The following is a 144,179-nucleotide window of genomic DNA, read 5'->3' as shown; positions in this document are numbered from 1 at the left end:
AGAGTGGACTGCGGTCAGTGTGCCATTTGAAATTGTTTTGATGGATAGGTGAGAATTGTGTAATTTGTGTAATTTAGGTACTGTTCCAAAGATCATTGTGACAGTTTTGTCAGTGTTTAGGAAGCGTTTGTTTTTTGCGATCCACTTTTCTACCTCTGTAAACTGGTCTTGGAGCACAGCCTCAAGCTGCGGTAGATCGGAACTGCTCGCATAGATTACTGTGTCATCTGCATACATGTGTACATTTGAGGATGTGCAGACATTAGGCAGATCATTTATAAATAATGAAAATAGTAGGGGGACGAGAATGGAACCTTGGGGAACACCACACGTGACTGGGAGAGGGAGGGAGTCGCTGTCAGAAATGGACACATATTGTGAGCGTTCCGATACATACGATCGAAACCAGTTTAGCGAATGATCACCAATACCTGAGTTTTTGAGTTTGTGCAGTAGAATGTCGTGGTCTACTGTGTCAAAGGCCTTGGCAAAATCAAGGAAAATAGCTCGAGTTAGGTCTCCTTGTTCCATGCCAGTTTGGATGTCATTGCAAACTTTTAAGAGGACAGTTGTAGAGGAGTGATTCTGGCGAAAGCCCGATTGATCAGGGGTCAGATAGTTTGATTGTTGGTAATACTCACATAGTTGCGTATGGACACATTTTTCTAAGATTTTTGACAATACCGGGAGCAATGATATAGGGCGATAGTTAGAAACCAAGGTAGTGTCACCACTTTTATGGATAGGCACTACTCTTGCAGTCTTCCAAAGTTTGGTTAAGTATCCAGACACCAAGGATTCATTGTAACGGACCGTTTCACTTACAAGAGGATAAAACCCAGTTTAGGCGATAATCCCCTTTCCAGATGCACAGGCAGCTACTGCAAACACCATTCTCCCGACTGGAACCACACGAACACTGGAACAGCTGAACAAGAAAAGCAGACATCGGCTTACACTCTTGGCAGTCAGCATACAATCCCATTCCCCCAAAGACCGAGACGACACATCGCTTTGAGGGTTAAGCAAGAACTCTAGACTGGGACACCCAGTCTGGCTTTTATTTCCAACTCACACATACAGGCCACACCCAGGGGGAGGCATAAAAGAACCAATGACATAGATGTTACCTCCCACACATCCCCTCCCCTTAGTGTGACACATAATCCCATTATGCATACAGAGTAAAATATACTTTTACACAACTTTCATAACTTTAAAACCATACATCACATTCACATAAAAATACATATCCACAATCAATCCATTCAGGGGAACAACATATTAAAAAATGGCATGAATCCGACCAGGGGTTTAAAAGTTACTAAAAGTATCTTTTGGGCCCTGGCTTGCAGCATGGCACAATCTGGCTCAAACAGAAGTAAAACATCCCCCACAATGCATCCCGGCTTCCTCCCTTCTGCCCTGGAGATAATTGGAGAAGTAATCCAATTATCTAGGACTAGAGTCAGACTCCATTAACCACATGGTTGCAAAAAGACAGTAAAAGACATAAACTTACATACTGATACATTTAACACATAAAACACCCATTTCTACATATCCCCAGTTTAACTGAACACATAAATACCTACATAATATTTAAGACAGTATTACTGTGATATGTTACAAAGTCTTAAAGGGACATTAGTCCCAAAAGTCCCAATATGTCCATCGCTGATTTTAAAGGGCCAGTAGCAGCAATATAAATTATTACATGCCCAAATATAGTGTTTATAGAGCAATATGTCCATGGGCCGTAGTCGCAGGGCAGGAGGCTAGCAGCCAGGCCTCTCCAGTTCACAGTGGCGAAGCTGGTTTCGCCACATTTCTCCCCTTTGCCAATTAGACTAACAGGGTACCTGACTTTCTGCCGGTCAGTGCCCTGGTTAGTCCAGCAACCCACCCACGAAACAGAAATAACAGAGCAGCCCACCCACACTAACCGGTTACTACATCTGGGTGAGGAAGGATTTTGTCCAAGTTCTGGTGTTTCACCACTGCTGGGTGGGAGACGGGTAGGCTGCCTTGGTGGGTTGCTGAGGGGGCAGAGACCAGCGGTACTCTGTCCTGTTGCCAGCACTACCACGGGAGTAGTCTGGTGGGCGCCTGGTTGCTGGAGACTGGCTGTCTCCCCTTTAGGTGCACAGCTCGACTGCCGGAGGGGGAGACCGACTGTCTCCCCTTTGGATCCATCACACTGAGGCTGGGGAACAGGACCGACCGGCCCTATCCCTTGTGCTGTAAGTGCAGAGACTACGGTCCCATCTGCACAGTTGTGGGGCTTAACATCTCCCCTTGGTGGGTTAGGTTGCCGTGGGAGAGAGGGTGTAACAAGTTCCTCTCTCTGGATGGCAAACTGCCGCTGGGGAGAAAGGATGGCACCTTCTGCTCCCTGGGGTACACACTGCCGCTGGGGAGGAAGGACGACACCATCAGCTCCCTGGGGTACACACTGCCGCTGGGGAGGAAGGATTGCACCTTCTGCTCCCTGAGGTACACACTGCCGCTGGGGAGGGAGGACGCTGCTCTCCTCTCCCTTCACCTCACACTGCCTTCCTGGCACATCACTTTGTTGCTGGGGGGCAGGAACAACAACCTCTGCCCCCTGTAACTCAGCCTGCCGCTGGGGAGGATGGACGACACCATCAGCTCCCGGAGACACACACTGCCGCTGGGGAGGAAGGACTGCACCTTCTGCTCCCTGGGGTACACACTGCCGCTGGGGAGGAAGGATTGCACCTTCTGCTCCCTGAGGTACACACTGCCGCTGGGGAGGGAGGACGCTGCTCTCCTCTCCCTTCACCTCACACTGCCTTCCTGGCACATCACTTTGTTGCTGGGGGGCAGGAACAACAACCTCTGCCCCCTGTAACTCAGCCTGCCGCTGGGGAGGATGGACGACACCTTCATCTCCCTGGGACACACACTGCCGCTGGGGAGGAAGGACGACACCTTTAGCTCCCTGGGACTTACTCTGCCGCTGGGGAGGATGGACGACACCATCAGCTCCCTGGGTGACACACTGCCGCTGGGGATCTGGGCCGACTGCCCAGCATCCCTGTAGGGCCGGTAGAGAGACCTCGGTCCCATCTCCACCTGCCTGTTGTGGTTCCTCACAGGACCAATCTATGAGGACCCCTACTTCGGGTTCTTCCTGCCGCCTCGGGGGGGGGCGGCTAACCTCCTCGGATGCAGCCTCTACTCTGCTGCTGTACCACTCTTCCTGCTCATCATACTCTTCGTCCATCTTTGAGTTTTGCTCAGCCATGACCTGGTTCCAGATCCCCTGGAATGTGTCCATGGATATATAACCCCCATACTGGGCCACTTGCTGCCTCACCTTGGCCATAAAATCATCTTCAGCGTCAGAGCCTTCCATACTTGTCTGCTCCAAGTCGCTGGATACCTCTGCTGCCAGGGGCGCTGCACGAATGCTAACGTTGCCCTCAATTTGTAACTCCAAGGAATTGGTGTTCTGTAGCTGTCCTTCTGGCTGTGGGAACAATCCCGCAGCTTGTTGGTTCCTCTGCGTCGTTCGCAGCATGAGGTACGCCTGTACATCGTTGTAGACCCGGTCTGCCATCCGCTCCGCTCGGGCTGGTGAGAATAGAGCCATCCTGCTCCTATATTCCCTGGCAAACTCGGATTCCTCCTTCTCCCTCGGAGGTGCTGCAGCAGCTGCGACTCTGTCTCCTTCCATTTTCCTGATTTCCTTTGTAGATAGGGTCGCTGTACGGATACTAGCGTTGCCCTCAATTTGTAATCCAGAAATGGTGTTGTCTGTAGCTGTCCCTCTGGTTGTAGGAACGATCCCGCCGCTTGCCACCAATTGTAACGGACCGTTTCACTTACAAGAGGATAAAACCCAGTTTAGGCGATAATCCCCTTTCCAGATGCACAGACAGCTACTGCAAACACCATTCTCCCGACTGGAACCACACGAACACTGGAACAGCTGAACAAGAAAAGCAGACATCGGCTTACACTCTTGGCAGTCAGCATACAATCCCATTCCCCCAAAGACCGAGACGACACATCGCTTTGAGGGTTAAGCAAGAACTCTAGACTGGGACACCCAGTCTGGCTTTTATTTCCAACTCACACATACAGGCCACACCCAGGGGGAGGCATAAAAGAACCAATGACATAGATGTTACCTCCCACACATCCCCTCCCCTTAGTGTGACACATAATCCCATTATGCATACAGAGTAAAATATACTTTTACACAACTTTCATAACTTTAAAACCATACATCACATTCACATAAAAATACATATCCACAATCAATCCATTCAGGGGAACAACATATTAAAAAATGGCATGAATCCGACCAGGGGTTTAAAAGTTACTAAAAGTATCTTTTGGGCCCTGGCTTGCAGCATGGCACAATCTGGCTCAAACAGAAGTAAAACATCCCCCACAATGCATCCCGGCTTCCTCCCTTCTGCCCTGGAGATAATTGGAGAAGTAATCCAATTATCTAGGACTAGAGTCAGACTCCATTAACCACATGGTTGCAAAAAGACAGTAAAAGACATAAACTTACATACTGATACATTTAACACATAAAACACCCATTTCTACATATCCCCAGTTTAACTGAACACATAAATACCTACATAATATTTAAGACAGTATTACTGTGATATGTTACAAAGTCTTAAAGGGACATTAGTCCCAAAAGTCCCAATATGTCCATCGCTGATTTTAAAGGGCCAGTAGCAGCAATATAAATTATTACATGCCCAAATATAGTGTTTATAGAGCAATATGTCCATGGGCCGTAGTCGCAGGGCAGGAGGCTAGCAGCCAGGCCTCTCCAGTTCACAGTGGCGAAGCTGGTTTCGCCACATTCATTAATTAGAGTTGCGACGGGTTTAGCAATTGCCGGTGCACTGAGCTTCAACAGCATTGCTGGGATTTGGTCAGGTCCGGACTGGTTTTTCATTTTTAGATTATTAAGATGTTTTTCAATGACACTAACAGGTACAGGTCTAAAAGTGAACTTGTCTATATTGGGCGTTTGCAAATTTAGTGAGACCTGATCCACATTTGTAGTTTCAGGATGCGTGCCATTTATTAGCTTGGCAATCAGGGCAGTAGAGCATCCGACAAAATAATTGTTAAAGGCATTGGCTACATCTAAGGGAAGTTGCAGGGTTTGGTTATCCACTTTGACAGTGGAGGGTTGGGAGTGGATTAGGGGAGTTTGTAGTTTATTTATGACTTTCCAAAAGTTTCTAGGGTTTGAGATGTTATTGTTCAGATTGTCATAGAAATATTGGGCCTTGGCCAATTTTGTTTGTTTTGTGCATATATTTCGCCATTGTCTATATGCACAGTGATCATTCGTAGAGCCAGTACGCTTAAACTTTGACCACAAAGAATCCCGAAACTGGTACATTTGGATGAGGTCAGCTGTGATCCAGTTCATATGTGCTCCTTTTACCCTCACCTTACGCAGCGGGGCATGCAGATTCCAAATTTGTAGGAGTTCAGACTGAAAGAATTCAACAGCACAGTCTAGATCTGGGATAATGTTTAATCTGTGCCATGGGAGGTTCTTGATGTCCTTTAGAAAGGATTCAATATTACATTTTTTGAAGGACCTAGTTATTTTAGCCTTGGGAGAGGATTTAATAGCCTTTATTTTGCGCACACAGTACACTAAACAGTGATCACTGAAAGTGTTTGGGAGAACACCGGCCTCCTGGATTCTATCAGGAGAAGTGGAGAGAATCCAATCTAGCAGGGTATGGTTAAGGCTTTTAATGTTTATGCGAGTTGGGGAGGAGATTAATTGCGCTGCAAAGTCTTAAAAAGCGTGCAAGAACTATTATTTTTAGGATTCAGCCAATCAATATTAAAATCTCCAAAGACCAACAGTTCACTTTTAGGGTTTTGAGCAATGGTTTCACTAAGGAGATGGGCTATGTCAGAAAGGGAATGCACAGGGGAGCTAGGTGGGCGGTAGATTCCTGCAACAATGATTGAATTACTGCACGGGATCTCAATTGTGCCAGAGAGGAAATCAAAGGTGGCAGGAGGACTAAGGTTTTGTAAAGGGGTAAACTTTATGGACTTGTCAACATAAATAACATTGCCTCCTCCTCTCTTTGCTCTGTCATTTCTAAAACATGAATACCCCTGTATTGCAATGGCGGTGTCTGGTATTTTAGTTGTTAACCAAGATTCTGAGAGCACAATGATTTTTGGTTTGTAATGGGAACACCAGGCTTGCAGTGCATCCAGTTTAGGGAGTAAACTACGGATGTTGCAGTGCACAAAAGAGAGGCCTGGGGCGGGGCCGGGCCGCCAAGCAGCATGGCAGCAGAACACGGAGGCTCCGAGCTTAAGCCCTAAAAAACGGCATAAAACTTGCTAAAAACCTGCCCCAGGACCGGATTACATGCTGCAATACAATAGGGCACTACCCGAGCACCCATATGATACCAGATTACGGCCAAAAATTCACGGGGAGCACCGAAACTGATGAACCCGGCCTACACACCTGCATAAGCCTGCTTGAGGGCAGCTGCAGACCGAGAACAGATGCCTGATTGCCTGACCGGAAGAAAAAGCACACCAGCTATGTGGACGCTGATGGAGATTTACACGGGTGAGAGCAGCGGCCCCGCTCCGCCCCCCCCCCCCCGGCCGGTGGGGGTAAGCCCGGCCTCATGGAGGATGCAAGCCCTGGGACGGACGCAGCCGCCCGGGGTACACGCTGGCCTCCTGTACAGGCAATGACTGCCTAACCGCGGCCGCCTGCTATCTAGACCCGAAGTCAAGGGACGATTATTGCCTGTGCTACAGGATCAGCACACACCCTGGACTTAACGGCCCACAACAGCCCTGTCTTACCCTCAGAAGCTGTCCCGTGGATGCTACAGCTGCGGGTGAAGCGGGCCCTGGAGGCGATGCACGTGGGCGGGGGGGCCGGGCGGGATGTTGCTGCGATGTTCCTGGGACCCGCTGGCCAGATGCCGCGATCCTTGGACTGTGCCATGCGGGGACTGAAGTGCCGTCACCCTCAGGTTTTGAGGAGGGCCTGGAGGTAGCTGTCCCCGACGCTGTGAGCCCTCGTAGGGTGGAGCGCGGCAGCCCCCGGCGGACCGGTGGCTGGGAGGAGGCTGGCGCTTACCCCGAGTGGCCGGAGAAGGGTGAGACACAGGGCGACCTTCACCCCGACCATCTGGGGCCCCAGTGGCGCGGTGGGGGTGCAGGGGATGACTGGCAGGCACACGGACTTTAGGTGGGGAGTCCTGTGGACTGGTGGGTCCCCGAGTGCCCGCTGTGCTGCGGATCTCCCGGATGGAGGCTTGGCGCGGCCTGGGGGGATGCTGCGGAGGACCGGTGCCCCTGGGATCAGCCGCGGATGCATCAGCGGCCGGTTCCCCCGCTCGGAAGGCTCGTATCCGTGGCCCCCCCAATGCTTGTGGACTGAGTTTATACACGCTGAGAAATCACTACTGTTGATTTAATATGCACAAAAAAGATTTTTTTTTTTTTTTTTTTTTTTTTTTTTATTTGCTTTACGTTGCCCTCAGAGGCCCTAGTCAACATGCTTTAGATTGCGATGTATAATTTCGTAATGCTTCTGTATACCAAATACTAGCGAATACTTGCCTACGTTGAAGCATACGCCTCTGCGCATGCAACCACATGATATTCAGATAAAACCGCAATATGTGTGCATAAGGCTAACCATAATCTTAACACGCACGCCTCTGCATAGGCGACTGTGGCGAAACCAGCTTCGCCACTGTGAACTGGAGAGGCCTGGCTGCTGGCCTCCTGCCCGCTGACTATGGCCCCTGGACGTGTTGCACTTTAGAAACTATATTTGGGCAGGTAATAATTTGTATTGCTGCTGCTGGCCCTTTAAAAGCAGCGATGGACATATTGGAACTTTTGGGACTACGGTACCTTTAAGACTGTGGAGCGTAGTACAGTAATCCTGCCTTTAATACTTTCATGTCATGTATGTAATTTTGTATGCAGTTAACCTGGGTTATATATATGTACAGCATTCATCTGATTGTTCGGTAGAATCACTCCATTCATTGTATGGAGGAAACTACCGAACAACCAGACCACCCAGGACTAAGTGTGCCTCCAATTACCGTTTGCAACAATGTTGCAAACAGGTAATTGGCAATCCATGTAATGTATTATGTGTCCTCTGGGTGGCCGCCATTCGGGAAACAACCACGTGGCGGCGGCCATCTTTAACTGCCGAACAGCGGTGTTTTGCCGTCGAGTGTCTGGAACTGAAATCGGACACTCGACTAGGCAAACACCGCTGAGACCTCCAGACTTCCAGGATTTCGTGGGGAAACTACCGAACGGCCCGCCGTTCGGTAGAAAGAAACGTACGAAGTAGGGGATTCATGCGAATCCCCCTTAGTCTCTACAACACCAGTAATTCGTCTGTTTCATTCACTTGTTTGTGACCGACCGCAGGGCCAAAATGCATGGAACTGTTTTCGGATACTTTACCCATGCGGTCGGTCAAATCTTTGGAACCTCATATCTCCCGAACCATTCATCCGAATGACCTGATTCTTGGATATGTTGTCCCCCTGAATAAGGGCTATCGGGGGATACCTGTTTTGGAGGTGTAGCATATGTATTTGGGGTACATCCAGGAATTGGGGAAAAAGGTGTACAGTATAATTGTGTTAAGTGTTAATCTAAGGGGAGGAAATGTGTGGGAGGTACATCCATGTGATTGGTTAATTTCATCCTCCCCCTGGGAGTGTCCTGTATGTACTTGTTGGTAATAAAAGCCAGACTGGGTGTCCCAGTCCAGAGTTCTTGCTTAACCCTCAAAGCGATGTGTCGTCTCGGTCTTTGGGGGAATGGGATTGTATGCTGACTGCCAAGAGTGTAAGCCGATGTCTGCTTTTCTTGTTCAGCTGTTCCAGTGTTCGTGTGGTTCCAGTCGGGAGAATGGTGTTTGCAGTAGCTGCCTGTGCATCTGGAAAGGGGATTATCGCCTAAACTGGGTTTTATCCTCTTGTAAGTGAAACGGTCCGTTACAATTGGTGGCAAGTGGCGGGATCGTTCCTACAACCAGAGGGACAGCTACAGACAACACTATTTCTGGATTACAAATTGAGGGCAACGCTAGTATCCGTACAGCGACCCTATCTACAAAGGAACTCAGAAAATGGAGGAGAAGTTGCAGGATAGATTGTACGGTTCCGTATTCCGGAGGTCTGGAGCAGTGTCAGAAGAGGACATGTTGATGTACAGAGAGACTGCCAGAGCCAGATTGTGGGACGAAGCCCTAGAGGAAGTACAGTATTCAAGAGGGGATCGGCGCCGCAGCAGAAGGCAGCGAATCCTGGCTCGAATGGCAGAGCGGATGCCCCTCCTGAGGAAAAAGACCGAAGAAGCGTGGGTGACTAGACTCGAGATCTTAGTATATGGAGAACTGGTGCTCGACGACGCATACCAGGCGATACAGTGGTACGCAGCTCAGTGTGTCCCCGAGATGGCAGAGTATGAGTTCCCAGAAGGCGGAGATTACGCTGGCCCTGGTCTATTTTGGGATAATAGTGGTGACGAGGACTTTGGGGAAGATGCCGACTATCGTTTTTGGGACCTGTACGGCATCCGGGAGAACATGCTGGGTCTCTTTGGCGCTGTAGACCTCGAGGCAGACCTACGATATTTGGTCACCAAGGAATGGAACCTGGAAGGGGATTACCTGCGACTCATCAATGAGGCCTGGGAAGAGACAACCGGTCCTCCCGCCCAACAGCAACCAGCAGTACCCGAGGTAGCAGAGTTCTTGCTTAACCCTCAAAGCGATGTGTCGTCTCGGTCTTTGGGGGAATGGGATTGTATGCTGACTGCCAAGAGTGTAAGCCGAGGTCTGCTTTTCTTGTTCAGCTGTTCCAGTGTTCGTGTGGTTCCAGTCGGGAGAATGGTGTTTGCAGTAGCTGCCTGTGCATCTGGAAAGGGGATTATCGCCTAAACTGGGTTTTATCCTCTTGTAAGTGAAACGGTCCGTTACAGCGACTAACAGCATTAATTGTTAATACTTGAAACCCGCGTCTATATTGCGATACTATAAAAATATTTAAAACAAAGTACGACAACAACTGCATACTTAAACGACTGTTAAGTATATTCTGATGTATAATATGTACGATGAGCATTGCAAAGTTAGAACAGTGTACAATATCTTATTCGGTTATATACAAGTTAGGTAGATCTAATGTTTTAATACTGCCTAATTACTGCTATGCATGTTACAACGACTAAGCAATCACACAACCTAACTAACACAAAGCACTGACACAAACCAGCTGCCATACAGCACTTGCATACACCAGACAACACAACGCAAATAAGCCACCCAGCTAACACAAACTAAAGACATACACCAGCTAACATAAGATAATGGCCCGAACAACTAGCGTAAAGCAACTACGCGACCAGCAAACACACAACACTTGCACGCACCAGTTGACACAATACACTTATTTAACGCTCTAACTGACCTAATAGGGCGACACAGTTCATGAGAGTATATAGCACAAAGCCACGTACCGTGAACGAAAATGTTACGCTAAACTGTCCTCTGCGCAGGCAACCAAATGTTTACACTGTTTTAAACCAATGCTTAAGCCCCTGCGTGGGCAATCACATGCATTTTCTATCATTCAAATCAGTTTGATACATGCATTTATACTGTGAAAACAATAAAAATATTTAAAACAAAAGAGAGGCCTTTTTTAGTGGGGAGATTAGGACTAGAATTAGCTGGGGGACCTGGGTTAGACTCCACATCATTTGCCAGGGCAAGTAACATAAGGAATAGGAATTTGGACATCATTTTTGTTTGGGCATATAGTGAATGGGATACTTTATAATTATGTGAGGTGGGGATAGGAGGGCTATTTTTTAGAACTCTCCACCAACACTCAGCAGATAAGTTACAGGAACAAAGCATGCCATGGTGTATGATAATTTGTTTTCTAGTTTGAGGTGTATGCTTATGCTGGTAGTGGTGTGAACAAAATTGAATTGAAAAAAGGGTTATTAAGAATATCAGTATGGTTATATTTGGATTCATGTTAGTGGTATGAGGTGTATAGTTGAAAATGAAACAAACAGAAATTGTGAAAAACAAAAATTAAACAAAAAGTATATAGTATTGGTGTGTGATATATCTATTTGTAGGGAGAGAGGGTATGTGTTCTATAGGGTTAAGAGATTGGAAGGGTGTGATGATCAGTGTTTGCACCTGTCATTTCAGGAGATTGAAAGTTGTGTGGGAGACTATCTATAAATGTAGAATTAAGCGGGAGGGAGGGAACCGAGTCTTCCAGAAGGCTACCTGTTTCAAATGGCCATGGAACAGCTGATGGAGCTCTGAGTTCTATGCTGGGCTGGGTATGTTTAATCAGACTGTGGGAGAGAGATGTATATTAGGGTCAGATGGGCAAAGAGATTTGGGGGGGGGTACATAGATGGGCTAAGAGATGGGGGGTACATAGATGGGCTAAGAGATTGGGGGGGAGGTACATAGATGGACATTTGGGGGGGGTACATAGATGGACATTTGATTTAAGGTCATTTAAGGAAAAACAAAAGCTAAGATTGAGAATTACATATATAAGACAGAGGTATTTAAGTAGGGAAATAAAACCATTAAACAAGGAACAAGAAAGATATATGGGCCTGAGCTGGTTAAACTAACTTCTAACATGATGGACAAAGACAAAGGTGATAAAATACTTTGCATGATTAGCACAGGCTATAGTTACAAAGACATGAAAATGTATACATTGAAAATAATAAAACTAAATAATAAATAATAAAACTAAATAATAGTCACTAAATATAAAAACATTACACGTGTAACATTACACGCGTTTCGTCGGTGTCGACTTCCTCAGGAGATTGCTCAGGAGAAACGCGTTGAGCACCCACAAGATCCCTGCACTTTCGGCACAGCAGTTTATTTGTCTCCTGTAAGCACTTTATTTGTCAGTATTGGTGTATTTAGTGTTGGTTCCAGTATTTGGAGCAGTAACATCAAGCATTCTGCATTTTTGCACTTTAGCACTTGGCACCTTATTATATTTGAAGGCTTCTGTGAGTTTATAGCTGCTGTCCTTAGGGGTTCTTGGCCATTTGGCTGTTTATTGTACCATATTTTATATTATATTTTATATTCCTGCATACACTGTGCAGGTTGCATTATCATATTTTATTGTTCTCAATAAAGTGGATTTTTTGGATTTCCACCCATTGTTATTTATTCATTTATGGGATTTTCCTACACAGTATTAACATAGATTCTAATGATTGTGGCGCCCTGTAGTCTGAAGTAGTATTCAGGCATTGTGTTTATTGTATACTTACTGACCTGTGAATGTAACAAAAAATATGTGGGCAAAAGTTTTGCCCCTTTAAGAAACGGATACAGGATAATTTCAGATCATGTAAATATTCGACTGAAAATCCGATCTCAAGATACCTTCGTGAATGCCATAACAGTGACCCTAAGGGGCTACGTTTCTGTGGTCTGGAATTGGTCAAAAGGAACCCTAGGCGGGGGGATTATGATACATTTCTTAGGCAAAAGAGAATGCTTTTGGATCTATCAACTTAAAACTCTGAGTCCAAAAGGTCTCAATGAGGGCTTCTCCTTCTCCCCTTTCCTGTAGCTATGGTGGCTATTAGACATTAACATAAACTAATAACACCCCTTTTATTATCTGTGTGTATATATATATTATCTCATTCTGTGTTATTCCAACATTTGGTAAAGTCTTATTTACTTTAACCCTAATGGGTATATCATATATATTATAAATTAATTTATTTTTACTTTTCTTTACCCTAAGTAGTAATAATGTATTAATGTAATGTAATGTAATCTCTTAGATTCTAAGATTCTGTACACATTTACAATCTATAATACATTGATTACTACATGATTTAATGAAGGGATACATTCATTTACTGTGTGGTTAAACAGCCACATATGTTTGGGCAGTACTGCAGGGAGCTTCTCTATCGATATGTATAAATGTACACATGTTCCCCCTCGCTAACAATACTGCCCGATCACGCAATTTCTGGCTCCTCCCCCCTCTCGTGACAATTGGCCACATGACGTCACGAAAGGGGCTGGCCCTGTATCCTTTAAAACCGTGGCGGTTTCTCAGGCATCTTACCGCTCTTGATAAAGGCGCCACATAGCGCCAAAACGCGCGTCGAGTAGGACGCTAGGTTTAGGCTTCTCCCTCTTTTTTTTTTAATCACTATGGGTTATCAGGTCTAGGTTTACTATTATTATTTCCTCCATGAGATGGGTATTAAGGACGAGGATATGGTTAAGAATTTATAGACCTTGTTAGCGGATGTAAGCATTTGTAGCAATTACCGGCTGCCTGTATCTCTCCTAGTATAGTGTTTCTCTTTTGCAACCATGTATCCGGATCCAGGCTATTAGCCTAGAGGACACTACACATTTGTGTGTATAAGGGGAACGATACTTTGTATGCTGTACCATTTAGTTCATGGGCTCTTAAGTTATCTGCTCTGAAGACTGAGGCATTGGCAAAGTTATATACGTGGGCAGGGGTCAAGTCCTGGGGAATAAAGTGTGGGAACTCACTCGAGTTCCACCCCCACCCCACCACCAAAAAAAAACAAAAACTTGTATGCATATATAAACGCATACACACACACTCAGGTGCACACATACACTTACAGACACACACGTACACTCACAGACACACAAAGACACACACAAACACTCTCACAGACACACATACACACACTCCCAGACACATACACACACATACATACACTCACAGACACACACACACACAAATACACATAGATACACACACTCACTCCCAGACACATACTCACAGACATACACACACACACACTCCCAGACACATACATAGACACACACACACACACACACACACACTCACTCCCAGACACATACACACACTCACAGACACCAACACACACAAATACACATAGATACACACACACTCCCAGACAGACACACACACTCACTCCCAGACACATACACACACACATACATACACTCACAGACACACACACACTCACTCCCAGACACATACACACACCAACACACACATACACTCCCAGACACACAACACACACACATATACACAAAAATTATTTGTATATTTTTTTTTAAATTAAAATGTCCACCCAGCCTCCCTACCTGGAGAGCTGGCGTGGACCTGTCCCTGGGGTCCAGTGGGGCTTCAATGCGGCCGGCTCTTGTCTCGCTGTCAGACGCGGCGAGGGAGCTGCGTTCTCTCTGCTCCCTCTCGCCGCGCGGGTTGTCTGCTGATGCCGGGAGCCGGAAATTATGTCATATTCCGACTCCCAGCATCAGCAAATGGCGCGCGGCGAGAGGGAGCAGAGAGAACACAGCTCCCTCGCCGCGTCTGACAGCGAGACAAGAGCCGGCCGGGGGGGTCCATCAGGTGGCCATTAGGCCACCTCTTGGGCCCCCCATGACAGGGGAAGCACAGGGGCATTTGGGGCGGCATTTTTTGCCGCCCCCTGAGTGCCTGCAGGACCACAAACAGGAACGGCGTTCCTGCTCTAAAAAAAGTGCAGGAACGCCGTTCCCACGCGTTCCTGCAGGACTCGAGCCCTGTACGTGGGGGAATATAAATACTAAACCCATTTCTAGGATCTTTCTCTCCACATACTATACTTTGATTTGGGACTGTATGTGCCTAATCAGTCATCTCTAACAGCACTTTAGAACCCTTCACTATATAAACATACAAGACAGCGTCCTGTTTTAGACTACAGGGAATATACACCACCCTGAATTTAAAAACAGGGAGTTTACTTTATTTATTTTTTCTTTCGGGTGTTTTTTTCCCATAATAGTAGTATTTGACTTACATATGCAGATATTCTTGCTCTATACACCTCTATATGCTAGTTTACCTCTGCAGGCTAACTTCAAGGTATTTTGTACCGGTCTAATTTACCCTACAACATCCCTGCCTGATATCTATTTATCTTATGGAATTCTGTACTGAGATAACCTAATCTCAGCAGTTAGACTTTACCTTAGACCCATACCCAGTGTACATAGCACTTTTTTTCTTTTTTTCACGCTTTTTCTTTATTTATTTTTCTATTTAGGGTGCAGCAATTTATACATTTATTTTCTATATATATGTATATGTTCATCTTTTAAAGATTTATTATTTTTGACGTTTTATACCAGGGGATTTATACTACATACCTTTGTGTATGGGCACACCCTCTGTCAGCGTGGTTTGTAAGTGGGACTTTTGTTCCACTTTCAGAAATTCTGACCTTTGGGATTTTTCTATCTATGTTTTGTATATTTGTGTGAATGTTTGTTTATCTGTATATTTTGTATATAATTCTGATGTTTAAATGCAGGGAACTGTGATTGCATACAAATGTTTATTCACAATTACATACACCCCTCTCCCCACACACAAATATGCCCACGGACGCATGTACACACACATACACACAGGGGCACATTGTCATACACAGAAAAACGCATACACTGCCACAGAAAGATGCCCACAGACACATTTACACACACATTCACTCTGAGACATACACACACAGATTGACACACAGTTTATGAACCCTAGTCACACCTCCCTGCATGTGACTTGCACAGCCTTCCATAAACACTTCCTGTAAAGAGAGCCCTATTTAGGCTTTCTTTATTGCAAGTTCTGTTTAATTAAGATTTTCTTATCCCCTGCTATGTTAATAGCTTGCTGGACCCTGCAAGAGCCTCCTGTATGTGATTAAAGTTCAATTTAGAGATTGAGATACAATTATTTAAGGTAAATTACATCTGTTTGAAAGTGAAACCAGTTTTTTTTTTCATGCAGGCTCTGTCAATCATAGCCAGGGGAGGTGTGGCTAGGGCTGCATAAACAGAAACAAAGTGATTTAACTCCTAAATGACAGTGAATTGAGCAGTGAAATTGCAGTGAAATGATCTATACACTAAAACTGCTTTATTTAGCTAAAGCAATTTAGGTGACTATAGTGTTCCTTTAAGAAGTCCCTGTTCAGAAATGCTTATAGACTCCCAGAGTAACTTATCTATACTTGCCCAAGTCTGTCTCTTGCTCTCCTAAAGAGCCATACTCAGCTACTTTTCCACCTTGTTTGGTGGCTGTCACCCTTGCTGCACTGTTGTGTATTTGTACCCCACCTCCTCTAGACTGTAAGCTCGTTTGAGCAGGGTCCACATCCAGGGCCGGACTGGCCCACCGGGATACCGGGAAATTTCCCGGTGGGCCGTCGGCACCTGGGGCCGGGCTGACCTGCGGCCGCAGGGAGAACTTGAAAGGCGGCCGCAGGGGAAGCTCTTCATGAGGCCGGGAGCAGGCTCTTCTGGGGGAGCAGCCCAGGCTGTTCTGTCTCTGCTCCCCCTCCCTCGCGCGCTAGAAAGAGACCGGGGCTGGAATATGACGTCATATTCCGGCTCCGGTCTCATTAAGCTGCGCGCGAGGGAGGGGGAGCAGAGACAGAACAGCCTGCTCCCCCAGAAGAGCCTGCTCCCGGCCTCATGAAGAGCTTCCCCTGCGGCCGCCTTTCAAGTTCTCCCTGCGGCCGCCAGCACAGCTACCAATCTGCCCACCCACAGGTACTAAAAAATATGTATGTCAGTGGTAGTGTGTGTGTGTGTGTGTCGTGCTGTGTGTGTGTGTCGTGCTGTGTGTGTGTCATGCTGTGTGTGTGTGTCTGTCTGTCATGGTGTGTGTATGTGTCTGTGTCATGCTGCGTGTGTGTGTCTGTATCATGCTGTGTGTGTGTGTCTGTCTGTCATGGTGTGTGTATGTGTCTGTATCATGCTGTGTGTGTCTGTCTGTCTGTCTGTGTCATGCTGTGTGTGTCTGCGTCATGCTGTGTGTGTATGTCTGTGTCATGCTGTGTATCTGTCTGTGTCATGCTGTGTGTGTGTCTGTATCATGCTGTATGTCTGTCTGTGTCATGCTGTGTGTGTCTGCGTCATGCTGTGTGTGTATGTCTGTGTCATGCTGTGTATCTGTCTGTGTCATGCTGTGTGTGTGTGTCTGTATCATGCTGTATGTCTGTCTGTGTCATGCTGTGTGTATGTCTGTGTCATGCTGTGTATCTGACTGTGTCATGCTGTGTGTGTGTGTCTGTATCATGCTGTGTGTCTGTCTGTGTCATGCTGTGTGTCTGTCTGTGTCATTCTGTGTCTGTCTGTGTCATGCTGTGTGTCTGTCTGTCATGCTGTGTGTGTGTGTGTCTGTATCATGCTGTGTGTCTGTCTGTGTCATGCTGTGTGTGTGTCTGTCTGTGTTACGCTGTGTGTGTGTGTCTGTATGTGTCATGCTGTGTGTCTGTCTGTGTCGTCTGTGTCACGGTGTGTCTGTATCATGGTGTGTGTGTGTCTGTCATGGTGTGTGTGTCATGCTGTGTGTGTGTGTGTCATGCTGTGTGTGTGTGTGTCTGTCTGTAACGGATCACCTGGCACCCCGACTGGGTACCTCCGTTAATGGATGCTCCTAGCGCTTCCAGAGGACTCCAAGCACTCCACCAGACACCATAAGCACCGCAGGCTGCAGCTATCTCCCTTCAGAACGAAGCAGGAACAAGCTCTTACAAGAGCTCAGTGATTATAGCAAGGGAATATGCCTAGCCTAGCAATCCCTTGTAGCAGATTCCCCCAATAAGAGACAGGACTCAAGTTGAGGGTAAAAATAGAACTCTCTGGTTGCTAGCTTGCAGCCCTTTTTATTAGGTGCTCCCATGAAGGGGAGGGACACACACAGTAACGTACATTAACCAATCACACAATAGTTACATCCCACACATAGCCCTCCCCTCTACCTGTAAACTAATTATCTGTACACACAGGAAAATACAATTATCATAGGTAGGGAAAATACAGTTTTTACACAACATTCATAACTCCCAAAATATACATCACACTCGCATAAAAAATACATATTCACAATCAATCCATTCAGGGAACAACATACTCAAAAATCATACGAATTGGACCAGGGGTTCAAAAGTTAGTACAAATGTGCATTTGACCTTCTGGAAGCATGGTTTTACAGGGCCCTCTATCCTGGAGACAATGGGAGGAAGTAATCCAATTATCCAGGACTAGAGGCAGACTCCATTAACCACATGGTTGCAAAACGACATAAAACACTTTAAAATACATAAAGTCACATTTTACACATAACACACAGACATTTCACATATCCCCAGATAGCTCAGGTCTGAGTGCACATTATTAGGTGAATGGCACTCAGACCAACCGAATACAGTTTAATCGCCATGGAGCCAAAGTCTTTAATCACACGAATAGGCTCCATGGCATAGCTATCTGGGTTACCACAGCTCACACAGGGCAAGTACCAAATGACCCCACTGTATTTAAAGGGCCAGAATGAGTGACATACACTCTGGTATGGCCGAATACTGTTTTTAAAGGGCCCAATCTCCCAGGGCCATAGTCCAAAGGCAGCAGGCGGGCAGCCAGGCTTCTCCAATGCAATGTGGCGAGATTGCTCTCGTCACACTGTCTGTCATGGTGTGTGTATGTGTCTGTGTCATGCTGTGTGTGTGTGTCTGTATCATGCTGTGTGTGTGTGTCATGCTGTGTGTGTGTCTGTCTGTCATGGTGTGTGTATGTGTCTGTATCATGCTGTGTGTGTGTGTCTGTCTGTTTGTGTCATGCTGTGTGTGTCTGCGTCATGCTGTGTGTGTATGTCTGTGTCATGCTGTGTATCTGTCTGTGTCATGCTGTGTGTGTGTCTGTATCATGCTGTATGTCTGTCTGTGTCATGCTGTGTGTGTCTGCGTCATGCAGTGTGTGTATGTCTGTGTCATGCTGTGTATCTGTCTGTGTCATGCTGTGTGTGTGTGTCTGTATCATGCAGTATGTCTGTCTGTGTCATGCTGTGTGTATGTCTGTGTCATGCTGTGTGTGTGTGTCTGTAGCATGCTGTGTGTCTGTCTGTGTCATGCTGTGTGTCTGTCTGTCATGCTGTGTGTGTGTGTCTGTATCATGCTGTGTGTCTGTCTGTGTCATGCTGTGTGTGTGTCTGTCTGTGTTATGCTGTGTGTGTCTGTCTGTGTTACGCTGTGTTTGTGTGTCTGTATGTGTCATGCTGTGTGTCTGTCTGTATCGTCTGTGTCACGGTATGTCTGTATCATGGTGTGTGTGTGTGTGTGTGTGTCTGTCATGGTGTGTGTGTCATGCTGTGTGTGTGTGTGTCATGCTGTGTGTGTGTCTGTCTGTCATGGTGTGTGTATGTGTCTGTGTCATGCTGTGTGTGTGTGTCTGTATCATGCTGTGTGTGTGTGTCATGCTGTGTGTGTGTGTCTGTCTGTCATGGTGTGTGTATGTGTCTGTATCATGCTGTGTGTGTCTGTCTGTCTGTCTGTGTCATGCTGTGTGTGTCTGCGTCATGCTGTGTGTGTATGTCTGTGTCATGCTGTGTATCTGTCTGTGTCATGCTGTGTGTGTGTCTGTATCATGCTGTATGTCTGTCTGTCGTGCTGTGTGTGTCTGTGTCATGCTGTGTATCTGTCTGTGTCATGCTGTGTGTGTGTGTCTGTATCATGCTGTATGTCTGTCTGTGTCATGCTGTGTGTATGTCTGTGTCATGCTGTGTATCTGTCTGTGTCATGCTGTGTGTGTGTGTGTCTGTATCATGCTGTGTGTCTGTCTGTGTCATTCTGTGTGTCTGTCTGTGTCATGCTGTGTGTCTGTCTGTCATGCTGTGTGTGTGTGTCTCTGTATCATGCTGTGTGTCTGTCTGTGTCATGCTGTGTGTGTGTCTGTCTGTGTTACGCTGTGTGTGTGTGTGTCTGTCTGTGTTACGCTGTGTGTGTCTGTATGTGTCATGCTGTGTGTCTGTCTGTGTCGTCTGTGTCACAGTGTGTCTGTATCATGGTGTGTGTGTGTGCGTCTGTCATGGTGTGTGTGTCATGCTGTGTGTGTGTGTGTCATGCTGTGTGTGTGTGTCTGTCTGTCATGGTGTGTGTATGTGTCTGTGTCATGCTGTGTGTGTGTGTGTGTCTGTATCATGCTGTGTGTGTGTATGTCTGTCTGTGTCATGCTGTGTGTGTCTGCGTCATGCTGTATGTCTGTCTGTGTCATGCTATGTGCATGTCTGTGTCATGGTGTGTATCTGTCTGTGTCATGCTGTGTGTGTGTGTCTGTATCATGCTGTGTGTCTGTCTGTGTCATGCTGTGTGTCTGTCTGTGTCATGCTGTGTGTCTGTCTGTCATGCTGTGTGTGTGTGTGTGTCTGTATCATGCTGTGTGTCTCTGTGTCATGCTGTGTGTGTGTATATCTGTGTTACGCTGTGTGTGTGTCTGTCTGTGTTACGCTGTGTGTGTCTGTATGTGTCATGCTGTGTGTCTGTCTGTGTCGTCTGTGTCACAGTGTGTCTGTATCATGGTGTGTGTGTGTGTGTCTGTCATGGTGTGTGTGTGTGTGTGTCTGTGTCTGTCATGGTGTGTGTGTGTGTCAGTTGTGGTGTGTGTGTGTTTTTAAAAATAGTGTTTTACTCACCTTTTTTTTTTTACAACGTCGTGCTGGTCTCTGCCTCTATGACTGAGATCATCAAGCTTGATGATCTCAGCCAATCCGCACTGACACAGGAAGCGCCTCTAGTGACCGTCTGAGTGTCTGTCACTAGAGGTGTCACTAGGAAGCAGTTTAAACACTGCCTTTTCTCTGCAAAGTCAGTGTTTACATTCAAAAGCCTGCAGGGACAGGCAATAGACACCAGAACCACTACATTAAGCTGTGTGTGTGTGCGCCTGCTAGTGAGCTTGCTTGCTTGCATGTGTATGTGTGTGTGCCTGCTAGTGAGTGAGCTTGTGTTTTTATGTCAATGAGCTTATGTATATTAGTGAAATTGTTTGTCTATGAGGCTGTGTATCAATGAGCTTGTGTGTGTCAGTGAGATTGTCTGTGTCTGCATGTGAGTATGCTTACTGTATAATTAAATGTTTTACTCTGAAAGGACCAATATATTATATTAGAAAAAGCTATATATATATATATATATATATATATATATATATATATATTGCGACAATATATGGCGCAGTGACTTATGGGGCTGGCATAGATTTTTTTTTTTTCCAGGGCTGCTTTGTATCCCCAGTCCGGCCCTGTCCACATCTACCTATTGTTCCTGTGTCGCTGTGTAATTGTCTCATGTATTGTAAATTTCCCCACCTTTTATAACATTGTCAAGTGCTGCGGAATTAGCTGGCGCCATATAAATACTATAATAATGATACCGGAGAAACTGACGGAAGCCAAGCACAGAGAGATGGACACAGGTTTCTTCAGGAAGGAAGAGATTCTTTATTCGGTTCACCGATCGGGACTCAGAGGGACTAATGTCACCAAAATACAACAAGTTCTGAGCCCCGGACAATAGTGTAGGCTCCTTATATAGGCACATAACTCCTCCCATAATAAGCTCCACCCACACATTCTCTTAACCAATCAAAACGAACAAAAACTAACTTCCTGCTTGACCGCATGGCTTGTCCAGCATAATGGAGGAGGGGAATACTATATCCGGTATTCTCGCACATGCTCCGTACACTACTGATCGTATCTTTGCCACGTGCAACCAACCGACCGATACACCAGTATATGCACGTACACATGCCACGTGGTAATCTCGGCCTACTAAATTTATTTTTACCGAGATTCCACCACATTCCCCCCTTTGATGCCTCTGATATTTCACAATTACTGAGGCATCACTTAACCTTAGTTTGCATATACCTCAGGTTGCCATGAACCAGACCAGACTTTTTGATGATGTGAATCCCTCAACACTCCTCTTCCTGCATTGGTTCTCCCTGATCTAGAGCCTCATATTTATATATGGCCATTATCTGTGCAGCAGCCTTTCTCTCTGCTATATTTTCTATAACGCTCTGCACAGACCTAACTACTAAAGGAATAAGACATGGTAGGAGTAGACACAACATTAAAATCAGCATGACTCCGCCTAAAAATGCCTTAAGCCCTCCAAACTGCTCATACCAGTTACCAAACCAACTACTTGGATTATACCCTTTCCATACCTGAGTAGGCACATGCGCTAGTTTAACCATATGGCTAGTAAGCTCAGCTATTGCTTGCCCTTCATCATCTATTTGAAGACAGCAATTGCTCAGGTTAAACTTCCCACATACACCTCCCTCTACTGCCAATAGGTAATCCAAAGCTAATCTATTTTGGTAAACTGCTGTCCTCATCCTGGTATTATGCTTCGCTAGAAGATTGAGCGCTTGTGAGGTCTCATTAGTAATTATCTCAACCACCGCCTGTAACCTTATAATGCGGTTAAGCATATATATTGGGGTTCTATATCTGAAAGTACCATCCTCTGCCCAAGTGGCTGGCCCATAATAGTCTATAATACGCTGGGGAGGCCATTCATCATCTTCCCAGGCGCCTATCTCTATGGGTCCCCTTTTCTTCCTATGATTCACATCATACACTTTAACTCCCAAAGTCTCACCTGTTTCAATAGGCAACAAGAAGAAGGATGGTTTGAGCATACCCAACACACATGCCCCTTCCCAGTCCTGTGGTAACTCCGAATAGGCTTTCTTACCACAGATCCAGTACAAATTTGTTGGGGCTTTCCAACTAGATGTGATGGATAAGTCAAACCATACGTCCTTTAAATTGGCATATCTTGCAAACGGGTTGGGTGGTTCTGAGACATTTGAAGCCGACCACCAGGTTGTATTCTTTGTATCATCATCATAAGCTTTTTGCCCTAGACAAGTTAATTCTCCTACAGAAGTATTAAACATTATTCCTTTCCTTGCTATGCAAACATAACCTATGATGGAGGTCTTTAATCTCCACTCAGATTTACCTCTAACACTCATATGATAATCGGCTTGTGAAGATATTATTTGTTCAACTGCCTCAGAACCGGACATTACCTCCTTTGCTTCCCAAGGCCATTGGTCTCCCATGTTAGTACCTCCACACACATAGCAGTTGGTTACATTAAGACTACCAGCAATACTCTCGGCTAAGTCTATAAACAGGTTTTTAGCATTATGGGGGATCTTATTATCTACACTCATCTCTTCATAAAAAGAATGGAAAACCTGATGAGTTTGGGATGCTACGGTATCGGTCTCTATCCCTATAAACAATATTGTCCCAGGATCTAAACCCGTCCCATATATCTGAAACCCAAATAAGTTATCGAACCTATCTAAAACTTGTTCACGATTATTTATAAGTATATGGACTGGGTTACATTCCATAGACTTACAATATGGTTTGGTAGGCAACTTAGTAACAATCATATCCTTGTCTGCTGTCTGTCCCCAAGTTGCCCACCCCACACAAGACCAATATGGGCAATAATTATATTCCTTATCTGGCCATCTTGGACTTATGTACTTGTTTTTACTACTGGGACAAATATATTTATCGCTAGACCCATACGTTCTCTCCCACTTAAGATCCCCACATACATTCCACGGCTTTCTACCACTTGATATCGCTTTACATGCATCAAATAGCAGAACACCCGAAGAATGTACGGTTTCTAACACAGTTTTATTTATTAGGGTCCCCTGTGGATCTCCATTCCTGAGGGTCAACCAAATTGAATGGGGTTGATACTCCGGATTGAAGCACTTAGGTTCTCCTACTCCTAAATGGCATACACTATATTCTATACCTAGGTATCTACACCTAGACACATATCCCTTACATTCATATTGTGAATGCCAAATTAGGGTCTGGGAAATATGATTACCTGTTATAGTAGTCTTAATGCAAACCTCACAGCTAGGAGTGTCGGTACCTCTACCTTCCTGAATATAAAAAGACACATAAATAAACATTATCAATAACACTTCTTTCGACGCCTTCATCCTCAGTCTTCGTCCGTGCGATGGCACCTCAGCTTCCAGGATGTAAGGGCTGCAGGGAATGGAGTTCTGCTCTTCTTCACAGGGGTCCCTTCGAGACACCTTGGCTTATAATACGTGGGTGAGTGGTCAGGCATTATTATGGCAGTCAAAACACTCACTTACCAATCTCTTTAAATATAATTGTAATCCAAATGTTTCCTCGTCACTCCGACTGAGTCGTGCACTTTAACCGGATCTTGCAGGGATTCTCTGGATCTGGTGTAGCTTGCCAAGAATCTACTGCTGCTGGTTTAACCCTGGAGTGATGAATCCACGGAGTCACTTCAGCCACCTTTATTGCTGTAAGGGTTGACAAAAGAACAACATAAGGACCCCTCCACTTAGGCCCTAACGGTATATTATTCCACTCTTTAATCCACACTTGGTCTCCTGGATGGTAACTATGAACAGGGGGATAAATATTCACAGGTAATCTATCTTGTACCCATTTCTGTACCTCCTCCATAGTTTTACCCAACTCTACAACCTGCTGCCGAGTAATTCCTTCTCCCAATTGACTCAAATCCCCCCTTAAGTTACCAAGTATGGGAGGTGGACGCCCATACATGATTTCAAAAGGTGAGAGACCCATGCTTCTGGTAGGTGTACTACGAATACGTAACAGAGCTATAGGCAAAAGACCATTCCACTTAAGTTGGGGTTCCTGACACATCTTTGCCAACTGGTTCTTAATAGTTCTATTCATTCTTTCTACTTTACCAGAAGTCTGAGGTCTATATGCCGTATGAAGCCTCCACTTAATACCAAGCATATGAGTCAGTTGTTGTAGGCACTGGTGAATAAAGGCTGGACCATTATCCGATCCTATAGAGCATGGTAGTCCATATCGGGGTATTACTTCTCGTAGCAGGAATCGCACAACTTCTCCTGCTTTCTCTGTACGAGTAGGACATGCTTCTACCCAGCCTGAATAGGTGCACACAACTACTAGTAGGTAGCGATGTCCACCAGATTTAGGCATAACTGTATAGTCAATTTGTAGATCGGACATAGGGAGTCCCCCCATATACTGAACTCCTGGTGGTTTTACTGGTCCCTGCCTTGCATTATTCTTAGCACATATTACACATCTTCGTACAATGGCTTGAGTTAAGTTGGACAATCTTGGTATGTAGAAATGTTTTCTGAGAGATTCTTCCATACTATCTCTTCCAGAATGTGTCCCGTTGTGATAGTTCTGGACAATTTCTACCGCTAGTGATGCTGGAATAACTATTCTCCCATCTTCTAACTGATACCATTTGTTCTCCAGGTACTTTCCAGGTTCAGTCTTTAACCACTCTTCTTCTTGAGCTGTATAAACTGGAGTCCATTGAGACAGTGGGGTCGGTATAAGAGCAGCTATATGTTCCACATATTCCTGTCTTCCTGATTTAGCGGCACGCTTAGCTGCATTATCTGCCATCCGATTTCCTTTGGTTACATCGCCATCTCCTCTCAGATGCGCCCGACAATGTATAATACCAACTTCTTTCGGTTCCCATACTGCTTCCATTAGTTGTAATATTTCAGCTGCGTACTTGATTTCTTTACCCTCTGAATTCAATAGTCCTCTTTCTTTATACAAAGCTCCGTGGGCATGAGTGGTTAAAAACGCATACTTGGAATCCATGTAGATGTTCACTCTTAAACCTTCAGCCAATTGTAACGCTCGTGTTAGTGCAATCAACTCTGCCTTCTGTGACGATGTTCCTTTTGACAGTGGCCGAGCTTCTATCACCTTGTCTATCGTTGTTACTGCATATCCTGCATAGCGAATCCCTTCTTTCACATAACTACTGCCGTCCGTATAATATTGGACATCAGGGTTCTGGATCGGAAAGTCACGAAGATCTGGTCTACTTGAAAATACTTCATCCATCACCTCTAAGCAATCGTGTTGACTTTCAGTAGGTTGCGGCAAAAGGGTAGCTGGATTGAAGGTATTGACAGTCTCTAAATGCACTCTTTGGTTTTCACACAACATTGCTTGATACTTAGTCATGCGGCTGTTACTGAACCAATGATTGCCTTTGTAATCTAGCAACGTCTGTACTGCGTGCGGGACTCGCACATAGAGTTCTTGACCCAGAGTGAGTTTATCGGCTTCAGCTACCAGCAGGGCGGCTGCAGCTACGGCTCTTAGACAAGGTGGAAGACCACTGGCCACTGCATCCAGTTGTTTAGACATATAGGCAAAAGGTCTTTGCCATGATCCCAAGTACTGTGTTAATACTCCCACAGCCATTCTCCTTTGCTCGTGTACATATAAGTAGAATGGACGTGTGTGATCAGGTAGACCTAATGCTGGGGCACTCATCAAAGCCTTCTTCACATCTTGAAATGCCTTTTGCTGTTCTGGGGTCCATAGGAAGGGATCGTGTTCTGTACCCTTTATAGCTGCATACAGAGGTTTCGCCAATATCGCATAACTGGGAATCCATATCCTACAGAAGCCTGCTGCCCCCAAGAACTCTCGCACTTGTCTTCTATTCTTGGGTATTGGTATTTGGCATACAGCTTCTTTTCTCTCTGGCCCCATTATTCTTTGACCTTCAGAGATATGGAATCCCAGATATTTGACAGTTGGCTGACACAACTGAGCCTTCTTCCTGGACACCTTGTATCCTGCCTTCCAGAGAATGTGTAGTAGATCATGTGTTGCTTGCTGACATATTTCTCTTGTAACTGCGGCTATCAACAAATCATCTACATATTGTAATAATACACACTCTCCTGGGATGGACTTGAAATCCAGTATGTCTTGACTTAAAGCTGAACCAAATAGGGTAGGTGAATTTTTTTTTTTTTTTTAAACCCTTGGGGCAGTCTTGTCCAAGTCATCTGGCGTTTCGAGCCCGTTACAGCATTTTCCCATTGGAATGCGAAGGTACACTGGCTTTCTGCAGCAATTCGGAGGCAAAAGAAGGCATCTTTGAGATCTAAGACAGTAAAGTAGGTAGCCCCGCCCGGAATTAAAGCAAGCAGGTTATACGGATTGGGCACAACTGGGTGTATACTTAAGACCGCATCATTGACTGCTCTCAAGTCCTGCACAGGGCGATACTCATCTGTACCGGGCTTTTGAACAGGCAGCAATGGGGTGTTCCAGGGGGAAGTACAGAATTTTAGGATACCATACCGTATGAACTTATCCAAATATGATTGGATATTCTTCTTAGCCTTCTGCGGGATATGATATTGCCGTAGGCTCACTGGATAGACCCCAAGTTTGAGTTCAATTCGAATGGGTGGAATATTGCGAGCAAGTCCTGGTGGGTTGTTCTCTGCCCAAACTCCTGGTATATTGAATAAGGATTCATCACTCTTAGGGTTTTGGCTAGTCAACACTGTATAAAGTCGCCACTCTTCTTCCTTTGGTACTGATAATGTCATGATACCTGAAGGTCCATTAAACTTTAAAGATGTTGTTCAATTTGGTAGGAACGTTATCTGCGCTTGTAGTTTTGATAGCAAATCACGTCCTAGCAGTTGGACTGGACATTCAGGCATATAAAGGAATTGATGTTTCACTATGTGGCCTCCCAATGTATAGAGTCGACTTTTAAGAACTGGTTTTGCAGCACTCCTTCCAGTTGCTCCTATTACAGTGATGGTTCTTCCAGATGGAGGAGCAACTAGGTCAGTCACCACCGAATGTTCAGCACCAGTATCAATCATGAATGCACTCCTTTTTCCCCCTATTGATACATCGACCATAGGCTCCACTCGGCCAAGGGGGACGGAGCCCGGTCGGTATCAATAGTCCTCCATGACCGTGTCAGCCAATCCTACAAAGTCCCTATCTTCTCTATCGCGGGATCTCTGCGCTGCGGGATAATATCTATCCTCCCTAACACTTCCTCTATTGTTACCATTGCTCCCTCCGGGACCTCCTCTACCTCTCGCTCTGCCTCTATAGTTACCATATCCTGCCCTGGGTCGGTCTTTCTCATACTGTTCCCTTTGTGGACACTCACTTCTCCAATGCCCTTCTTCTCTACAGTATGCGCACTGATTCCTATTCAGGGGTTCCCTATTCCACTTACTATCGCCCTTATCCATTCCCCTTCTGTCTATGCCTGCGATCGCTACCGCTAGCATATCCGCCTTTTTACGCATCTTGCGCTCTTCCTCTTTCTTAGTCTCCGTTTCCCTGTTCATATAAACTTTATTAGCTACCTCCATTAGTTGGGTTATGGACATCCCTACAAACCCTTCTTAATTTTGTAGCTTGCGCTTAATATCTCCGTAGGCTTGGCTGACAAAGGCAGAGTTAACCATTCGGGAATTCTCAGGGGCCTCCGGATTAAAGGGGGTATACAAGCGGTATGCCTCCAATAATCGGTCATAAAAGACACTGGGCGATTCATCACTTTTCTGAAACACCTCAGCCGTCTTAGACATATTAATAGCTTTCTTTCCTCCGGCTTTCATGCCAGCAATTATAGCGTCTCTATAGGTTTTTAAATGAATCATATCTGCGCCATTGGCATTCCACTCGTGATCAGTGTTCGGATAATGGGCTGCGGCCCATGCTGCTGGGTTAGCTTGATTTAATGTACGGGCTTCTTCTTCCAGCGCTTTAATGGCCGCTTGGTTTATCCTAGTCCTTTCCTCATTATTAAATAATGTTATTAGTAATTGCTGGCAATCAGCCCAAGTAGGATTGTGCGTCTGGACTATTGAGGTGAACAGGTCGGTCATGGCTTGAGGTTTGTCGGTGTATGAGGAATTATGGGTTTTCCAATTAAAGAGATCGGTAGTCGTAAAGGGGACGTATACAAAGACTGGGTCAGCGTATAGTAGTTGGCCTTCATCATTAAGGTGTGCTGAGCCGGTAGTCAAATGAAGTGGCATTTGATAATGTCAGGGTTTGAGAGTACCGGTCAGTTGTCGGGTTAGTATAGGGCTTCGTTGAGGTGCGTCGGTTAGGGGTTCCAGTCGAGGGGTAGTAAGGCATGGGGATGGGGAAGCTTTACTATGGGGAAGGTTAGTGAATAAAATATTCCGGGCCGGGCTAGGGGGAGCCTGACCGGAAGCTTGATATGGCGCCAAATCAGGATATGTGGGGTTAACAGAAGTAGGTACCGGAAGGGGAGGTTTTGTAACAAGGGGGCTGGACTCTGAACTGGAGGAGGAAGTAGATGGGGACAACGGGGGAAGGGGTGTAGTGTTTCCAGTAGCACCTCCTCTTCCTGTGGAGGAGGAGTAAGGGGGCGGCATAGGGATCTCGGACTCAGGGGGCGTGTCCAAAATGGGCGTAATCATGGCCCTAGTAGACAAACGAGTCCTGGCCACCATGAGGCGACATTGCTCCTCGTGGCATACTCGGATCCATCTTGGCGAGTCATTTACGGCCTGCCTCCAACAATCAATGTATGGAAACTGTCCGTAAAGTTCAGGCCTACCTGATACAGCCACGTGTACATGCTGTACCAGATTAGGATCTAAACTGCCACGTGGCGGCCATGCGGCAACCAAAGTAAGCCATTCCCTATTACATAATGTAATCAGGCGTGCTGGAGACATTTTTACCCCAAAATCACATTTTGTAAATCCCTTTTTAAAATTCTTTAACATACATCCTAAGGGATCCAAAATCGTCGAATCTGACGCGCCCATACTTAACAATGGAGCGTCGTTTCCAACGAATAATATACACATACTCTATCAACGGTCACACCCGTTCCCTCGGCTACAGCACCACGTGGTACAGTTACTAAGTGAAACGCACACAACAAAAACACTCAGGGAATTCCCGTACACACACAGCTGTTACACCAGTCACTAAATAATAGATACTATGCCCTTTGGCGAAACTATACAGTCACCCACGCTATAATTCCCTATATTTGAATTACCCGTCTATAACATACCCCAGTAACATCGTCTTTACAAACAGTATTTACAGTACGGTTAGCATAGGTTAAAGTACAATTTAAGGTCACAGTACAATTAGTAGTGGTTATGGTGTTAGACATGCAATATAAACGACAATTATTAGTACTTATATACAGTAATTATACATGGTTATGGTACCGTGCGCTATAATACAGTTACACACTATTCACACTCTCGCTAGACGGCAGAGCTCACGCTATCTAGCAAGATATACACGCTACTAAACAATCTTTAACACATATACAATTCCCAACTAATCTATTGGCCAGTACCTTGATGGACTACCTAAAACTATCTACATCCGTTTTGGTTAGCCACAGTGCCCAAGCACCACATATAGCGAACTAGAGGGCGGAATTTACAACAGTACCCTCTTAGTCTATCTACTCTATCAAAAATCTAGTGGGTTCCAAATTTACACGCCTTCCCACTTAGCCAAGATAGGTTGAGAGCTAGCGAACCGAATTTAGACAGGCGCCGCTTAGTCTCCCGGTCCCTCCGACCTAGCGAACGTAATATACACCCTAGAACGCTAGTCTAGACAAGACACAGGTGTCCGGCTAGGGCTATTTACACAGGACCCCGCCTGACTCCATACCAAATTAAACGGGCTTACTAAAGAGCGTTTAATTGAGCGGTGCGCCTTCGCTCCTTCCCTCCACTGGAGGGGGCCAATTCCATACACAATTCAAACCCCTTATGGGCCTACCGCACAATCGGTATCCAAAACCCCTAGTGGGTCCGCCATCTAAAACAGCGGTCGTCTTACCTCCTCGTTCCTGAACCTGAGTTCACACTCATCGACGGGGACACCCCAACACTTACTACGTAGAGGCCGATGATCTCCTGGACAACAGACCAGTGGCGCAGAGACGAAGGGAGGTCCACGCAGAAGTTCAGGGGTGCAGCCGTAGAGAACGTGGGCAAAGATAGACCGTCTCACGCCTCTGCTTCTCAGCTACCGTTGAACGATGAGCTTCCCGGCCAATGCACCAAATGATACCGGAGAAACTGACGGAAGCCAAGCACAGAGAGATGGACACAGGTTTCTTCAGGAAGGAAGAGATTCTTTATTCGGTTCACCGATCGGGACTCAGAGGGACTAATGTCACCAAAATACAACAAGTTCTGAGCCCCGGACAATAGTGTAGGCTCCTTATATAGGCACATAACTCCTCCCATAATAAGCTCCACACACACATTCTCTTAACCAATCGAACAAGAACTAACTTCCTGCTTGACCGCATGGCTTGTCCAGCATAATGGAGGAGGGGAATACTATATCCGGTATTCTCGCACATGCTCCGTACACTACTGATCGTATCTTTGCCACGTGCAACCAACCGACCGATACACCAGTATATGCACGTACACATGCCACGTGGTAATCTCGGCCTACTAAATTTATTTTTACAGAGATTCCACCACAATAATAATAATGTTGCTTTGTGTTATTGTGTGTTGCCTCATGTCGTGTTGCTGTGTATTATTGTGTGTTACCTTGTGTTGCTTTGTGTTATGGTGTGTTGCCTTGTGTTGTGTTGTATTACTTTACATTGCCTTTGCAATGTTGTGTTGATTTGTATTGTGTTGACTTGTTATGCTTTGTGTTACCGCGTGTTGCTTTGTGTTATTTTTTGTTACCCTGTGTTGCTTTGTGTGATTATGTGTTACCTTGCGTTGCTTTGTTATTATGTGTTTGCTTGTGTTACTTTGTGTTATTGTGTGTTGCCTTGTGTTACCTCGTGTTGCTTTGTGTTACCTCGTGTTGCTTTGTGTTATGGTGTGTTGCAGGACACAGCTCAGTATTGAACACATGTTCTGTTTTCCAGAAGGGAAGGGGGGAGGGAGGGATTTATGAAACTGCCTGAAGCATTGATCACAGGAAGAGGGGGAGGGCAGAGAGGGTTTAGGAATTTCGGACTAGTTTCCTAACAATAATCAAGTAGAGATCTTGGTGTCCCCAGTCAGGTTTTGCAGAACTGGGAGCCATGAAGCTGTGGGTGCTGTGTGGATATGTCTCTCTGTGCATCGTGGTAGTGGCTGCGTCGGATGTCTCGCGGACTAGTATCTCTAAACTAGTTGTTGGTACCCAGGGTAAAGCAAAAGAGGTGAGTTCCAGAGAGACAGTGAGAGATAACGCCAGGGAAAGAGAGTATCCACATGTTTCTAATGTTACGTTGCTACAGTCTGCGAGGAATACAGAGTATGGGGGGGGGATACAGAGTAAGGGGGAATACAGTGAGGGATACGGAGTATAGGGGGGGATACAGCGAGGGATACAGAGTATGGGGGGAATACAGTGAGGGATACGGAGTATAGGGGGGGATACAGCAAGGGATCCGAAGTATGGGGGGGATACAGCGAGGGATACAGAGTATGGGGGGATACAGAGTATGGGGAAATGCAGCGAGGGATACAGAGTATGGGGGGATGCAGCGAGGGATACAGAGTATGGGGGAATGCAGCGAGGGATACAGAGTATGGGGGGATGCAGCGAGGGATACAGAGTATGGGGGGATGCAGCGAGGGATACAGAGTATGGGGGGATGCAGCGAGGGATACAGAGTATGGGGGGATGCAGCGAGGGATACAGAGTATGGGGGGATACAGAGTATGGGGGGATACAGCGAGGGATACAGAGTATGGGGGAATGCAGCGAGGGATACAGAGTATGGGGGGATGCAGCGAGGGATACAGAGTATGGGGGGATGCAGCGAGGGATACAGAGTATGGGGGGATGCAGCGAGGGATACAGAGTATGGGGGGATGCAGCGAGGGATACAGAGTATGGGGGGATACAGAGTATGGGGGAATGCAGCGAGGGATACAGAGTATGGGGGGATGCAGCGAGGGATACAGAGTATGGGGGGATGCAGCGAGGGATACAGAGTATGGGGGAATGCAGCGAGGGATACAGAGTATGGGGGGATGCAGCGAGGGATACAGAGTATGGGGGGATACAGCGAGGGATACAGAGTATGGGGGAATGCAGCGAGGGATACAGAGTATGGGGGAATGCAGCGAGGGATACAGAGTATGGGGGGATGCAGCGAGGGATACAGAGTATGGGGGGATGCAGCGAGGGATACAGAGTATGGGGGAATGCAGCGAGGGATACAGAGTATGGGGGAATGCAGCGAGGGATACAGAGTATGGGGGAATGCAGCGAGGGATACAGAGTATGGGGGAATGCAGCGAGGGATACAGAGTATGGGGGAATGCAGCGAGGGATACAGAGTATGGGGGAATGCAGCGAGGGATACAGAGTATGGGGGGATGCAGCGAGGGATACAGAGTATGGGGGGATGCAGCGAGGGATACAGAGTATGGGGGAATGCAGCGAGGGATACAGAGTATGGGGGGATGCAGCGAGGGATACAGAGTATGGGGGAATGCAGCGAGGGATACAGAGTATGGGGGAATGCAGCGAGGGATACAGAGTATGGGGGAATGCAGCGAGGGATACAGAGTATGGGGGAATGCAGCGAGGGATACAGAGTATGGGGGAATGCAGCGAGGGATACAGAGTATGGGGGAATGCAGCGAGGGATACAGAGTATGGGGGAATGCAGCGAGGGATACAGAGTATGGGGGGATGCAGCGAGGGATACAGAGTATGGGGGAATGCAGCGAGGGATACAGAGTATGGGGGGATGCAGCGAGGGATACAGAGTATGGGGGAATGCAGCGAGGGATACAGAGTATGGGGGAATGCAGCGAGGGATACAGAGTATGGGGGGATGCAGCGAGGGATACAGAGTATGGGGGAATGCAGCGAGGGATACAGAGTATGGGGGAATGCAGCGAGGGATACAGAGTATGGGGGAATGCAGCGAGGGATACAGAGTATGGGGGAATGCAGCGAGGGATACAGAGTATGGGGGAATGCAGCGAGGGATACAGAGTATGGGGGAATGCAGCGAGGGATACAGAGTATGGGGGGATGCAGCGAGGGATACAGAGTATGGGGGGATGCAGCGAGGGATACAGAGTATGGGGGGATACAGAGTATGGGGGAATGCAGCGAGGGATACAGAGTATGGGGGAATGCAGCGAGGGATACAGAGTATGGGGGAATGCAGCGAGGGATACAGAGTATGGGGGGATGCAGCGAGGGATACAGAGTATGGGGGGATGCAGCGAGGGATACAGAGTATGGGGGATACAGCGAGGGATACAGAGTGTAGGGGGATACAGCGAGGGATACAGAGTATGGGGGAATGCAGCGAGGGATACAGAGTATGGGGGGATGCAGCGAGGGATACAGAGTATGGGGGAATGCAGCGAGGGATACAGAGTATGGGGGGATGCAGCGAGGGATACAGAGTATGGGGGAATGCAGCGAGGGATACAGAGTATGGGGGGATGCAGCGAGGGATACAGAGTATGGGGGAATGCAGCGAGGGATACAGAGTGTAGGGGGATACAGCGAGGGATACAGAGTATGGGGGAATGCAGCGAGGGATACAGGGTATGGGGGGGTACAGCGAGGGATACAGAGTATGGGGGAATGCAGCGAGGGATACAGAGTATGGGGGAATGCAGCGAGGGATACAGAGTATGGGGGAATGCAGCGAGGGATACAGAGTATGGGGGAATGCAGCGAGGGATACAGAGTATGGGGGGATGCAGCGAGGGATACAGAGTATGGGGGAATGCAGCGAGGGATACAGAGTATGGGGGAATGCAGCGAGGGATACAGAGTATGGGGGAATGCAGCGAGGGATACAGAGTATGGGGGAATGCAGCGAGGGATACAGAGTATGGGGGGATACAGCGAGGGATACAGAGTATGGGGGGATACAGCGAGGGATACAGAGTATGGGGGGATACAGAGTATGGGGGAATGCAGCGAGGGATACAGAGTGTAGGGGGATACAGCGAGGGATACAGAGTATGGGGGAATGCAGCGAGGGATACAGAGTATGGGGGAATGCAGCGAGGGATACAGAGTATGGGGGAATGCAGCGAGGGATACAGAGTATGGGGGATACAGCAAGGGATACAGAGTATGGGGGGATACAGCGAGGGATACAGAGTATGGGGGAATGCAGCGAGGGATACAGAGTATGGGGGGATACAGCGAGGGATACAGAGTATGGGGGGATACAGCGAGGGATACAGAGTATGGGGGAATGCAGCGAGGGATACAGAGTATGGGGGAATGCAGCGAGGGATACAGAGTATGGGGGATACAGCAAGGGATACAGAGTATGGGGGGATACAGCGAGGGATACAGAGTATGGGGGAATGCAGCGAGGGATACAGAGTATGGGGGGATACAGCGAGGGATACAGAGTATGGGGGGATACAGCGAGGGATACAGAGTATGGGGGAATGCAGCGAGGGATACAGAGTATGGGGGGATGCAGCGAGGGATACAGAGTATGGGGGAATGCAGTGAGGGATACAGAGTATGGGGGGATACAGCGAGGGATACGGAGTATGGGGGGATACAGAGTATGGGGGAATGCAGCGAGGGATACAGAGTATGGGGGAATGCAGCGAGGGATACAGAGTATGGGGGAATGCAGCGAGGGATACAGAGTGTAGGGGGATACAGCGAGGGATACAGAGTATGGGGGATACAGCGAGGGATACGGAGTATGGGGGGATACAGAGTATGGGGGAATGCAGCGAGGGATACAGAGTATGGGGGAATGCAGCGAGGGATACAGAGTATGGGGGAATGCAGCGAGGGATACAGAGTGTAGGGGGATACAGCGAGGGATACAGAGTATGGGGGATACAGCGAGGGATACAGAGTATGGGGGGATGCAGCGAGGGATACAGAGTATGGGGGGATACAGCAAGGGATACGGAGTATGGGGGAATGCAGCGAGGGATACAGAGTATGGGGGGATGCAGCAAGGGATACAGAGTATGGGGGAATGCAGCGAGGGATACAGAGTATGGGGGAATGCAGCGAGGGATACAGAGTATGGGGGGATACAGTGAGGGATACAGAGTATGGGGAATGCAGCGAGGGATACAGAGTATGGGGGGATACAGCAAGGGATACGGAGTATGGGGGAATGCAGCGAGGGATACAGAGTGTAGGGGGATACAGCGAGGGATACAGAGTATGGGGGGATGCAGCGAGGGATACAGAGTATGGGGGAATGCAGCGAGGGATACAGAGTATGGGGGGATGCAGCAAGGGATACAGAGTATGGGGGAATGCAGCGAGGGATACAGAGTATGGGGGAATGCAGCGAGGGATACAGAGTATGGGGGAATGCAGCGAGGGATACAGAGTATGGGGGGATACAGTGAGGGATACAGAGTATGGGGGAATGCAGCGACGGATACAGAGTATGGGGGGATACAGAGTATGGGGGATGCAGCGAGGGATACAGAGTATGGGGGGATGCAGCGAGGGATACAGAGTATGGGGGGATGCAGCGAGGGATACAGAGTATGGGGGGATACAGAGTATGGGGGATGCAGCGAGGGATACAGAGTATGGGGGAATGCAGCGAGGGATACAGAGTATGGGGGGATACAGCGAGGGATACAGAGTATGGGGGGATGCAGCGAGGGATACAGAGTATGGGGGGATGCAGCGAGGGATACAGAGTATGGGGGGATGCAGCGAGGGATACAGCATTACATTAATATAAATATAGATTTAAAAAAAGAGACAAACTATTACAAATTTACACGGGAACAATAGTCGATGAGGAGCCTGCTCAAAAGAGCTTACAATCTAGAGATGTGAAGTTTATATTATTTTTTGTAAATTTAGGATTTCATAATTTATCTACACGAAGCATTCAAACATGGCATACAGGATAATAAGAATGGATAAAAATAATGTTACGCTAATAACGTGACTCTTCTTCCCGTAGCTATAAATATAGATTTATATTTGGCTGATATTCCTCTTCTGTCCTGGGAAGCTGGGTTTGAAACTTCCTTCTATAATATAACATGGTTTGGGAGAGGATCTGATCAATCTATGAATATCTCCTGTTAATTCCCCAGTATTGGTTGTGAGTGGATGAGTATGAGGCCATTGATGTCTTATAATCGATTAAAGGCTTTTCAGCAAGTTGAAACCTTGATTTGTGACATCTGTGCCAAGTCCATGCCCACTGTTTGCTGCCCTCTGCTCCGCGTGCCCCATGTGCCCTGCGTGGGGGCCCTACATTCAGGCTTCCTGTGTGTTTATGTGGTTATTAAAGTACACACTGTACTGCCAAGCAGTGTGCCCCCTGCTATCCAGGGCAGTAACAAATTAGTGTATTCTATGCCCACCCTGTGCCAAGTCATACTGCAAGTCAGATCCCCCCTGTATTCCAGCTCAGAGACACCCGTCCACTGAACCCCACAGAAATGCTACTTCAGAGACCCTCTAGCTCAAGCATGTCAAACTGAAAAGATAGCACGGGCCAAATAAACAAGGTTTAAGTTTATGTGGGCCGCAAAAAAAACAAAAACTAAAATATTCATAGAAACGTAGGTTTGTTTTGAAAAGTACAGTATAAAAAAAACCTAGCATCCCCTCTACTAAACCCCACCATCCCCCTCTTCTAAACCCCAGTCCCCCCTCTTCTAAACCCCAGCCTCCCTCTATACTAAATCCCAGTCCTCTCCCCCCCTACTAAATCCCAGCACTCCCCTCTACTAAACCTTAGCCCTTGTTTAAAAAAAAAATAATAATATTAGCCAACAAGCAGACTCCACTCCCATTGCCACTGCCAGTATGCGACTCCAGAGTCCAGCCTCTGGTATACCCCCAAATGCGCCGTCTGCACCCTGTGCCAAAGCGGATCCTCCCACAACTCCTTGAAACCCTGTGATGGTGGAGCGCGTTGACGTCACGTCGGAATGTGACGTGGCGTTACGTGCCTCCGTGCACCTCCAGGTCTTCCACTGTCTAGCACACTCACTGACAGACACACTCTTTGACAGACACACACACACACACACTCACTCACTCACTGACAGACACACTCACACTGACAGACACACACTCACTGACAGACACACTCACACTGACAGACACACAGACACACACTCACTGACAGACACACTCACACTGACAGACACACAGACACACACTCACTGACAGACACACTCACACTGACAGACACACTCACACTGACACACACACACACACTGACAGACACACACACACATTGTTGCACACGCTCACATCATTTTATGTATTGTTCCCTACCTTTGAAAGCTGGTGTGGGGCCTCTCCTTTCCTGCTCCTCAGTTCTCCCTTACGCGCGCAGTTTAGTGATGCCGGGTGCAGAAAAGACATCATATTCCTGCAACACTACAGACACATTTTTGGGACGTGGTCCGGCATATTTAAATCGCCGATCTTAGAAGAGAGAACAAGCTCCTGACGAAGTCTGAAGAAAAAGACGAAACGCGTTGAGCATTTCCTGGGCCCTGAAAGGATCCCAGCAGCTGGTAGTGCAAGAACGGTCCCATTTAACTGACGATCATTGAAGGAAGATCTGTGGACGCATAATACCACCACCTAAGACTGCTGTACCTGGGGAAGCAGCCTATTTAAGGCAAAAGCGCTTTTGCACATATTGATTTGCAATTGTGCCACGGCTTCTGTGAGCGTCCTATTTTATTTGTTTTTATATCTCTTGTAATTAAAGTTTTGTACTATTATATTTTCTTCTCTTTGCTATCATGCTCATCTCCTAGATGGTAATTACACTGTATTTTGACTTTGTTACTATACAGTTACTTTTTGCACTGATTGTTGGAGGGATACAGGGAGTGTTTCCCATTTATAGTGGCTTGCCTGCACAGTCTATTCTCCTGGTTATCTCACTATTCTGTAGTTGGCATTATATCTGTTAAAAATGCTCCTCACTGGGATGATTGGATTGGTTTTCCTGTGACAGGGTCTTGTGTGTCGTCACCAGTGGGCCACTCTTGGAACAATACATGGGGAGGGCAGATAATATACTACAGGGGCACTAATAATATCCATCACTAAATCATAGTAGTCGTGGTGACAGGAGGATACAGGTTGTGGTAGCCGCAGGGGGTAATAGGGGCTGTATTGGGTGCAGGGGGTAATAGGGGCTGTATTGGGTGCAGGGGGTAATAGGGGCTGTATTGGGTGCAGGGGGTAATAGGGGCTGTATTGGGTGCAGGGGGTCATAGGGGCTGTATTGGGTGCAGGGGGTCATAGGGGCTGTATTGGGTGCAGGGGGTAATAGGGGCTGTATTGGGTGCAGGGGGTAATAGGGGCTGTATTGGGTGCAGGGGGTAATAGGGGTTGTAGTGGATGCAGGGGCTAGGGGCTGTATTGGGTGCAGGGGGTAATAGGGGTTGTAGTGGGTGCAGGGGGTAATAGGGGCTGTATTGGGTGCAGGGGGTAATAGGGGTTGTAGTGGATGCAGGGGGTAGGGGCTGTAGTGGGTGCAGGGAGTAATAGGGGTTGTAGTGGGTGCAGGGGTTAATAGGGACTGTGGTGGGTGCAGGGGGTAAAAGGGGATGTAGTGGGTGCGGGGAGTAATAGGGCGATGTAGTGGATGCAGGGGGATGAGGCTGTAGTGGATGCAGGGGGTAGGGGCAGTAGTGGGTGCAGGGAGTAATAGGGCGATGTAGTGGATGCAGGGGGTAGGGGCTGTAGTGGGTGCAGGGAGTAATAGGGTTTGTAGTGGGTAAAGGGGGTAGGGACTGTAGTGGGTGCAGGTGGTAATAGGGGTTGTAGTGGATGCAGGGGGTAGGGGCTGTAGTGGGTGCAGGGAGTAATATGGGTTGTAGTGGGTGCAGGGGTTAATAGGGACTGTGGTGGGCGCAAGGGGTAAAAGGGGCTGTAGTGGGTGCAGGGGGTAATAGGGGCTGAAGTGGGTGCATGGGGTAATAGGGGTTGTAGTGGGTGCAGGGGTTAATAGGGACTGTGGTGGGTGCAGGGGGTAATAGGGACTGTGGTGGGTGCAGGGGGTAATAGGGGCTGTAGTGGTTGCATGGGTGATGGGGGTCTGTAGTGGGTGCACGGGGTAATAAGGGTTGTAGTGGGTGCAGGGGGTAATAGGGGCTGTAGTGGATACATGGGGATAGGGAATGTGGTGGTTGCAGGGGTTAATTGGGGCTGTGGTGGGTGCAGGGATTAATTGGGGCTGTGGTGGGTGCAGGGGTTAATTGGGGCTGTGGTGGGTGCAGGGGTTAATTGGGGCTGTGGTGGGCGCAGGGATTAATTGGGGCTGTGGTGGGTGCAGGGGATAATTGGGGCTGTGGTGGGTGCAGGGGTTAATTAGGGCTGTGGTGGGTGCAGGGATTAATTGGGGCTGTGGTGGGTGCAGGGGTTAATTGGGGCTGTGGTGGGTGCAGGGGTTAATTAGGGCTGTGGTGGGTGCAGGGATTAATTGGGACTGTGGTGGGTGCAGGTGTTAATTGGGGCTGTGGTGGGTGCAGGGGTTAATTAGGGCTGTGGTGGGTGCAGGGATTAATTGGGGCTGTGGTGGGTGCAGGGATTAATTGGGGCTGTGGTGGGTGCAGGGGTTAATTGGGGCTGTGGTGGGTGCAGGGGTTAATTAGGGCTGTGTTGGGTGCAGGGATTAATTGGGACTGTGGTGGGTGCAGGGGTTAATTGGGGCTGTGGTGGGTGCAGGGATTAATTGGGGCTGTGGTGGGTGCAGGGATTAATTGGGGCTGTGGTGGGTGCAGGGGTTAATTAGGGCTGTGGTGGATGCAGGGGTTAATTAGGGCTGTGTTGGGTGCAGGGATTAATTGGGACTGTGGTGGGTGCAGGGGTTAATTGGGGCTGTGGTGGGTGCAGGGATTAATTGGGGCTGTGGTGGGTGCAGGGATTAATTGGGGCTGTGGTGGGTGCAGGGGTTAATTAGGGCTGTGGTGGATGCAGGGATTAATTGGGGCTGTGGTGGGTGCAGGGATTAATTGGGGCTGTGGTGGGTGCAGGGGTTAAATTGGGCTGTGGTGGGTGCAGGGGTTAATTAGGGCTGTGGTGGGTGCAGGGATTAATTGGGGCTGTGGTGGGTGCAGGGGTTAATTGGGGCTGTGGTGGGTGCAGGGATTAATTGGGGCTGTGGTGGGTGCAGGGATTAATTGGGACTGTGGTGGGTGCAGGGGTTAATTAGGGCTGTGGTGGGTGCAGGGATTAATTGGGGCTGTGGTGGGTGCAGGGGTTAATTGGGGCTGTGGTGGGTGCAGGGATTAATTGGGGCTGTGGTGGGTGCAGGGATTAATTGGGACTGTGGTGGGTGCAGGGGTTAATTAGGGCTGTGGTGGGTGCAGGGGTTAATTGGGGCTGTGGTGGGTGCAGGGGTTAATTAGGGCTGTGGTGGGTGCAGCAGGGCATAGTATCTTGACTCAACACACAAGTATAGTCAACCGTCATGCAGTTAGTTTGTTATTTTAATGCTGTGTTCACGTGCTGTAGGTAATTATGATATTTTGGGGGGAGAATCAGTATAATTTAGTGAATTAATGTGGTGAAAGAGATCCCGTATCTGCAGATCCTGGCCCAGCCTGTCACTATTTAATGATATGCCGATACTTTACAGTAATTATTTAAGCTGTGAGTCCTCAAAATCAGCTGTTTAACCCTAAATTCAGGAAATCAGTTTCCGATTGGTTAGAATTCAGGTTGTTATTATTATTATTATTATGTTATTATAGTCCATGATCCACTTGGAGTATTTTATTTTTAGCACCACATGATTCTAAATGGAATTAGTCAATTCAGTGACCACATTCAACATGGGATTTTTTCATTCAGTTTTGCTACTTTACCCAAATGTTCCAAATATGTCGCTTATTAAATAGGTTTACGAGGAATTGGTTAACTCTTTGTTCACTGAATAGAATCGCTGGTTTTCTCTTTAAGCCTCTTGTATTTTCAGAGTTGGCCTTGCCAGGCATGGATGTTACCCGAGGCTCAGACCATAATCAATATATTTATTCTTTTCTTTTCATAATTTTTATTGAAAATGTTTGTAAATTTTTTATAACAAGTTATTAGAACAATGTAATAAGGGTGGGGAAAGGAAGGGAAAACGTGGAAGTCCATCCATTATTAGTATCGATACAGTAATGTACAAGGCACATAAGCAGAATAATACAGTACAACTATAAAAAGTCTTCACAAATTCTAAACCTTTTTAACTTCAACTTCCCCTAAATCCCAATTCTCTCCTGTAGGACTACGATCGTGATGATTTCAATGGCGGTTATGGGCCTCTCGGGACTTTAGTGGCCAATGACCCACATGAAGGAGGACTTCATAAAGTGGTAAGAATCACAGAAAATGGTTTCATTCAATGTGGGCAGCGGACAGTAAAGCTAAATACTACTTCCCCATGGGGTACCAAAGGGATGCCCTGAATCCTCAGCACAAATATTGCATCCTGCCAGAGGGAGTTAGACTTCCTCTGGTATTGCTCCTTTTAACTTCAATAAGTGCCTCGTGAAAACCATAAAGGAAACATTTGGCAGTTGCAGCCAATCACATCGCCCCATTCACCTTCCATTGGCCTCTATGTGAAATAATGCTGACATACATCGTTAATATAAGTAAATGATTATTTCTCTAAAACTATTCAAATGTCTCGGTGCCACCGGACTGTCCTGGAGACGTCATAATAAATCACGAGGCTGAAGGTTTTATTTTCCTTTAATATATATACCGGTACTACACGTTTATGTACCTTTAATATTACATGCTATAGGGCTATTTGTATCTTTAATATTACATGATGTTATAGGGCTATTTGTATATTTAATATTACATGATGTTATAGGGCTATTTGTATAATTTATATTACATGATGTTATAGGGCTATTTGTATCGTTAATATTACATGATGTTATAGAGCTATTTGTATATTTTATATTACATGATGTTATAGACCTATTTGTATCGTTAATATTACATGATGTTATAGGAGTATTTGTATCTTTAATATTACATGATTGTAACGGAGCTCCGTGTACTCCGACCGAGTACCCTCCGTTGATGGATGCTCCTAGCGCTCTCAGAGGACTCCAAGCACTGCAGACGACACCACAACCACCGCAGACTCCACAACCGCCGTAGCTTAACTGAAGCCGCGCCGTCTTCCTTCCACCCTGGATCGATTTCTGTCCTCCAGGACCGTGTGGGGCTCTTAAAAGAGCTAAGTGATTAAGCTCAGGGGAATATGCAGAGCATAGCAATCCCCAGTGTGATACAGCAATTCCCTCCAATAACGAGACAAGGCTACGTTTTGAAGGGTCAAGAAGAACTGAGGACTGGGACACCCAGCCTGCTTTTTATTACAAAAAGGTACACACAGGACACTCCCAGGGGGAGGATGAAATTAACCAATCACATGCATGGTAACACCCCCACGTCTCCTCCCCTCAGATAAACACATAACATAATTATACGGCACACATTTTTAGTCAAGTTCTGGATGTACCCTAAAAACAGGGGGTACACCTTTAAATCCAGCATTGCTGGATAGCCCTTGTTCAGGGGAGTAACATATCCGAAAATCAGTCAATTCGGACAAATGGTTTGGGAGATACAGGGTTCCAAAGTTTTGACCGACCGCACAGACCAACTAGCCGAAAATAGTTCCATGAGTTTTGGCCTTGCGGTCGGTCTCCGTTCGCATGGTGAAAAGACACGAAAATCTTGCCATCCATTCGAATCTCGGTGTTCGCTGAAATCCCCATAGACGATTAAGTATAACTACCGAACGGTGGGACGTTCGGTAGTTACAGTACGAATTTATGGAGGTCTGGAGGACTCAGCGGTGTTCGCCTGTTTGCGTATCCGTTTTTAGTTCCATGCGGTTACAGGCAAACACCGCTGTTCATGCGCAAGATGGCCGCGAACACGTGTAAAGTCCCGAAATGGCGGCCACCTATATTTTACACACGGAATTCGTACTGAACCATACGAACGGTTTTACTACCGAATTCCAATAAGGCATTTAAACATCTCCTATGTGTCCATAGTCTCTGTACAGCCCATTTAAAGAGCCACAGACAGCATAATGAAAATTCATTAAGCCCAGATATAGTTTTTAACGTGCAATATGTCCTGGGGCCATAGTCGTAGGGCAGGAGGCTAGCCATAAGTTTCCTACAATGCCCAGTGGCAAATGGCAGTTTGTCACAATGATGTTATATGAGTATTTTTATATTTAATATTACATGATGTTATAGGGCTATTTGTATTGTTAATATTACATGATGTTATAGGGCTATTTGTATTGTTAATATTACATGATGTTATAGGGCTATTTGTATATTTAATATTACATGATGTTATAGGGCTATTTGTATATTTAATATTACATGATGTTATAGGACTATTTGTATCTTTAATATTACATGATGTTATAGGGCTATTTGTATCGTTAATATTACATGATGTTATAGGGCTATTTGTATCGTTAATATTACATGATGTTATAGGGCTATTTGTATATTTAATATTACATGATGTTATAGAGCTATTTGTATCGTTAATATTACATGATGTTATAGGAGTATTTGTATCTTTAATATTACATGATGTTATAGGGCTATTTGTATCGTTAATATTACATGATGTTATAGGAGTATTTGTATCGTTAATATTACATGATGTTATAGAGCTATTTGTATCTTTAATATTACATGATGTTATAAAGCTATTTGTATCGTTAATATTACATGATGTTATAGGACTATTTGTATCGTTAATATTACATGATGTTATAGGACTATTTGTACCTTTAATATTACATGATGTTATAGAGCTATTTGTATCGTTAATATTACATGATGTTATAGGACTATTTGTATCGTTAATATTACATGATGTTATAGGAGTATTTGTATCTTTAATATTACATGATGTTATAGGGCTATTTGTATCTTTAATATTACATGATGTTATAGGACTATTTGTACATTTAATATTACATGATGTTATAGGGCTATTTGTATCGTTAATATTACATGATGTTATAGGGCTATTTGTACCTTTAATATTACATGATGTTATAGAGCTATTTGTATCGTTAATATTACATGATGTTATAGGACTATTTGTACCTTTAATATTACATGATGTTATAGGGCTATTTGTATCGTTAATATTACATGATGTTATAGGAGTATTTGTATCTTTAATATTACATGATGTTATAGGACTATTTGTACATTTAATATTACATGATGTTATAGGGCTATTTGTATCGTTAGTATTACATGATGTTATAGGGCTATTTGTATCTTTAATATTACATGATGTTATAGAGCTATTTGTATCGTTAGTATTACATGATGTTATAGGGCTATTTGTACATTTAATATTACATGATGTTATAGGGCTATTTGTATCTTTAATATTACATGATGTTATAGGGCTATTTGTATCTTTAATATTACATGATGTTATAGGACTATTTGTACCTTTAATATTACATGATGTTATAGGGCTATTTGTATCGTTAATATTACATGATGTTATAGGAGTATTTGTATCTTTAATATTACATGATGTTATAGAGCTATTTGTATCTTTAATATTACATGATGTTATAGGAGTATTTGTATCGTTAATATTACATGATGTTATAGGGCTATTTGTATCTTTAATATTACATGATGTTATAGGACTATTTGTACATTTAATATTACATGATGTTATAGGGCTATTTGTATCGTTAATATTACATGATGTTATAGGAGTATTTGTATCTTTAATATTACATGATGTTATAGGGCTATTTGTATCTTTAATATTACATGATGTTATAGGACTATTTGTACATTTAATATTATATGATGTTATAGGGCTATTTGTATCTTTAATATTACATGATGTTATAGGACTATTTGTACCTTTAATATTACATGATGTTATAGGGCTATTTGTATCGTTAATATTACATGATGTTATAGGAGTATTTGTATCTTTAATATTACATGATGTTATAGGGCTATTTGTATCTTTAATATTACATGATGTTATAGGACTATTTGTACATTTAATATTACATGATGTTATAGGGCTATTTGTATCGTTAGTATTACATGATGTTATAGGACTATTTGTATCTTTAATATTACATGATGTTATAGGGCTATTTGTATCGTTAATATTACATGATGTTATAGGGCTATTTGTATCGTTAATATTACATGATGTTAAAGGGCTATTTGTATATTTAATATTACATGATGTTATAGGGCTATTTGTATATTTAATATTACATGATGTTATAGGGCTATTTGTATATTTAATATTACATGATGTTATAGAGCTATTTGTATCGTTAATATTACATGATGTTATAGGGCTATTTGTATCTTTAATATTACATGATGTTATAGGGCTATTTGTATCGTTAATATTACATGATGTTAAAGGGCTATTTGTATCGTTAATATTACATGATGTTAAAGGGCTATTTGTATCGTTAATATTACATGATGTTAAAGGGCTATTTGTATATTTAATATTACATGATGTTATAGGGCTATTTGTATCGTTAATATTACATGATGTTAAAGGGCTATTTGTATATTTAATATTACATGATGTTATAGGGCTATTTGTATATTTAATATTACATGATGTTATAGGGCTATTTGTATCGTTAATATTACATGATGTTATAGGGCTATTTGTATCGTTAGTATTACATGATGTTATAGGACTATTTGTATCTTTAATATTACATGATGTTATAGGGCTATTTGTATCTTTAATATTACATGATGTTAAAGGGCTATTTGTATCGTTAATATTACATGATGTTATAGGGCTATTTGTATCGTTAATATTACATGATGTTAAAGGGCTATTTGTATATTTAATATTACATGATGTTATAGGGCTATTTGTATATTTAATATTACATGATGTTATAGAGCTATTTGTATCGTTAATATTACATGATGTTATAGGGCTATTTGTATCTTTAATATTACATGATGTTATAGGGCTATTTGTATCGTTAATATTACATGATGTTAAAGGGCTATTTGTATCGTTAATATTACATGATGTTAAAGGGCTATTTGTATCGTTAATATTACATGATGTTAAAGGGCTATTTGTATATTTAATATTACATGATGTTATAGGGCTATTTGTATCGTTAATATTACATGATGTTAAAGGGCTATTTGTATATTTAATATTACATGATGTTATAGGGCTATTTGTATCGTTAATATTACATGATGTTAAAGGGCTATTTGTATATTTAATATTACATGATGTTATAGGGCTATTTGTATATTTAATATTACATGATGTTATAGAGCTATTTGTATCTTTAATATTACATGATGTTATAGGACTATTTGTATCTTTAATATTACACGATGTTATAGAGCTATTTGTATCTTTAATATTACATGATGTTATAGGACTATTTGTATAGTTAATATTACATGATGTTATAGAGCTATTTGTATCGTTAATATTACATGATGTTATAGGGCTATTTGTATATTTAATATTACATGCTATAGGACTATTTGTATCTTTAATATTACACGATGTTATAGGGCTATTTGTATATTTAATATTACATGATGTTATAGGGCTATTTGTATCGTTAATATTACATGATGTTATAGAGCTATTTGTACCTTTAATATTACATGCTATAGGACTATTTGTATCTTTAATATTACACGATGTTATAGGGCTATTTGTATCTTTAATATTACATGATGTTATAGGACTATTTGTATCTTTAATATTACATGATGTTATAGGGCTATTTGTATATTTAATATTACATGATGTTATAGGACTATTTGTACATTTAATATTACATGATGTTATAGGGCTATTTGTATCGTTAGTATTACATGATGTTATAGGGCTATTTGTATATTTAATATTACATGATGTTATAGGGCTATTTGTATATTTAATATTACATGATGTTATAGGGCTATTTGTATATTTAATATTACATGATGTTATAGGGCTATTTGTATATTTAATATTACATGATGTTATAGGGCTATTTGTATCGTTAATATTACATGATGTTATAGAGCTATTTGTACCTTTAATATTACATGATGTTATAGGGCTATTTGTACATTTAATATTACATGATGTTATAGGGCTATGTGTATATTTAATATTACATGATGTTATAGAGCTATTTGTATATTTAATATTACATGATGTTATAGGGCTATTTGTATCGTTAATATTACATGATGTTATAGGGCTATTTGTATATTTAATATTACATGATGTTATAGGGCTATTTGTACCTTTAATATTACATGATGTTATAGGGCTATTTGTATATTTAATATTACATGATGTTATAGGACTATTTGTATCTTTAATATTACACGATGTTATAGGGCTATTTGTATCTTTAATATTACATGATGTTATAGGACTATTTGTATCTTTAATATTACATGATGTTATAGGACTATTTGTACATTTAATATTACATGATGTTATAGGGCTATTTGTATCGTTAGTATTACATGATGTTATAGGGCTATTTGTATCTTTAATATTACATGATGTTATAGGGCTATTTGTACATTTAATATTACATGATGTTAAAGGGCTATTTGTATCGTTAATATTACATGATGTTATAGGGCTATTTGTATCGTTAATATTACATGATGTTAAAGGGCTATTTGTATATTTAATATTACATGATGTTATAGGGCTATTTGTATATTTAATATTACATGATGTTATAGAGCTATTTGTATCTTTAATATTACATGATGTTATAGAGCTATTTGTATCGTTAATATTACATGATGTTATAGGGCTATTTGTATCTTTAATATTACATGATGTTATAGAACTATTTGTATATTTAATATTACATGATGTTATAGAGCTATTTGTATCTTTAATATTACATGATGTTATAGAGCTATTTGTATCGTTAATATTACATGATGTTATAGAGCTATTTGTATCGTTAATATTACATGATGTTATAGGGCTATTTGTATCTTTAATATTACATGATGTTATAGAACTATTTGTATATTTAATATTACATGATGTTATAGAGCTATTTGTATCTTTAATATTACATGATGTTATAGAGCTATTTGTATCGTTAATATTACATGATGTTATAGAGCTATTTGTATCGTTAATATTACATGATGTTATAGGGCTATTTGTATCTTTAATATTACATGATGTTATAGGGCTATTTGTACATTTAATATTACATGATGTTAAAGGGCTATTTGTATCGTTAATATTACATGATGTTATAGGGCTATTTGTATCGTTAATATTACATGATGTTAAAGGGCTATTTGTATATTTAATATTACATGATGTTATAGGGCTATTTGTATATTTAATATTACATGATGTTATAGAACTATTTGTATATTTAATATTACATGATGTTATAGAGCTATTTGTATCTTTAATATTACATGATGTTATAGAGCTATTTGTATCGTTAATATTACATGATGTTATAAAGCTATTTGTATCGTTAATATTACATGATGTTATAGGACTATTTGTATCGTTAATATTACATGATGTTATAGGACTATTTGTACCTTTAATATTACATGATGTTATAGAGCTATTTGTATCGTTAATATTACATGATGTTATAGGACTATTTGTATCGTTAATATTACATGATGTTATAGGAGTATTTGTATCTTTAATATTACATGATGTTATAGGGCTATTTGTATCTTTAATATTACATGATGTTATAGGACTATTTGTACATTTAATATTACATGATGTTATAGGGCTATTTGTATCGTTAATATTACATGATGTTATAGGGCTATTTGTACCTTTAATATTACATGATGTTATAGAGCTATTTGTATCGTTAATATTACATGATGTTATAGGACTATTTGTACCTTTAATATTACATGATGTTATAGGGCTATTTGTATCGTTAATATTACATGATGTTATAGGAGTATTTGTATCTTTAATATTACATGATGTTATAGGACTATTTGTACATTTAATATTACATGATGTTATAGGGCTATTTGTATCGTTAGTATTACATGATGTTATAGGGCTATTTGTATCTTTAATATTACATGATGTTATAGAGCTATTTGTATCGTTAGTATTACATGATGTTATAGGGCTATTTGTACATTTAATATTACATGATGTTATAGGGCTATTTGTATCTTTAATATTACATGATGTTATAGGGCTATTTGTATCTTTAATATTACATGATGTTATAGGACTATTTGTACCTTTAATATTACATGATGTTATAGGGCTATTTGTATCGTTAATATTACATGATGTTATAGGAGTATTTGTATCTTTAATATTACATGATGTTATAGAGCTATTTGTATCTTTAATATTACATGATGTTATAGGAGTATTTGTATCGTTAATATTACATGATGTTATAGGGCTATTTGTATCTTTAATATTACATGATGTTATAGGACTATTTGTACATTTAATATTACATGATGTTATAGGGCTATTTGTATCGTTAATATTACATGATGTTATAGGAGTATTTGTATCTTTAATATTACATGATGTTATAGGGCTATTTGTATCTTTAATATTACATGATGTTATAGGACTATTTGTACATTTAATATTATATGATGTTATAGGGCTATTTGTATCTTTAATATTACATGATGTTATAGGACTATTTGTACCTTTAATATTACATGATGTTATAGGGCTATTTGTATCGTTAATATTACATGATGTTATAGGAGTATTTGTATCTTTAATATTACATGATGTTATAGGGCTATTTGTATCTTTAATATTACATGATGTTATAGGACTATTTGTACATTTAATATTACATGATGTTATAGGGCTATTTGTATCGTTAGTATTACATGATGTTATAGGACTATTTGTATCTTTAATATTACATGATGTTATAGGGCTATTTGTATCGTTAATATTACATGATGTTATAGGGCTATTTGTATCGTTAATATTACATGATGTTAAAGGGCTATTTGTATATTTAATATTACATGATGTTATAGGGCTATTTGTATATTTAATATTACATGATGTTATAGGGCTATTTGTATATTTAATATTACATGATGTTATAGAGCTATTTGTATCGTTAATATTACATGATGTTATAGGGCTATTTGTATCTTTAATATTACATGATGTTATAGGGCTATTTGTATCGTTAATATTACATGATGTTAAAGGGCTATTTGTATCGTTAATATTACATGATGTTAAAGGGCTATTTGTATCGTTAATATTACATGATGTTAAAGGGCTATTTGTATATTTAATATTACATGATGTTATAGGGCTATTTGTATCGTTAATATTACATGATGTTAAAGGGCTATTTGTATATTTAATATTACATGATGTTATAGGGCTATTTGTATATTTAATATTACATGATGTTATAGGGCTATTTGTATCGTTAATATTACATGATGTTATAGGGCTATTTGTATCGTTAGTATTACATGATGTTATAGGACTATTTGTATCTTTAATATTACATGATGTTATAGGGCTATTTGTATCTTTAATATTACATGATGTTAAAGGGCTATTTGTATCGTTAATATTACATGATGTTATAGGGCTATTTGTATCGTTAATATTACATGATGTTAAAGGGCTATTTGTATATTTAATATTACATGATGTTATAGGGCTATTTGTATATTTAATATTACATGATGTTATAGAGCTATTTGTATCGTTAATATTACATGATGTTATAGGGCTATTTGTATCTTTAATATTACATGATGTTATAGGGCTATTTGTATCGTTAATATTACATGATGTTAAAGGGCTATTTGTATCGTTAATATTACATGATGTTAAAGGGCTATTTGTATCGTTAATATTACATGATGTTAAAGGGCTATTTGTATATTTAATATTACATGATGTTATAGGGCTATTTGTATCGTTAATATTACATGATGTTAAAGGGCTATTTGTATATTTAATATTACATGATGTTATAGGGCTATTTGTATCGTTAATATTACATGATGTTAAAGGGCTATTTGTATATTTAATATTACATGATGTTATAGGGCTATTTGTATATTTAATATTACATGATGTTATAGAGCTATTTGTATCTTTAATATTACATGATGTTATAGGACTATTTGTATCTTTAATATTACACGATGTTATAGAGCTATTTGTATCTTTAATATTACATGATGTTATAGGACTATTTGTATAGTTAATATTACATGATGTTATAGAGCTATTTGTATCGTTAATATTACATGATGTTATAGGGCTATTTGTATATTTAATATTACATGCTATAGGACTATTTGTATCTTTAATATTACACGATGTTATAGGGCTATTTGTATATTTAATATTACATGATGTTATAGGGCTATTTGTATCGTTAATATTACATGATGTTATAGAGCTATTTGTACCTTTAATATTACATGCTATAGGACTATTTGTATCTTTAATATTACACGATGTTATAGGGCTATTTGTATCTTTAATATTACATGATGTTATAGGACTATTTGTATCTTTAATATTACATGATGTTATAGGGCTATTTGTATATTTAATATTACATGATGTTATAGGACTATTTGTACATTTAATATTACATGATGTTATAGGGCTATTTGTATCGTTAGTATTACATGATGTTATAGGGCTATTTGTATATTTAATATTACATGATGTTATAGGGCTATTTGTATATTTAATATTACATGATGTTATAGGGCTATTTGTATATTTAATATTACATGATGTTATAGGGCTATTTGTATATTTAATATTACATGATGTTATAGGGCTATTTGTATCGTTAATATTACATGATGTTATAGAGCTATTTGTACCTTTAATATTACATGATGTTATAGGGCTATTTGTACATTTAATATTACATGATGTTATAGGGCTATGTGTATATTTAATATTACATGATGTTATAGAGCTATTTGTATATTTAATATTACATGATGTTATAGGGCTATTTGTATCGTTAATATTACATGATGTTATAGGGCTATTTGTATATTTAATATTACATGATGTTATAGGGCTATTTGTACCTTTAATATTACATGATGTTATAGGGCTATTTGTATATTTAATATTACATGATGTTATAGGACTATTTGTATCTTTAATATTACACGATGTTATAGGGCTATTTGTATCTTTAATATTACATGATGTTATAGGACTATTTGTATCTTTAATATTACATGATGTTATAGGACTATTTGTACATTTAATATTACATGATGTTATAGGGCTATTTGTATCGTTAGTATTACATGATGTTATAGGGCTATTTGTATCTTTAATATTACATGATGTTATAGGGCTATTTGTACATTTAATATTACATGATGTTAAAGGGCTATTTGTATCGTTAATATTACATGATGTTATAGGGCTATTTGTATCGTTAATATTACATGATGTTAAAGGGCTATTTGTATATTTAATATTACATGATGTTATAGGGCTATTTGTATATTTAATATTACATGATGTTATAGAGCTATTTGTATCTTTAATATTACATGATGTTATAGAGCTATTTGTATCGTTAATATTACATGATGTTATAGGGCTATTTGTATCTTTAATATTACATGATGTTATAGAACTATTTGTATATTTAATATTACATGATGTTATAGAGCTATTTGTATCTTTAATATTACATGATGTTATAGAGCTATTTGTATCGTTAATATTACATGATGTTATAGAGCTATTTGTATCGTTAATATTACATGATGTTATAGGGCTATTTGTATCTTTAATATTACATGATGTTATAGAACTATTTGTATATTTAATATTACATGATGTTATAGAGCTATTTGTATCTTTAATATTACATGATGTTATAGAGCTATTTGTATCGTTAATATTACATGATGTTATAGAGCTATTTGTATCGTTAATATTACATGATGTTATAGGGCTATTTGTATCTTTAATATTACATGATGTTATAGGGCTATTTGTACATTTAATATTACATGATGTTAAAGGGCTATTTGTATCGTTAATATTACATGATGTTATAGGGCTATTTGTATCGTTAATATTACATGATGTTAAAGGGCTATTTGTATATTTAATATTACATGATGTTATAGGGCTATTTGTATATTTAATATTACATGATGTTATAGAGCTATTTGTATCTTTAATATTACATGATGTTATAGAGCTATTTGTATCGTTAATATTACATGATGTTATAGGGCTATTTGTATCGTTAATATTACATGATGTTAAAGGGCTATTTGTATATTTAATATTACATGATGTTATAGGGCTATTTGTATATTTAATATTACATGATGTTATAGAGCTATTTGTATCTTTAATATTACATGATGTTATAGGACTATTTGTATCTTTAATATTACACGATGTTATAGAGCTATTTGTATCTTTAATATTACATGATGTTATAGGACTATTTGTATCGTTAATATTACATGATGTTATAGGACTATTTGTATCTTTAATATTACACGATGTTATAGAGCTATTTGTATATTTAATATTACATGATGTTATAGAGCTATTTGTATATTTAATATTACATGATGTTATAGAGCTATTTGTATATTTAATATTACATGATGTTATAGGGCTATTTGTATCGTTAATATTACATGATGTTATAGGAGTATTTGTATCTTTAATATTACATGATTTTATAGAGCTATTTGTATTTGTAATATTACATGATGTTATAGGAGTATTTGTATCTTTAATATTATATGATGTTATAGGACTATTAGTATTGTTAATATTACATGAAGTTATAGGGCTATTTGTATTGTTAATATTACATGATTGTGACAAAAGCACCTTTGTCACTGGGATTTGGAGAGGCCTGCTTGCCAGCCTCTTGCCTTGTGACTATGTCCCCTTGGATATATTCCCCTTTAAAAACCCTATTTGGGCTTATTGGATTTTAAAACCCTTTTTCTGTCCCTTTAAATCTATGGGAAAATGTGCCTCTCCCCCTCCCCCTTTTTCCTGACCTATTGTTTCTCCAGCAGGGCATTGTCCCAGGGACAGTGCCAGACCAGTTTAAACTGGCTACTTTGTCCCTCCTCAATCTCTCCTATCAGCCCTTGCTATTTTCTGACTCCATCCTTCCTTGTACTATAGGGCACTTTTAACATTGGACATATTGAGCGCTCAGATCCAAGCTATCTGGGGATATGTTGGACATATAGGTTAAACATTGTATTATAAGAGTTATGTATTGTTATGTGGTTTTTGTAACAGTTTTTGACTTAGAGATATTTCCTGTTACTGGAGATAATTAAGTTACCACAGCCACTTAAGCCAATTATCTCCAGGAAAGAGAAGATAGACCGGCCGCACAGCCTAAATCTTTGGAACTGTTGGGCATGAAAACAATGCTTGCGGTCGGACAAATGTGACTTCCATAAAACTTTTGAACCCCTGCTCTGATCTGGGTGATTTTTGGATATGTTGTTCACCCAGATCAGGGCTTCCCAGGGATGTAGGGGGATATGATGTTGTTTTGGGGTGTTTCTGGACTTTGAGTAAAACTGGATATTTTCTGCCTGTGGTAATTGAGTTAGTCCATTGTGTTTGGTAATTGTATCACAGGCAGAGGGGAGGGTTTGTGTACATTAGCTGGGAGTGTCTAACTATACAATACTGTGATTGGCTGTTGTGACTTTGTGTCCTGTGCTCCACAAGGTCCACATGGGTGGTAACCTTGTGGGGAATACTGTAAACAAGAAATGCCTTTGTGCTCATTAAACCATTTCTACTTCACCCTCAATTTAGAGTCCTGTCTCTTATTGGGGGGAATCTTCTACAAGGGATTGCTATGCTCTTCATACTCTCTTGCTATAATCACTAAGCTCTTCTAAGAGCTTGTTCCTGTTCCTGCTTTGCTCTCTGGGGATAGAGAGGTTCACCCACTGGGACCTGGAGCCTTGTCGTACGTCCAGGGTGGGTAGGAGATGGCGAGACCCCAACCAAGCTGCGGCGGTTCGTGGGGCCTGCAGTGCTTATGGTGTCAAGTGGAGTGCTCGGTGCGATGCTGATAGTCCTTGGTAAGCGCTAGGAGCATCTTTGGCAGAGGTAACCAGTCGGGGTGCCAGGTGATCCGTTACAGTGATGTAGTCACAAGAATTCCTGTAACTATATCTTTAATGCAGTATATGCATTTAATAATATCGAATAAATGATTACTGACACTCCGCTGATGTTTGATGGATGTTTCATTCACATTTCAGAGGCCCAAGAGGAATAGTGACAGTAGCAAAAAAACCAAGCCTCCTCGGAGAACCGGAGGATATTCGTTGATAGCACGGCCACAAAAACAGGTGATGAAATGGAGATCGTAAGGGCAGCTTGGGGTTAAAGGAACACACCTGGGCTTGTTGTAGATGAGACAGCTATGGTAGTGGTTTCTATTATTTAAATAGTAACCCTTCAAAGCAACGCGTTTCACTGAAATCCATTGGGTACCACTTCAGCACTCTAGTTAAAGCCTTGGAAGTCTTTGTGACTCTGAAGAACGATATGATGAAAGATATGGACATGCAGGTCATAAGAATTTAGCATTGAAGATACCCAACATTCACAGATCTAATGCAACGTACTGAACACTACATAGGCCCCCAGAATTAAACATAAGAGCTGGAGAGCTTTCTCTGACAGTGTCTCGGACTATAACTGAACGCTGACTCAAATACAACCTACTGTCTGATTCTAAATTCCTTTGTCCCCTTTAGGAACCAACAGATGTGAAGATGAGGCGAAGCCGGGATACCACAACAGCTCGTCCAAAATATTCTGGAAGATATTCTTTACTTTTGGTCAGTGAAGTCAACAGTAAACACTCAATATACATAGTTGCAGATAGTTGATGGTTGCCTAGGTGCCAACAGTTTCAAAATTGCCAGGACAGTTCCACATTCTGGTAAAATAATGCATGAGAGGACTGGGCACTAGGACTGTGCACAGAGAGGTCAGGGTGTCAGTCAGCCTCACCACTCTCTCTAGAGATAGCCGACCCCTTACACTGTGCTCTATGCAGTCTGCTCTCTTCCCTGCCCGGCAAGGTGGGGTAGGAGCATTGACAGGTATGACCTGTGATGGAACGCCGTCAGTGATTGCCATATCCCCATGTTCCCACTGTCTATTTCTATGGGGGGAGATATGTGATGGATGGCCTTATTTGTTTGGCGTGGGCCATTAGCTTGTGGCGCCATTTTTGGGACTGTTTTACATGTGCCTGTTAATGCAGCTGTGTGTCAACAAAGGGGGGCAGGGGCAGCAGCTCTGTAAAGTAGTGGACCACAGGTAACCCGACCAGCTACCTCTGCTATTACCTTCCTCAGGAACCCTTAGAACAGGCAGACAGCCATTCCCTCCCACCCTCCCAGTAACTGGACGAGACGCAGCTCTGGGGGTACAACACTGACTGTTTATTTTGTCACATATGTTTTTACATGCACAGACCCCCTACATGGGGTCTCCAACACAATACACCAGGGGTTTCAATCCCAAGAAGCTGATGGGGGGATGGAAGAGTGTCCCTGTGACCACGTCCTGCTGTAACAGGAAGGGGTAGGGGGAGAGGCACAGACTTTACAGAGCTGCTGCCCCCCCCCCTCCTTTGTTGACCCACAGCTGCATATACAGGCACATGTAAAACAGTCCCAAAAATGGGGCCACAAGCTTGTGGCCCGGGCCAAACAGGCCATTCATCACGTATCTCCCCCCATAGAAATAGGCAGCGTTCCGTCACTTCCGTCACATGACCATTAACAGGGACCATCAGGTTCACGTTCACACAATCCTATATCTGCTATAGATCCAAAATAAGTAAAAAAAAAAAAAAAACACTTTGAAAAATGTTTCAAATGTGCTGCAAATGGTAAACCATGTGTGATTTCCCCAGCAACATTGAAAGCCTACTTACATCATGAAGGTGTTAAAACTCACGGAGGGTTTGCTTTTTAATGTTGCAGGTTTAAGATAATTTTGGAAATTTCACTTCCATTTATTCACTAATTAAACCAATTAAAAAACGAATGGTCAGACAAGTTAAGGGAGAACTCCCAATATTTATTCAGTCTGGGGTAAAATGACAGAAAGCCAGGACTAGTGCTCTGTACGAGACATTAACATCCTGTTAGTTTACTTTCCTAACTCATTGCTACGTCTCAATGGCATCGCAAGAGTTAGCAAATTGCGCATCACATTTCCCGTGAAATATTTGTTCTGATCAGACCCAGCTGGAGTTTAAACATCTGGAAGCTGCACTCCGTCTGTGTAAACCCACCCGCCCTCTATAGCCTAATTCACATGCTATCCAAGGGTCAGAATAACAGGAGGGACGGCAGCTTTGTTTTACCAGGAGAAATGAACTATAAAGCACTAAAATTATGTTAAAACAAATTACTCGGGGCCAGGTCCACAGAGGATTCACATACACACCATAATTAGACACTTACATACATATAATGAGCTATTCACGCACACACACCCCATACTAGACACTCATATACATATAATGAGCCATACACACAAACACACACTATAACAAGACAATCACATACATATAATTGGCTATACACACACACACACACACCTCATAACTAGACACTCACATACATATAATGAGCCATTTAAACACACACCATAACTAGACAATCACATACATTTAATGAGCTATCCACATACATACACACACCATAACTAGACACTCATATACATATAATGAGCTACACACACACACACACACACATCATAACTAGACACCCACATACATATAATGAGCCATTCAAATAGATACACATCATAACTAGACACATACATACATAAAATGAGCCATTCACACATACACACCTACACACATCCATAACCTGACACTCACATACATTTAATGAGCCATTCACATACACACACACACACACACACCGTAAGTAGACACACACATACATATAATGATCTATACACACACACACACACATCATAACTAGACACCCACATACATATGAGCCATTCAAACAGATACACATCATAACTAGACACATACATACATACATACATATAATGAGTCATTCACACATACACACCTACACACATCCATAACCTGACACTCACATACATTTAATGAGCCATTCACATACACACACACACACACACCGTAAGTAGACACACACATACATATAATGATCTATACACACACACACACACATCATAACTAGACACCCACATACATATAATGAGCCATTCAAACAGATACACATCATAACTAGACACATACATACATACATACATATAATGAGTCATTAACACATACACACCTACACACATCCATAACCTGACACTCACATACATATAATGAGCCATTCACACACACACACGCACATCATAACTAGACACACACATACATATAATGAGCCATTTACATATAGACACATCCATAACTAGACACACACATACATATAATGAGCCATACACACACACACAGTAATTAGACACACACATACATATAATGAGTCATTCACACACACACATCCATAACTAGACACACACATACATCTAATTCACATAAACAAACATGTCTAACTAGACACTAATTAACCCCGTACTTTCCTGGCTTGGCTTTCCTGAATGGAATGAGTCACATCGTACTCGACTTTTCACTTGTGAAATAATGACCAAAATGTTAAAGATCTGGTAAGCAAATAGGTTATTGTGTATTGCGTAATGCCCGCATTACGTGGGGAGATAATGCATTACCCCAAGTCTAAGTATTGTCTAAATCTCCCTAAAGTCTAACAAAGTCACTGAGTACATGCTCACTGAGTACATGCTCACTGAGTACATGCTCACTGAGTACATGCTCACTGAGTACATGCTCACTGAGTTCATGCTCACTGAGTACATGCTCACTGAGTACATGCTCATTGAGTACATGCTCACTGAGTACATGCTCACTGAGTACATCTCTGCTTGCAACCCACAGCTGACCCTCCTTGATGTAAAAATTGACGCAGTCAAAAACATGGCTCTCAGTGTCTCAGGCAAACAAACTCCTAACACCAGTAAATAAATCATCGTAATCCCCTGTGGCGGTTTCATGTGACGCTCAGCCAGGGCACACAGCGTGTTTGAGGAGTTAATTGTTCATTTCTCCTCCTCTCTCTACGCAGACTGGCAGATGGACAAATAGCGATCCAAGATGGAGGCATTCCATCCCAGGGTGGAGATTAATACAGCCGTGACGAGCCCAGCATCAGACTTCACAAACACACATTTGTTAAATCTAGCGAATAAGTGAACATAATATTCCAAATTCTGGGAAGTGAGAGTTTCCCTTTAAAGGAACAGTAACATAGCAAATAAATGCCTTTATTAATAATCTTAACGTGTTCCTTAACTTTTTGACTATGCCCGGCACTTTTTAAGATAAAAAATATTAAATTGTAATGCTGTGCCAGACTTTTCCTCTAATTAGCACATCCCCGCCACGATTAGCCAATCGGATGTTTCTTTATGAATCTCTTGGAATCCAGCGCTCCAATGAGAAGCATTCGCAGGGTTCGGCAGTATCATCACCAAACGAAAGCCTTCATTAAGGAAGCGACTCTGGTAATAGGCAGTCTGACAGCTACCAGAGGAGAGTTTTTGGCCAAATGTAAACATTCATACAAAACGATATATTCCCAAACAGTCAATACGTATTATACAATCCATATAGCTTGGATAGCCACTCTACATTCACCGATACTGTGTACCTTCACATTGCAAACCGTGTCCCCTCTCCAGATCGCTGAATCAGCAGGCAGCTCATATCACAGCATATCACAGCAAGCGAGCTGAGAAAAAAAATCAATTGAAGAAATTAGAACCACTGCTCATTCTGACAAGTCACTTCCTTTATTGCCCAAGGAAATCGACAGTGTGACTTACAGTGGGAAAATGGCTCAAAATATAGCAGCCACAGCAACCTACGCGTTCCGTGTCAACATGCACTTTATCATGGTCACATTTAAGATTCCAGTCTAGATATACCTGGGCAGCAACCCTCCCATAGCTTGCAAATATAAACTTGGACATTTCTCATTAATGGCAAGATTCATATTAATGAAGTTGAAGGGTCTATGCACCAAAACAACTTCATTAATATGAAATGGCATTGAGTTTTAACTGAAAGGGACAAAAGCTGGGGTTCAGTCTGTCTATACGCAGACAAGCTGGCTTTGACAAGCAAATAGAGTGTCGGTGGTTACTATGAAGTATTTCTGGGTCCGTATTAGCGTTGCTTCCACTCTGGCTGGCTGATTTCAGTATAATAATCCCCTTCCTGCAGAAGACTTCGGCCTAAATTTAAGGTCTCTGCAGGATTGAGTCAGAAGAAGAAGGGTCTCTTTCACTTAGAAATGTGGGAAACATAACACACAAAACAATGCTTCCTGGAGTCCCACCAAGTAATCCACCACTGAACCCTCCAATGCACCTACTTCCCCAGACATTCCCCGGACATTCCCCGGACATTGCCCTAATATATACATAGAGCAAACACTGCACAGCTTACCCTGACTGTGTGACATTTATTGAATTTTGCATAAATTATATTCCTTTTAGGCACCACCAACTCTACAGCAAAAAGCAAGGATAAAGAGACAAGACAAGGCTTCTAAAAAAAAGCGCGAGAAGTGTACTGGATGCTTCTCAGCTCTGGTGCGTCAAGAGAAAAAGGTAGGTAAGGAGTGGGTGAAAGGGAAACAAAGGGTTGATAAAGGGGTAGGTAAGGAGTGGGTAAAAGGGGAACGAGGGGTTAATAAAGTGGTAGGTAGGCGTGGGTAAAAGGGAAACGAGGGGTTGATAAAGGGGTAGATAAGGAGTGGGTAAAAGGGAAATGAGGGGTTGATAAAGGGGCAGGTGGGGTGGGTAAAAGGGGAACGAGGGGTTGATAAAATGGTAGGTGAGGGTGGGTTAAAGAGTAGGACAGTTGTGGGTGAAAAGGTACATTTTGGTGAAAGGGTAGGTGTCACTGTGAGAGGTAGGTAAAAGGGTACGTGAAGATGGAGGAAAGGGTAGTTAAGTAGTGGATTAATGGCTAAATCAAAGGTAGATCAAAGGGTTAATGAAAGTTGGATTAAATGGGCTAAAGGGTGGGTATGGGTTGGGTAAAGGGTATGTGTAGGGTAGGTTAAAGGGTAAGTGCATGATGGGTAAGGGGTAGGTAAGGGATAGGCTAAAGGATAGGTGTGGGGTGGGTAAAGGTTAGGTATAGGATGGGTAAGGGATAGGTGTGTGGTGGATAAAGGGTAAGTGAGGTGGGTAAAGGGTAGGTATAGGATGGGTAAAAGGTAGGTGTGGCGTGGATAAAAGGTATGTGGGGGTGGGTAAAGGCATCATAGAATTATGCTGTAGACCACGAATGTTCGGGCCGAGTTTAACTTCAGGCTCTCGGGAGCATTATGCTCTGTTAGCAGAGAGACATTATCATTTCAGAGCTTGTGGGATTAGTGAATATTACTCACTATTTCACTGCCAATATGTCTGAATGTCACTGCAAGGGTTTCTATCAAATTTCCAGTGAACCATTTCCTAGTGCCCCAATTCCCCCGGGCAGTCTCTGTCACCCACTAACCAATAGTAAGAATAACAGGCAGGAGAGCGCACCTCTCAATAGCAGGGGGACAGCTTGTAAAGGGAAACAATAAATAATGAAAGTATTGAAGTGATTCCTTGAGTAGTTATGGTGCCTAGAGGTCATTGTCCCCCAGTTTAATATGACACAATCCAGTTTTTGAATACAGTGGAAAACACGTCAGGTGATGACAGAGGGTCTGTAGTTGAAGGCAAGGATTGGGTAACCCTGGATTTGTCAACACATTTCACCAAACTCCAACAGACATCCCTTGGTACTGGTTATAAACACCTTCATAATTGCAGCTAATTTACTGACTCTGAGAAGGCGCTGACACTATTACATAGGTAACAGAACATTTTAAATTAAATATAAATCTTATAAATCTTGTAATAACCCGCTTTCTAGAGCAGGATAATATAGGATCATCGTAAAGTCTCAGACCAAGTGTCACATTTACTAACAAAATAAGGGCTATTATACCGTTTACATCAGGACTGCTCGTTAAATAATACTTTATATTAATTATTTTCACTTCAGGATGAAAAATTTGTACTTCAAAAAGCAAGAACAAAGAGGGAACACGTATTTACTGGAAAAGCCAGCAGAAAGTGTGATGACTGCGACACAGCCCTGTCAGCAAAAAACGATGAAATGGTAGGAGAGGAGTGGATGGAAGGTTAGGTAGGAGAAGTGAGGTGGGTGAAATTTTAGGTGATGAGCTGATGAAAGAGTACGTGAAGGGTAGGGTGTTCGTGTAGATGAGGGGTGGATGAAAAGGTGAGAGGTAGGCGAAGAGATGGGTGTTCGTGTAGATGAGGGGTGGATGAAAAGGTGAGAGGTACGTGAAGGGGTGGGTGTTCATGTAGATGAGGAGTGGATGAAAAGGTGAGAGGAAGGTGAAGGGGTGGGTGGACGTGTAGATGAGGGATGGATGAAAAGGTGAGAGGTAGGCGAAGGGATGGGTGTTCGTGTAGATGAGGGGTGGATGAAAAGGTGAGAGGTAGGCGAAGGGATGGGTGTTCGTGTAGATGAGGGGTGGATGAAAAGGTGAGAGGTAGGCGAAGGGATGGGTGTTCGTGTAGATGAGGGGTGGATGAAAAGGTGAGAGGTACATGAAGGGGTGGGTGTTCGTGTAGATGAGGGGTGGATGAAAAGGTGAGAGGTAGGCGAAGGGATGGGTGTTCGTGTAGATGAGGGGTGGATGAAAAGGTGAGAGGTACGTGAAGGGGTGGGTGTTCGTGTAGATGAGGGGTGGATGAAAAGGTGAGAGGTAGGTGAAGGGGTAGGTGGACATGTAGATGAGGGGTGGATGAAAAGGTGAGAGGTAGGTAAAGGGATGGGTGTTCGTGTAGATGAGGGGTGGATGAAAAGGTGAGAGGTAGGCGAAGAGGTGAGGAGTGAATAAAAGTGTAAATCCGTACATTTATCAAGTTTCACCCCATACCATACAGAAACACATACATTTAACAAACACCCAATACCATTGTCCACCACCATACCACCAACATGAAACACTGTTAGCTAACCCTTAAGGCTATCAGTCCCTCCAGTGAAACTCTTTAAGTTAAATGAACACAAACCAAAGTAAAACAAAACTACTTAATATAAATGGAGTATATAAAATAACAATATAGTAATATATTGTGCCGAATGTCTAACCTGTACCCAAACAATCAAAGTCTAGAAAGCACACCATACAGGGCCGGTGCAAGGATCTTTGCCGCCCTAGGCTAAAGTAAAGTTTGCCGCCCCCCCACATGACATCACAATGCCCCACCCATATGATCTGCCGTTAACTAACGCAAGTGCTGCAGTGCCGCCGTGTTTTAAAAGGCCTGCAGGGACAGGCTATAGACACCAGAACCACTACATTAAGCTGAAGTGGTTCAGGGGACTATAGTGTTTCTTTAATGTGAGGTAAATTAGAGATTAGTGCCACGAATAATATGCTAGATTGCCTACTTACAACCAGATGAGGATGATGATGGGCTCTAGCTGTAGTCTGGCTCCACTGGTCTTGTGTAGAACAGGCTCTCTGGAGGCTGTTTGTAACTGTGGTCACAAAAATCAATGTTCTGGGAGAACGGGAAGCAGCTCCATTTTTTGGGGCCCCTTACACAGCTCAAGGTCTGGGTCCCAGGGTCCACCTTCATGTTCCACCAATGAGTTTGTTCACAGGAGGTGGAGTAGGGGATGTCCTGATATGTGTGTAAGGAATGCATTGTGTGAACCTGTGTTTGTATGTGTAAGGGCTGCAAGGTGTGTTTCTGTGTATATACGGGATGCAGTGTGTGCGTCTGTAAGGGGTGCATTGAGTGTGTGTAAGGGGTGCATTGAGTGTGTGTAAGGAATGCATTGTGTGTAAGGGTTGCATTGCTTGTATGTGTGTGTGTGTGTGTGTAATGCATTGTGTGTTTTTCTGTGTGCAAGGGGTGCATTGTCTTTGTGTGTAAGGTTTGCATTGCTTGTCTGTGTGTGTAATGCATTGTGTGTTTTTCTGTGTGCAAGGGGTGCATTGTGTGTGTGTGATGGATGTCAATCTCTCCCCCCTCCCTTGTCACTCTCTTCTCCCCCTCTCCCTCCCTTGCCACTCTCTTCTCTCCCCCTTTGTCCCTCTCTTCTCCCCCTCCCTTGTCACTCTCTTCTCCCCTGCTTGTCCCTCTCTTCTCCCCCTCCCTTGTCACTCTCGTCTCCCACGTTGTCACTCTCTTCTCCCCTCTGCACTCTCATTCCCCCTCCCAACCCCGTCAATTCCCCTCCCTGTCAATTTCCTCCCCCCCACCCTGTCAATTTCTTTCCCCTCCCTTTCAATATATCCCCCTCCCTTTCAATTTATTCCCCCCACCCTCCCTGTCAATTTATTCCCCCCCTCCCTGTCCATTTATTCCCCCCCTCCCTTTCAATTTATTCCCCCCACCGTCCCTGTCAATTTATTCCCACCCCCCTCTCTGTCAATTTATTCCCCCCCTCTGTCAATTTATTCCCCCCCTTACAATTTATTCCCCTCCCCTCCCTGTCAATTTATATCCCTCCCTGTCAATATATTCCCTCTCCCCCCGTTTCCATTTATTCCCCCCCCCTCCCTTTCAATTTATTACCCCCCTCCCTGTCAATTAATTACCCCCCCTCCCGTTCCATTTATTCCCCCCCGTCAATTTATTCCCCCCTCCCCTTTCCATTTATCCCCCCCCCCTTTCAGTTTATCCCCCCACCCTCCCCTACCTTTATTATAGCGTGGCCAAGCCCTGTATGGTCCACGGATACAGGGAGCTTTTGTTTCCTGTACCCGGCCGGACTAAAAGGAAGTGCACACTCAGTGAGGGAGTGACAGGAGGGAGCGCTGAGCGCTTCTCTCCTGTCAGCCCCTCTCCTCTGGCTGCGCCTGGACGGTGCGCCCTCATGGACGCACCAGCCTGGGCAAAGCTGCAGCCGCCTGAGGCTCTCTGCAGAGCGCTCGGGCGGCTGCAGCATTAGGGGGGCCAGCGCTCCTGGCGGTGCCCCTTCCCCAGGGGCGCCCTAGGCAGATGCCTAGTCCGCCTTACAGGTAGCGCCGGCCCTGACACCATGACATATAAATGGAATCAGGACCATCGGGATAGCAGGAAATACTCTAAACATTATTAACAGGAAAAGAACAAAACACCAAAAAATTTGGTGACAATCTTTTAACCTCCTGGTGGCAGCAACCCTGAATCCATGTCCCTCTCATGGAACATTGACCGTTCTATAACTTATCATTCTAAATTCCTCGAGCTGACCTCATTGCTCGTAAAGTGCCTTCTCCCATTCTGTTCTTCTCACACACTGCATGTGGCAAACCTTATAAATATAATAATTATTAAATGAAATCTTTTTACATTTCACATGGTCCGTACTGCATAGCTCTTAACCAGACACTGTTTGCCTGAACCCACGAAGAGAAAGACGTACAAACCAAAGTGTGTCGACAATATTGGCCGCCGCCGCAGCGACTGCAACACCTGGGATTTCCAGATGTATTTTCTTTACTTTTAGTTTAGTTTTTAGTCCGCGAGCGCTCCTGCGTGCTGTGAAAGAATAATACAAAAAGTCTGTAAAAACAGTGTCCATTCTGTGTCAAGGATAAATCCACCTCCTCTTCTCTGTATGATAATATCAGATTAATCTATTTTTACAGGTATCTCAGCCATCGAGGAGGGGAAGACATCATAAAGACAGAAGAAGAGGCAAGATACATCACACAGCAGAGGTAAAGGGTCCTCACTGTCCCTTTAATGGCATCTTAGACTATGTGGCCCGAGACTGCATGGACTGTTAGTGGCACTGTGTGGTCTATTGGTGACACTGAGTGGCCTGTTAGTGATGCTGCGTGGCCTCATAGTGACACTGCGTGGTCTGTTACTGACACTGCGTGGCCTCATAGTGACACTGTGTGGCCTCATAGTGACACTGTGTGGTCTGTTAGTGACACTGCGTGGTCTGTTAGTGAAGCTGCGTGGTCTGTTACTGACACTGTGTGGTCTGTTAGTGAAGCTGCGTGGTCTGTTAGTGAAGCTGCGTGGTCTGTTACTGACACTGTGTGGTCTGTTAGTGAAGCTGTGTGGTCTGTTAGTGAAGCTGCGTGGCCTCTTAGTGACACTGCGTGGTCTGTTACTGACACTGTGTGGTCTGTTACTGACACTGCGTGGCCTCATAGTGACACTGTGTGGCCCCTTAGTGACACTGCGTGGCCTCTTAGTGACACTGTGTGGTCTGTTACTGACACTGCGTGGCCCCTTAGTGACACTGCATGGCCCCTTACTGACACTGCGTGGCCTCTTAGTGACACTGCATGGCCCCTTAGTGACACTGCGTGGCCTCTTAGTGACACTGTGTGGTCTGTTACTGACACTGTGTGGTCTGTTAGTGAAGCTGCGTGGCCTCATAGTGACACTGCAAGGTCTGTTAGTGACACTGCGTGGTCTGTTAGTGACACTGCATGGTCTGTTACTGACACTGTGTGGTCTGTTAGTGACACTGCGTGGTCTGTTAGTGACACTGTGTGGTCTGTTAGTGAAGCTGTGTGGCCTCTTAGTGACACTGTGTGGTCTGTTACTGACACTGTGTGGTCTGTTACTGACACTGTGTGGTCTGTTAGTGAAGATGTGTGGTCTGTTACTGACGCTGTGTGGTCTGTTACTGACACTGTGTGGTCTGTTAGTGACACTGCGTGGTCTGTTAATGACACTGTGTGGTCTGTTAGTGAAGCTGTGTGGCCTCTTAGTGACACTGTGTGGTCTGTTACTGACACTGTGTGGTCTGTTACTGACACTGTGTGGTCTGTTAGTGACACTGTGTGGTCTGTTAGTGAAGCTGTGTGGTCTGTTACTGACGCTGTGTGGTCTGTTACTGACGCTGTGTGGTCTGTTAGTGAAGCTGTGTGGTCAGTTAGTGAAGCTGCGTGGTCTGTTAGAGATACAGTGTGGCTGTTTGTGGGGATTCCTGTTACAATGTATCTGTAACACCTGCTTGTCTCCGTCCACTAGCCTGACCGTTTCAGAGCAGGAAAATACAGCCCTATGTCACTACGTCCTGATTCAGGAAGGATAATGTCCATTCCAGCAAATGGCAGCAGTGCTCAGGTAATGTATACAATGCAAAGTAGTGTATCCAATGCCCAATTTATGTATCCAATGTCCAGGTAGTGTAGTGTTTAAAATGACCAGTTTTTATATCCATTGCCCAGGTAGTGTATCCAATGCCCAAGTAGTGTATCCAATGCAGAAGTAGTGTATAAAATACCCAGGTAGTGTATCCAGTGCCAAGGTAGTGTTTCCAATGCCCAGGTAGTGTATATAATATCCAGGTAGTGTATCCAGATAAGAAATTTGAAATTAAACAGAATGTGCAATAAAGGAAGTATAAACATTAGATCTCTCTTTACAGGAAGTGTTTAGGAAGGCTGTGTAAGTCACATGGAGTTGGGATGTGCAAGAAACATAGAATGTGACGGCAGATAAGAACTTTTCAGCCCATCTAGTCTGCCCTATTTTCTAAATAATTTCATTAGTCCCTGGCCTTATCTTATAGTTAGGATAGCCTTATGCCTATCACACGCATGCTTAAACTCCTTTACTGTGTTAACCTCTACCACTTCAGCTGGAAGGCTATTCCATGCATCCACTACCCTCTCAGTAAATTAATACTTCCTGATATTTTTAAACCTTTGTCCCTCTAATTTAAGACTATGTCCTCTGGTTGTGGTAGTTTTTCTTCTTTTAAATATAGTCTCCTCCTTTACTGAGTTGATTCCCTTTATGTATTTAAATGTTTCTATCATATCCCCCCTGTCTCGTCTTTCCTCCAAGCTATGCATGTTAAGATCCTTTAACCTTTCCTGGTAAGTTTTATCCTGCAATCCATGAACCAGTTTAGTAGCCCTTCTTTGAACTCTCTCTAAGGTATCAATATCCTTCTGAAGATATGGTCTCCAGTACTGTGTACAATATGGTCTCACCAGTGTTCTGTACAATGGCATGAGCACTTCCCTCTTTCTACTGCTAATACCTCTCCCTATACAACCAAGCATTCTGCTAGCATTTCCTGCTGCTCTATTACATTGTCTGCCTACCTTTAAGTCATCAGAAATAATCACCCCTAAATCCCTTTCCTCAGATGTTGAGGTTCGGACTCTATCAAATATTCTATACTCTGCCTTTGGGTTTTTACGTCCAAGATGCATTATCTTGCACTTATCCACATTAAATGTCAGTTGCCAAAACTCTGACCATTTTTCTAGTTTACCTAAATCATTTGCCATTTGGCTTATCCCTCCTGGAACATCAACCCTGTTACATATCGTAGTATCATCAGCAAAAAGACATGCCTTACCATCAAGACCTTCTGCAATATCACTAATAAAAATATTAAAGAGAATGGGTCCAAGTACAGATCCCTGAGGTACCCCACTGGTGACAAGCCCAAGCTTCGAATATACTCCATTGACTACAACCCTCTGTTGCCTGTCACTCAGCCACTGCCTTACCCATTTAACAATATTGGAATCCAAACTTAAAGATTGCAGATTAAAGATTTATTGATAAGCCTTCTATGTGCAACAGTGTCAAAAGCCTTACTGAAATCTAGGTAAGCAATGTCTGCTGCACCACCCTGATCGATTATTTTAGTTACTCAATCAACAAAATCAATAAGATTAGTTTGGCATGATCTCCCTGAAGTAAACCCATGTTGTCTCTGATCTTGAAATCCATGTGGTTTTAGATGTTCAACAATCCTATCCTTTAACATGGTTTCCATCACTTTCCCCACTACTGAAGTAAGGCTTACTGGCATATAGTTTCCCGACTCCTCCCTACTACCTTTCTTGTCAATGGGCACAACATTCGCTAACTTCCAATCTTCTGGGACTACTCCTGTTATCAATGATTGGTCACCAGAACAGCTACAGCTTATTGAATTTGTTCTGGTGAGTAGAATCATTACCTTCAGGCTTTTTGCTGTAAACACTGTATTTTCAGAGAAAATGCAGTGTTTACATTACAGCCTAGTGATAACTTCACTGGCCACTCCTCAGATGTCTGTTAGACAGGGCCAGATTAAGAGCACACTGGGCCTGGTGCTGACAATTATGATGGGCCTAATTACAGAATCTTATTGACCAGAAACACTAAAACAGTCATACCTCCCAAGCGTCATGTATCTGATGGAGATGGTGCTGGAGGGAAACTCATAGGATGCAGCTATATGAAAACACATACTCTATTCTAATCTCTCTCTAATTTATGCTTTCATCTTTCAAGTAATCTATACCCCCTAACAGCAGTGTCCAGTGAAGCACAAGTCAATGGGCGCGGTAAAAGGGTGTGCCACTGGCGCAAATCACGTGACCAGACCTGCCAAAAGGAGTGAACATACCCAAAAAGGGGGCATGTTTGTCCACAGAATTTGAAGGACAGCCTGGCATGAATGCATGTCAGGCTGCCTGCCAATCCTACAGGCTATCCAACTAAGGGCATACTATGCAGGCAGCACCTTGAGCTTGACATAAATGCATCAAATGATGCGCTCACTCCATGCTTTCTAAGGACTGTCCCCTAGCACTCGCTGGTCCACTTGTCTCCTTACCTTCTTACTAGCAGGCAGAAGTTCCTGGTATATAGTCTGGGACAGAGAAAAGGTGTATGTAGTGAGTGTAGAAGAAAGGGGACATGCCACAGTGTTAGAGACCAACGTCTGCATTACCTAAACTAATTTTATTGTCAGCCAGTCCACACAAGTTTTGTTCCCATACATCCCTCTTAAGCTTCCAAACTTAAAGGGACAGTATAGTCACCAGAACAACTACATCTTATTGTATTTGTTCTGGTAAGTAGAATCATTCCATTCAGGCCTTTTGCAGTAAACACTGACTTTTCAGAGAAAATAACTCCACTGGCCACTCCTTAGATGGCTTCTTGAGGTGCTTCCTGGGGCAGTACTGCCTAGTGTTCAGCACTGCCATTCAGTGTCTCCACCCTCTGCATGCAAACACTATGGTGGTTTTAACACTATGGGGTCAGGAATACATGTTTGTGTTCCTGACCCTATAGTGATCCTTTAATGGTTTTGTTAGTACACCACTAAGCTCTTTTAATAGCTTTGGGTGTATTCCATCAGGTCCCATTGACTTATTTGTCTTTACTTTTGACAGTTGAAATAGAACCTCTTCCTCTGTAAACTCACATGTAACAAATTACTCATTTGTCTTTTTTCCTAACTGAGAACAGAGACCTGGAGCTCTAAGACGGTTGAAATGTGGTTATAGGGATGCCTATTTGTATTTATTTCTGTATATTCATGCTTGTAAGTTGTTGTAGCTGCAGGTATCTTAACCAAACACTTATATTTTAATGTTGTCATTTAATGTTATGTCATGTAAGTAATGTCAAAATTTGGGAAACAAAACGTATTAACAAAAAAATATATATATATCCATGTAGTGTCTCCAGCGGGGTCGGATCCAGAGCCTGATCTCGGGAGGGGAACTTGTAGACTATTAAAGAAATAATCCAGGCACAATGGCCACTACAGCTCGGTGTAGTGGTTATGGTACCAGGAGTGCCGGGACCGCCTCCAAGAGTAAGTAGTCAAACCGTTTAAGAACAGTTTGACAACTTACCTGGGTGTCTGCTGGGATATGGGGCTGTAGTAGGGCATAGGAGCAGTGGTGTGTGTGAGTGGTGCAATGTGTGAGGGGTGCAGTGTGTATGAAAGGTTCAGTGTGTGTGTGTGTGTGAGCAGTATGTGTGTGTGACAGTGTATGTCAGGGGTGCAGTGTGTGTATGTGAGGGGCAGTTTATGTGTGTGTGTGAGAGGGGGACAATGTGTGTGTGTGTGTGTGTGTGTGGCAATGTGTATGGGGGTAGTGTATGTGTGTGTGTGTGTATGTGGGGAAATATGTGTATGAGGCAGTGTATGTGTGTGTGGGGCAGTGTGTGGGGGAGCAGTGTGTGTGTATTTGTAGGGTCTGTGTGGGGCAGTGTGTGTGGGGGGCAGTGTGTATGTGTAGGGTGTGTGTGGGGCAGTGGGTGTAGGTGGTAGGCAGTGTGTGAATGTGTGGTGAGGAGGGTAGAGAGGCTTTTTTTATAATATTTGTCTTTTAATAATTTCTCAATCCCTGGTGGTCCGGTAGGGAATCCCTGGTGGTCGCAGTGGTGAGAGTGAACTCTAGCCTGCAGCTCCTGGATTTGGAACATTGCCATGGTAGCCATGGCAACGCTCCGTGCTTGCGAGAGAAGGACCCGGAGGAGCTGCAGGCTGAGCTCCCGAGTCCTCTCTCCCTCCCTCCCCTGCCGGCTGCCAGCACGTTGCCTGCGGACCGGGGAGGGAGATCTCGGATCTCCCCTCTGGTCCGTGAAGACACATTGCAGGGCTGACGCACGGATAGCGCTAGCCCTGCATTGGCCGGCAGGGGAGAGCCTCAGGGGTGCAATTGCCCATGCCCCCCCCCCAGGATCCGCCAGTGGTGTGGGGCAATGTGTGTAGGGGGGACGTGTATGTATGTGGGGGGGCAGTGTGTGAATGTGTGGTGAGGAGGGTAGCGGATGAATTGGGAAGAGCCTCGGGGGGGGGGGCAATTGCCCCGTTGCCCCCACCCTGGATCCGCCAGTGGTCTCCAGAAAAGAAATTCGAAATTAAACAGAATGTGCAATAAAGGAAGTATAAACACTAGATCTCTCTTTACAGGAAGTGTTTGGGAAGGCTGTGTAAGTCACATGCAAGGAGGTGTGACTGGGGCTGTATAAACAAAGTGATTTAACTCCTAAATGGCAGAGATTTAAGCAGTGAGACTGGAGGGGCTTGATCTAAAGTTGTTTTGGTGCTTTTAAGTCACTTTAAGTTTCATTTCCATATAATCATGAGATTGTCTTTATATATGAATTGGCTTTTTTAATTTGAGTACAATTTCAAAGTTTAAGTTATTTACTAACTTGAGAACTGCTGTGAATTCAAAGTGAATTTCAAACTTAAGGCAAAAATAGTTAAATTGGAAGAATTCTGCCAGCCCGCTATGCCTCCAGGTCAACAATTTTGGTCTACAATTTGAAATTCATGTTGAATTCGCAACAATTCTGATTTTAGTAAATCACCCAGACACCCAGATACATCTCGGCTCTGTCCTTTCCCTGCATATCTTAGCAGTTATTGATTGAGGCAGCCTTGTTCTCCGTATGTAGAGATCGATTGGTTTGGGATTTCTGATGACTTGAGATCCTTTTTATCCGCAGGAGAACAGGCGATCAGAGCGGAAGAAAGGCAGGAGGCTCCACAAGGAGCGACATCATGGGAAAAACAGACATGTGGGACGCCACTCTGAACCACCTGAGGATATTGACAAGGAGATCCAAGAAAGGCTTCAGTGACCCGCAGGTAATGTTAGACCTCCGAGATGTCCTCTTCCTGATTCCAGATATGTGGCACGCCAGCCATTCAACCTCCTCGTGGCATTATACTCGACTCAAGTCAAACACTAGGATTGCAATGGCATGAGTAATGTCCCCTTTACACAATGATTGTTACCATTTAAAGCCTCAGCAATCAGATGACCATTCCGTAACGAAGATGGGATCATTTGGCACTGCAGATGTTTTCCATAATGGTTTCCAAGCCTTTACATTGAAGATTTCCATTGGTCCAAAATCAAAGCCTTGCTGAGCATTATGGGAAATGTATTTCACCAGCATCTGCAGTGCGAAGGTTACCTGTTACAGTCTCAGTAACCCTAGGATTCTCATCCCGCGATCCAGCCGCCACATGTGCTCCCAGGGAATGAATGGGCAAAATACAATCAGTGAAACATTCCGGCAAGGAACAGTCTTATTTAATCTTTTAACTTTGTTTCAAAAACGTTCTGTGAGAATAAACTGTGGGGCTGATATTACACTCACTGACCCCATGCCCACACCAAACGCACTTAGTTCAGTGTTATTATTCCTTTATTGCTGCCGAGAGGAGTGACAGAGGACAGCTCATTGTGAAATCTGTGATTGACAAGCTGAGCATGAGGAGCGTGGCTCGACCACAAAGACTTCTCCATGAGAAGGATCCGAATGGTCAGTTTGCTGACCTGACACAGACTTTAAGTGTAGCCTAAGTTTTTCTAAAATGCTTTATGGGTTTGTTCATTTTTATTTAATTATTTTTCCGTTTATAAAAGTGCCATTGTGTGTGCCTCCCCATCTAGTAATCAGCCAGCCAGGGGGCTTTTATTACACATCTCTGAGTTCCACAGGGCAAAACGTGGCAAGCAGGCTTGGCTGGAATACGCCGGCCTTTACTTGCCCTGGCTGTGTGTACGCACTTGGCTGGAATACGCTGGCCTTTAAATGCCCTGGCTGGATGTGTGTACGCTGGCCTTTAAATGCCCTGGCTGGATGTGTGTACGCTGGCCTTTAAATGCCATGGCTGGATGTGTGTACGCTGGCCTTTAAATGCCCTGGCTGGATGTGTGTACGCTGGCCTTTAAATGCCCTGGCTGTGTGTGTACGCTGGCCTTTAAATGCCCTGGCTGTGTGTGTACGCTGGCCTTTAAATGCCCTGGCTGTGTGTGTACGCTGGCCTTTAAATGCCCTGGCTGTGTGCGCACTAGGCTCGAATATGCTGGCCTTTACTTGCCCTGGCTGTGTGAACGCTGGCTGTTCCTCATTGAGAAGTCGATCAATGGAGAGCAACATCACAGCTCAATCACACAGGAATCTCGGTTGAGGAAAAATGGGAGTAAACAAAATAATGGGAACAAAAGCCAACTCTTAACATGAACCATAGAAACATAGAAACACAGAATGTGATGGCAGATAAGAACCATTCGGCCCATCTAGTCTGCCCAATATTCTAAATACTCTCATTAGTCCCTGGCCTTATCTTATAGTTAGGATAGCTTTATGCCTATCCCACGCATGCTTAAACTCCTTTACTGTGTTAACCTCTACCACTTCAGCTGGAAGGCTATTCCATGCATCCACTACCCTCTCAGTAAAGTAATACTTCCTGATATTATTTTTAAACCTTTGTCCCTCTAATGTAAGACTATGTCCTCTTGTTGTGGTAACGCACAAATCCCTCGGAGAGTTTAGAAAATATCAGTTACCCTGCTCTTTGTCCAGACTTCCTGATCAGAGAATGAGCCTGTAGCAATGTATTTGCTTGGTACACAATCCCCACACATTTCAGTGCTGGCTGTAGTGATACATTATTTTCATTGTCAGAGACACACACGTCCTGTAGGGGGAGCCATACTACCTGCATTAATGGGAGATAACAATTATTATTATTGTATTATTTATATAGCGCCATCATATTCCGTTGCGCTGTACAATGGGAATATTTCCATAAAACGGGATAAAATGAACACACGTGGGGGGTCCCAAGAACGCGGAGACATAGCTGCAAATATTTGGGAACAAACTGCCTTTAGTTCCATTTATCTTGAGTCCGAAATAATAAGCAATTAAATGATAAATCATAAACTGTACTAAAGACTGGTACTTAAACAGCACAATGAAAGACGTCAGACTGTCACGTCAAGCAACCCAGCAGTTCTTATTTATCAATTATAAATCAATGCCTACTTTACCAATATCCCCTCCCCCCCTCTGCGCCACCACCACGACTGCACAGACCTCACTAGTGACTATCACACGCTATGCATTAACCAATAGTGACATCTAGTGGACAAATTAGATTACTGCATCAAATAATTCAGTAACCAACAACTAATGGAGAATTGACCAGTAGATTGGAATATGTCGGCCACAGGTTGTGAAATAGCGGAGTTGGATAATGTTTCAAATTCATCAGTTTTCATTGTGATTTAAAACTTTTTTCAATTCCCACGTAGCAAACGAACCTATAAGGACACATAGTAAGTTGCAAATATTCATTCAAACTGAAACATTCTAAATTGTGTTTGAATTTACTGAAATCAGGAAAGAAATGAGTCTCAAATGTGAAAATTAGCTTCAAAACCGTTCAGTGTCCGGCCAGATGTAGGAATTCTGTCACTTATCCAACTTATTCTGTTAAAGGCAGATGAGTGGATTTCAATCTACTTGCTTTTAGCAGTGAAATAAAAAAAAAATGAAAATTAAATAATAATTGTGTAAATACGCAATACGTGACTTGTAGAAACATATTGTAAAACTGGGATGTAGTTTCTCTGGGATGTTCTGTTTGCGCTCGGCATATTCTAGGTTATAATTAAACTGTCAGAATAAACGCTCTAACAAATCACCAGAGGAAGTAAAATCTCCATAAGAATATTTTAGAAAACCTGGAGCCATGTCCCACGTGTACCTTCTGTAATAAAAGCCCTGGATCTCACTGAGCAGCCGAGACGTTCAATGTAAATACGCCTCTGTCATGGCGATACGACTTTTCACTATTTCCGAATGTTCTGTATGAAATACTCATGTTGAATGTGTTAGAATCTCACTAAATCCAAAACATATCATAAGACGAAGCAGGGACTATGTTTACTTATGATCAAGTCCCAGGTTGAAAAAAGCAAATGAAAGGCAAAGCCGCAGGGCATCCGATCCTCGATCACTAGAGTTGGCCAATATACACAAGTGTGGGATTCTGGGAGTTTGAATGGACAAAGATGTGATGTAAGATCATGGCTGAGGCGGTGTGCGATTCTGCGAGTGGTTTGGATCAAATCAAGACTAAGGGAACGTGGGATTCTTGGAGTGATTTGGATCAAGACTGAGGGAACGTGGGATTCTGGGAGTGATTTGGATCAAGACTGAGGGAACGTGGGATTCTGGGAGTGATTTGGATCAAGACTGAGGGAACGTGGGATTCTGGGAGTGATTTGGATCAAGACTGAGGGAGCGTGGGATTCTGGGAGTGATTTGGATCAAGGCTGAGGGAGCGTGGGATTCTTGGAGTGATTTGGATCAAGACTGAGGGAGCGTGGGATTCTGGGAGTGATTTGGATCAAGGCTGAGGGAGCGTGGGATTCTGGGAGTGATTTGGATCAAGACTGAGGGAGCGTGGGATTCTTGGAGTTATTTGGATTAAGACTGAAGGAGCGTGGGATTCTTGGAGTGATTTGGATCAAGACTGAGGGAGCGTGGGATTCTTGGAGTGATTTGGATTAAGACTGAGGGAGCGTGGGATTCTGGTAGTGATTTGGATTAAGGCTGAGGGAGCGTGGGATTCTTGGAGTGATTTGGATCAAGGCTGAGGGAGCGTGGGATTCTTGGAGTGATTTGGATTAAGGCTGAGGGAGCGTGGGATTCTTGGAGTGATTTGGATTAAGACTGAGGGAGTGTGGTATTCTTGGAGTGATTTGGATTAAGACTGAGGGAGCGTGGGATTCTTGGAGTGATTTGGATTAAGACTGAGGGAGCGTGGGATTCTTGGAGTGATTTGGATTAAGGCTGAGGGAGCGTGGGATTCTTGGAGTGATTTGGATTAAGACTGAGGGAGCGTGGGATTCTTGGAGTGATTTGGATTAAGGCTGAGGGAGCGTGGGATTCTTGGAGTGATTTGGATCAAGGCTGAGGGAGCGTGGGATTCTTGGAGTGATTTGGATCAAGGCTGAGGGAGCGTGGGATTCTTGGAGTGATTTGGATTAAGGCTGAGGGAGCGTGGGATTCTTGGAGTGATTTGGATCAAGGCTGAGGGAGCGTGGGATTCTTGGAGTGATTTGGATTAAGGCTGAGGGAGCGTGGGATTCTTGGATTGATTTGGATTAAGGCTGAGGGAGCGTGGGATTCTTGGAGTGATTTGGATCAAGACTGAGGGAGCGTGGGATTCTGGAAGTGATTTGGATTAAGACTGAGGGAGCGTGGGATTCTGGGAGTGATTTGGATTAAGGCTGAGGGAGCGTGGGATTCTGGGAGTGATTTGGATTAAGACTGAGGGAGCGTGGGATTCTTGGATTGAGTTGGATCAAGGCTGAGGGAGCGTGGGATTCTTGGAGTTATTTGGATTAAGACTGAGGGAGCGTGGGATTCTGGGAGTGATTTGGATTAAGACTGAGGGAGCGTGGGATTCTTGGAGTGATTTGGATTAAGGCTGAGGGAGCGTGGGATTCTTGGAGTGATTTGGATTAAGACTGAGGGAGCGTGGGATTCTTGGAGTTATTTGGATTAAGACTGAGGGAGCGTGGGATTCTTGGAGTGATTTGGATTAAGACTGAGGGAGCGTGGGATTCTTGGAGTGATTTGGATTAAGCCTGAGGGAGCGTGGGATTCTGGGAGTGATTTGGATTAAGGCTGAGGGAGCGTGGGATTCTGGGAGTGATTTGGATTAAGGCTGAGGGAGCGTGGGATTCTTGGAGTGATTTGGATTAAGGCTGAGGGAGCGTGGGATTCTTGGAGTGATTTGGATTAAGGCTGAGGGAGCGTGGGATTCTTGGAGTGATTTAGATTAAGGCTGAGGGAGCGTGGGATTCTTGGAGTGATTTGGATTAAGGCTGAGGGAGCGTGGGATTCTTGGAGTGATTTGGATCAAGGCTGAGGAAGCGTGGGATTCTTGGAGTGATTTGGATTAAGACTGAGGGAGCGTGGGATTCTTGGAGTGATTTGGATTAAGACTGAGGGAGGGTGGGATTCTTGGAGTGATTTGGATTAAGGCTGAGGGAGCGTGGGATTCTGGGAGTGATTTGGATTAAGGCTGAGGGAGCGTGGGATTCTGGGAGTGATTTGGATTAAGACTGAGGGAGCGTGGGATACTTGGAGTGATTTGGATTAAGACTGAGGGAGCGTGGGATTCTGAGAGTGATTTGGATTAAGACTGAGGGAGCGTGGGATTCTTGGAGTGATTTGGATCAAGGCTGAGGGAGCGTGGGATTCTTGGAGTGATTTGGATTAAGACTGAGGGAGCGTGGGATTCTTGGAGTGATTTGGATTAAGGCTGAGGGAGCGTGGGATTCTTGGAGTGATTTGGATCAAGACTGAGGGAGCGTGGGATTCTTGGAGTGATTTGGATTAAGGCTGAGGAAGCGTGGGATTCTTGGAGTGATTTGGATTAAGACTGAGGAAGCGTGGGATTCTGGGAGTGATTTGGATTAAGACTGAGGGAGCGTGGGATTCTTGGAGTGATTTGGATTAAGACTGAGGGAGGGTGGGATTCTTGGAGTGATTTGGATTAAGGCTGAGGGAGCGTGGGATTCTGGGAGTGATTTGGATTAAGGCTGAGGGAGCGTGGGATTCTGGGAGTGATTTGGATTAAGACTGAGGGAGCGTGGGATTCTTGGAGTGATTTGGATTAAGACTGAGGGAGCGTGGGATTCTTGGAGTGATTTGGATTAAGGCTGAGGGAGCGTGGGATTCTGGGAGTGATTTGGATTAAGGCTGAGGGAGCGTGGGTGTCACGGTAATATACCCCAACACGCAGGAATAGTACAGATAGTCAGGAGACAAGAAATCAGGGGTCGTCTTACCGGACCTTAGAATGGCCGGACTTGACGAGAATAAGCAAGACAGAGTCTAGAACAAGCCGAGGTCAAGGGAACAGAGAGACAGCGTAACGTAGAACAAGCCGAGGACTGGTACACAGAGGACAAAACAGCGGATAAGCAAGCAAGGATAAAGAGAGAGCGGAGTCAGGAACAAAGCCAAGGTCAAGCACCAAAAAACCAACTGAACGATACAAGCACTAAAGGGAAACTGGACAGAAACCACGATAGGGCAAGGAGCAAGGGAAACAGGTGAGTATAAATACCCTAAGGTTCACTTTGATTGGCCCCTGTCATATCCACGCCCCCAAAACGTGAGTGTATGGGGAATGTGGCCTGACAGGGGCCAATGGGAGACTGATTCTAATTTAGTCTCCCACTGTCCCTTTAAGAGCGCGCCCGAGACGCGCGGCGCGCTCTTAGTGTCGGGCGGGACACGTGACCGCTTCTCGCGGTCACTGCCCGCCTGACTGATCATATCGTAGGCTGAGCCGCGCGCGGCTCGTGCAGGAGCAGGACCGCGCGCGGCGAGAAGAGAGGACCCCGGCCGGCCCCTGGAGAGGGTAAGTACCGCTACAGTGGGATTCTGGGAGTGATTTGGATTAAGGCTGAGGGAGCGTGGGATTCTTGGAGTGATTTGGATTAAGGCTGAGGGAGCGTGGGATTCTTGGAGTGATTTGGATTAAGGCTGAGGGAGCGTGGGATTCTTGGAGTGATTTGGATTAAGGCTGAGGGAGCGTGGGATTCTTGGAGTGATTTAGATTAAGGCTGAGGGAGCGTGGGATTCTTGGAGTGATTTGGATTAAGGCTGAGGGAGCGTGGGATTCTTGGAGTGATTTGGATCAAGGCTGAGGAAGCGTGGGATTCTTGGAGTGATTTGGATTAAGACTGAGGGAGCGTGGGATTCTTGGAGTGATTTGGATTAAGACTGAGGGAGGGTGGGATTCTTGGAGTGATTTGGATTAAGGCTGAGGGAGCGTGGGATTCTGGGAGTGATTTGGATTAAGGCTGAGGGAGCGTGGGATTCTGGGAGTGATTTGGATTAAGACTGAGGGAGCGTGGGATTCTTGGAGTGATTTGGATTAAGACTGAGGGAGCGTGGGATTCTGGGAGTGATTTGGATTAAGACTGAGGGAGCGTGGGATTCTTGGAGTGATTTGGATCAAGGCTGAGGGAGCGTGGGATTCTTGGAGTGATTTGGATTAAGACTGAGGGAGCGTGGGATTCTTGGAGTGATTTGGATTAAGGCTGAGGGAGCGTGGGATTCTTGGAGTGATTTGGATCAAGACTGAGGGAGCGTGGGATTCTTGGAGTGATTTGGATTAAGACTGAGGGAGCGTGGGATTCTTGGAGTGATTTGGATTAAGGCTGAGGGAGCGTGGGATTCTTGGAGTGATTTGGATCAAGGCTGAGGGAGCGTGGGATTCTGGGAGTGATTTGGATTAAGGCTGAGGGAGCGTGGGATTCTTGGAGTGATTTGGATTAAGACTGAGGGAGCGTGGGATTCTTGGAGTGATTTGGATTAAGGCTGAGGGAGCGTGGGATTCTTGGAGTGATTTGGATTAAGACTGAGGGAGCGTGGGATTCTGGGAGTGATTTGGATCAAGGCTGAGGGAGCGTGGGATTCTTGGAGTTATTTGGATCAAGGCTGAGGGAGCGTGGGATTCTGGGAGTGATTTGGATCAAGGCTGAGGGAGCGTGGGATTCTGGGAGTGATTTGGATTAAGGCTGAGGGAGCGTGGGATTCTGGGAGTGATTTGGATTAAGGCTGAGGGAGCGTGGGATTCTTGGAGTTATTTGGATTAAAACTGAGGGAGCGTGGGATTCTTGGAGTGATTTGGATTAAGGCTGAGGGAGTGTGGGATTCTTGGAGTGATTTGGATTAAGACTGAGGGAGCGTGGGATTCTTGGAGTGATTTGGATCAAGGCTGAGGGAGTGTGGGATTCTTGGAGTGATTTGGATTAAGGCTGAGGGAGCGTGGGATTCTTGGAGTGATTTGGATCAAAAACTGAGGGAGCGTGGGATTCTTGGAGTTATTTGGATCAAGGCTGAGGGAGCGTGGGATTCTGGGAGTGATTCGGATTAAGGCTGAGAGAGCGTGGGATTCTTGGAGTGATTTGGATTAAGGCTGAGGGAGCGTGGGATTCTTGGAGTGATTTGGATTAAGACTGAGGGAGCGTGGGATTCTGGGAGTGATTTGGATTAAGGCTGAGGGAGCGTGGGATTCTTGGAGTGATTTGGATCAAGGCTGAGGGAGCGTGGGATTCTGGGAGTGATTTGGATAAAGGCTGAGGGAGCGTGGGATTCTGGGACTGATTTGGATCAAAACTGAGGGAGCGTGGGATTCTTGGAGTTATTTGGATCAAGGCTGAGGGAGCGTGGGATTCTGGGAGTGATTCGGATTAAGGCTGAGAGAGCGTGGGATTCTTGGAGTGATTTGGATTAAGGCTGAGGGAGCGTGGGATTCTGGGAGTGATTTGGATTAAGGCTGAGGGAGCGTGGGATTCTTGGAGTGATTTGGATCAAGGCTGAGGGAGCGTGGGATTCTGGGAGTGATTCGGATTAAGGCTGAGGGAGCGTGGGATTCTTGGAGTGATTTGGATTAAGGCTGAGGGAGCGTGGGATTCTTGGAGTGATTAGAATTAAGGCTGAGGGAGCGTGGGATTCTTGGAGTTATTTGGATTAAGGCTGAGGGAGTGTGGGATTCTTGGAGTGATTTGGATTAAGGCTGAGGGAGCGTGGGATTCTGGGAGTGATTTGGATTAAGGCTGAGGGAGCGTGGGATTCTGGGAGTGATTTGGATTAAGGCTGAGGGAGCGTGGGATTCTGGGAGTGATTTGGATTAAGGCTGAGGGAGCGTGGGATTCTGGGAGTTACTAAAACAACGAAGTAAAATTAATCTCTCCTCACACTATGTTCATTATAATGCTCATGAATTGACTATCCACACATTTATTCTCTCTTTTCTTTCCAGGGGCGGCCATTGTGGACATTTATAGGAAGGAATCGCTTGTCTACGACTTGTAACGCCGTCCATCGCTTATCTTTTTATACAAATAGAACACTAAAGAAACACATGCTTATCTTAATGGAGCGGCTCCCACTCTACGGGTTAATCTACCAAACCGTGACTTGATGCCTGAGGCCAAAACAGGCCTTAGAGATTCTCTTTTTATGTTTAATATATTGGTGTAAAATTTGCAAGCCAATTGTCAGCCCACAATTTCCCTTGTATGTAATGATTCTGCACGGTCTCCCCAAATTCCAGGACCCCCTGTCCAAAGTGGAAAATATGGCCGCTGTGTATTATGAATAAACAACCACAAATCGAACAGGAACTCAAATGGCTAAATCACAAGCAGAATGCCCAGCATTAAAGCAAATTCACCCTCAGCCAGCCCAAGGCCACCGACAATGTACCTACCCCTGCCCTGCAGCACCTTCTCACAAGGTATGTCACCCTCAGCCAGCCTAAGGCCACCAACAATGTACCTACACCTGTCCTGCAGCACCTTTTCACACGGTATGTCACCCTCAGCTAACCCAAGGTCACCAACAATGTACCTACCCCTGTCCTGCAGCACCTTCTCACACGGTATGTCACCCTCAGCCAGCCTAAGGCCACTAACAATGTACCTACCCCTCTCCTCTCTGCACCTTCTCACATGGTATGCACAGATGGTAATGTCACTATGTTTTATAGGAATTTGTAGCAAATGTATAGTTATAACCAACAGGAGTTCAATGCTGGGAATTTCTAAATCCTGATGCACCAAGACTCCCCTAGGCTCCTGCATGTATACTGAATCAGCTACTGTATCTCATAGGTCACAGTAATGGAAACAAATCACTAAATAAAAATATTAAACAATGTTCGTGTTTTTAATCTCCTTGAAGTAATATGTTTATTTATTGCCATAGGATACAAGCTAATAACCCCACCATAAAAATACATTCATTAAATGCTGGTACAGTGAACAATATCGTGACTTTCCCTGTTATTTATGGGCGGCCCCAAGTTAGTGGGTAAAAGAACAAGCGATATACCCCTGGTGCAGACCTGGACCTTTTGGTGTTCTGCAGAACCCTAGGGTTCCGCAAAAACAAAATGGGGTTTCCGCAGCATTTTGGCACATTGAAGATGATGTTTCCGGAAGGTCGGAAATGGCAGAGATCGTGGGAAAGAGATCTTAAGCCCGCCCTGCCGTCAGCCCGCCTTGCCGCCAGAGTCTGCCCTGCCATCAGCCAGCCACTTAGCTCATCAGTGAGAGAGAGCCCGCCCTGCCGTCAGCCCGCCTTGCCGCCAGAGCCCGCCCAGCAGTCAGTCAGCCACTTAGCTCATCAGTGAGAGAGCCCGCCCTGCCGTCAGCCCGCCTTGCCGCCAGAGCCCGCCCAGCAGTCAGTCAGCCAGCCCTCCGTCGGCCATTTTCTATCACTCGTGGTAGAGGAGTGATAGAGAATGGAGCTGATAGTTAAAGCTAACATTAATGGCATAGAAAGCTCTGTTAGGTAGGGAAATAGAAAGCTCTGTTAGGTAGGGAAATAGAAAGCTCTGTTAGGTAGGGAAATAGAAAGCTCTGTTAGATAGGGAAATAGAAAGCTCTGTTAGGTAGGGAAATAGAAAGCTCTGTTAGGTAGGGAAATAGAAAGCTCTGTTAGGTAGGGAAATAGAAAGCTCTGTTAGGTAGGGAAATAGAAAGCTCTGTTAGGTAGGGAAATAGAAAGCTATGTTAGGTAGGGAAATAGAAAGCTCTGTTAGGTAGGGACATAGAAAGCTATGTTAGGTAGGGAAATAGAAAGCTCTGTTAGGTAGGGAAATAGAAAGCTCTGTTAGATAGGGACATAGAAAGCTCTGTTAGGTAGGGAAATAGAAAGCTCTGTTAGATAGGGAAATAGAAAGCTCTGTTAGGTAGGGAAATAGAAAGCTCTGTTAGGTAGGGAAATAGAAAGCTCTGTTAGATAGGGAAATAGAAAGCTCTGTTAGATAGGGAAATAGAAAGCTCTGTTAGGTAGGGAAATAGAAAGCTCTGTTAGGTAGGGAAATAGAAAGCTCTGTTAGATAGGGAAATAGAAAGCTCTGTTAGGTAGGGAAATAGAAAGCTCTGTTAGGTAGGGAAATAGAAAGCTCTGTTAGGTAGGGAAATAGAAAGCTCTGTTAGGTAGGGAAATAGAAAGCTCTGTTAGGTAGAGAAATAGAAAGCTCTGTTAGGTAGGGAAATAGAAAGCTCTGTTAGATAGGGAAATAGAAAGCTCTGTTAGATAGGGAAATAGAAAGCTCTGTTAGATAGGGAAATAGAAAGCTCTGTTAGGTAGGGACATAGAAAGCTCTGTTAGATAGGGAAATAGAAAGCTCTGTTAGGTAGGGAAATAGAAAGCTCTGTTAGGTAGGGAAATAGAAAGCTCTGTTAGGTAGGGAAATAGAAAGCTCTGTTAGATAGGGACACTGAAATTCTCTGTAAGGGACATTGAAAGACTGTCTTTCAAAAAACTGTTATCTGTATTTCTCAAAGTGTTCAAATGTTTTTGCTCCAAGTCTAACTCAAACATCCCGCTTTAGTTCAGTTCTTTCTAAGATCGTTATCAAAATCCGCACCCTTTCCCGTCAGGTTGTGAGATCTGTATTTTTCAGTGTTTTTATTTGGGGTTTTTTTAACCAATAAAATGTAACCATGAATTTGGAAAGCTGGTTAAAGCAGGGAACCTTCAGAGAAAAATTATTACTACTTCTAGCTGTATGGCCCTTATAGAAACTGAGAAAGAAGATACAACTAAAAATCCAGAAAACACGCCCGAAATGGTTTGTACCTACTGTTCCTCAAATAGCAGAGACAAGTGACAAGTCAAAAAAAGAAAAGAAAAGCACACAATGCCAGCCAATCTCAAACAAAGAAAAGAAATTATGATGATAGCTACTTGTCACTTGGATTCACAATGCGTACTTTGTAATAAAATATTGCCAAACTGTTCGTTAGCACCTGCTAAATTATGTCGTCATTTTTAGCAGAACCCACGCAGAGTACAAAGATAGAGACACTGACTTTATTAAGCGAAAGCTAAAGGAGTATCAAAAGAGTAAACAATTTCTGAGCAAAAAAATGTCAAAATGCTAATGAAAAAGCCACCGAGGCTTCTTACAGAGCGAGTTACCGCATAGCAGGAGAAGCACACAATTGGGGAATCCCTAATAAAACCATGTGCAAAGAAATCATGTCATGGATTTTAAGGGAGAAGTTGAGTCACTTTCCAACAACACAGTTTTGCGCCATAGTCATCATGATCTTGCTGATGGCATCCATACTGAGCTCATTTCTGGACTGCATCGATGTGATGGGTACTCGCTGCAATTAGACGAGTCCACAGATGTTGCAGGACTTTCAGCTTTGTTGGTTTTTGTTAGATATAATTTTAACAAACAGATTGAAGAAGACTTGCTTCTGTGTGAAACTTTGAAAACTCATCCCACTTGTGAGAACATCTCTAACTGTATCCAGAGGTTCATGAAACGTAGCAAAAAACTGCCCCAGTTCTCACCGTGTTCTTCACAGACATGCACTGGTAGCTAAAAATATTCCAATCTCACTTAAAACTGTGCGAGACGAATCGGTCCAGATTATTCATTTTATAAAAAGTCGACCATTACAGTCACGACTATTTAAAATAATATGTGAAGCTATGGGTAGTCACCACTCTGCTCTGCTTTTGCATTCAGACGTCCGTTGGCTATCACGAGGTAAAGCCCTTGTTAGAATGTTTGAATTGCGTCGAGTTGTTTGCATATTTCCAGGATCATAAATCTGGATTATCTGATCGATTAACAAACACTCTGTGGTTATCCAAAGTAGCATATCTTGCAGACATATTCACAAAATTAAATGAAGCATGTTTATCACTCCAAGGAAAAAACACTAATATTTTTAATGCAAGAGATAAAATATTTTCACTGTCTCGTAAGCTGCAGTTTTGGACCTCATCTGTTGAGCAAAATAATTTGAACTCTTTGCCAACACTTAAAGGGAAACTCCAGTGCCAGGAAAACAATCTGTTTTCCTGCCACTGGAGGTACCCTCTCCCTCCCACCCCCCAATCCCCGGTTACTGAAGGGGTGAAAACCCCTTCAGTCACTTACCTGAGGCAGCAACGATGTCCCTCGCCGCTGTCTCCTCCTCCGCGACGCTCCTCCTGTCCATTGCGTCGGCCGGTGTGCGAGACTGATCCCGCCCACCGGCCGAGAAGACCTAATGCGCATGCACATTACGTCTCCCCATAGGAAAGCACTGAAAAATAATTTCAATGCTTTCCTATGGGGTTTTGAGCGACACTGGAGGTCCTCGCACAGCGTGAGGACGTCCAGCGACGCTCTAGCACAGGTTTCCTGTGCTATGGACCAGGAAGTGCCCTCTAGTGGCTGTCTAGTAGGCTGTCTAGTGGCGCTCTAGTAGACAGCCACTAGAGGTGGAGTTAACCCTGCAAGGTAATTATTGCAGTTTATGAAAAACTGCAATAATTACACTTGCAGGGTTAAGAGTAGTGGGAGTTGGCACCCAGACCACTCCAATGGGCAGAAGTGGTCTGGGTGCCTGGAGTGTCCCTTTAAGGATTTTCTTGAAGAATCAGAAATTGAACTTGAAGATGAAATTCTCAATGAAATTGTAGATCGTCTTCGCCATTTAATCACGTCTATTAATCAGTATGTTCCATTTTTTAATAAAAACAATGACTGGGTTTGAAATCCATTCATAAAAGACAAGCCAGCCTATTTTTCTGATGTGGATTTTGAGAATCCGATCAATATAACTTCTGACAGTCAACTAATCCGAACGTTTAAAGACGTTTCTCTTATTACTTTTTGGGGTGATTTACGCGAAGAATGCCCAGAATTGTCCAAGCGGGCAATCAAAGTTCTGTTGCCATTCGCCAGCACATTCTTATGTGAAACTCAATTCTCGCTCTACTCTGCAACAAAAACAAAGTATCGAAATCGACTTCACGCCACTGCAAACATGCAAATACAATTGTCAACAATTAAACCAGATATAAAAAGAATTTGCCAGCAAAAGAGAACATCACACTCTGCTCATTGTTTGCGCTGCGCTACGGCACACATTTTTTTGTTGGGGTTCCAAAGTTTTGCTATACCATGTCAAAGGGTTCCAAGGGGAAAATTAATTGGGAAACCCTGTGTTATGGGATACTTGTGGGGTCAATCAGCGATATGATCTTATATCCCCAGGACCTACTAACCTCAATCCTGCCCTCAATAACCCTTTCCACCTCCTATCAGCCGCTAATAAACCATTCCTGCCCCTATTATTATTAATCCCATCCAACTCCTATTAACTGATCCCGGCCCATGATAACAGATTCCTGCCCCTAATTATTATTGATATTTATATAGCGCCAACAGATTCCGTAGCGCTTTACAATATTATAAGAGGTGGGGATTTAGTAACTATAAATAGGACAATTACAAGAAAACTTACAAGAATGATAGGTTGAAGAGGACCCTGCTCAAACGAGTTTAAACCCCCATCCAACCCTTAATAACTCATCCCAGTCCCTATTAACCCCATCCAACCCCTAATAACCCATTCCTGCCCCTATCAACCCCATCCAACCCCTAATTATTATTATTGTTTTATTATTTATATTGCCATCAAATTCCGTAGCGCTGTACAATGGGTGGACTAACATACATGTAATTGTAACCAGACAACTGGACGTACAGGAACAGAGAGAGGGAGGGCCCTGCTCAATAAGCTTACATTCTAGATAACCCATTCCTGTCCCTATTAACTCACCCTGCCCCTATTGACCCCAAAAAACCCATCCCAGTCCCTATTAACCCATTCCAGCCCCTAATAACCCATTCCTGCCCATATTAAAAACAGCCAGCCCCTAATAACCCATTCCAGCCCCTATTCACCCAATTTAACCCCTAATAACCAATTCCTGCCCATATTGAACACAGCCAGCCCCTAATAACACATTCCTGACCCTAATAACCCAATTCCTGCCCCTATTAACCCCTAATAACCCATTCCTGCCCATATTAAACACAGCTAACCCCTAATAACCCATTCCTGCCCCTAATAACCCCATCCCTGCCCCTATTAACCCCATCCAACCCCTACTAACCCATTCCTGCCCCTATTAACCCCATCTAACACATCACTGCCCCTATTAACCCCATCCAACCCTTAATAACCCATTCCTGCCCCTATTAACCCCATCCAACCCCTACTAACCCATTCCTGCCCCTATTAATCCCATCCAGCCCCTACTAACCCCATCCAGCCCCTACTAACCCATTCCTGCCCCTATTAACCCCATCCAACCCCTACTAACCCATTCCTGCCCCTATTAACCCCATCTAACACATCACTGCCCCTATTAACCCCATCCAACCCTTAATAACCCATTCCTGCCCCTATTAACCCCATCCAACCCCTACTAACCCATTCCTGCCCCTATTAATCCCATCCAGCCCCTACTAACCCATTCCTGCCCCTACTAACCCATTCCTGCCCCTATTAACCCCATCCAACCCCTACTAACCCATTCCTGCCCCTATTAACCCCATCCAGCCCCTACTAACCCATTGCTGCCCCTATTAACCCCATCCAGCCCCTATTAATCCATGCCTGCCCCTATTAACCCCCTCCAGCCCCTATTAATCCATGCCTGCCCCTATTAATTCCACCCAGCCCCTACTAACCCACTCCTGCCCCCAATTCACCCCATCCAGTCCCTACTAACCCATTCCTGCCCCAATTAACCCCACCCAGCCATGCACCTCCACCCTCTCTCTCTCCCCTCCCCCCAGCCATGTGTGAATTCAGATACAGATTGCGTTTCCGCAGTTAGAAGTGGACTGTACCATTACCCACCATACTGGGGAGGCTACAGATACTGATAAAATAACTGAATTATTGCATATTATGGAAATTACCTGTTTTAGCGAAGTTCCCTCTAATAAAGAGTTTAATGAGAGAAGCATATTCAGGAATTGTGCAGAATATCCCCCCTCCCGCCCCCTACACACATGGGCTGATCTAACAGCTTTTAGAGCTCTAAACACCAGTAACAGCACTACTTCCTGGGTCTCTGGAACTGCCGTATATTCCATTGAGCCGCCATATTGTCGGAGTCCGCAATTCATGTGTTTCTAAGGTTTGGTCTCCAATAAAATGTCTCCGAAAGTGGAGTCAGTGTGGCACAGGTTGTGGCTAGGGTCTCGGTGCTATATGCGCGGAGTAGGGTCCTGAGCTTTACATCCAGGTAATAATATTTTTAGTTCCCACTTACCTGAGTGTGCACTCATTCTTGCCCTCACTCACTGAGTGATCCACTCACACTACATTCAGTATAATCTCATTCCATGTCTCCCTGTAACCAGACACAGTGAGAACCTGGGGTAATATTAACCCAATATATAACCACCATGGGGATCACAGGAATCCCAGCAATAACCACCATGGGGATCACAGGAATCCCAATATATAACCACCATGGGGATCACAGGAATCCCATAATATAACCACCATGGGGATCACAGGAATCCCAATATATAACCACCATGGGGATCACAGGAATCCCATAATATAACCACCATGGGGATCACAGGAATCCCATAATATAACCACCATGGGGATCACAGGAATCCCATAATATAACCACCATGGGGATCACAGGAATCCCATAATATAACCACCATGGGGATCACAGGAATCCCATAATATAACCACCATGGGGATCACAGGAATCCCATAATATAACCACCATGGGGATCACAGGAATCCCATAATATAACCACCATGGGGATCACAGGAATCCCATAATATAACCACCATGGGGATCACAGGAATCCCATAATATAACCACCATGGGGATCACAGGAATCCCATAATATAACCACCATGGGGATCACAGGAATCCCATAATATAACCACCATGGGGATCACAGGAATCCCATAATATAACCACCATGGGGATCATAGGAATCCCATAATATAACCACCATGGGGATCACAGGAATCCCATAATATAACCACCATGGGGATCATAGGAATCCCATAATATAACCACCATGGGGATCACAGGAATCCCATAATATAACCACCATGGGGATCATAGGAATCCCATAATATAACCACCATGGGGATCACAGGAATCCCATAATATAACCACCATGGGGATCATAGGAATCCCATAATATAACCACCATGGGGATCACAGGAATCCCAGCAATAACCACCATGGGGATCACAGGAATCCCAATATATAACCACCATGGGGATCACAGGAATCCCATAATATAACCACCATGGGGATCATAGGAATCCCATAATATAACCACCATGGGGATCACAGGAATCCCATAATATAACCACCATGGGGATCACAGGAATCCCATAATATAACCACCATGGGGATCATAGGAATCCCATAATATAACCACCATGGGGATCACAGGAATCCCATAATATAACCACCATGGGGATCACAGGAATCCCATAATATAACCACCATGGGGATCACAGGAATCCCATAATATAACCACCATGGGGATCATAGGAATCCCATAATATAACCACCATGGGGATCACAGGAATCCCATAATATAACCACCATGGGGATCACAGGAATCCCATAATATAACCACCATGGGGATCACAGGAATCCCATAATATAACCACCATGGGGATCACAGGAATCCCATAATATAACCACCATGGGGATCATAGGAATCCCATAATATAACCACCATGGGGATCACAGGAATCCCATAATATAACCACCATGGGGATCATAGGAATCCCATAATATAACCACCATGGGGATCACAGGAATCCCATAATATAACCACCATGGGGATCATAGGAATCCCATAATATAACCACCATGGGGATCACAGGAATCCCATAATATAACCACCATGGGGATCATAGGAATCCCATAATATAACCACCATGGGGATCACAGGAATCCCATAATATAACCACCATGGGGATCACAGGAATCCCATAATATAACCACCATGGGGATCACAGGAATCCCATAATATAACCACCATGGGGATCACAGGAATCCCATAATATAACCACCATGGGGATCACAGGAATCCCATAATATAACCACCATGGGGATCACAGGAATCCCATAATATAACCACCATGGGGATCACAGGAATCCCATAATATAACCACCATGGGGATCATAGGAATCCCATAATATAACCACCATGGGGATCACAGGAATCCCATAATATAACCACCATGGGGATCATAGGAATCCCATAATATAACCACCATGGGGATCACAGGAATCCCATAATATAACCACCATGGGGATCATAGGAATCCCATAATATAACCACCATGGGGATCATAGGAATCCCATAATATAACCACCATGGGGATCACAGGAATCCCATAATATAACCACCATGGGGATCACAGGAATCCCAATATATAACCACCATGGGGATCACAGGAATCCCATAATATAACCACCATGGGGATCATAGGAATCCCATAATATAACCACCATGGGGATCACAGGAATCCCATAATATAACCACCATGGGGATCACAGGAATCCCATAATATAACCACCATGGGGATCACAGGAATCCCATAATATAACCACCATGGGGATCACAGGAATCCCAATATATAACCATCATGGGGATCACAGGAATCCCATAATATAACCACCATGGGGATCACAGGAATCCCATAATATAACCACCATGGGGATCACAGGAATCCCATAATATAACCACCATGGGGATCATAGGAATCCCATAATATAACCACCATGGGGATCATAGGAATCCCATAATATAACCACCATGGGGATCACAGGAATCCCATAATATAACCACCATGGGGATCATAGGAATCCCATAATATAACCACCATGGGGATCACAGGAATCCCATAATATAACCACCATGGGAATCACAGGAATCCCAATATATAACCACCATGGGGATCACAGGAATCCCATAATATAACCACCATGGGGATCACAGGAATCCCATAATATAACCACCATGGGGATCACAGGAATCCCATAATATAACCACCATGGGGATCATAGGAATCCCATAATATAACCACCATGGGGATCACAGGAATCCCATAATATAACCACCATGGGGATCATAGGAATCCCATAATATAACCACCATGGGGATCACAGGAATCCCATAATATAACCACCATGGGGATCACAGGAATCCCATAATATAACCACCATGGGGATCACAGGAATCCCATAATATAACCACCATGGGGATCACAGGAATCCCATAATATAACCACCATGGGGATCACAGGAATCCCATAATATAACCACCATGGGGATCATAGGAATCCCATAATATAACCACCATGGGGATCACAGGAATCCCATAATATAACCACTATGGGGATCACAGGAATCCCATAATATAACCACCATGGGGATCACAGGAATCCCATAATATAACCACCATGGGGATCACAGGAATCCCATAATATAACCACCATGGGGATCACAGGAATCCCATAATATAACCACCATGGGGATCACAGGAATCCCATAATATAACCACCATGGGGATCATAGGAATCCCATAATATAACCACCATGGGGATCACAGGAATCCCATAATATAACCACCATGGGGATCACAGGAATCCCATAATATAACCACCATGGGGATCATAGGAATCCCATAATATAACCACCATGGGGATCACAGGAATCCCATAATATAACCACCATGGGGATCACAGGAATCCCATAATATAACCACCATGGGGATCATAGGAATCCCATAATATAACCACCATGGGGATCACAGGAATCCCATAATATAACCACCATGGGGATCATAGGAATTCCATAATATAACCACCATGGGGATCACAGGAATCCCAATATATAACCACCATGGGGATCACAGGAATCCCATAATATAACCACCATGGGGATCATAGGAATCCCATAATATAACCACCATGGGGATCACAGGAATCCCATAATATAACCACCATGGGGATCATAGGAATCCCATAATATAACCACCATGGGGATCACAGGAATCCCATAATATAACCACCATGGGGATCACAGGAATCCCATAATATAACCACCATGGGGATCACAGGAATCCCATAATATAACCACCATGGGGATCATAGGAATCCCATAATATAACCACCATGGGGATCATAGGAATCCCATAATATAACCACCATGGGGATCATAGGAATCCCATAATATAACCACCATGGGGATCACAGGAATCCCATAATATAACCACCATGGGGATCACAGGAATCCCATAATATAACCACCATGGGGATCACAGGAATCCCAATATATAACCACCATGGGGATCACAGGAATCCCATAATATAACCACCATGGGGATCATAGGAATCCCATAATATAACCACCATGGGGATCATAGGAATCCCATAATATAACCACCATGGGGATCACAGGAATCCCATAAAATAACCACCATGGGGATCACAGGAATCCCATAATATAACCACCATGGGGATCATAGGAATCCCATAATATAACCACCATGGGGATCATAGGAATCCCATAATATAACCACCATGGGGATCACAGGAATCCCATAATATAACCACCATGGGGATCACAGGAATCCCAATATATAACCACCATGGGGATCACAGGAATCCCATAATATAACCACCATGGGGATCATAGGAATCCCATAATATAACCACCATGGGGATCACAGGAATCCCATAATATAACCACCATGGGGATCACAGGAATCCCATAATATAACCACCATGGGGATCACAGGAATCCCATAATATAACCACCATGGGGATCACAGGAATCCCAATATATAACCACCATGGGGATCATAGGAATCCCATAATATAACCACCATGGGGATTACAGGAATCCCATAATATAACCACCATGTGGATCATAGGAATCCCAGCAATAACCACCATGGGGATCACAGGAATCCCAGCAATAACCACTATGGGGATCACAGGAATCCCATAATATAATCACCATGGGGATCATATGAATCCCAGCAATAACCACCATGGGGATCACAGGAATCCCATAATATAACCACTATGGGGATCACAGGAATCCCATAATATAACCACCATGGGGATCACAGGAATCCCATAATATAACCACCATGGGGATCACAGGAATCCCATAATATAACCACCATGGGGATCACAGGAATCCCATAATATAACCACCATGGGGATCACAGGAATCCCATAATATAACCACCATGGGGATCAAAGGAATCCCATAATATAACCACCATGGGGATCACAGGAATCCCATAATATAACCACCATGGGGATCACAGGAATCCCATAATATAACCACCATGGGGATCACAGGAATCCCAGCAATAACCACCATGGGGATCATAGGAATCCCAGCAATAACCACCATGGGGATCACAGGAATCCCAGCAATAACCACCATGGGGATCACAGGAATCCCATAATATAATCACCTTGGGGATCACAGGAATCCCAATATATAACCACCATGGGGATCATAGGAATCCCATAATATAACCACCATGGGGATCATAGGAATCCCAGCAATAACCACCATGGGGATCACAGGAATCCCAGCAATAACCACCATGGGGATCACAGGAATCCCAGCAATAACCACCATGGGGATCACAGGAATCCCATAATATAATCACCATGGGGATCATAGGAATCCCAGCAATAACCACCATGGGGATCACAGGAATCCCATAATATAATCACCATGGGGGTCACAGGAATCCCAATATATAACCACCATGGGGATCATAGGAATCCCATAATATAACCACCATGGGGATCATAGGAATCCCAGCAATAACCACCATGGGGATCACAGGAATCCCATAATATAATCACCATGGGGAACACGGGAATCCCAGCAATAACCACCATGGGGATCATAGGAATCCCAGCAATAACCACCATGGGGATCACAGGAATCCCATAATATAATCACCATGGGGATCATAGGAATCCCAGCAATAACCACCATGGGGATCATAGGAATCCCAGCAATAACCACCATGGGGATCACAGGAATCCCAGCAATAACCACTATGGGGATCATAGGAATCCCAGCAATAACCACCATGGGGATCACAGGAATCCCAGCAATAACCACCATGGGGATCATAGGAATCCCAGCAATAACCACTATGGGGATCATAGGAATCCCAGCAAGAAACAGCATGGGGATCATAGGAATCCCAGCAATAACCACCATGGGGATCACAGGAATCCAAGCAATAACCACCATGGGGATCATAGGAATGCCAGCAAGAAACAGCATGGGGATCACAGGAATCCCAGCAATAACCACCATGGGGATCACAGGAATCCCAGCAATAACCACCATGGGGATCACAGGAATCCCAGCAATAACCACCATGGGGATCATAGGAATCCCAGCAATAACCACTATGGGGATCATAGGAATACCAGCAAGAAACAGCATGGGGATCATAGGAATCCCAGCAATAACCACCATGGGGATCACAGGAATCCAAGCAATAACCACCATGGGGATCATAGGAATCCCAGCAAGAAACAGCATGGGGATCACAGGAATCCCAGCAATAACCACCATGGGGATCACAGGAATCCCAGCAATAACCACCATGGGGATCATAGGAATCTGCCGGCACCGTAACCATTGCACTCAGCTTTAGTGGTTATGGTGCCAGTAACACTTGGCGCTGGCCTACGGAAAGAAACCAAACCGGCTTTGAATGGTTTAACACCGAGCGCCTGCCCCCAGCCACCCACTGCCTGCCCCCCAGCCGCCCACTGCCTGCCGCCCACTGTCTGCCTCCCAGCCGCCCACTGCCTGCCCCCCAGCCGCCCACTGTCTGCCCCCCAACCCCCACTGTCTGCCGCCCACTGTTTGCCCCCCAGCCGCCCACTGTTTGCCCCCCCAGCCGCCCACGGTCTGGCCCCCAAACGCCCACTGTCTTCCCCCCAAACCCCCACTGTCTGCCTCCCTCTACAAATATCACTAAGGAGGAAAGAAGTTCCTAATTCACCGTAATCAGTGACATCATTAATGCCATGTTTCGGTGGAATTCATTGGCCGAGGAATGTCAGCTGACTCTTTACATTCCATCCAAATAGGCGCAATATTGAGATATGTATTGCAGAAGGGAGTCTTCATCTTTAGATATATTAGAAAAGTAGGCTGGACCGCAGGTGTTACTTTGGAACTGCGCCAGCGAAAACTGCAACCATAACCACTACACCGCGTGACGTGGTACCTAGATTGTCCCTTTATTAGAACATGTTTCATATAATCTGGGGCATGCACTCATGGTATATACATGCAGAGTGTGGAATACACTACACAAATATAAAACAATATTAAATGAATATAGTATAGAGGCTGTGGGTAAAGTAGACACGGCTATGACAGCTCTATGATCGCGTACAATGAATACATTTTTAAAGGTCTCCCTTTTTCGCTATCTCACTGAAATTAAAAATAAATCTCTGCTCCTTGCTACCAATTAGATGGATATATTTTCTAAGGGCATATGTTATTTAGTGATCTTAGTTTGTAACTGTTAGACATTCATTCTTATCAGAGAGGCAGCGAGCTATTAAACATTGTAACATTGTACATGGCAATGTAGCCAAATCCACTAGGAGTTTGCAGTGATTGTGGTTCTATAATGTATGGGCGTTGTTCCCTAACATTTCCTGGCTGGCGCAGCATCCAAAGGTCAGCCTCTCTGCCGCTGCTCAGGTAATGTGTATTGTTTGCACAGAGCTGCCCAGCCCTGGATGCAGGTATAGTCTGAGAGCCCCAGGGACAGGTTAACTCTGCACCTGCGGCTGTTATTGGTAAGATTAGATGTCTTCAAACGGTTAATGCTAAAACCTCTGTATTATACAAGCAGCTGCAGAGGAGGTCTATTTTATTTGTCACACTGCTTGAAAATGACGTAATGGAAAACGCCATGGCGTTTGAGAGCACCATACTCACTACAATCAGTTTAGCGTTCCCTTTTACTGAAATGAATATGCGTGACTCTGGGAGGACTGACAAGGGAACTGCAAGTTTTAAGCCAAAATAGCCAAACCGAAAAAAAAACTAACTTACAGATTTTTAGGTTATTGTGACCGAAAATGTGAAATAGTCTTTGGGGCTTATTTACTGAACTCTGAATTGAAAGCCAAATGGCAAATTTTAGGCAGAAATAGCTGCATTCCTAAATTCAGACACAGTGACAGCATGGCTATTCTGGTCTAGATTTTCATCATTTGGGGCCAGTTCACTCGAATTCTGAGTTCAGGGAATAAAGTCTATAAAATTCTAACAATAATTTGTGTAATTTAAATGATATGAACATGCAGATTCTGTGTTTAATTTCGATTTATTTTCCAGGGTTCCGTGGAATGCTACATAAACACATCTCAGTGTGCAGCCATTAACTAATCACATTATAAGTCGCCATGAATCTACTGTAACCCTTTTGACCTCAAGAAGCCTAAATATCCATTGGCATCATTAGCCAATCACGTTAATACACGCAGAATGACCCGACAAATGTTCTCACCTAGTGATTTCAACACTTTTACCGCTAACTATTACCGCCCACTGGGAAACTTAATCGTGGACTGTGGAACAAAGTAAACCATTCACTCTTTGCAAAGCAATTCCTTTAACCATTTTTCAATCAAACACGTAGAAAAGGCATGTTTGCTTGAAAAACAGAGTGAAAATCGAGTCAGAGACACTTGCTTGTGAAACATCAATGTATATAGAGAATACATTGTTCCAGGCTTTCTATCATGTCATACGAAACAGAAGACCCATCTATGGCTTGTGATTCTTCGTTACATTCCGTTTTTCCCAGGAAACATACTGGTCAGACTGAGTTGGCCGATGCTGATGATCAGTATTCCAAACCTTCACAGAGTGTCCATGATGTAAAGACTGTGCAAACCCCAGCAGGACCAAGTGAAACCGTCCCAGAGATTGAGATAAAGCTGGAATCTAGTGACGATGAAGATGGGAAGAATGAAGCTTGTTCCTTTACTCAACCAGGAGCCAGCGCAAGAAGCCTTGTCTCATATCCCAAAAAAACTGTGAATATTCCAGATTTTGGGAAGGGTGAAACTGTTGATAAAGATTTTATAAGACCATTACCTGATGCTCACAGTCTCAGCCATTTCCCATTCCGACCCATGAGGAAGAGAAAGTCCACATCAGAAGTGTGGCAGTTTTTTTATCGTGATGCTAATAACATTTGCCGAGCAATATGTGGTATTTGCAGAATGAGTGTCAGCCGAGGGAAATTAGGTGGGAACTTTGGGACAACGGCCCTTAAACGCCATTTGGAAAACAAACACCCTATGGAATGGGCGCAACGAGAATCAATGAGACACCAGAGAGGAGATGAAGAAGAAGAAGAGGAACCTTTTGAGGAGGAAGAAGAAAAGGATGAACCCTATGAAAAGACATTCAATGAACATGCTACCTTGTACAGCTCCCAAGAAACCTCTGAAAATAGCAGAATGACATGCAGAACATATGAGATCATTGATTCCAGTGATGAGGGAGAAGATGACGATAAAGTTGGGGGGGGAATAAATGGAGTGGAGATTGATGAGGAGATTGAAATAAAGAGGCTGAGGCTTCTCGCCAGGGAGGACAATATGAGAATGAATCAATTTCGGGGTTCCACACTTGATATGAGAGTCACTGGTAAGCAATCCATAGGAATGGTAAATATACAGCTCCCCAGTACATCATCTTCGGGTTATTCCGGAAACTCATCAGTACCTGCAGGCACCAAGAAAAGGAAATCTACCTCTGCTGTGTGGCAGTTTTTCTACATTGACCGCACAAACATTTGCAGAGCAATCTGTACTCTTTGCCAGTTAAGTGTCAGCCGTGGAAAACAAGGTGGACATTTTGGAACATCAGCATTAATGCGGCACCTCGAAGGAAAGCACACGTTAGAATGGGCAAAAGGCAAGCTGAACAAGTCAAAAAGCAATAATATAATTGAGGTGGAAGATGAGGAAGAGGAAGAAGCAGAGGAACAGCTGGATTCAGTTTTTACTCATCAACAGGTACCTTTTGGTCATTTAAGTTCATCAGGTTTCTCTGAATATTCTGAAGTGTCCACTAGTTTGGCCACAGCCATGCCCTTGGAGTACGATAATGGATTAGTAAAAAGAAGGAGTGAGATAAGTAGAGACTGTGCCGTGGGTACATTATCCTCAGTACAATATCAGCACATTCCTGCCATGACAAAGGATGTCAGTGCTAATGGAAAATATGCCCCAAATCACCCAAAAGCCCAGTCATGGAACAAGAACATTACAGAGTTGATGTGTGGCCTAGCGCTTCCATATTCATTCATCAACTCCAAAGCATTCTTGATGTTTATGCAAAGAGCAGATCCTCTTTACTCTTTGCCGAAGAAATCGTTTTTCTCGGGTAGGGCTGTGCCCCAGTTGTATGAAGCTGTGTGTGAGCAGGTGGCTGGTGAATTAAAGAGGTCCGAATGTGCGCAGGTCCACATAACTGCACACATGTGGAACACTGACCTCCCTATGAATTTTTTGGCTCTAACAGCACATTGGGTCATGTTCACCTCAGAGACTCAGTCATCCAGTACAAGGAAGTACGCTGTGCTCTGTGTCAAACGATTTCCCAAACAATTCAATGAAAGCAAAATCCAACAAGAACTCATTCATCAGGTTAACCTTTGGCTTTCTCCCAGTGCCCTGAAACCTGGTTTCTTCATCTGCAGTGGGGACTTCAATCTTGTCCACGCCATTAAAGGTGCTAACTATAGCTATATACCTAGCTTTACTCATTCCCTCAGTATACTCGTTATGGATTTTCTGCAGAATAACCACTTTATAAGCAGCATGCTGGTTGCAGCCAGGAAACTTTGCAGCCATTTTATTCACTCTTCCCGAGCAGACAAGATCCTGAGTGAGCTTCAGTATCAGTATAGCTTGCCCAAACACTCATTGAAACTGGAGACTGTTCCTCATTGGACATCTACATTCTACATGCTACAGAGACTTCTAGAGCAACAAAGAGCTGTCCAGGAGTATTTGGCAACATACAAGTTAGAATCAGGTGACCTCTTCCTTACTTCTAGCCACTGGAATCTTATGGGCTCCTTGGTGTATCTTTTGCAACCCTTTGAGATGGCAACACGAGAGGTTAACGCAAGTGATTGTTCTCTTAGTCAGGTCCTCCCAGAAGTTCGGTATCTTCACATATTCCTTAGACAGATCAGAGGACATTTTGAGGGCAAAGGCGATGCTAATGGTGTTGTCCTGGCAGATAGTTTTGCTTTAAAACTTTCCAGAGACTATGGTGTAAATGAAATGTTCCAAATGGAAGAATATGTTTTATCCACCTTGCTAGATCCAAGGTTTAAAGGACGGATAGAGGCCATACTCCCACCGGGGTCAGATATTGACCACTGGAAGCAGGTGCTTGTAAAGAAAGTAAAAGAAGTCATGATATCTTCTGCCTCATTTTACCCGCCCTCTCGGTATTCCAAAAGAGCTGCTGTTCCTTTTAAAAGGGATTCTGATTGCGACTCTGAGCTTCTAATGGAAAAGCATTACAACCTAGAAGAAAATATTAACACTGTGTCAACTTGGGGAAGTATGGCAGAACCTCCTTTAATTCAGAAAGATAAATCACTGATAGAGCATTTAGAGAGTGTTGGGCTTATGGCTTCTGAGAGTACTGGAGCGTCCTTGTCAACTGAGAGCCACTCAGCATGTGTCATGGTGGAAAAATATCTCCAGGATAACAAGACAATTGGAGCCAAGGAGGACCCGTTGGGCTACTGGGAAAAGAGAAAGTGGCTGTGGCCAGCTCTGACCAAGCTTGCCATAATGTATCTGACTTGCCCACCTTCAAGTATTTTTGCAGAGCGTGTCTTTAAGTCTCCTCGTGGCTTTGTAGACACACAGTGTTCTTTAGAAGTTGTGGAAGGGATAGAGCATATTTATTTTCTGAAAGCTAATCTGGAAAACTTCCCTCACTATACTCCACCACCTCTAATCTCCTCATCAGACAACGAGATGGAGCAAAGCGATAACGAAGATGGGTTTTAGAAGGACAATCCAAGACTACATTCTTTGTATTTTGGTGAATCCATGCTCACATTTGGAAGAAGACACTACAAAAGCATAACTTCCTAATACATGCATTTACTAAAAGTCAGTGATTGTGTACCCCTCTTAATAGAAATTAACTTGACACCAGGGATTTCTTAAAGAAGTGATATTATAAGTTGGGTTTTACCACAATTGTTAATGCATTATGTAAGTAATGCATTAAATAAGTAGTTTGTAATAAGTGTAAAAATAAATATAAATATTATCTAGTAAGTGTATGGGCTTTTTTTTGTGGTTTATAGATTCCAGCCAATCCCTATTTTCCCATTCACCATTGGAGGATAGCCATGCACAGCGGCCGGTATTGTACTGCTGTTCTTTTCTCTGGGTAATAGACTTGGGCACTGTGAATAAAGTTTGATTCGATCAAATCAATTTGTCAAAAAAATAAAAAAAATGTAGTTTGGGTGGTCCAAAATTTATTGATGTGACGATTTGGGCAAATGTTTTCCATGCGATCATTTTGGACAAAAATATTCAGATGAACCAAAAGGGTGTGAAAATTGACAAATCAGTGTACTGCAAAATATAAATATTATGTATAGATTTTACAGCACACTGTTAGGTGTTTTTTCCCACAATCTGGTTAACTTTACTTTTAGAAAAAGTAACCAATAGAGGGAAAAAGAGGAAGAGCATTAAAAACGCTCTCTATATATAATGTATTTATTTCATATACAAAACGGATATTTTTACTGTTCCTTATTTTTTTCTCTCCATTGGTCACTTCTCATTTGATCTGTCCCATAGCCATAAATCATCTGGTTTTGGTGTCATGGACAAAACTCCTATTACAATTTAAACAAACCGGCTTGTCCATTGTTAGTTTCGTGATACTTCCATGATTTGGAATTACAGAATTTGGACTACCAGCCAATTGCCCAGAATTCAGATAAATCGCAGTTCGTTTGAAACCAAATGTAAAAGTCTGCTAGGTAAGCATTGTCATATTGGTAAAGCTTCATGCTTAGTATGCCCTGTCTGATAAAATGTAAGTGATGGTAAAGACAGATACACAACGAACACTGCCTCCTCTTGGAGATCGGAGCTCCAAACTTTCCATCGAACATCTGTGGGTCTCACCCATTTATATGGGGATAACAGAATTTGTTATTAAAGGATCACTATAGGGTCAGGAACACAAACATGTATTCCTGACCCTATAGTGTTAACACCACCATCCAGCCCCCCTGGGCCCCTCATGCCTCCATAAATATAGCAAAATCTTACTGTATTCAACCCTGAAGCTATAGATCTGCATCCTGCTTGCCTCAAAAAAAAAAAAAAAGCAGTCTGCTGACATCATCAGAAGTGGTAGGCTGATCCAATCACAGTGCTTCCCCATAGGATTGGCTGAGACTGACAAGGAGGCAGATCAGGGGCAGAGCCAGCATGATTCAAACACAGCCCTGGCCAATCAGCATCTCCTCATAGAGATACATTTAATCAATTAATCTCTATGAGGAAAGTTCAGTGTCTGCATGCAGAGGGAGGAGATACTGAATGTTTGGATGCATTTTAGGCAGCCATGACCCAGGAAGGATCTCTAACAGCCAGCTGAGGAGTGGCCAGTGAAGGTATCACTAGGCTGTAATGTAAACACTGCATTTTCTCTGAAACAAACCTGAAGGGAATGATTCTACTCACCAGAACAAATTCAATAAGCTGTAGTTGTTCTGGTGACTATAGTGTCCCTTTAAGGCTTTCCATTTTTTTTGGTTATAGGGGGTACAGTGGTGGCTGGTGACTTTTCACGTTGGTGGGAGCCAGACTTTACACATGGCTTTAACTCTGCCACCAAATATGTCTATATGGCCCTACTACCTCCACAATATGTAGACGATTCCATATATGGGGAATAAGCTAGGGATCGACCGGTCTGGCCGATATTCTGTATTTTCAGCAATATCAGTATTGGCCAATAAAGATACCGATGCAGACCAGGGCTGCCATTAGGGTGCTGGGGGGCCCAGCACACTCTTACTTACCTTCCCAACAGCTCCTGTGTCTAACTCTCGCGGGTCCTGTGGCCGTCAGAGCATTGCCATGGTAACCCATGGAGGCACACAGGCCGCGAGAGTTAGACAGGGGAGCTGCTGGGAAGGTAGGTAAGAGTGTGCTGGGCCCACTCTGCACAGTCCATGCCACTGGACCAAAAGGAAATGCCATATGCCCCCTCCCTGCCCAGGTAAGAAGCAGGGAGAGGGGACTAAAACATAATTAAAAAAAAAATATTATATCTTTTTTTAAGTTAAAAAAATAAAAATGCCCCCCCATTTTACACACTTAACATACCTACACAAACACTCACGGCACAAACACACACTGCATTCACTATACACACACTACAGAAAACACACTGCATTCATTATATACACACACACTACATAAACACTCACTGCACAAACACACACTGCATTCACTATACACACACACACTACAGAAAACACACTGCATTCATTATATACACACACTACACAAACACACTGCATCCACTATACACACACTACACATTGCATTCACTAATCAAATACTCTCACTGCATCCACTACACACATATATTCTTGAAAACATAAAATATTGGTATGTATATTATGTGCATTTACCTTAATAAAAAAAAAGATTAGCAAAAAAAAAAAATTATAAACATGTTCAGTTAACAGTAGATTTGTGTAGAATTTTTTTTTTTTTTTTAATGGTAAATGTACAGACTATCAGTATTGGTAAGTTATCGGCCTGAAAGTTCACCGATTATCGGTATCGGCTCTAAAAAAATCAATATCGGTCGATCCCTAGAATAAACCATATAGACATATTCCTTTTAATGAGTTAAATAAATTAGCCATTTTGACGCTAAATTCAAATTACAAGTAATTAAGAATTTAACCACTACATGCTGTCAAAGGATTACTTTACAAAAAGTTAAAGGACCACTATAGGCACCCAGACCACTTCAGCTCACTGAAGTGGTCTGGGTGCCAGGTCCATCTAGGGTTAACCCTGCCTGCTGTAAACATAGCAGTTTCAGACAAACTGCTATGTTTACATATGGATTAATCCAGCCTCTAGTGGCTGTCTCATTGACAGCCACTAGAGGCGCTTCCACGCTTCTCAGTGTGATTTTCACAGTGAGAAAACGCCAGCGTCCATAGGAAAGCATTGAGAATGCTTTCCTATGGACTGACTGAATGCGCGGCGCATTTAGCCGATGACGTCCGAAGGAGAAGGAGAGTCCCCAGCGCCGAGGGAGCCTGGTGCTGGAGAAAGGCAAGTGATTTAACCCCTTCCTCTCCCTATAGCCCGGCGGGAGGGGGGCCATGAGGGTGGGGGGGACCTATTAACACTATAGTGCCAGAAAAACAAGTTTGTTTTCCTGGCACTATAGTGGTCCTTTAACATTAAAGGAATACTATATGGTCAGGAACACAAACATGTATTCCTGACCCTAAAGTGTTAAAACCACCATATAGCCCCCCCTGCTTCACCCCAGTAAAATCTTACTTGTATTCCGGTCTGCAGCTGCTGCCTCTGCCTGCTGTCTGCTGTCATCATCAGAAGTGGTGGTCTGAGCCAATCACAATGCTTCCTCATAGGATTGGCTGAGACTTACAAGTAGGCAGATCAGTGGCAGAGCCAGCACAAGCCAAATACAGCTCTGGCCAATCAGCATCTCCTGATAGAGATAATAGCAGGGTTTGAGAAATTTGCTTGGAATCTAGGAGCTAGGTTTTTCAATGTCAAAAATAAAATTCTTAAAGGGACACTATTGTCACCAGAACCACTACAGCTTAGTAATGTAGTTGTTCTGGTGTCTATAGCCTGTCCCTGCACACTTTTTAATGTAAACCCTGCCTTTTCAGAGACTGAACCGAAGTCCCGAATTGCCGAAGACCCAAATTGTCGTAGTGCCGCATTTCGGAATGCCGAACCAAACCACATTTTTTTGCCCATGCACATCCCTAATATGCGGTATAACATCCTTTTACCATTTTCTACAGTTGTGCGTTATTCTAGCCTAGATGTTGATGTTTCTTTTAAAAAAAAAAAATTGTGCTTGTAACGGAACCGCTAGCACCCCGATCGGGTACCTTCTGCTGACGGATGCTCGTAGTGCTTTCCGAGGGCTCCAAGCACTCCACCTGACACCATAACCACTGCAGACCCCACGAACCGCCGCAGCTTGGTTGGGGTCTTGCCGTCTCTACCCACTCTGGACCCAGGACCAGGGTCGAGCTTCCAGTAGGTCGCCCTCTCCGAATTCCAGAGAGCAGGAACAGGAACAAGCTCTTAGCAGAGCTTGGTGATTATATCCTGGGCAGTATAGTGATTATAGCAATACCCAGAGTGTAGTTCTCCAATCCCCCAAACATGAGCCGAAACTTCATGAAGGTACAAGATGATCTGTTTAATGAGCACCAAAGGGCTTTCTTATATGCAGGTCTTTCCACAAGGTTACCACCCATGTGGACCTTGAGGTACACAGGACATGCAGTTACAATAGCCAATCAAAACATTACAGTACAGTCAGACACTCCCAGCCAAGGCACACAAACCCTCCCCTCTGCCTGTGATATAATTACTGAACACAATGGGCTAACTTAATTATCAAAGGCAGGAAAATATACAGTTTTATACAATATTGATAACTTCTATACACAAACTATACATACAATTCACTTAAAAATCACATATTCTGAACCAGCATAAGCAGTATACAAACATATGTCAAAATCATACAAATTGGTGCAGTGGTGCAAAAGTTAGGTGGAAGTCCTACTTAAACGACTGCAGGCATGGCTTTCCTAACCAAAACAGTTCCACAGATTTAGGCTGTGCAGCCGGTCTATCTTCTCCTCTATCCTGGTGATAATTGGCTTAAGTGGGTGTGGTAACTTAATTATCTACAGGTACAGGGAATATCTCCATTTACAACAACAGTAAAAATACATAATTCCTATTATATTGAACAGAACTCCCACATTCAACCTATCCCCAGATAGTTTCAATCTGAGCGCTCAATATATCCGAACAGCGCTCAAATCCCACGAACAGAATAAAATCGCCATGGGGTTAAAGTTTAGCAAGGGCTGATGAGAGATTAAACTGGTCTGGCAGTGTCCCTGGGACAACGCCCTGCTGAAGAAACAATAGACAAGAAAAGGGGGAGGGGAAGAGGCACATTTTCTCATGGAATTAAAGGGGCAGAAAAAGTGTTACAATCCAATATGCCCAAATCATTTTTTTAAAGGGCCATACACTCCAGGGCCATAGTCATAGGCAGGAGGCTAGCAATCAGGCTCCCCCAAAAGCCAGGGGCAAAGGGCAGTTGGTCACATAAAAAGCCAGTGACAAAAGGCAGTTTGTCACATCTCCCCTTTAGGGGGTAGACTGACCAGGTACCTGACCTTCTGTCGGTCAGTGCCTGAGTCAGTCGGGCGACGACCCACCCACAATAAACCAGTACAAGAGTAGCCCACCCACATTACGCAGTTACTGCACCTGGTGATTCCTCCAGTTGAACTGGGCAATACGCTGGGGGGACTTGGAGGGCAGAGGCCAGCTGCGCTCTGCCCTGATGCCAGCACTTCTGCTGGGGTAGCCTGGATAAACCTTGGCTGGGGAGGGGAGACATTGCTCACCTCCTCCTCCTGGTAGTCCTGCGAGGGTAGCTGGGGATCTGAACAGGCTGTCCAGCATCCCTGTAGGTCGAGTGCAGAGACCACGGTCCCATTTGCACCGTCTGGGAGAATAAGGTCTTCCCTATGTAGGGTAAGCTGCTGCTGGGGAGAGAGACCAGTTGTCTCCTCTCCCTGTGAGATGCACTGCTGCTGGGGAGGAAGGACGATACCTTCGGCTCCCTGTAACGCTGCTTGGTGCTGGGTAGTGGGAGCCACCATCTCCACTCCCAGTGATGCTGGTTGCTGCAGGGACGAGGGACCGAGAATCTCTTCTCCCTGGGAGGCTGGCTGCTACTGTGGAGAGAGACTGGTTGTCTCTTCTCCCTGTAATGCTGCTTGGGGCTGGGTAGTGGTGGCGGCCATCTCCGCTCCCAGTGATGCTGGTTGCTGCAGGGACGAGGGACCGACCATCTCCTCTCCCTGGTAGGTTGGCTGCCGCTGGGGAGAGAGACCGGTTGTCTCCTCTCCCTGATAGGTAAGCTGCTGCTGGGGAGTCAGACCATCTCGACTCCTGGTGACGCTGCTTGGGACTTAACCGCCTGCTGCTGCTGGGAGGAGGGACCAACAATCTCCTCTCCCTGTAACTCACCCGGTTGTCTCCTCTCTCTGTGAGATGCACTGCCGCTGGGGAGAGAGACCGACCGTCTCCTCTCCCGGTAGCTCCGGCTTTAGCTGGGGATCTGGGTCGGCTGCCCAGCATCTCTGTAGGGCTGGTGGAGAGACCTCGGTCCCATCTCCACCTGCCATCTGGAGGTCATCCCAGAACCAGTCGATGAGGTCTGGTTCTGCTTGTCGGGTAGGTTGGGGCTGCACGAAGCTGAGCAGGTGCTGGTAGTACTGCTCCAGATCCCACTCCCTGTAATGCCTTAACTATGGTATCCTCTTACTTCCTGGTTCCACGGAGCCTAGCCACACCCCTGTATGACACGGTCTGCCTATTTAATCTGACTGCACCAGCTGATCAAGGCTGGATTATTGAACTACGTTCCGTACTCACGAACCGGCTACAACTTCGTTGTGAAAACCTCTGTTACCAGACCGGACTGAAAGACTCTGCAAGTTCCCTTCACCTCTCCTAATCCATAACTAAAAGCTTAACACTCTCCATCCAGGATAAACGCCTCTGAGGAGATCTCGGGAACCAGTGTTCTATGTGCCGGAAGCTAAGTAAAACCTCTGTGATAAGCATTGCATCTCAAGCTGTTATTTCCTGTCTCCAAAATCCTTCGATAATACAAAACCGTTACAGCTAACTTCAACTCATACTTTATCTCAGTTAGCTGCATCTGTCTTGCTTCGGTTAAAGTCTATGGAACAGCTATTGTGACTGCTTATCACCTAAACCGTTGATTCTACTAAGAGACTCTTTATTGATTCAGTGTCTGCAATTTACTATCGTTTACTCCTTAAAGCTACAGTGCCTGTAATTGTGGACTTCAGTTATCATTTACTACTTAAAGCTACAGTGCCTGTAATTGTGGACTTCAGTTATCATTTACTACTTAAAGCTACAGTGCCTGTAATTGTGGACTTCAGTTATCATTTACTACTTAAAGCTACAGTGCCTGTAATTGTGGACTTCAGTTATCATTTACTACTTAAAGCTACAGTGCCTGTAATTGTGGACTTCAGTTATCATTTACTACTTAAAGCTACAGTGCCTGTAATTGTGGACTTCAGTTATCATTTACTACTTAAAGCTACAGTGCTTATAATTGTGGACTTCAGTTATCGTTTATTACTTAAAACAACAGTACCTGTAAATTGGAATTAAAGTCATTACCTTTTTACTTTTTATAATAAATATTCAAACTATACGAAATCTGCAGTTGTGTTCCTTCATAACAAATGTTTAGACGTGACACTCCCTTGTTACTAGGTGGGTCATGTCGTTGCTCACCTCGCGTTCGTCAGCCCAAACATACGGCTGACGTAGATATCCCAAAACCTAGACTCCTCCATGTTGCCGAGATCAATGTCCTCCTCCAAGGCATCCCATAATAAACCCGGGCATCCCATAATAAACCCGGGCCCCCTCGGGTAAGTCGTGCTCGGCCATCCAGGGGGTATATCGAACGGTATGCCACCAGAGGGCCTGGTATGCACTCTCTAGCCAGATCTCTTGCCATACCCAGGTCTCTAGTCTTGTCACCCACTAATCCAGGGGCTGCTCTCCTAATAGATACATCCGCATTGCCACACGCTTCTGTAGCCGCTGCTCATCACTGGGGAGACTCTCACCTCGCCGCCGCTGGGCATCTTCCATGGCCTCATACAAGACTTCCTTTCTGTCTGCATCCCTGTAGTCCGCGGCCGCATCCTCCTACTCGTCATAGAACGCTGTGCGTAATCTAGCCGATTCCATCCTGCTGTAGCCAGGGGCGCTGTACGGATACTAGCGTTGCCCTCAATATACTCCACACGTTACCGGTGTCTCCGAGCTGCTTCTCCTCGAGGACACCATCCCACCACTGCCATCACTGTAAATTGTAGCGGAGTAGTAGTGTAATCCACGGTATCTCCACTGGTAGTCAGGATTCAGCATACAAAGTACAGGTAGGTATACATACATATAAAAGGTGGAGCTTCTAGGTAGTAATTCAGCAGATATTTTGCAAGACAGAATTATACAAAAAATAATGCAATACTGTTTTAAAAGGTTTGAATAATAAAATAAAAAAGCGATGTAACTCACAAGCCTAGAGTCATACCCACATATGACTCAGATAGTATGCGCCCTTGGACCTTTTGAGGATGTCCAAATCCTTCTTTGCCAAAGTGATCAGTGCTTTCCTTCTCCCTCTTGACCGGCTCCAAATTATAAAGATGCCAGGTTAAAGAGATTTCTTTCAAAATGCTACTTTATTAATCCAAATGAAAAATCAAAACATAAAATCAATAACATAATACCAGATTAATGTCTGGATAGGCTATATAGTCAATAACAGTAGTCCAAAATGTGTTTCGCCTTATTAAAAGGCTTCCTCAGTTGGCTGTCGTGTGTTCTGTCTGTCTCTTCCGCTTTTTACATAGCCCGCTCACCGGTTTCAGTCCTTGTGTCTTCCACTTCTAGGTTAAGTCTAATGGAACGCAACGTGCGTTTCAGCGTTCTTAATCGTCATTCCACTTCCGGGTATGACGTTTTCGGTCGTCGATTTCATCAAACTTTATTCATATAACACAATCCTAACCGGTGTATGGAACGCATTTGCGTTCCAAAGTTGTTCTTATGATCAGTCAATGACCTTATTAATGAAAATAAAATATTTTGAATACTCTAAATGTAAACATATTTTCCGAGACGAGAGCCAACTCCTCCTCAATGGGGAGACCGTAAGAGGAACTATTTTCCTCCATCAAGGTCCAATAAGAGTTACAGACAAGCCGTTCAATCAAACCTCCCAGAAAGAAAAGTAAGAAGAAATCCAACATGGAATGAAGAAGAAAGAAGGAGGAAGGATGATAGACAGTGTAACGAAATCCCTGTTTGAACAGACTCAGAGAAACAGCATTTCATCTAATCATTCGTATGTATGGCTATTTCATGTAGTTTTTGTTTTGTTTTTTATATTCTTTATTTTTGTGGGTACATCACAAAAAAAAAACCAATATCACGTGTTATACTCTCAATTTCATAACATAAACCATATCGCTCTGTAACAATTGTGACACGTGGGTGGGGACTACCCGGTTTTAAATTTGTTGGGCCTAGGTAACCCTTTATCGCCCTTTCTATAGCGCTTTGACACTAGTATGGCAAGGGAGGTTGCATCCGTCTAGCTTTAAGCGCCTGTATTCTTGGTGTCGGGGTATATCTCTCTGCGGGGGCTAAGGCACCTCTAGGTTTGGGTGTGTTGCGCGTGGGACCTAAGACAGGTATGCGTGTCATAGCCAGGCATGGCTATCCAGGTTACAAGCTGTGAGTGCTGCAGTGAGTTGACGGTAGGTTTATAAGCTCACTTGCGCACTCTATGGGCTTTTGGGGGGGGGAGGGGTGGCTTAGCATATAGGAGTATTCGGTTGCTTATGGAGCCGCTGTTGTGGGGTCATGGGAAGAGCGCAATTTATAAACTAACATGCATAAAGTGGAAAAGGAAACAATATGAACTGCATAGGAGAAAATAGACTTATAACGGGTCAAGTGTCTCTCCTGTTAGTTGCAACAGATGAAAGGTTTCTAAGTCCTGTTCAGCTGCAGTCTTGTCAGGTCGGTGGGGCAGTGGACCTCTCCTCTTGGGACGAAGGGAGTGATCTCCGCCACAGTCCATGATGGACGAGTTGTCGCTTGTGTCGTTAGTGCTGGGAGGCCAAGTGCCTGCAGGAAGGCCGGTATGTCGGATGCGTGTGAGAGCTTATGTGTCTTGCACGCCTTTTCTGCCTGGAGACGATGTGGGCCCCACTTGTAGGGGATGGCGTGTTCCTGGAGTAACTGAGTGGCTGGACGGAGGGATTTCCGCCACAACATGGTGTGTTTTGAAAAGTCCCTGTAAAATGCCAGTTGTGCCCCCTCAAATGCTACTGTGGGGGAGCCCCTCGCAGCCCCCATGAGCAGTCCCGCACAAACTTGATCAATACGTCGCTGGCTCCTTCGCATGGCGTGGAGGCTGCTCTGGTGAGTCTGTAGCAAGAGTCTATCATGACCAATTTTTACCAATAGTGCGGCAATTCAGAGCCGGTTATTGTCTCTGGTACTCCTCGGACCCTTAGGTTCCTTGCCCTATTCCGGTCTTCCATGCCAGCCAGTTGGATTTGTTGGTCCACATATTGCTTGCGGAGGGAGCACAGCGCCGCGTCCGTGGCGCTTTGCGCTAGCTTGGTGTCCCCCAGGCCTACCTCCACTTGTGCCACTTTGTTGGTGAGTGTAGTCACCTCTGCTCGCACCAGTGCCATGTCCGCTTGGAACATGGCCTGAATGTCCTTCACCAAGGCTTTAATATCCGCCTTAGTGGCTGGTGCAGCGTCCCCCATGTCCATGGGTTCCTGAGGTACCTGTAGTGCTCGGTTAGGTATTGCAGGCTCTGCATAGTAGCTGTTCTCGTCCGAGGATTGTGTGGTATAAGTTTCAGGCGCCATTTTGGAACTTGCAGGCCGCAAGGCCGCACGGAGAAAAGCTCCAATATCTCCGGATCCCATGCCCGGATCAGCTTTCTGCTTTTTGTTCTTTTTCCCCATAGTGTGGGGTTGTCGTGTGTCGGCTTAAGAGCCCGGTGTGATCGTGGATTGCGGCACCGGGTGGGTTAATTCCACTGTCCCGCATGGAGCTATTGAACAGTGCGGCCGGTGAGCTCGGGTGCTGGCTCCGCCCCCCTATTTCGTGTAGTTTTAAAAGAACCGAACAACTCTGGAACTATTTTCGGACACTTATTCAGCTGCACACCGCTGACGTGTACCAAGTTCCCGTTCCTTCGGTTAATAACTTCTGAACACTTTACCGTTCGGGACTTTCCTATTATACAAGATAGGCCGACCACAGGTAGCTGCAGTTATGGAACTTCGGATTAAATTTCCCGAACCACCGGTGAACTAAAAACTTTACTCGACGATTTTGAGAACTGTGTTCGTGGGATCTGAGCACTATTAGTCTATATTGTGCGCTCAGATCCGAGCTTTCTGGGGGTATGTGGAACATGGAGACTATGTTCGTCGAAATATAAGTTATGAACTTTAATACAGTTTTGTTAAAATATAAAAAGGACATGTTTTTCTCTACCCGGAGATAATTAGGTTCTATCCAACCACTTAAGTTAATTATTTCCAGGATAGAGAGGAGGGGTTGCACTGTTACTGGGGGGGGGGGGGGGGGGGGTTAATAATTGTACTGTAAACTGAATGGTTCTGTATATTTTGTCACAGTTTTCCCACAAGGTCCCCTGTGGGAGTTCCCTTGCTGGGAGCCCATCATAAAAGGGCTGAGTTTGGCCATCAATAAACACATCGTTTTACCCCTTCATGAAGTCTCGACTGTTTGGGGGAATTGGGAGCTATAATCACTACTTCGTTATTATTCTGCTGGGAATTCGGGAGAAGCTGCAAGGATCGGTACTACAGAGCTAATAGGATCCTTTAAAGACAGACACTCTTGTGACACAGAGAAACAGCCCAGATAGAACAGAAGAACAACCATGTACATCCAAACAAGGATCTTTATCAACTTTTTTTCGGAAAGACCCAGTGACAGAGAGGCTGAAACAAACACGTCAAATCACAATATGGGAGTCTCCTTACAAACGACAGAGGTCGGTAACAAAAGAAAAAGAAGCAGAAAAAGAAGAAGAGAGACACAAAGAGACGAGAGGAAAGAGGTCAATTTAGATGGAATTTTTAATTTAACGGGAGAAGAACTACCCATGGGAGAGATTTAGGTCCTACAAAAAGGTCTGAAATTTGCCCCAACTTCTGACCTCAACAAATTAGATTTTTATATAGTTGTCAATAAATTTATTAGACATCTTTGTCTAAAATATTTTTTTGCTAATAGGGAAGACACCCCAAACGACGAAGTAATATCAGAATATATACATTCGAACCTTAAAACAAAATCCGATTTCTTCCCTAAACACCTCATCTCAGATGAGATAAAAACCTTTGAAATAATGGTAATGAAAGAAATAAAGAAAATTAAACCATTAAGCAAATATCACCAAAATATGTTGAGTAAAGAAAAGAGAGCAGTGAAGGAATTAAAACAAAATAAAGAGATTATAATCAAACCGGCAGATAAAGGGGGAGGCGTAGTAGTTATCCCAAAAAGTAAGTATTTACAAGAAGCAGAACAAATCCTGTCAGACCCTTATACATACCAAAAATTGGCCAAGAATCCGATTGAAAATATTAAAAAGAAGTTTCACGACTACATTGAGAAAGGATTGGAAAAAGGAATACTGACAACAAATGAAGCGAAGTATCTATCCACCCCATACCCCAAAACACCAGTGTACTTCCATCTCCCAAAGGTACACAAGAACAAAGAGAATCCACCGGGAAGGCCCATCATATCTGGGATAGACTATTTCAGCAAAAGTATCAGAATATCTTGATCATCTATTACAACCTTTAGTCACCCGAAATCCTGCTTACTTGAAAGACACTATCCACATCTTGCAACCAATAGAGGAGACCACTTGGAAAGAGGGCAATTTTTTAGTCACATGTGACGTGACCTCGCTCTATAGCATCATACCGCATGAGAAAGGATTAGAAGCAGTGCAATATTTTTTAAAGAAACACAATTTTAAAGAGGAACAAGTATTATTTATTTTAGAAGGTATCCATTTAATTTTAACCAACATTTTTTTTCTGGTTTAATTAGGTTTTTTTTATTTACAGATCAGTGGGACGGCGATGGGCACCAAGCTCGCCCCTAGCTATGCCAATTTGTTTATGGCATATTGGGAGGAACAATTTGTATACCAGGGGCACCCCTGGGGGGCGAACTTGGTGTGCTATCGCCGTTTTATAGATTACATATTTTTTATCTGGACAGGCACCGACATAGATTTAGATACTTTTATCACATATCTGAACGCTAATGAATGGAACATTGTTTTAACTGCACAGATCAGTATGGTGAGAATCAATATTTTAGATCTAGATATCAATATAACAGACACGAGAATTACGACCAAGAACTATTTTAAAAGAAATAGATGCCAATGGATACATTAGGATGGAAAGCTGCCATCACATTCCTTGGTTAGCAAATTCCCCTAGGGGCCAATTCCTATGAATTAGACGAAACTGCTCAAATGATCAAGACTACATAACACAAACAAATAAGATTAAGACTCAATTTCTACAAAAAGGATATGAAGAAACTAAACTTCAGGCAGCTTTGGAGAATGTCCTCAGAATACCAAGAAAAAATATTTTGGTATATAAAGATAAAAAGAAAGGCCTAAAATGGAGCAACAACAATATCCCGTTTATATGCAGTTTTAATGGGAACAATAGAAAATTAAACAAAATCATAAACAAACATTGGCATATTTTACAAGATGACCCCGTCCTTAAAAGTATTTTGCCGGAAAAACCTAAAATAATTTATAGAGGAGCCAGAAATCTTAAAAACACTTTAGTACAAAGTAGTAACAAAGAAACAACATTAGCCAACTATTTTTTTAACATGAGCAAAGATTTCTATGGATGCGGGCAATGCCTGGCATGCAGGAACACTAAAAGCAAAAAACGGCATATAGTAGATATGGAACCTATTTTAAATAAAAAAAATCCAAATAAAAGACCACTTAACCTGCCACTCCAAAGGAGTAATTTATATTTTAAAATGTCCGTGTAACCTCCTATACGTAGGCCGAACAATCCGTAGTTTTAACACAAGGGTGGCAGAACATACAAGAAATATAAAAAATGGAGTAGAGACACATAGTGTCTCAAACCATTTTAAAACAGTTCATAATCAAAACCCTGAAGGAATGTTTTTCAGTGCCATCAAAGGAGGAGATTATATTTAAAAAAATAGGGATGGAAGAAATGAAATTCATCTTCAATTTTAATACTATGACACCGCATGGGTTAAACAATGATTTTGAATTATGCCATTTTATGAATTAATATTGTTTTTTAAATAGGAGTTTTATCTTGGATACCTCTAATCATTTTACCACTTGGTTTCAATTTATTTATTTTCTGCTTTTATCCTTTAAATTTTAGGAATTCATCTTGTTTTTGATGTTTATTTTAGAATATTTTATTGTATGTGCCAAAGCATGGAAAACCCACACTATTCAAAGCATGTGCCCACAAATGTGATTTTTATCAAATGTGTATGTACTACTTTAAATATCCCAATTACTTAAAATATTGTTTTGAATAATATAGAATGCAAGAATATGATAAAATAGCATTAGTATATACCAGTATGTAAACATATCAATGCATATATGCTAGCAGAACTTAAAACATTTAGAGCATTAAAAATATTTTATTTTCATTAATAAGGTCATTGACTGATCATAAGAACAACTTTGGAACACAAATGTGTTCCATACACAGGTTAGGATTGTGTTATATGAATAAAGTTTGATAAAATCGCCGACCGAAAACGTCATACCTGGAAGTGGAATGACGTTTAAGAACGCTACTAAATGGTTCTTGACTTATTGGGAAGGGATGGAGTTTCGCTTTATAGCGGTCCCCTCGCTTCCCTACTCTCTGGCAGGTATCACACGTTTGACAATATTGTCTAATATCTTTGGAGATACCTGGCCAGAAGAAATTCTGAGTCAGCTGATGTCGGGTTGATTGGCCAGCACTTGCTTGTCTGTCTGGATCTTGAAGTCCTACGGGATATTAGCCCTGTCATTCTCAACTACCCTTTGTGGTATCTCCCATCTGGCAGGTCCAATCCTTATTCTGTACAGATGTTTCGGTACACAATCCCAGGAACTTGGTTGTGTCTCTTCATGTATGCTGTTTCTGCTAACATCTTGCATACAGCTACTAGGTGCTGGACTGTATCAGAGGCCTCTTTGCACAGTCTGCACCTTGGGGGTCTTGCCTGGTGTGGTAGACTCCAGCTTATATTGATCTGGTGCTGAGTGCCTGTTCCTGTGCTGCTAGGATTAGTGGCTCAGTGCTGTCTTTCAGTCCTGCCTTTTCCAACCACTGGAAGAATTTTGTCATGTGAGCCACATCCACTATCTTCCAGTGGTATACCTCAGGGGGAGGTTTTTCTTGCCAAGCAACCTCCTCTAACTGTTGAAGTCTCAACATTCCCTTAGAAGTTCATCTTTGAGAGCCATCTTCGTGTTATACTTGTAGATACTGTGTTTCATCCAGGACTGTGGCCTTGACACTCATCAGGCCCCGACCTCCTTCCTTTACAGCAGGTGTACAGTCTCTGGGTGCTGGATTTCGGGTGGTATTCCTCCATTCATAGTGAGTAGTTTCCTGGTCTTGACACCCATGGTGACCAGTTTTTCCTTCGGCCAGGTTAGTATTCCAGCTGGGTACCTGATGACCGGTAGGGCATATGTGTTGATGGCTTGTATCTTGTTCTTGCCATTGAGCTAGGACTTCAGGACATGTCTGACTTCTTGGAGGTACTTGGATGTTGTCATCCTCCTTGCCTCTTCCTCATGGTTGCCATGAGTTTGTGGTACCCCCAGGTACTTCTAGTTGTTCTCTACATCTTCTATTTGGCCTTCTGGAACTTTAACTCCTTCTGTCCTGATCATCTTCCCTCTTTTTGCTATCATCCGCTCGCACTTCTCTAGTGAGAACGACATTCCGATGTCTTTGCTATATATCCTAGTTAGGTGGATCAGTGAGTCAATGTCTTGCTCATTCTTGGTATACAGCTTGATGTCATCTATGTAGAGTAGGTGGCTGATGGTGGCTCCACTCTTGAACCTGTATTCGTATCCACTCTTCTTGATGATCTATCTAAGGGGGTTGAGGCCTATGCATTGGGGATAGCGCATCGCCTTGGTATATGCCACATTTGATGTTCACTTGAGTTATTGTCCTGGAATTGGCTTCTAGAGTTGTTTTCCACTTGCCCATTGAGTTCTTGATAAAGGCTCTTATTGTCTTGCTGACCTTGTAGAGAGCCAAGCATTCCAGTATCCATGTGTGTGGCATTGTGTCATAGGCTTTTTTGTAGTCAATCCAGGCTGTGCACAGGATTGGTCTGTCTGGTCTTAGAATCCCTTGTGACTGCTTGGTCTACCAGTAGTTGGTGTTTTGATCCTCTGGTGTGGTTTCCAATCCCCTTCTGAGCTCATATATTGACTCATATGCCCTTGGGTCTTGGAAGCTATGATGCCTGGCAGGAATTTCCATGTTGTGGGGAGGCAGATCATTAGTCGGTAGTTGGATGGTGTTGTTCCCTTGTGAGGGTCCGTCATGACCAATATCATTCTGCCTTGTGTTAGCCAGTCAGGGTGGGAGCCTGTTGCTAGTAGCAGATTCCTTTGTGCTTCTAGGCGTTCATGCAGCGCTGTTAACTTCTTTATCCAGTAGTTGTGGATCATGTCAGGTCCTGGGACTGACCAGCTCTTCATGTGTGCTATCTTCACTGTTGGATATCTTCGACTGTAATGGTGACTGGTTCCTGTTCTGGCAGTAGCCACTGGGCCTTGGTGTTAAGAGATGCTTCTTGCTCCCAGATATTTTTCCAGTACTGTTCAGTCTCAGCTCTGGGTGGGTCTTGCAAGGGGATGTGGTTGTTACCCATTAGCTGTGCATACACCTTGGATGGTTCTTTGGTAAAGAGGGCACTGCTTCTCTTAGCCCCTGCTTCTCTGGTGTATCTGCTCAGTCTGGTTGCCAGTGCTGTCAGTCTTTGCTTGTATGGGTATATCCTTGTACTTCCGCAGCAGCCAGGATTTATCTTTGATCTTTCCACCTCTGTTAAGTTGATCCAGCTTACTAACTTAATTCTGTGCTGTCTTTATCTTGGCTTCCAGTCGTAGTCTCCATGGTGGGCATTGCTTCTCTTTGAGTCTGATCTTATAGTCAAGTAGCTGGAGGACCGCTAATGCTTCATTAACTGCAGTTAGCATGCGGTCTGATGGTTGCTTTCCAGTGATCTTCGGTAGTCTTGTCCGCTGGTCAATGACTGTTTTTCTAGGATCATTTTCCTTATATCTGTTGTTATGCCATCTTGTGGTATGGATTCAGGTTGACCATTCTCTGCAGGTAATGGTTGATTTATTATGTAGTCCATTTATTTCCAGTTGTGACACTAGATTTCTCTTCATATGGTCTGAGGATCTCATCCTGGTACCTAATGGCAGTCAGGCTACCTCTGGCGAGCACATGGAGGGCTGTGCGGCCCCCAAAGAAATGCCACCACACACACCATTACTGACCCACTGCCAAACCGGTCATGCTGGAGGATGTTGCAGGCAGCAGAACGTTCTCCACGGCATCTCCAGACTCTGTCACGTCTGTCACATGTGCTCAATGTGAACCTGCTTTCATCTGTGAAGAGCACAGGGCGCCAGTGGTGAATTTGTCAATCTTGGTTTTCTCTAGCAAATGCCAAACGTCCTGCACGGTGTTGGGCTGTAAGCACGACCCCCACCTGTGGATGTCGGGCCCTCATACCACCCTCATGGAGTCTGTTTCTGACAGTTGTGGCCTGCTGGAGGTCATTTTGCAGGGCTCTGGCAGTGCTCCTCCTTGCACAAAGGCAGAGCTAGTGGACCTGGTGCTGGGTTGTTGCCCTCCTACGGCCTCCTCCACATCTCCTGATGTACTGGCCTGTCTCCTGGTAGCGCCTCCATGCTCTGGACACTACGCTGACAGACACAGCAAACCTTTTTGCCACAGCTCTCATTGATGTGCCATCCTGGATGAGCTGCACTACCTGAGCCACTTGTGTGGGTTGTAGACTCCGTCTCATGCTATCACTAGAGTGAAAGCACCGCCAGCATTCAAAAGTTACCTAAACATCAGCCAGGAAGCATAGGAACTGAGAAGAGGTCTGTGGTCACCACCTGCAGAACCACTCCTTTATTGGGGGGTGTCTTGCTAATTGCCTATAATTTCCACCTGTTGTCTATCCGATTTGCATAACAGCATGTGAAATTGATTGTCACTCAGTGTTGCTTCCTAAGTGGACAGTTTGATTTCACAGAAGTTACATTGTGTTAAGTGCTCCCTTTATTTTTTTGAGCAGTGTATATACATATATATATAGTGTAGATTGGATTAGCCGTTAGTCTCGTAGACAAGATGCCAAAATCCCAGAGTATTGCAGTATGCAATGATACCTTTTTTAATTGGACTAACAAAATATTTCAAAGACAAGCTTTCGAGAGTTTTCCTCTATTCCTCAGGTCCGGTTGCTACAAGTTTCTATTTTTATTTTATTCTTATTAAATTATGTTTCAGCTGTTAAAAATGTAAAATGCGCAACCGTCTCTGCCACAGTCTCACCTGCTTATACCCACAGGTACGCTGTTGTGGCGTTTATTGCCACGTTTGTTCTATGATGTATCTTACTGAAGCAATGAAAAGTTTGGCTAGGGAGGCCCGCTAAACATGAGAAACCAGGCCCTCCTTATTTTTACTTTTACCTTTATTTTCTTTTTTTTTTTATTTTGGTAGCTAATACTTAAACATTACTTAGATTGTATGATCATTGACCTTTAGTGATATTATGTGTTAACTCTCCTGTTACTAACGTAATTCTGTTAAAATGTAAAATGCGCAACTGTCCCTGCCACAGTTCCACTTGTTTATACCCACATGTACGCTGTTGTGGCGTTTATTGACATGTTTGTACTCGCCTGCGCAATAAAAATAAAGAACTTAAAAAAAAAAAAAATTATGTTTCAGAAATAAAGATTTGATGTGACATGAAATCTGTGTTTCTGCTCAAACTAATTACCGTATATATATATAAAGTGTGGGGGCACTTAATATGAAAGAGGTGAATTATGGTTCAACAGACAGATTCCAGGATTTGTTTTGATTAGAACTTGTACAATTGTCTCTGTCCTTAAGGGGTTAAAGAAAGAGTGAATGGACCCTGCCATGATTAGCTCTTTGATTTCACTCCTTCAGGATATGATTGCTACATACCGCAGAGTAGACATTTGCTACAGGAAAACATGTTGGAGCTGGTAACCTGCTGTATGCTGTGTATTGTGTAACATGCTGAAAGCATGCGGTCCCTTTAATTACTGTGAGTTTGATATCACCATGGTGACCTTGTGTTTCCATTCTTAGCCCCGCCCCCTACAGCTGTACTCCATGTGATACTCTGTGTCAGTCTGCAATCCAGGGAGGGGTCCCCTGCACTCTATAGGAGCATGGTGAGTGACACTGCTGCATGGTGAGTGGAACTGGTCCCTTAACCCCTTCACTGCTGCATGGTGAGTGGAACTGAGCCCTTAACCCCTTCACTGCTGCATGGTGAGTGACACTGCTTAACCCCTTCACTGCTGCATGGTGAGTGGAACTGGGCCCTTAACCCCTCCACTGCTGCATGGTGAGTGACACTGCTTAACCCCTTCACTGCTGCATGGTGAGTGACACTGCTTAACCCCTTCACTGCTGCATGGTGAGTGACACTGCTTAACCCCTTCACTGCTGCATGGTGAGTGACACTGCTTAACCCCTTCACTGCTGCATGGCGAGTGGAACTGTTCCCTTAACCCCTCCACTGCTGCATGGTGAGTGGAACTGGGCCCTTCACCCCTCCACTGCTGCATGGTGAGTGACACTGCTTAACCCCTTCACTGCTGCATGGTGAGTGACACTGCTTAACCCCTTCACTGCTGCATGGTGAGTGACACTGCTTAACCCCTTCACTGCTGCATGGTGAGTGACACTGCTTAACCCCTCCACTGCTGCATGGTGAGTGACACTGCTTAACCCCTTCACTGCTGCATGGTGAGTGACACTGCTTAACCCCTTCACTGCTGCATGGTGAGTGACACTGCTTAACCCCTTCACTGCTGCATGGTGAGTGACACTGCTTAACCCCTTCACTGCTGCATGGTGAGTGGAACTGTTCCCTTAACCCCTCCACTGCTGCATGGTGAGTGGAACTGGGCCCTTAACCCCTCCACTGCTGCATGGTGAGTGACACTGCTTAACCCCTTCACTGCTGCATGGTGAGTGACACTGCTTAACCCCTTCACTGCTGCATGGTGAGTGACACTGCTTAACCCCTTCACTGCTGCATGGTGAGTGACACTGCTTAACCCCTTCACTGCTGCATGGTGAGTGACACTGCTTAACCCCTCCACTGCTGCATGGTGAGTGACACTGCTTAACCCCTTCACTGCTGCATGGTGAGTGACACTGCTTAACCCCTCCACTGCTGCATGGTGAGTGACACTGCTTAACCCCTTCACTGCTGCATGGTGAGTGACACTGCTTAACCCCTTCACTGCTGCATGGTGAGTGACACTGCTTAACCCCTTCACTGCTGCATGGTGAGTGACACTGCTTAACCCCTTCACTGCTGCATGGTGAGTGGAACTGTTCCCTTAACCCCTCCACTGCTGCATGGTGAGTGGAACTGGGCCCTTCACCCCTCCACTGCTGCATGGTGAGTGGCACTAGGCCCTTAACCCCTCCTCTGCTGCATGGTGAGTGGAACTGGGCCCTTAACCCCTCCTCTGCTGCATGGTGAGTTGAACTGGAGGGGGGAGGAATGCACTGAGGCTTAACCTTATAAAACTCACTGGGTCTCTATCCCAGACCTGTAATAATATAAATATTAATAATATTATATAGAATAAGGGCCGTGTCCCTGACGATGCATCCAGATGCTTATTCTGCAGCAAACATTACAATCACTGCTGAAAGGGTTACTCTGACTTAACCCATTGATTCCCAGTCTGCTGAATGCTATCCTCCCCTTGCCTCACGCTGTGTGCTCTGCCAGGCAGTGAAGGAGTTAACTTGCTGCGTAGCTTGTGATGGAGATGGGAGGAGGAGGGAGCCCAGGACTTACTCCATCACCCAGCCATGGCATCCAGAGAGCTGTGAGTAGGGAAAGGGGGGATCCATACTGCAAACAACTACACAGCCATTCACCAACAATAAAATGATACACATTCCTACATACACTGCAACACAATCATTCACATATACTGACACCATACACATTACAACACAATCATTCAAACGTACTGCAATATAATTATACACACAATACAGTCATTTACCATCAATAAAATCATACACATTCCTACACACTACAACACAATCATTCACATATACTGACACCATACACATTACAACACAATCATTCAAACGTACTGCAATATAATTATACACAATACAGTCATTTACCAACAATAAAATCATACACATTCCTACACACATTACAACACAATCATTCACATATACTGCAATATAATTATACACACAACATCCATTCACTAACAATAACACCATACACATTCCTACACACTACAACACAATCATTCAAACGTACTGCAATATAATTATACACACACAATATAGTCATTCACCAGCAATAAAACCATACACATTCCTACACACTACAACACAATCATTCACATATACTGCAATCTAATTATACACACATACACTACAGACACTGCTACACATTCATATACATGGACCACAGTAAAATATTACACATTTATTTACACAATAACATTACACAACCACACACAGAAAGTAACACATGTTCATTGTGAAATACATAAACCGTAAGCACACACCATATATCGGCACACAAACACACACTATTAACATGTTTATAGGTGATAAACCCAGTGTGTCGCCCATCACCTGCTGTGACCTGAGGCACAATTCTCCCTGTTAAACCCCTCAGAGCGGTACAATACATATTATAACATTGTACGTGATCAGAGCGGTACAATACATATTATAACATTGTACGTGATCAGAGCGGTACAATACATATTATAACATTGTACGTGATCAGAGCGGTACAATACATATTATAACATTGGACGTGATCAGAGCGGTACAATACATATTATAACATTGGACGTGATCAGAGCGGTACAATACATATTATAACATTGGACGTGATCAGAGCGGTACAATACATATTATAACATTGGACGTGATCAGAGCGGTACAATACATATTATAACATTGGACGTGATCAGAGCGGTACAATACATATTATAACATTGGACGTGATCAGAGCGGTACAATACATATTATAACATTGGACGTGATCAGAGCGGTACAATACATATTATAACATTGGACGTGATCAGAGCGGTACAATACATATTATAACATTGGACGTGATCAGAGCGGTACAATACATATTATAACATTGGACGTGATCAGAGCGGTACAATACATATTATAACATTGGACGTGATCAGAGCGGTACAATACATATTATAACATTGGACGTGATCAGAGCGGTACAATACATATTATAACATTGGACGTGATCAGAGCGGTACAATACATATTATAACATTGGACGTGATCAGAGCGGTACAATACATATTATAACATTGGACGTGATCAGAGCGGTACAATACATATTATAACATTGGACGTGATCAGAGCGGTACAATACATATTATAACATTGGACGTGATCAGAGCGGTACAATACATATTATAACATTGGACGTGATCAGAGCGGTACAATACATATTATAACATTGGACGTGATCAGAGCGGTACAATACATATTATAACATTGGACGTGATCAGAGCGGTACAATACATATTATAACATTGGACGTGATCAGAGCGGTACAATACATATTATAACATTGGACGTGATCAGAGCGGTACAATACATATTATAACATTGGACGTGATCAGAGCGGTACAATACATATTATAACATTGGACGTGATCAGAGCGGTACAATACATATTATAACATTGGACGTGATCAGAGCGGTACAATACATATTATAACATTGGACGTGATCAGAGCGGTACAATACATATTATAACATTGGACGTGATCAGAGCGGTACAATACATATTATAACATTGGACGTGATCAGAGCGGTACAATACATATTATAACATTGGACGTGATCAGAGCGGTACAATACATATTATAACATTGGACGTGATCAGAGCGGTACAATACATATTATAACATTGGACGTGATCAGAGCGGTACAATACATATTATAACATTGGACGTGATCAGAGCGGTACAATACATATTATAACATTGGACGTGATCAGAGCGGTACAATACATATTATAACATTGGACGTGATCAGAGCGGTACAATACATATTATAACATTGGACGTGATCAGAGCGGTACAATACATATTATAACATTGGACGTGATCAGAGCGGTACAATACATATTATAACATTGGACGTGATCAGAGCGGTACAATACATATTATAACATTGGACGTGATCAGAGCGGTACAATACATATTATAACATCGGACGTGATCAGAGCGGTACAATACATATTATAACATCGGACGTGATCAGAGCGGTACAATACATATTATAACATCGGACGTGATCAGAGCGGTACAATACATATTATAACATCGGACGTGATCAGAGCGGTACAATACATATTATAACATTGTACGTGATCAGAGCGGTACAATACATATTATAACATTGTACGTGATCAGAGCGGTACAATACATATTATAACATTGTACGTGATCAGAGCGGTACAATACATATTATAACATTGTACGTGATCAGAGCAGTACAATACATATTATAACATTGTACGTGATTTGCTCAGACAGACAGCATTACTGGGGGACAGAGAGCAGGACTGAGAGCTGTGTTTTAGGGATTGTTTTGTTTCTCTGGGAGACACTGGCGATATCTCCATAAATATTAAAGGAAACGTTGCGGTTGAATTAGCAGCATTTAAATAATATGTGGAATTGGAAATGAAATAAAATTGTGGACTGGTTAAAGAAAGCGCAGTAAATAACAGTACTGTTTATATAACATAAGAGGGGATAAAGGGTTAATGAAAGGATTTATGGGGGATAAAGGGTTAATGAAAGGATTTATGGGGGATAAAGGGTTAATGAAAGGATTTATGGGGGATAAAGGGTTAATGAAAGGATTTATGGGGGATAAAGGGTTAATGAAAGGATTTATGGGGGATAAAGGGTTAATGAAAGGATTTATGGGGGATAAAGGGTTAATGATAAGGATTTATGGGGGATAAAGGGTTAATGAAAGGATTTATGGGGGATAAAGGGTTAATGAAAGGATTTATGGGGATAAAGGGTTAATGAAAGCATTTATGGGGGGTAAAGGGTTAATGAAAGCATTTATGGGGGGTAAAGGGTTAATGAAAGGATTTATGGGGGATAAAGGGTTAATGATAAGGATTTATGGGGGATAAAGGGTTAATGATAAGGATTTATGGGGGATAAAGGGTTAATGATAAGCCGGCAGGTGGGAGTTATTTTAATATAATGGGGGGACCTTATGCTCCCTGAGACTTCAAAGTGTGGAAAAGACTTTAAAAAGCCTTAAAGTCTCCTTCTGTCGGCCCCCTAGCGGAGAGAAGATGGATTCATTTGTATTGCATCTCAGTTTTGATTTTTCATAGTCTTTGGGTTCTAATTTGACCTTTTTTGGGCTGAAGAAAAGATTTAGAAGAAGAATAAAGAGTCAGAAGGTAAGTGTCATTTATTTTATTTTTGATATTAGTTTAATTGCCCCCTAACTATTATTAGGGTTGGGGGTAGGTAGGGTTATATTAATGGGGTGGCTAAGGGCCTGGGGGATATTGAATATTGTGATTAAGACCCCACTGCCAATGGGTGAAGGGTGGTGACTGTAGTTACCCCTCATAATATTATAATAGCCCTTAGCTACTGCCAATGGATGCAGGGTGGGGACAGTAGTCCCCCTTGTTAAATTATAATAGCCCTTACCCACTGCCAATGGGTGGAGGGTGGGGACAGTATTTTCCCTCGTTATATTATAATAGCCCTTACCCACTGCCAATTGGTGGAGGGTGGGGACAGTAGTTACCCCTCGTTATATTATAATAGCCCTTACCCACTGCCAATGGGTGCAGGGTGAGGAAAGTAGTCCCCCTCGTTATATTATAATAGCCCTTACCCACTGCCAATGGGTGCAGGGTGAGGAAAGTAGTCCCCCTCGTTATATTATAATAGCCCTTACCCACTGCCAATGGGTAACGGGTGAGGAAAGTAGTCCCCCTCGTTATATTATAATAGCTCTTACCCACTGCCAATGGGTGCAGGGTGGGGACAGTAGTTCCCCCTCGTTATATTATAATAGCCCTTACCCACTGTCAATTGGTGGAGGGTGGGGACAGTAGTTCCCCTCGTTATATTATAATAGCCCTTACCTACTGCCAATTGGTGGAGGGTGGGGACAATTACCCCCCTCGTTATATTATAATAGCCCTTACCCACTGCCAATGGGTGCAGGGTGGGGACAGTAGTTACCCCTCGTTATATTATAATAGCCCTTACCCACTGCCAATGGGTGCAGGGTGGGGACAGTAGTTACCCCTCGTTATATTATAATAGCCCTTACCCACTGCCAATGGGTGCAGGGTGGGGACAGTAGTTACCCCTCGTTATATTATAATAGCCCTTACCCACTGCCAATGGGTAAAGGGGGAGGAAAGTAGTCCCCCTCGTTATATTATAATAGCCCTTACCCACTGCCAATGGGTGGAGGTTGGGGACAGTAGTTCCCCCTCGTTATATTATAATATCCCTTACTTACTGTCAATGGGTGCAGGGTGGGGACAGTAGTTACCCCTCGTTATATTATAATAGCCCTTACCCACTGCCAATGGGTGGAGGGTCGGGACAGTAGTTTCCCCTTGTTATATTATAATAGCCCTTACCCACTGTCAATGGGTGCAGGGTGGGGACAGTAGTTACCCCTCGTTATATTATAATAGCCCTTACCCACTGCCAATGGGTGGAGGTTGGGGACAGTTGTTCCCCTCATCATATTATAATAGCCCTTACCCACTGCCAATGGGTGGAGGGTGGGGACAGTAGTTCCCCCTCGTTATATTATAATAGCCCTTACCCACTGCCAATGGGTGGAGGGTTGGGACAGTAGTTCCCCCTCGTTATATTATAGTAGCCCTTACCCACTGCCAATGGGTGGAGGTTGGGACAGTAGTTCCCCCTTGTTATATTTTACTAGCCCTTACTGACAGTCGATGGGGGAGGGGTTGGGATGGGGAAATAAAATTAGGTCATCTCCCCCTTTAGTAAATAGCCCCCACCTGCTGCCCACAGCAGAGCTATGTTTCCCCCATTTTACAAGCCCCATCACCATCAGACTGGCACCCCTTGCTCACTCACACAGGAAAACATGGCTGCACGGTGAGCAATCTGCCTTTACGGTCACGGCATCTGCTCAGTCTGTCCCACAATGCACTGCTCAGTAGGAGAGCAAGGAAATGGGGCTAATGGTTACCATGGAAACTGCATCCTGCTGTTACAGTACATGTGCAGATAGCAACAGTAACACACAGTAATTACAATCTGAATTGACACATTATTTCTTCAGAACAACCATAAAATACATATATTACCTCTTTACTGCTCCCACTGGAAGGCTATTCCAGGTATCTACTACCCTTTCTGTATCACTGTTACAGCTCCCATTGGAAGGCTATTCCAGGTATCTACTACCCTTTCTATATCACTGTTACTGCTCCCACTGGAAGGCTATTCCAGGTATCTACTACCCTTTCTATATCACTGTTACTGCTCCCACTGGAAGGCTATTCCAGGTATATACTACCCTTTCTGTATCACTGTTACAGCTCCCATTGGAAGGCTATTTCAGGTATCTACTACCCTTTCTATATCACTGTTACTGCTCCCACTGGAAGGCTATTCCAGGAATCTACTACCCTTTCTATATCACTGTTACTGCTCCCACTGGAAGGCTATTCCAGGTATCTACTACCCTTTCTATATCACTGTTACTGCTCCCACTGGAAGGCTATTCCAGGAATCTACTACCCTTTCTATATCACTGTTACTGCTCCCACTGGAAGGCTATTCCAGGTATCTACTACCCTTTCTATATCACTGTTACTGCTCCCACTGGAAGGCTATTCCAGGTATCTACTACCCTTTCTACATCACTGTTACTGCTCCCACTGGTAGGCTATTCCAGGTATCTACTACCCTTTCTATATCCCAGTTACTGCTCCCACTGGAAAGCTATTCCGGGTATCTACTACCCTTTCAACATCACTGTTACTGCTCCCACTGGTAGGCTATTCCAGGTATCTACTACCCTTTCTATATCCCAGTTACTGCTCCCACTGGAAAGCTATTCCGGGTATCTACTACCCTTTCTATATCACTGTTACTGCTCCCACTGGAAGGCTATTCCAGGAATCTTCTACCCTTTCTATATCACTGTTACGGCTCCCACTGGAAGGCTATTCCAGGTATCTACTACCCTTTCTATATCACTGTTACTGCTCCCACTGGAAGGCTATTCCCGGTATCTACTACCCTTTCTATATCACTGTTACTGCTCCCACTGGTAGGCTATTCCAGGTATCTACTACCCTTTCTATATCCCAGTTACTGCTCCCACTGGAAAGCTATTCCGGGTATCTACTACCCTTTCTACATCACTGTTACTGCTCCCACTGGTAGGCTGTTCCAGGTATCTACTACCCTTTCTATATCCCAGTTACTGCTCCCACTGGAAAGCTATTCAGGGTATCTACTACCCTTTCTACATCACTGTTACTGCTCCCACTGGTAGGCTATTCCAGGTATCTACTACCCTTTCTATATCCCAGTTACTGCTCCCACTGGAAAGCTATTCCGGGTATCTACTACCCTTTCTATATCCCAGTTACTGCTCCCACTGGAAAGCTATTCCGGGTATCTACTACCCTTTCTATATCACTGTTACTGCTCCCACTGGAAGGCTATTCCAGGAATCTTCTACCCTTTCTATATCACTGTTACTGCTCCCACTGGAAGGCTATTCCAGGTATCTACTACCCTTTCTATATCACTGTTACTGCTCCCACTGGAAGGCTATTCCCGGTATCTACTACCCTTTCTATATCACTGTTACTGCTCCCACTGGTAGGCTATTCCAGGTATCTACTACCCTTTCTATATCCCAGTTACTGCTCCCACTGGAAGGCTATTCCCGGTATCTACTACCCTTTCTATATCACTGTTACTGCTCCCACTGGTAGGCTATTCCAGGTATCTACTACCCTTTCTATATCCCAGTTACTGCTCCCACTGGAAAGCTATTCCGGGTATCTACTACCCTTTCTACATCACTGTTACTGCTCCCACTGGTAGGCTGTTCCAGGTATCTACTACCCTTTCTATATCCCAGTTACTGCTCCCACTGGAAAGCTATTCCGGGTATCTACTACCCTTTCTATATCACTGTTACTGCTCCCACTGGAAGGCTATTCCAGGAATCTTCTACCCTTTCTATATCACTGTTACTGCTCCCACTGGAAGGCTATTCCAGGTATCTACTACCCTTTCTATATCACTGTTACTGCTCCCACTGGAAGGCTATTCCCGGTATTTACTACCCTTTCTATATCACTGTTACTGCTCCCACTGGTAGGCTATTCCAGGTATCTACTACCCTTTCTATATCCCAGTTACTGCTCCCACTGGAAAGCTATTCCGGGTATCTACTACCCTTTCTACATCACTGTTACTGCTCCCACTGGTAGGCTATTCCAGGTATCTACTACCCTTTCTATATCCCAGTTACTGCTCCCACTGGAAAGCTATTCCGGGTATCTACTACCCTTTCTATATCACTGTTACTGCTCCCACTGGAAGGCTATTCCAGGAATCTTCTACCCTTTCTATATCACTGTTACTGCTCCCACTGGAAGGCTATTCCAGGTATCTACTACCCTTTCTATATCACTGTTACTGCTCCCACTGGAAGGCTATTCCCGGTATCTACTACCCTTTCTATATCACTGTTACTGCTCCCACTGGTAGGCTATTCCAGGTATCTACTACCCTTTCTATATCCCAGTTACTGCTCCCACTGGAAAGCTATTCCGGGTATCTACTACCCTTTCTACATCACTGTTACTGCTCCCACTGGTAGGCTGTTCCAGGTATCTACTACCCTTTCTATATCCCAGTTACTGCTCCCACTGGAAAGCTATTCCGGGTATCTACTACCCTTTCTACATCACTGTTACTGCTCCCACTGGTAGGCTATTCCAGGTATCTACTACCCTTTCTATATCCCAGTTACTGCTCCCACTGGAAAGCTATTCCGGGTATCTACTACCCTTTCTATATCCCAGTTACTGCTCCCACTGGAAAGCTATTCCGGGTATCTACTACCCTTTCTATATCACTGTTACTGCTCCCACTGGAAGGCTATTCCAGGAATCTTCTACCCTTTCTATATCACTGTTACTGCTCCCACTGGAAGGCTATTCCAGGTATCTACTACCCTTTCTATATCACTGTTACTGCTCCCACTGGAAGGCTATTCCCGGTATCTACTACCCTTTCTATATCACTGTTACTGCTCCCACTGGTAGGCTATTCCAGGTATCTACTACCCTTTCTATATCCCAGTTACTGCTCCCACTGGAAAGCTATTCCGGGTATCTACTACCCTTTCTACATCACTGTTACTGCTCCCACTGGTAGGCTGTTCCAGGTATCTACTACCCTTTCTATATCCCAGTTACTGCTCCCACTGGAAAGCTATTCCGGGTATCTACTACCCTTTCTATATCACTGTTACTGCTCCCACTGGAAGGCTATTCCAGGAATCTTCTACCCTTTCTATATCACTGTTACTGCTCCCACTGGAAGGCTATTCCAGGTATCTACTACCCTTTCTATATCACTGTTACTGCTCCCACTGGAAGGCTATTCCCGGTATCTACTACCCTTTCTATATCACTGTTACTGCTCCCACTGGTAGGCTATTCCAGGTATCTACTACCCTTTCTATATCCCAGTTACTGCTCCCACTGGAAAGCTATTCCGGGTATCTACTACCCTTTCTACATCACTGTTACTGCTCCCACTGGTAGGCTGTTCCAGGTATCTACTACCCTTTCTATATCCCAGTTACTGCTCCCACTGGAAAGCTATTCCGGGTATCTACTACCCTTTCTATATCACTGTTACTGCTCCCACTGGAAGGCTATTCCAGGAATCTTCTACCCTTTCTATATCACTGTTACTGCTCCCACTGGAAGGCTATTCCAGGTATCTACTACCCTTTCTATATCACTGTTACTGCTCCCACTGGAAGGCTATTCCCGGTATCTACTACCCTTTCTATATCACTGTTACTGCTCCCACTGGTAGGCTATTCCAGGTATCTACTACCCTTTCTATATCCCAGTTACTGCTCCCACTGGAAAGCTATTCCGGGTATCTACTACCCTTTCTACATCACTGTTACTGCTCCCACTGGTAGGCTGTTCCAGGTATCTACTACCCTTTCTATATCCCAGTTACTGCTCCCACTGGAAAGCTATTCAGGGTATCTACTACCCTTTCTACATCACTGTTACTGCTCCCACTGGTAGGCTATTCCAGGTATCTACTACCCTTTCTATATCCCAGTTACTGCTCCCACTGGAAAGCTATTCCGGGTATCTACTACCCTTTCTATATCCCAGTTACTGCTCCCACTGGAAAGCTATTCCGGGTATCTACTACCCTTTCTATATCACTGTTACTGCTCCCACTGGAAGGCTATTCCAGGAATCTTCTACCCTTTCTATATCACTGTTACTGCTCCCACTGGACGGCTATTCCAGGTATCTACTACCCTTTCTATATCACTGTTACTGCTCCCACTGGAAGGCTATTCCCGGTATCTACTACCCTTTCTATATCACTGTTACTGCTCCCACTGGTAGGCTATTCCAGGTATCTACTACCCTTTCTATATCCCAGTTACTGCTCCCACTGGAAGGCTATTCCCGGTATCTACTACCCTTTCTATATCACTGTTACTGCTCCCACTGGTAGGCTATTCCAGGTATCTACTACCCTTTCTATATCCCAGTTACTGCTCCCACTGGAAAGCTATTCCGGGTATCTACTACCCTTTCTACATCACTGTTACTGCTCCCACTGGTAGGCTGTTCCAGGTATCTACTACCCTTTCTATATCCCAGTTACTGCTCCCACTGGAAAGCTATTCCGGGTATCTACTACCCTTTCTATATCACTGTTACTGCTCCCACTGGAAGGCTATTCCAGGAATCTTCTACCCTTTCTATATCACTGTTACTGCTCCCACTGGAAGGCTATTCCAGGTATCTACTACCCTTTCTATATCACTGTTACTGCTCCCACTGGAAGGCTATTCCCGGTATTTACTACCCTTTCTATATCACTGTTACTGCTCCCACTGGTAGGCTATTCCAGGTATCTACTACCCTTTCTATATCCCAGTTACTGCTCCCACTGGAAAGCTATTCCGGGTATCTACTACCCTTTCTACATCACTGTTACTGCTCCCACTGGTAGGCTATTCCAGGTATCTACTACCCTTTCTATATCCCAGTTACTGCTCCCACTGGAAAGCTATTCCGGGTATCTACTACCCTTTCTATATCACTGTTACTGCTCCCACTGGAAGGCTATTCCAGGAATCTTCTACCATTTCTATATCACTGTTACTGCTCCCACTGGAAGGCTATTCCAGGTATCTACTACCCTTTCTATATCACTGTTACTGCTCCCACTGGAAGGCTATTCCCGGTATCTACTACCCTTTCTATATCACTGTTACTGCTCCCACTGGTAGGCTATTCCAGGTATCTACTACCCTTTCTATATCCCAGTTACTGCTCCCACTGGAAAGCTATTCCGGGTATCTACTACCCTTTCTACATCACTGTTACTGCTCCCACTGGTAGGCTGTTCCAGGTATCTACTACCCTTTCTATATCCCAGTTACTGCTCCCACTGGAAAGCTATTCAGGGTATCTACTACCCTTTCTACATCACTGTTACTGCTCCCACTGGTAGGCTATTCCAGGTATCTACTACCCTTTCTATATCCCAGTTACTGCTCGCACTGGAAAGCTATTCCGGGTATCTACTACCCTTTCTATATCCCAGTTACTGCTCCCACTGGAAAGCTATTCCGGGTATCTACTACCCTTTCTATATCACTGTTACTGCTCCCACTGGAAGGCTATTCCAGGAATCTTCTACCCTTTCTATATCACTGTTACTGCTCCCACTGGAAGGCTATTCCAGGTATCTACTACCCTTTCTATATCACTGTTACTGCTCCCACTGGAAGGCTATTCCCGGTATCTACTACCCTTTCTATATCACTGTTACTGCTCCCACTGGTAGGCTATTCCAGGTATCTACTACCCTTTCTATATCCCAGTTACTGCTCCCACTGGAAAGCTATTCCGGGTATCTACTACCCTTTCTACATCACTGTTACTGCTCCCACTGGTAGGCTGTTCCAGGTATCTACTACCCTTTCTATATCCCAGTTACTGCTCCCACTGGAAAGCTATTCCGGGTATCTACTACCCTTTCTATATCACTGTTACTGCTCCCACTGGAAGGCTATTCCAGGAATCTTCTACCCTTTCTATATCACTGTTACTGCTCCCACTGGAAGGCTATTCCAGGTATCTACTACCCTTTCTATATCACTGTTACTGCTCCCACTGGAAGGCTATTCCCGGTATCTACTACCCTTTCTATATCACTGTTACTGCTCCCACTGGTAGGCTATTCCAGGTATCTACTACCCTTTCTATATCCCAGTTACTGCTCCCACTGGAAAGCTATTCCGGGTATCTACTACCCTTTCTACATCACTGTTACTGCTCCCACTGGTAGGCTGTTCCAGGTATCTACTACCCTTTCTATATCCCAGTTACTGCTCCCACTGGAAAGCTATTCCGGGTATCTACTACCCTTTCTACATCACTGTTACTGCTCCCACTGGTAGGCTATTCCAGGTATCTACTACCCTTTCTATATCCCAGTTACTGCTCCCACTGGAAAGCTATTCCGGGTATCTACTACCCTTTCTACATCACTGTTACTGCTCCCACTGGTAGGCTATTCCAGGTATCTACTACCCTTTCTATATCCCAGTTACTGCTCCCACTGGAAAGCTATTCCGGGTATCTACTACCCTTTCTATATCACTGTTACTGCTCCCACTGGAAGGCTATTCCAGGAATCTTCTACCCTTTCTATATCACTGTTACTGCTCCCACTGGAAGGCTATTCCCGGTATCTACTACCCTTTCTATATCACTGTTACCGCTCCCACTGGTAGGCTATTCCAGGTATCTACTACCCTTTCTATATCCCAGTTACTGCTCCCACTGGAAAGCTATTCCGGGTATCTACTACCCTTTCTACATCACTGTTACTGCTCCCACTGGTAGGCTATTCCAGGTATCTACTACCCTTTCTATATCCCAGTTACTGCTCCCACTGGAAAGCTATTCCGGGTATCTACTACCCTTTCTACATCACTGCTATTCTTTGTTACTTCCACTGTATGTATCATATATTTCCTTAAAGGAACACTCTGAGCACTATCACCACTACCTTTCACTGTAGTGTTTATGCCTGGTCTCCCCTATTAAGTTTTAGAATTGTTTGACTCTGGATCTGGGATCTGCCAGATGTCACGCCCGTCCTCCACTACAGCTGACTCTGTGCTAGTGCTGCACCGCAGGGTTAAAGGGTTACTCCAACCTCCATGACAGATTCGGCTTTTAGACGTGGTCATGGTGCGAGCAATCTGTATGTGCGATGTTTCAGCTTGAAATCCTGCACGTACAGAGATATCTGCAGCATGTGCACAGGCACCCTGAAACGGAGTGAACTGTCCAATCAAATGTTTCTCTATGAGTCGCCCTTGCTTGGATCACGCAGAGGGTTGTGCTGTGACATCGGACGGCATGTGGAAATGTTTGAGGAGAGCTTCGCCCAGGGCTGGATTCAAGGTAAGTTTTATATTTATTTACAGGATTTGGGATTACAAAGGGAGGGTGGCCATGGTTAATAGTGCCCAATAGGGTAGTTTAAATAAAATTTAAAAAAAACAACAGGTAGATTGGATTAGCCGTATTAGTATAGTATACAAGATGCCAAAATCCCACAGTATTGCAGTATGCAATGATACATTTTTTATTGGACTAACATAATATTTCAAAGACAAGAGTTTTCATCTCTTCCTCAGGTCTGAAGCAATACTGATCAATCTGATAGAGTTTAACACTTACAACAACGTTTTTTTTTGTTTGTTTTTAACACTATCAGTTGTTTTAAGTGTTAACCCCTTAAGGACACATGACATGTGTGACATGTCACGATTCCCTTTTATTCCAGAAGTTTGGTCCTTAAGGGGTTAAACTCTATCAGATTGGTCAGTATTGCTTCAGACCTGAGGAAGAGAGGAAATCTCTCGAAAGCTTGTCTTTTAAATATTATGTTAGTCCAATAAAAAAGGTATCATTGCATACTGCAATACTCTGGGATTTTGGCATCTTTAAAAAAAAAAAGAAAAAAGAAAAGGTTATAATAAACCTTTATACTCGTGAGAGCTAACAGATGCTCCTAAGCAGGTTCATGGGATCATGATTGGTAACATTAGAAAGTGCTGCATTGTTTAAATATCTTCCCCATAGATACAGTTATTCTCTCTCGTTTCAGGACGTTTGTGAAATTCTCTGTCTATAGCGAATCACCAAACTTTGCGGATTCAGAACCTGTCAACCTGGAGTGCTTACTCTGAGCGAGTGTTCTTAGTATTGTCCAAGTGGGGCATACTCCAAGACTGTAAGGGGAACGTACTCCAAGACTGTAAGGGGAACGTACTCTGAGACTGTAAGAGGAAGGTACTCTGAGACTGTAAGAGGAAGGTACTCTGAGACTGTAAGAGGAAGGTACTCTGAGACTGTAAGAGGAACGTACTCTGAGACTGTAAGAGGAACGTACTCTGAGACTGTAAGAGGAACGTACTCCAAGACTGTAAGAGGAACGTACTCTGATCCTGAGACTGTAAGAGGAACGTACTCTGATCCTGAGACTGTAAGAGGAATGTACTCTGATCCTGAGACTGTAAGAGGAACGTACTCTGATCCGAGACTGTAAGAGGAACGTACTCTGATCCTGAGACTGTAAGAGGAACGTACTCTGATCCTGAGACTGTAAGAGGAACGTATTCTGATCCCGAGACTGTAAGAGCAACGTACTCTGATCCCGAGACTGTAAGAGAAACATCTGAGACTGTACGAGGAACGTACTCTGATCCTGAGACTGTAAGAGGAACGTATTCTGATCCTGAGATTGTAAGAGGAATATATTTCAAATTGAAAGTACACCAGATTTACTTTTATAAAGAACCCTCTCAAAAAAAAAAAAGTATAAAGATTTTTTGGATTTATTTCATCATGGAGAACAGGAGCAGCAAAGAACACGATGCAGAAAATGCCCGTATTACACACCAAATGCTTAAATCAAGAACAGGAGAGTTTGATTTGGAGTCTATCCTCTTCCTGAAGCTCAGGGGCGTAGGACTTTATGAACTGGGGTGTATTGGAGAATGCTTAAACCTTGAACGTCTAGACCTGTCCAACAATCACATCACTCATTTAGGTCCGTTGTCTTCTCTTAAGCTGATGGTGGCCCTAAACGTGGCCTGTAATAGGATATCGTCTGTGGAACCCTTGGCATCCTGTGAAAACCTGCAATCTCTAAACGTGTCTGGAAACCTGTTATGCAGCGTTGATAACCTTCAATGCTTGAGGGGCCTACATAGGCTGGAAAGCATCCGGCTGAGGGATCCTGTACACAATCTGAGCAACCCTCTATGTAACAATGGGGCCTACAGGCACTCTGTGCTAGACACCATCCCCAGTGTTCAAGTAGTCGATGGGGAGAGGGTCACTGGTTGTGGGAGTGACCTCTACCATCTTTGCAAGGACATTGATAATTCACTGAAGAGGTTTGTCAGTAATGGGGCAATAGACGTGCTAAAGTCAGTCAAACCTTGGGTAGAAGAAGGTTACTGGGAGCTAAAACCAGCCCATAGTACCATCATTGAGGAGACGTATAAGCAGTTTAATGATGTTCTTCAGGAGTGTAAAGAGCTGAGTAAGAGGGCAGACGACACAATCGCTCAAGCTGAAAGGGCTTTCAACATAAGACATGAGCCCAACAGCTACGTATTCTAAGTCTCTTCACCTTCCACGGGCAGAGAGGCCACCATATGCATCATCTTCAGGAACCACCGCTGGCTCTGCACTATAGGGTATCTTAATGCTGACTTCTACTCGATCAGTACAGGTTTTTGATTTTGTTGATTCTAATTTGGAGAAATCCTCCATTATATTACATTGATAATGTTTTCAGACTCAAATTTGCGTAACGATTTTCAAACCAATCACAATCTGAAAATTCACAGGCTATTTTGCATCGAATAATACCGACGGTCAGAGAACATTATCATGTAAAAACCTGTCCTATATAGTTCATCACGCAATGCTGAGCTTGATCGGCTGATATTGCAAGGTTAATGACAAAGTCACAGCTAAATGTATGAAAGAAAAATGCTAAATGTTAAAAAGAAATATATTTACTGCTAATGTTCTTCTATAGCTCCCACTCAGTATTTAGAAAAAAATTAATTATGCAAAATTTACCAGTAATCCAGTGCCGGGTCAGTGTCCTCGGTGCAGCCACCCCCCCTCTGTCGAAGTGATGAGATGTTCTTTATAGGAAAATGGGGATGAAATCTTTATATCCTTGTTATGCAGACAATAAGGAGACATTGTTTCTTTAATATAAATGGTTTTATTATTGTGTGACAGAGAGGCTAACACTAGACATGTGCATTCGTTATCGATGAATCAAATTTTGTCTGAAATGTATCCGAATTTCTTCTGAATTCCAAATTGAACAGCACTCGAAATTGCCGAAAATTAAAGTTTTCTTAACAAACTGTCTTGAACATTACTGAATCCATTTGTTTTCATAAGGATAGCAGATTAGGGACTTATATATTAAGCAACTGAAACAGCAAAAATTAACAAAATGGCTTTTTAGACTGTTTAGTAGCTAGCTCCCTAATTTGGTATTGCCGTAATTAAGGGTACTGAATTAGGGACTTATCTACTAAGTGAATGAATAAGCAAATTTGAAAAAAAGCCTTTTCTTATTTTTGCTCTTTCAGCTAGTTAGCAGATGGCCACCCTAATTTGTACCCTGATGTACAGTTCCTCTACTTAGGGTACCAAACTAGTGCCCTGTTTAGTAGATTGGTCCCCACTGTTGAGTGTGTGTGTGTGTGTGTATGTGTATATGTATGTGTATATATATATATATTTTTTTATTTAAAAAAAAAAAAAAAAATTAATTGTTTTTTTGCTGTTGTGTTTGACGTGAAAAGTGGACAGGGGGCAGTAATTGTCATGTCCTGCACAAAACAAACCTATTTTTCCCCCAAAAATCTGAACAACGCCCTTAATACCCTTAATTAGAATTCTCACATTAAGGTAATTAATCAATGTCAGCTAAATGGAAAAACTGTTCCCTTGCACATGTCTAGCTAACACTCAGTGTTCCATCAGAAAGTTCCAGAGAGATGTACAGCGTTCAGATGGAATAACGGTACAAACAGAATGCAGCTGGAATGTTCCGTGGAAGTAATGTGAATATAACAACATATGGGAAGGTAGACATGATTCCTGCAGGAAACTTATAGATCACATGATTTGAGAACATAAACACCATCATGCGTCCTAATGGTGTAATTAATCCCTTAAGGACTGAGCCAAATATACACGCTGTGATCAAAACAAAACGTAAACAAAAACTTGAATTTGCGCTATATGTCTGTTCAGGCGTAATTCACCTCTTTCATATTAAGTGCACCGACACTTATTATATATCATTTTATTCAGGGGAAACAGGGCTTTCATTTAACATCAAATATTTAGGTATGAAACATAATTTAATATGAATAAAATATAAAATAATGGGAGAAAATAAGAATTTTTTAAGTTCTACGTGACATTTTAGCTGTGAATGTCATAATACGTTTTGCTTTTACTGCAATAAAGTACACATATATGTATTTAGCGATGTCTCACGTGCAAAACAGTACCCCCCTATGTATAGGTTTTATGGTGTTTTGGGAAGTTAGAGGGTCAAATATAGCATGTTACATTTTTCAGTTTTTTCACATTGAAATTCGCCAGATTGGTTACGTTGCCTTTGAGACTGTATGGTAGCCCAGGAATGAGAATTACCCCCATGATGGCATACCATTTGCAATAGAAGACAACCCAAGGTATTGCAAATGGGGTATGTCCAGTCTTTTTTAGTAGCCACTTGGTCACAAACACTGGCCAAAGTTAGTGTTAATATTTGTGTGTGAAAAATGCACCAATTTTGGCCAGTGTTTGTGACCAAGTGGCTACTAAAAAAGACTGGACATACCCCATTTGCAATAGCTTGGGCTGTCTACTTTTGCAAATGGTATGCCATCATGGGGGTAATTTTCATTCCTGGGCTACCATACGGTCTCAATATTTGACTTTATGACTTTTGAAAACATCATAAAACCTGTACATGGGGGTACTGCTATACTCGGGAGACTTCACTGAACACAAATATTAATGTTTCAAAATCGTAAAACATACCACAACAATTATGTAGTCAGTGGAAGTACCGTTTGTATGTGAAAAATGAAAAAAAAAGTCACTTTAACGGATGATATCATCGTTGCAATACATTTTACTGTTTTGAAACACTAATATTTGTGTTCAAGGAAGTCTCCCGAGTAAACCCATACCCATCATGTACAGGTTTTATGGTGTCTTGGAAAGTTACAGGGTTAAATATAGTGCTAGCAAATTAAATTCTCTGGACTTTCTGCCTGGGTTATCAGGCAGGTCCCACAAATTGTAATTAATAAAATGACTTTATGTAAAAATATGACTTAAATATATACGTAGAATTAAAATGTGTGTGTGTGTGTATATATATATATATATAACATTTACAATTATTTCTATTTATATATACATATATATATTTATGTATATAGATATATTATTTTGTTCTAAGTGCATTTTGATATCAATATATATTAATATCAAAAGACAGTTAGAACGAAATTACACATATATATATATTGTGGGGATATTTATGGGGTGATAAATATTAAAATAATATTTTCATAAAAATTATCAAAAATGTATTTAATACTTTTTATTATATCAAAATTGATATCGAGAATTACCCACTATTTAATTCTCTTAGATCCTAGAGAACGATCAATATGAGGATTTTACTCCATACAATAAATCACAATTTATTTATTTTTTATAAAAATATAATTTATTGTGACATCATAATAAAATAATAATAATATGTAACATGCGTGATAATAATCAGTGAATATTTAGTATAACATCGTATACAATGGCAATGGTTTTAAACAAATTCAATGGCTACAGCATCAACTGTCAAGACTTACAAATTTACGATATGTAAACAATCTCACAGACACAGAACACAGAAACTTCACACAGCACAGCGAGAAGCCATAAAATCTTGGCTCACAGTTAGATCCTGATTAACTCTTTCAATGTTGGCTAGATCCTCCTAGGCATCTAATATCCTATTCTCATGTAATTTTCAATTAAAATAATCTTCATAACCATTAACCATTCCATGGAACCGTCCAATAAGAAACAGTCTACCAGATTTTTATAAAAAGCCAAATTTAATTCTACATAAGATACACAATCTTATTTCAGAGCAAATCAATACACCTGGATAAAAACAGTGGTATGCTAACACGTGATAATATCACATTAATATATAATTATCTTGATTCCACCTGCAGAATGGAATGTTTATAACTAAATATTCTTGAGTTAACTAAATATATATTCTAAATGTTGAAATCTGACCGTGATTTATCCAGTCATATATCATGCTATTAGTACATTTTTAAGTAATTGAAATTAATTAAATAAAACCAGCATAATTACCAGTTATGTAGATGTTCTCATCAGATGATTAGATAGTCCCAGGAATGGAAGTGTGGTTAATGTTTGTAAGGTGGTGTGCATGTGATAGAGAAAGTGATATTGGTTAGAAAGTAATAGTAAAATTCTAAGTGTTTAGGAGTGTTTCTTGAGTTGTGTCCAAGAGAGTTTAAGAGTTGAGTGTCCTGAATATCTGTCCTCGGTCTCTCAGAATGTCCGAATCTAAATGTGAATGTCCCTCTCTTCCCTTTGTTTCTACTTTTTAAAGGGCCAAACTCTCTATACGTCATCATCTGACCTGACGAATAGGAAACTGTAGGTGTGTCTACCTTATCTAGTATTATCTAGTTTTTGGTCAGTAGATGGCGATCTTACATCACCAAAATTTCTTGTCCTCGAAAGAGTTAACTAATTTTGATGACGATTCTGACGTAATTTGGCCTATCTATAATGACTACCATAATTAACAAGAACTGTCAGCTTCAAAGGATTTCTTTGGTTTTTCCTCAGACAGAATGTCAACAATTCCTGTTGTATATCTACTTTCTGACACGCCTAAACTTAGATTCACCCTATTTCTTACAATGGGTCCTTGTAAGATTCAGAAAGTAAAATTAATTACCACTAGTGATGTCGCGAACATAACATTTTCGGTTCGCGAACGGCGAACGCGAACTTCCGCAAATGTTTGCGAACGGGCGAACCGGGCGAATCGCCATAGACTTCAATGGGCAGGCGAATTTTAAAACCCACAGGGACTCTCTCTGGCCACAATAGTGATGGAAAAGTTGTTTCAAGGGGACTAACACCTGGACTGTGGCATGCCGGAGGAGGATCCATGGCAAAACTCCCATGGAAAATTACATAGTTGATGCAGAGTCTGGTTTTAATCCATAAAGGGCATAAATCACCTAACATTCCTAAATTGTTTGGAATAACATGCTTTAAAACATCAGGTATCATGTTGTATCAATCAGGTAGTGTAAGGGTTACGCCCGCTTCACAGTGACAGACCAAACTCCACGTTTAACGCACCGCAAACAGTCCATTTGCACAACCGCAAACTCCCCATTTGCACAAGGTTGGATACCAAGCTAGCCATGTTCCGTTCCTTGTCCTCACTGATGTCATTGAAGGTCTCTTCCTCCACCCAGCCACATACAACACCAAGGGTCCCCGAAAGGTGACAACAAGCCCCCTGGGACGCCTGCTGTGTTTGGTCTTCCACCTCCTCAAAGCCACCTTCCTCCTCTGACTCTTCTTCTTCAGACTCCTCTCTCTGCGTTGCCTCTCTCTGCGTTATTATAAGGTGTATTAAGTAGTACTATTCTTATCAGTTTATTTCCTGTTACGTCCCCTATCAGGGGACGTGTATATAAGGCATCGATTTTAGGAAGCGGGAGATGGAAAAAGATGCTTGGTCGGTCCTCCTACTTCAAATTTGGGGCACTGCGCGTGCAATCTAATGTGCCACCAGATAGGAGTGGTGTGTTAAGTAGTACTATTCCTATCAGTTTAATCCCTGTTACGTCCCCTATCAGGGGACGTGTATATAAGGCATCGATTTTAGGAAGCGGGAGATGGAAAAAGGTGCTTGGTCGGTCCTCCTACTTCAAATTTGGGGCACTACGCGTTCCATCTAATGTGCCACCAGATAGGAGTGGTGTGTTAAGTAGTACTATTCCTATCCGTTTAATCCCTGTTACGTCCCCTATCAGGGGACGTGTATATAAGGCATCGATTTTAGGAAGCGGGAGATGGAAAAACATGCTTGGTCGGTCCTCCTACTTCAAATTTGGGGCACTGCGCGTACATTCTAATGTGCCACCAGATAGGAGTGGTGTGTTAAGTAGTACTATTCTTATCAGTTTAATCCCTGTTACGTCCCCTATCAGGGGACGTGTATATAAGGCATCGATTTTAGGAAGCGGGAGATGGAAAAAGATGCTTGGTCGGTCCTCCTACTTCAAATTTGGGGCACTGCACGTGCAATCTAATGTGCCACCAGATAAGAGTGGTGTGTTAAGTAGTACTATTCTTATCAGTTTAATCCCTGTTACGTACCCTATCAGGGGACGTGTATATAAGGCATCGATTTTAGGAAGCGGGAGATGGAAAAACATGCTTGGTCGGTCCTCCTACTTCAAATTTGGGGCACTGCGCGTGCAATCTAATGTGCCACCAGATAGGAGTGGTGTGTTAAGTAGTACCATTCCTATCAGTTTAATCCCTGTTACGTCCCCTATCAGGGAACGTGTATATA

At 43.4% G+C, this 144,179-nt stretch overlaps 3 protein-coding genes across 4 annotated transcripts; all 3 read left to right on the top strand.

Annotated features, from left to right (window-relative positions):
* Positions 1-31,843: 31,843 nt before the first annotated feature.
* On the top strand, positions 31,844-83,339 carry LOC134609247 (uncharacterized). 2 transcript variants are annotated; one of them, XM_063452883.1, is made up of 10 exons: positions 31,844-32,043; positions 42,086-42,175; positions 56,201-56,290; positions 56,702-56,785; positions 61,572-61,685; positions 63,124-63,240; positions 66,743-66,796; positions 68,091-68,186; positions 73,332-73,473; positions 82,486-83,339. In XM_063452883.1, exons 1-9 carry the CDS (start codon positions 31,924-31,926, stop codon positions 73,464-73,466), a joined length of 900 nt encoding a protein of 299 aa, XP_063308953.1. In that variant the 5' UTR covers positions 31,844-31,923; the 3' UTR covers positions 73,467-73,473; positions 82,486-83,339. The 2 variants fall into 2 exon arrangements, with proteins under 2 accessions (XP_063308953.1, XP_063308952.1); XM_063452882.1 differs by having other exon boundaries at positions 66,743-66,814.
* Positions 83,340-89,730: 6,391 nt separating this feature from the next.
* Positions 89,731-101,952, top strand: LOC134609246 (zinc finger BED domain-containing protein 6-like). Its single transcript, XM_063452881.1, has 2 exons — positions 89,731-89,789; positions 97,971-101,952. Exon 2 carries the CDS (start codon positions 98,378-98,380, stop codon positions 101,684-101,686), a length of 3,309 nt encoding a protein of 1,102 aa, XP_063308951.1. The 5' UTR covers positions 89,731-89,789; positions 97,971-98,377; the 3' UTR covers positions 101,687-101,952.
* A 35,214-nt stretch (positions 101,953-137,166) lies between these two features.
* Positions 137,167-139,043, top strand: LRRC61 (leucine rich repeat containing 61). The gene has a single exon (XM_063450859.1). The coding sequence runs from the start codon at positions 137,309-137,311 to the stop codon at positions 138,089-138,091; it is 783 nt and encodes a 260-aa protein (XP_063306929.1). The 5' UTR covers positions 137,167-137,308; the 3' UTR covers positions 138,092-139,043.
* The last annotated feature ends 5,136 nt before the right edge of the window (positions 139,044-144,179 follow it).

This window comes from Pelobates fuscus, chromosome 4 (assembly GCF_036172605.1).
Source record: "Pelobates fuscus isolate aPelFus1 chromosome 4, aPelFus1.pri, whole genome shotgun sequence".
In the NCBI taxonomy this organism is placed as follows: Eukaryota; Metazoa; Chordata; class Amphibia; order Anura; family Pelobatidae; genus Pelobates; species Pelobates fuscus.
Note: the sequence above shows the minus strand (reverse complement) of the source record. Positions and strands in the feature narration are given on the sequence as shown.

What these genes read in the sequence shown, in the direction of transcription:
- LRRC61 (XM_063450859.1), top strand. Translation starts at nt 137,309, where the DNA reads ATGGAGAACAGGAGCAGCAAAGAACACGATGCAGAAAATGCCCGTATT.
- LOC134609246 (XM_063452881.1), top strand. Translation starts at nt 98,378, where the DNA reads ATGTCATACGAAACAGAAGACCCATCTATGGCTTGTGATTCTTCGTTA.
- LOC134609247 (XM_063452882.1), top strand. Translation starts at nt 31,924, where the DNA reads ATGAAGCTGTGGGTGCTGTGTGGATATGTCTCTCTGTGCATCGTGGTA. An exon ending in TAGCACGGCCACAAAAACAG is followed by an intron (nt 56,291 to 56,701) that starts GTGATGAAATGG and finishes TGTCCCCTTTAG; the next exon opens with GAACCAACAGATGTGAAGAT. An exon ending in TGGTGCGTCAAGAGAAAAAG is followed by an intron (nt 61,686 to 63,123) that starts GTAGGTAAGGAG and finishes TTTTCACTTCAG; the next exon opens with GATGAAAAATTTGTACTTCA.